General features: G+C 39.2%; 1 long non-coding RNA gene across 1 annotated transcript; it reads left to right on the top strand.

Annotated features, from left to right (window-relative positions):
* The first annotated feature begins 57084 nt into the window (after positions 1-57084).
* LOC136792474 (uncharacterized) lies at positions 57085-123172 on the top strand. The gene is made up of 3 exons (XR_010836304.1): positions 57085-57163; positions 114946-115024; positions 123107-123172. It is a non-coding gene; the product is annotated as an uncharacterized lncRNA (long non-coding RNA).
* Positions 123173-144179: the final 21007 nt, after the last annotated feature.

The raw sequence follows: 144179 nt of genomic DNA, 5'->3' as shown, positions 1-144179 counted from the left end.
ACTTTGTGTAACTGGTTGGTGCCTTTGTAAAAATGAGAATGCTCTTATCCCCTTTGGCAGATCCTTGCACCAGAGCTCACCCCTTGGTGCACTGAGAGCTGGCTGGATGACAGCCCTCATACCTGCTGCCTTGTCAGGTGACTTTGTGCAGTGTGCACATGGCACAGCTGTTCCAGCTCTACCCAGCATCCTCCCATTACCTCTATGCACAAATTTCCTACCACTCTCTCCTGAATTGAATCTGCCCAGCCACTGGCCTCCTTGTTCTTTGGACCTGACAGGCATACTCCCACCTCAGGAGCTCTTTTCACTGCCTCAAATTCTTTCTCCAGGTATTTTATATGTACATGTGTGTGTGTGTGTGTGTGTGTGTGTGTGTGTGTGTATGTATCAGGTTGACTCCTTCAACTGCTTCAGGACTTTGATCAATGTCACCTCTTTAGTGAGCTCTTCCATGGCTCCCTATTTTAAATTGTACTAATTTCTTTCCCTAATCTCTTGTCCTCTTCCTATTAACTTTTTTTCTCCATAGCACTTATAGTCTAAAATATTACATATTCCACTTAAGAATTTTATTTATTTGACTGTACTTTCTACTGAAGATATTCCCCATGAAGGCAGATATATATATATATATATATATATATATATATATATATATATATATATAATGCAGAGACTTTTTTAATATAAAGGATATACCAGTTCTCCCTCTAAGCCATTCTCCTCCACTAGGCAAAAGTTCTTTTCTTCCCTAGTGTTCCAGATGTGTCTGAATATATTTTCTTGTGCTCTGTCAAATGCATCTTTCTTATCTGCCGCATACACCCATTGACCTCATTTGCATATATTTCTCCTCTATTTCCTAAAGGGGATCCCTAGCATGATTAATTGGGGGAGAAACTTCTACTATATAAATATTATATCAGTAAAGAGTGAAATTAGAAACATTTCATTTTTTAAGCCGAGTACATGCATCTATTTCTGAGAGTGAAACTTTGTGAAAATCTCCAAAGATAATGGGAAATATAAGCAAAATGGTATTTGAAGATGATTTCAATATGAAGTAACCCCAGTCAATAATAATAAAATGATTGTTTCCTTTGAATTAGAATTAAGCATAAAGCAACCCTAATTGCCTTAATAGGCATCTAACTGGACTCCATCATCTTCTAAGACACCTAGACTCCATAACAGTATTGCATTTTCCTCTTTGGCTATAAAATGTCAAGGGTGGAAAATGTGAGCTCTCTCTTTATTATTTTTGGCAAATCTCATTTCCTTTTTTTGTCAGGTGACTGTAGTGGCTTTCTCTTGGTAGCACCTCTGGCTTTGCAAAGTTTGGCTTAACTTTCTTGATCTCTGTAGATATTTACAATAACACAAACATGCAATGTTTGTAGAAATATGTCATCCGTTGCTCTTTGTTTGAGCTCAGCTGGGGTATAGGAAGAGAAATCAGGTTCTGAAGAAAGAACTACAGCACGATTTGGACAGCTGCAGGCATGAATCTCTGAAGAGGACAGCTGGACGAGGTTATGCATCAGACTGAGCTTCTTTGGCCTCAAATTGAGGCTTAGAACTAAAAAAGAAGGGCCTGTGAGATGGGGTAGCATGGGGCTGGCACCGATTGTGCTGGTTGTTAAATTCATAGCCTGTCCATGTTGCACTGAAACCTATTACTTTCCAGAAGTTCAGATGGCAGGTTTTTAAAGCTATTTCTGGGTTTCAGAATGCCACCACTGTCAGAGTGTTTCAAGCAATACAGGGATGGAAAATAATCTCTCTACATCCACCCAACAGAACAGTGAATCCTTGCCTTGAACCACTTACAAGTATGTACAATAGCCATAAAGGTCTTTAACCATCTGATTTCTGTTCCCTAAACAAGATATCAGTCAGTTCAGTCTGGTTGATACTTTTGATTGATATCAATTTACTTAAGTGCTACCTTCTTGTTTAAAGGATTCACTGTACTCAAGTACTATTTCTTGAGTCCAGCTAAGAAGCAAAATGTGTTTATTAACTGTTTAAAGAGACATATGCCTTTTCAGACAAAAAATGTGTACACTTATTTAAACACATAAGGTGTCATTGTTTTATCTTGACTACCCAACCTGCTATATTAACCACTACTCTTAAAAACATGCTGAAACTCTTTTTTTTTTTTAATTCATAAACATCAGTTAATCCACTGACTCTGCTTTTTATTACCAAATGCAGAAACTAGAAAAAAGAACACAAACAGAACCCAACTCTTCAGCCCATATCTCTGACCTGGCTATGAAGTTGAGGAATTTGGCCACTTTCTTCATGGCTCTTTTCACTTCTGCCAAGGTGTTGGGTTTTGTCAGGTTTGTCCAATTTCCCTTCCCATAATCAGGCAAAGCTGGTTAACATCATTGTCAGTGGAAAATGGGGACAGTGTTATTCTTTTCCAAAAAAGGTTTTCTTGGCTGAGTTTGGAAGGTGCTGCCTACAATATCTCCTTGGAAGCTTCATAATGATATATAGCAAATTATAGTTTTTGAGAAGTCCTACAATGCCTATTTAATTTGTTTAATCCAGAAGTTCTCACACTTTCTTGACCAAGGAATTCCTTCTACAGAGAAATTTCCTCTACATGTAAGAGCTGGGGGAGAATCACATAGGGACGTGTAAGATCCAAGCTTTTACGACAGAATGAGAAACTATTGGAGGGCTTTGAACAGAGGAAGGACATGATTTGTTACTATTTATTGGCTCCCCTGACTCTATGTGAGATGTGGCTGAAGGGAGCATGGGAAGACAAAGGTAGGAAGATGAGCTAGGAGGCTATTGCAATAATACAAGTGAGTAAACAATGTTAATTTGATCCAGACGATAAAGATCTTGATGATGAGAGGATATCACTTTCCAGATGCGTTTGGAAGACAGAGTTTTCAATATTTGCTGGCAGATGGGATGTGCCATATGAGAGAGAAAGGGTGACTCCAAGCTTTCTGCTCTGAGCAAGTGGCAGAACGTAGGAATTGCAGATTTGGCCTTTGGGGGCAAATCATGAGTGTAGTTCTGGAGATGATAATTTTAATATGACAATTAGATGTTCAGCAATAGCCAAGATGTTCTCTAGGATCTGCTCTCTGAACTTGACTTCGTTCAATGCAGTGGTTCACAACTCTGGCTATACCGTAGAACTGCCTGGGGAGATTTAAAAGTTCCCTTGTTTAAGGTGCTCCCAAACCAATTACTGAAGCATCTTGGGGTGGACCAAGGCATTGGCACTCTCAATACCCTCCAGGTGATCCCAATGCATAGTGAGGGTTGAGAACCACGGGTTCAGTGGTGCCAGTGGTTTCTGGGTTTGGAATGGTCATGGCACATTCTGTTAGATGTAGGGACAGGATGGCTGTGCTTCCTGGATGTTAGGAAACTGGAGACAAGGCAGGCACTATTGCTAGGAAATAGCCACTTCCCAGATTATCTCTGATTCTTCAGGCATTCTCTCTTTACTTTCTCCAAGTTTCAAGAAATGTCTGGACTTGTGGCTTAGGCATCTCATTTCATATGTTCTTCACTTAAATTAAGCAGCATTGATGGTGCCTGGAGTCTTCTGGCCCAGGGCCTGAGCCTTTTCTGCGGGTTTCTGGAGATCCATGCTTTATCACTGAGTTACCTGAGAACAGATGAGCACTTCAGAGCCCCCCTCACCTCCCAGCCAGCAGCACTTAACAGTGGAAGCTAATCTGAAAACAGTAGGAATTCAACAGTCCTGGAGTGGGTGGGGGTTAGAGAGCTACAAAGAAAGACAGCTTAAGGGATTTTTGGTCATGGTGGCCCGGTCCTTACGGAGAAGGTAGAGATATTCTTGGAACCCAAATGTTTGCCTCCCTCAGTGAAACCTACACACACGGGTACCACTTTGATGGCTGGAGTCTTAAGGTAAACATCTTCACACATGCCACACGCACACTCAAACACACACACATTCAACACACAGGCCACCCACACACACACACAACAAACACCGCACAGGCTCCCATAGTACACCGACGTGCCTCTCATCCACAACCCCTCTCCTATCAGACCTCTCAGGAAAGAGTTTCAAGGGACTTATTCACATTGCAGATAAACAAAGGTTAGGTTCTTTACCTACTTTCTATGCCCCCAGATAATTTATGATTTAACTGACGAGCTGTGGAATTTCAGGTCTCATGGCCCTGGGAAGGAAGGACGCTGGAAGAAAGACAAGTGTCCTTCCAAATTACCCCAAAGCTACTTTATTTGGGCACCAATAGACCCCGTTCAGCTACAAAGCCATTCCTGAGAGAGGGAGAAGTCCAGGAAGAAGATGGCCCCCAAGCCCCTTTGCCCAACTGATGGTTTTATCTAAGGCACTGCTTGTGAATTCAGAGCTGAGGAAAGCCCTAAGCTGAAACACTGATTCCTCTTTCCGAAATAGCAGATGCAATCAGTGACTGCCCACATTCTGTTCCCTGACCTTGTTGGTGCACAGCAGGTCAGGTTTCAAAGCCCACTATCTGCACTTCTTTGCCTAAGAGTATTCTCTAGACAAGAAAGCCAACCTTGTCCACCCCTGCAGCAAACTAGAAGGTCTGACACCACCAAAAAGGACCTCTCCATCTATGACTGGTAGGAACTGGCTCCCTGTCCTTTGAGTGGAATAGTTCTGAGGCATGCTCTACTCTGGGTTTCTAGAATTCTCCATTGGGATCGAGCCGACAGTGGTGACTGGTTTGATAATACACCCTATTTGCGCTGCTTTCTTTTCCTGCTTCACTTTCAGAGCCCTACCAAGGTTTTCTGGGATCAACTTTGATATAAACTATTTACACTGACATTTCTTCTCAGGATCAGCTTCCAGGGGAACATGTCTTAAGACACGAGGAAAGGAGGAAGTCCCCTGCCACTGTAAATGACAAAAGATGAACAGAGGTCAGTTTACTCAAAAGGGATCAGAATCACCAATATGTCTGTAAAACTGTCCTGTTATCTAGGTTTGATTTATTTGTCCTGTTATCTAGAGGAAATTTGCCTCTCTGCTGGGGTACTGACCAGAGTGACCATGTAAAGGGGAAGCATATAAACTCAGCCTGCGGCCTCACACATCTGCTGGATGAGCAACGACTATAATTTACCAGGAGGGAGACAATAAAAAAGTTCACATAAAACTTTTTATTGTGTAAGTGACACTGGTTGTTATAGTCAGCAGTCAGAAAGCTTCCCCGAGGACAGAACTTTTCTGCCTATTAATGTAGAGAAAACGGTTAGCCTGCTTCCCTAGTCTCAGAGTGTAACATTGAAGATGCTAGGATTCATTCCAAAGGAGTTATAATGCCAGTGAAATACAAGAAAGATGTAGCAAATGTGTGTTGCAGGAAAGATAATAAAAGAAATTCTAAGCATTTCAGAGCTCTTGGGGCAAATTGAATCCATGGGAATTGAAAAATAAAGCCTTGAAAAAATAGACTCTTTTTACAGAGGACAGGAAAATCATGTATTTCTCCATTTTATGAAGGGGAAGCTTTTCTGGACCCAAAATTACTGCCAAAACCATTTCCAAACACACACATACACACACACACAAAATATTTAATGAGGATCTACAATTTTAGTCTTTATAATCAGGCCTTTGTCTAAAGAGTTCCTTTTTCAGTGTGGACACATGCCAATGCAGGAATGCAACTGGTAAACATCCCTATATAAAAATCACCCAGCATCCTCCTGTACCTGCTCCCATCTCCATCTTTTCTTTCAGTGGTGATGTCATCTCCTCCAGAGCCAGCCACTCTGGGCCCAGCCAGGGTACCAGTGTCTTCACTGACTCCACACCCTCAACTCCAATACAGCTCAGCAGGGCCCTGCATCATTCATAGGGTGTAAAAAGCTTCAGATGATTTAGAGGTCAACTTGACTGTGTTATCAGCACTAGAGCATAAATACTTTTTGTACGGTATCCTGGTGCTTTAGTTCAGATAGCCCAACCCAAGTGCTGTAACAAAGACCAGCCTCTGCAACTGGTCTTATCCCCTCATATCTTGATATTTAACAAAGTGAAAATTTGTTTCCTGTTTGTATTACAATCCAATGCACGTCAGTGGAGGGACAAAGAGGATTCATTCACTAGGTCATTCAGAGAACCAGGCTTCCTCCATCTATTGGTTCTACAATCCCTTAGACAGGAGTTAGAAAACTATTGACTGCTTGATTGATTGGCTTTACTTTATAGAGAAGTTTTAGGGTCACAGAACAATTGAGTAGAAGGTACAGAGATGTCCCACATTCCCCCTGTCCCTACCTGTGTACCATCTCCCTCACGATCAACATCCCACACCAGAGTGGTACATTTGCTACAATCTATGAACCTACATCCACAAATCATAATCACCCAGAATCCCTTAAACAATGGATTAAACATTAGAGTTGATGTACATTCTATGGGTTTGGACAAATGTATACTGACATGTATCCACCTTCATAGTATTACAGTTTCCACAGCACTAAAAATCCTCCGTGTTTTACCTATTCATCCTTCCCTTTTCCTTAACCCCTGGCAACCACTGATTTTTTACTGTTTCCATAGTTTCCTCTTTTCTAGAATGTCATACAGATGCAATCGTTTAGTAGGGAACATTCTCAGATGGACTTCTTTCACTTAGTAACCTGCATTTAAGATTTCTCCATGTCTTTTCATGGCTTGATATCTCATTTCTTTTTAGCAGTGAATAATATGCCATTGTCTGGATGGACCACAGGTGGGTTTTTTTTTTCTTAATTTTTATTTTATATTGGGGTATAGTTGATTTACAATGTGTTAATTTCACAGGTGTACAGCAAAGTGATTCAGATATACATATACATATATTATTCTTTTTCAGATTCTTTTCCCATATAGGTTGTTACAGAGTATTGAGTAGAGTTCCCTGTGCTATGCAGTAGGTCCTTGTTGATGATCTATTTCATACATAGTACTGTGTATATGTTAACCCCAACCTCCTAATTTATCCTTCCCCTAGACCTTTCCCCTCTGGTATCCATAAGTTTGTTTTCTAAGTCTGTGAGTCTGTTTTTGTTTTGTAAATAAGTTCTTTTGTATCATTTTTTAGATTCCACATATAAGTGATATTATATGATATTTGTCTTTCTCTGTCTGACTTACTTCACTTAGTATGATAATCTCTAGGTACCACAGTTTATTTATTCATTCATCTCCTGAACGGTGTCTTGGTTACTTCCACATTTTTGGCCCTTAGCGAACTTTATTTTTAAAGGGCCACATACTAATTATTTCCAGCTTTCTGAGTGATCCAATCTCTGTGTTAACTATTGTCATTGTAGTGCAAAACTTCCATAAACAATGCATAAATAAATGGACTAGCTGTGCTGCAATAAATCTTTATTTACAAAAGCAGGCTGTAGAATGCAGATTCCTGCCCTTTGGCCTTCGAGTCCTCCACTGGCTCTCATCAGCAGACAGGGGAAAAGAGACAATGGAGGATCTGGGTCATGTGGTAAATATTTTTAGAGGCTCCTATCACTTTAACCTCATTCCTTGGTGAGATCACACGACCTCACCCAACTGCAAGGGAGCCTGGGAAATGTAGTTTAGCTGTGCCCAGATGAGAGGAAACAGGATTTTGTGAGCTATCTATCCATTCTATCCAAACTGAGACCTAATCACTTTTCATGATAAAGTGTCTCTGGAAAGGATATGGTGAGATTTTAAATAACTGGTTTTAAAAGCCCTAGAAACATAATTCCTACAGGAATTGGAAAATTCCTGAATGTATGATGAAAGAATTTTGCTTGCAAGTTATATTATGTTTGAGAGAAACATTGTTTAAGCACTACCAGAAAATCAACTATTGTTTTGTACCTTAAGAATTCTCAGTGTTCCCATACGGATGAATTCTGCAAGTCTTAATTAGGGATTAAAAGGGATCCTGCTGGACTTCTGCTTGTAAGCAATTGGTTAATAGGAGTAATAAATCTCTATTTCTTTTTAAAATACATAATTTTTACTTCCTTGAATGGACATTGGTCTTCCCTCAAATCCCATGAAATTAAAGAGATATGACTGCAGTCATGAGCTTAGCTAATAAACCAAGTTTTGTTCCCTCATTTAGCATGAAAGCACAATATTATCAAATTCAGGGTTTATTTCTCTCCAATAATTCCTCAGAGTGGTTATTCTTATGGAAACTGGTAATAGAAAATAGTTACTTTTTACCATTTGAGGTCTGAAAGGTGACCATGTTTAGTAGCATTAGCAAACCCAAGGGACAAAAGATATAAATAAAATTTCATGAGGCACTCTTGCCATAAGGAAAAGAAAAAAAAATCCATTGTAATTGTTCTGGTGTTTGGTTTGGGTCAGAATAAGCAAAAATCAAAGAAGTAAATCTAAAGCTCCTGTCTTCATTTTTTCAGCCTTCAAGCCTTCTAATGAGGCAGAGCTGTGCAGATAAATCTAAAATTTTAATAAGAGAAAATGAAAAATATATGGCAGTTACTTCTGCAGTGCCCTTCTAAGTCACCCTGGAATACTTGAAGTTATTGCTCCTGATTCTGGGTATATTACATATACTTTGAAAGCAACTTGCTCCAAATATCAAGTCACATTTAAAATTGCCTTAGTTGTTTTGCTTTGTGTTTTTAGATGCTGATACTTTTTCATTTCTTTTACCAATGATGTTGGCCTCTGGAGGTTCACATAGCGTATCCATTAGGGCAGTGATTCGTTTTTATTTTTTTAACATCTTTATTGGAGTATAATTGCTTTACCATGGTGTGTTAGTTTCTGCTTTACAACAAAGTGAATCAGTTATACATAATACATATGTCCCCATATCTCTTCTCTCTTGCATCACCCTCCCTCCCACCCTCCCTATCCCACCCCTCTAGGTGGTCACAAAGCACTGAGCTGATCTCCCTGTGCTATGCAGCTGCTTCCCACTAGCTATCTATTTTACATTTGGTAGTGTATATATGTCCACGCCACTCTCTCACTTTGTCCCAGCTACCCTTCCCCCTCACCATATCCTCAAGTCCATCCTCTAGTAGGTCTGCATCTTTATTCCTGTCTTGCCCTTAGGCTCTTCTGATCATTTTTTTTTTCTTTTTATTTTCATTTCTTTTCTTTTTTATTTCTTTTCATCTGGATGGCTAGCAGTTTCCTGAGCCTCACTTTCAGAGACTTTGAATGAGCAAAGGCTAAGAGGGGCCTGGGATTCTGCGTTTCTCACAAGCTCTCAGCTGATTGATGCTGCTGGTCTGGTACCCCTCTGATTAACCCCAAGTCTGGAGTCTTTCTATTGGTAACCCAACTCAAACTGGCTTAGCAAACAGAAAATGCATTTGCTCACAGAAATTAAAAATCCAGGCAGTCTGACTTTAGACATTGCAAATTCCATCTGTTCATGTAATATCCTGAGGATCCAGTTTTTCTCTCCTTTTCTCCAGAATCCATTTCCCCTGAGTTAACATTCACTGACGGTTGCAAATGGACTGTGATGCTCTCGACCTTACATTTTCTTGTTTCCGAGTCTGATGGAGAAAAGAGATTCTTTTTTTCTTTCCCCAACTGTTGAAAAATTTTTCTATTATTGCCTCTAATTGAGTCACGCAGTCACCTTGTTTTCGCTGTAACTCTAGGGATGCAATATGCTATCAGTTTGGGTTAATTTGGACCTAACCCTAGATTTAAGGGTCTCGGGTACCTGCCATATCTGTTTTTCTGCACCAGGGTTTTCTCTGAAGCCATGGAGACTCTCTCAGCTTGAGCCTAATTGCAGCCTAGACATGCATAGGCACTGATGTCCTTGCATCCCCCAACCAATGGGGGATGGAGTTTGTGGATAGCAGCCCCACCTCCCAGCATTCAGACAATTATAACGTGTATTCTACAACATTTTTTAGAGGTTCCCAGTAGGATTTTGTCCCCGTTGCCCACTGTGGAAACCAGCTGTATGGTAGACACTTCATGGATGTTTCCTCTTTGTCTCTGTCTCCCTACTCCTCACCCTGTTCCTGGAATCACCTAACAAAAAAACCACCTGCACCCAAGTCTTTGCCGCAGGTGCTACTTTTGGGAAAATCCCAATTATAACCCTACCTAAATCATGTGGGTTGACATTGAGGGAGGTGGTTCTCCAGAATAGCTCTGGGGTTTTGTTTTATCAAAGAGGGGTGAGAAGATGCTGAGAAGGAAAAACAACATATTTCCTCTAAAAACCAGTTAATTTCTGGGTTTGGGTAAATTTACAAACAAATAATACTGAATTGTGACTCAACCAGAATATGAATTGGGGTTGAAGTATTACGTGCAGTGGGTTGGGTGGCAGCATACCAGCTCTAGACACCATCCGTCCAGCAGATAGACTGAGCAAGAAGAATGGGAACCTGGATCCCACAGAAATTTGAGATGTGGTTTTGGCTAATGGTAAGTTTAAGAAACTAAACTTTGCTACCCTCAATCTCCAGTAATCTTAAAACACGTCCTTCAAATTCCCAATGCTGCCATCTCCCCATCCTACATAGAATAGTTCATTCCAAGCTTCCCACTGTATGATGCATCTCAACCTTCCATTTCTTAACTAAACTCCAGGTCTCAAAGCTTTCCTGTCCTGTGTCCTATCTGCTGAGGACAAAGCTCAGCTAAAGTTGGCTGTTGGGCTGACTGCACTATAGTTATTTAAGAACAAGTGAGAATAGACATGACGTGCTAAGTCTTCCTTCAGCCAGGAAATAACTTCATTATCACACTTTTCTGGAAAACATTAGCCAGAGGTTTTACGGAAACACTTTCCAAGGAACTTTTCTCTCCTGAGAGGCACTTTTGCCTAATCTTTGGAAATGCTACATATTGCCTTTCTTTTCAGGGCATCACAGTTAACATTAGCTTATTAAAGGCTCTGAGATAATTGGGTTGAAAAAGTATTAACTCTGTTTAATCCAGATTTTTCCTAACTTAGTTGATTCTAGCTCTGTTTGGGGTTTTGTTGTTGTTGCTGTTTCTGTAGTTGTTTGAAGTTGAAACTGTTAACATATCAAAGACCTCCAAAACTTCTGGAAATTCTGCCCTAGACTAAAAGTGATACTAAAAGTGGGAAATTCTGTTACTTCTGTAGACTGCAGGAGGATACATTTTGGAGATTCATCCTGGTGGAAGCTGAGACCCCACCTACCTGCACATGGGTCTGGCTCTATTCTGGCTTCCAGGACTGCCCGAGACCCTGCCCTCCTCCTTGGTGTGGCCACTATTGTTATTTCCCTGAAGGCAGCAGGAGTGCCGAAAATAAAAGCGTCATTTTTTTTCCAATTTTATTGAAGTAGAGTTGATTTACAGTATTGTGTTAAATTCTGCTGTACAGCAAAGTGATTCAGTTATACATAATATATACTCTTTTTCATATTCTTTTCCATTATGGTTTATCACAGGATATTGAATATAGTTCCCTGTGCTATACAGTAGGACCTTGTTGTTTACCCATCCTATGTATACTAGTTTGCATCTGCTAACCCCAAACTCCCAATCCATTCCTCCCCTAGTCCCCTCCTCCCTGGCAACCACAAGTCTGTTTTCTATATCTGTGAGTCTGTTTCTGTTTCATAGATATGTTCCTTTGTGTCATCTTTTAGATTCCACATACAAGTGATATCATATGGTATTTGTCTTCCTCTGTCTGACTTACTTCGCTTACTATGATAACCTCTAGGTCCATCCATGTCACTGCAAATGGCATTATTTCATTCTTTTTTATGGCTGAGTAAAAGGGTCATTTCTGGAGTATTCAATAGAATCAGAATTTGAGCCACCATGTCTGACATTGCCATAGCATCAATTGTGGCAGCTGTATTATGTTTTGTAACATGTTACCTGAGCAACTCAGATTGATTGATCAGAGGCCCCACATTTGGACTACAGTGACTGTTGGTGATGTATATATGTGCTTCTAGCAGTAGTTGATTAAATCACCTAGCCCTTGAGTTACAGTACTTACTTTAAACATAGGAATCATAATCTACTAAACATGAAAGCTGCTTTTATATTTGTAATGGTGGAGAAGGAACATTATTTTATTTTATTATTATTATTTTTTTTGGTGATTCCTTCCTTCTCCTTCTCTTTACAAACGTCTTTATTTATACATATGTAAACACACATAAACATATTAGCAAATTTTAATAGTAGCCAAACAGGTATGTAAATAACAACATAAATACCCCCACGACAAATACTTTTTTTAAAAAATAAATTTATTTATTTTTGGCCTCACTGGGTCTTCGTTGCTGCATGTGGACTTTCTCTAGTTGAGGCAAGGGGGGGCTACTCTTCGTTGCAGTGTGCGGGCTTCTCATTGCGGTGGCGTCTCTTGCTGTGGAGCATGGGCTCTAGGCACACAGGCCTCAGTAGTTGTGGCACGTGGTCTCAGTAGTTGTGGCGCATGGGCTTAAGTTGCTCCGCGGCACATGGGATCTTCCCGGACCAGGGCATGAACCCCTGTCCCCTGCATTGGCAGGCAGAATCTTAACCACTGCACCACCAGGGAAGTCGCAGAAACGTTATTTTAGAACAGAGTATTCAGTTCATCAAGGGAAAGATTTGCATATGAGTAGACTAGAAAGTTCAGCAGTAACTCCACGGGTGCTTTTTTTTTAATGCATTATGATAATTTATTTTTTCTAATATATGGTATTATAATGTAACATACATTAAAAATCCAAAATCCCTGAACCAGATAGACTTTCTTTTATTAACCACCTCAAATGGTAGCATCCTCCCCCCATTACTCTAAATCCCTCTTTTTTGCTTCACTTTTCTTCATCACATTATCACAGTTGCCCAATCATATAAATATATATGTTTGTTGTCCATCTTCCCTTCTTTGCAATAGAACAAAAGCTGCGTGAGGGCCCAGGTTTGGTGTGTTCATGACACACAGTAATACTGGCATAATCATTTCTTAAATTTATGAGCACAAGTATTAGCCCATTACCCTACTGGTTTTATTTAAAAACTCACACACCCTAATCTAGTCTTTCACATGAGCAGGTAAGTGACTGTACTTGGCAAAGAAGTTGAGGTTAAACACATGATTTTATTTCCCTCTTTCTCCTTTAAGGTCTTAAACCTTTTAGCAAGTGGTGGTTTTTTGAAGATGGTTAGGAAATTTCAGGGCATTGTTCTGTCAGGGTATTTGGCAAATTTGAGATCAAAAGGATGAGGAGAGTTTTACTGTATAAGTGCCGTTTAATGGCAGCAGAAACTGTGACTTGCCCTGAAAAAGCAAATATTCTATAGGATTATACTTGTCATTATTATAGAGAAATGTTGAAGTTATATAGAGAATTCATTGTTATAACTATAGATACCTTTTCACTTGTATAGTTTTGCTTATTCTCCAGTCTTTGGTGTTATCAAGACCAGGCTCAAATCTCTAAGCATATTAACTGGGCCAGCTGGAAAATTATCTTACTTAGCCTGAGTTGCCATTCCCTCATTCATGAATAAAGGTGATATTATCTACTGCTTGGGATTATTGTAAACATTAGAAACAAAATATGAAAGAAACTAAATTCAGCAGACAATAAATTATTTTTATCATTGCATTAGCATATTTCATGAACTCTGTATTCATTTTCTAGGGCTGCTCTACCACAACTGGGTGGCTTAAAACAACACAAATTTGTTATTTTACAGTTCTGGTGGCTAGAAGTCCAAAATCAAAGTGTCAGTAGGGCCGTGTTCCCTCTGACACCTGTAGGGGAAAATTCTTCCTCTCTGTTTCCTGGCTCCATTGCTGGTTGTCGTCCTTGGAACACAGCTATATCATTTCAGTCTCTGCTCTGTCTTCTCATGGTGTTTTCCCTGGGAGTCTGTTTTCACACAACTCTCTTCTTCTAAGGACACCAGTCATATTGGATTAAGGGCCCACCCTAATGACCTTATCTTAACTTGATTACATCTGCAAAGACTCTATTTCCAAATAAGGTCACATGTACAGGGACCAGGTGTTAGGACTCAACATATCCTTTGGGGCAACACAATTCAACCCATAACAAACTTATGCTGATTAATGAATTCTCCTCCTAGCCCACTGCCTGTGCTTCTTTTTTTTTTTTTTTTTAACATCTTTATTGGAGTATAACTGTTTTACAATGGTGTGTTAGTTTCTGCTTTACAACAAAGTGAATCAGTTATACATATACATATGTCCCCATATCTCTTCCCTCTTGCATCTCCCTCCCTCCTACCCTCCCTATCCCACCCCTCTAGGTGGTCACAAAGCACAGAGGTGATCTCCCTGTGCTATGAGGCTGCTTCCCACTAGCTATCTAATTCACATTTGGTAGTGTATACATGTCCATGCCACTCTGTCACTTCTGAGTCTGCTCTAATCCTTTTCAACTCATCAACTTGTTGCCATTGCCATCTGAGCCTTCTCAGCAAGGAAAGAAAAGAACATTCTGATTCAGAGAAAACTGCAAGAACAGCAACTTCCTATAGCTTGCAGAAAGAACAAAGGAGCCTGACACTGCCAGGTCCTAAAAGGCAAGCAGCTTGGAGAAAGAGATTGAAAGCTCATAAATATCAAAGAACCTCTGGAATACTGGGGGCAAAAGGAACAATCCTAAACACAGTGAAACATAAATAAAGTTGTATTGGGTTCACTGGCTTTACTCCCAGGGCAAAATTATCCTTCCCTTTCCAAAACTAGCATTTAGCACACTGTTAGTTTGGAATGACTATTGTCTTTGTGGAATACATTATTTTTTATAGTTTATGGCAGGAGTTGTCACTCAATGTTACATTATCTGTATTTCCACTCAGATATACATAGGTACAACTGTAGCCCTGATAGACCTTTGGAGGCTGATCTAATCTGACCCCTACCTAAAACAAGGTCATTTACCTGCTTCCTACAAGAATTGTCTTATCATCTTGTCCTTCAACTCTAGCATTATTCTTTACCTTTTATGTATTTTTTCTGATTAGAGAAGTTGAACATTGCCATTTTACATATAGAAAATAAATTAATTAAAATACCCTACAAGCTCATTGCTTTTAAAAAAATCTATCACCTAAATCTTTTGAAACTATGATTTTTAATGACTTCCTACTGCTGCATTGTTTGATTACCATAATTTATTGATATTTTAGTCAATGCTTTATTATTGACTAAGTTGTTGCCATCATTTTCATTCTTATAAAAATTGCCATAATGACCGTCTTTGTACCCAAATTGTTGTGTGCACTGTAGCATTATTTTTAATTTTCTATCTTTAGCTCCAAATTTTTAGAGCCCAACAGTCAAAATATGTACATTTTTCGAAATGGAACTATGGTAATCTTTGATGACAAATGGAGTTATCACAGTTCAAGCAGACAAAAACAGAGCTGGGTAGCCATTGAGGATCTGGTCTCAAACACATCTCTGCACCACTTGAACTTGAACTTTCTTTGAACTGTACCAAACCCAAGGATACCACCAGCCATATTCAGAACAATACCTGCCAGCTGCAACCTGATGGTCTCAAGGTCTCCGCTTATAACTATGCAACCATTTTGGACGCCAACCAATGCTTGCTTAACAAACACTCTTACTTCTTGCCAGCTCCAATCTTCATAAACAACTCATGTAACTAACAGTAACACTGCATTTTTGCCTTTATAAACCTCTTCCATTTTGTAATCTAGCAGAACACAATTCTAGTGCTTCTTGAATCTGTGTCTCCTGGGCTACAGTCTTAACAAACCCCAAATAAACACCTTTTGATTTCAGTCAGCTCTCCATTTCTCAAATTTTGGTTAACACCTTGAAGAAGGAAATAAACACACCTGAAGCCATCCAGGTCCCAGCAGTTTTGATCTGTTCTTTTATGATGGTCCATACATGGGGTCACTGATAAGAGGATGAAAAACAGACACTTTCTGCTTCAATATCCTTAGTGTGTGTTCACTCATCCTATATGCACAGATGGGAAGAATCTACCTGGGGCTGTTTTCTGGCTCCTGACAGAATCGGATGTAATTTCCCCATCTCTTATTCTCAGAGATCTCCAAAACAGCTACTAGGAAAATCTTGGACTTCAGCCCACATTGATCTACTATAATTAACCAGCACCTGGGATTGTGTAGGCCTCCCAATGTTGGGAGCAGACAGTTTGCACTGTACAGATTATGCTTTCAATCACTGTGCCTCAATCAGGGCAATTAGAGGTCATGTTGTTATATCTCCTCCCCACAAACTCCCATCTTTCAGACCCAATCAAGAAGCAGGAGGTGGGCCTCTCCTTCCCCAAATCTGTCCTGGCTGTGTTCCAATCAAACTCTTCTTATTGTTTCTGGTTCTCCTCCTCTGCAGAGAGCCCTCAGTTCTTCAATCATGTCTTTGGCAATTTAACTGACTGATGGCTTTTTGCATGTCATTATCAGGGCTTAGAAAGAATGGTAATTGCACAATCCCTCTGATCAGTGCAGAAGATAAGAATTTACCTGGAAACCATTTTTCCAGATGACAGAGTAGAAGCCAAAGTCAAGGCAGAAAACTTCTAACCCAGTGATTCCTGTTTGCTGAAAGAAAGAGTTTCTCACTTGAGATTATGATCAAGTCTTAACAAGTGAAGAAAGAACAAAATAGTGCATGCTACAAAAAAAAAGGATTAGTTTATGCTTTCCTGAAGATGATGTTTCATTATTCATGGTGTACTGCATGGAAAAGTTACCTGGGTGCCAGTTAGAAATGCAGATTCTCAGGCCCAAAGCACGCATTCTGAACCAGAACATGCATTTTAACAAGAACCCCAAAGGTATGTGCATTTAGCTGCCTGGAAGAAGCTCTTTTGAAAACTGCTCTGCTTATAAAACAAATCAAAATGAAAACAAACCATTAAAAACTTCTTCTACCTGGAAAAACATTTGAGTCCTCCAGGATCCAATTGAACTCTTTGTGGGGATGGAATTAATTCCAAGGGATGATACTTATTTGCCTGGATCTCCTTTTATTTTTAATTATTTAATTTTAGGTAGTTTAATTTATTAAAAGTAATACAAGCATATGGTCAAATTTTCAAAAAGCATAAAAAAGTATACATTGAAAAGTAAGACCTAATCTTAGAACTTAGCTTCATTACTGGAAGCAATTACAGCTAATAGATATTTTTAATATTTTTTCTATAATCTTCCAGAAATATTCTAATATAGATATCTTATAAATCTCCTTAAATATAGTTTTATATATGCTATCTGAACTTTGCTTTTTAGCACTTTTTAAATATCCCATAACAGCACATAGAAAGATCAACCTCATCATTTTTAATATTTACATAATATTTTTCCTATGTTTGCATCAAAAATTGTTAATGTTGACTGTCACTTATTGTAGAATAAATGACAACAGAATGCCTCCAGATTCTGTATTGTTTGTTTTGACTATTCCAAATTATACCAAATTATACAGTGAATATTTATGTGCATATGTGCTTGCACACATGTATGTCTATCTATGAAATAAAAAATTTAAGTAAATTTCTGGCTGTAAGGATATGAGGCTTTAAAATTTTGATAGTTTTAGTCAACCTGCTCTTCATATACACTAGTATTTCTATGCCATGTCTCACCAACCATCCATGAGACTTGGATTGCACTATGTCCACGCCTTAGTGAGATATCAAATGTGTAATCTGAAAATTGGAAACCAGTACCCTATTTCTACTTTAATATGCATTTCTTTAATTATGAGTGAATTTGAGCATGTATTTATGTTTAAAAGTCATCTGTATTTCTATTCTGAGAAATGTGTGTTCATTTTCTTCAGATGTCTTTTTCATTTAAAAAAAATTCCAGCCTTATTGAGATCTATTTGACGTACAACATTAAGTAAGTTTAAGGTTTATAACATGATGGTTTGATACACATGCATATTGCCAAATGATTACCACAATAAAATTAGTTAATATATCTATTACCTCACATTGTTACCTTTTTTGTGGGTGTGGTGTAAACATTTAAGATCTACTCTCTTAACTTTCAAGTATACAGTACGATTATTGTGAACTTATAGTCAGCATGCTAAACATTAGATCCCCAGAACTTATTCATCTTATACAAGGAATTTATACCCTTTGGCCACCATCACCCATTTCCTCCACCACTAGCCCCTGACAACCACTAATTTACTCTATTTCTGAGTCATTTGTTTGTATTTTAGATTTCAGTATAGTGAGATCATGCAGCATTTGTCTTTCTCTATCTGACTTATTTCATTTAGCATCATGCCCTCAGGGTTCATCCACATTGTTGCAAATGTCACGATTTCCTTCCTCCCTATGGCTGAATAGTTTTCCACTGTATATATCACATTTTAATTTTTCATTCATCTGTTAATAGACAAATACGTTGTTTTCATGTCTTGGCTATTGTAAATAATGCTGCAATAAACATGGTGGTGTGTATATATTTCTGAATTAGTGTTTTTGTTTTCTTTGGATAAATACCAAGAAGAGGAATTGCTGGATCATATAGTAGTTCTATTTTTAATATTTTGAGGAAACTCCATACTGTTTTCCATAGTGGCTGCATCATTTTACATTCCCACCAACAGTGCAGAAGTGTTCTCTTTTCTCCATCTCCTCACCAACACTTGCTATTTGTGGCATCTCATCATGGTTTTAATTTACATCTTACTTTTCATGAGAAAGAGTGTACAAATGGTTTAAGGATCATTTTTAAAATTCTGTGTACTGTTATTTATCTGTTCTTATCTTTGCCTACTTTTCTGTTGAATTGCATCTTTTTGAATCATTTGTAATAATCTCTCTAATATTCAGGTACAAGTCCTTTGTCTTCTCCATGAGTTACTAATTTTTAAAAATAGGTTATGCTTCTTTTTACATTTCCTATTTTTTTATGTAAGACTTTAAAACTTTTAAAAATTTCCTAACATTATCGACTTTTTATGTCTTTTGGTTTTGAGTCATTTTAGTAAGGCCTTCTCTACTTACATTTATAAAGAAATTTGCTCTTATTTAATTTGAATTATTTTAAAAATATACTCTGTTTGAAGTTTATTTCAGTGTCCTACATAAAACATGGATCCAGTGCCATCTTTTTTCTCCCCAACAGCTACCTGACAATACTAATATCATTTGTTAAAAAAAAAAAAAATCATCCTTAACTAATCCACTAATTTGAGATACCACCTCAACTATACCACCAACCAATATAAATACTACATGCGTATGAAATCATTCTTGAATTCTATTATGTTCCATTTGTCTGGCTATTCATGTGCCAGTACTGCTTTAATTAGTGAGGCTTTATAGCATATCTTTATCTTGAGTAGGGCTTGGTCCCTTTCACTGCTTTTCAGATTTAGAGATTTGCTGACTATTCTTGATAGTTTATTCTTCTGGGAGAACTTGGAATCAGTTTAACTGATGCCAGAAAAAAATCTGTTGGCATTTTTATCATAGTCATGTTAAACTCATAAATTAATAGGGAGAATTGGCCTCTTAATGATATAGAATCTTTTCATCCAAAAACCTGCTCAGATTTTTCATTTGCTCATCTAGTCTTTTTTTTTCAGTCTTATTTATTGTTTTTCTCCTATATAGTTTGAATATTTCTTATTAAGTTTATCCCGTATGCTACTGTAAGTGGAGTCTTGTCTTTTATTATATATCCCAACTGATTGTTTTGCATATATGAAGGAACTATATTCCCTACATTTATTTTGTATCCTTATAGCTAACTACTTTATTGTTTGATAAAGTAGTTTTTCAGTTGTTTCTCTTAGGTTTCCTATAGAAAATCATATCAGATGGGCATAATGATAAGTTTACCTTCTTTCATATTTTTTGTTCATCTAAGACAGCAGACATGGGATGGGAGGTCTCCATTCCCACCCAACAAATAAGAGGTATATATATGAGAACATAGAAAAATACTCCTGAGGGATCCCAGAAATATTTATTGTGGGGTCACACACAAGGACAAGTCACATGTTCTTCAGGAGCCAATACGTCTTGGGTCATTCCCAGTTAAGGAACAAGTCCTAATACCCAGGCTGGTGTTGGGACTCATACAAGAAACGTGTAAATGGTCTATATTATTTTCTTTGGGATCTAGTACATAAATATCTTCTTATAAATAATCCATGGATACTTGGGGAAAATGTAACCTCATTTATTTTGTACTTAAGTCATCTAGTTTCTTATTTATTTTAGTGTCTCCTAGATCTGTCAAAAATTAGAGAAGTGTAATAAATCCTCCTAAATCTATTGTATTTATATGTATATCTCTTGTTTCCTCAGTTGGGACTGTGTCTATTTTGTTGTTCTGTTTTCCAGCACATTTAGCCACATGAGGATTATAACTTTTATAAACAATTCTCCTTGTACTGTTTTTATGCTTTCTGCCTTCAATTTTACTTTGTCTAATATTAATATTTCCTTTCTTGCCTTTACTTAAGTTGTATTTCCCAGGGTAACTTTACACATCGCCTTTTTTTAACCTTTCTGAGTCATTTTCTTTTATTTATCAGTTGTAGGCTACAAATAGTTGGACTTTTGCTTTATGACCCATCTGTGAATGTCTATATTTTAGTAAAGAAGCCAGACTCATTTGTGTTTATTGTCAGAATTGATATGCTTACTATGCTTGGATGTTTTCTTTCTGCTTATTATTTTTATGCTTCATTGTGGTTTCATTTGCTTTCTTTTCTTTGCTATATGGCTTAGTTTCCTCTGAGCTTATCATTTCCTCTTCTTTAAAATAATACATCTTCTATATGATATCCTTCATGGTTACATTTAAGAAATTCAAAAATATTCTTCAACTTAAAATCCTTTATACATCAAAGTTAAGCATAAAATAATAAAGTCTGATTTCCTTTTATGCAAGAAAAGCAATTTCACACTTTTACATTGTTCTGCTTGTTATTCCCCCAAATTCATGTATTTTTCATGATATTTATTTTCAGACCCAGATAATTATAATTAAAAATATTCAAATACTAAAGTATTACCTTCAAGAAGACAAATTTGAAATTGGCATTCAGTTGTGTCTCCAAATTTATCACAAGTTTATAAGCAATTTCATTTTAACTTGTCTCAGTGATCATCACCCATATTTGTGTATCATGACTTCCCTCTTCGTGAATTATTGATTCTTATTTCTCTCCCAGCTATTTGGAGCTCATGGTCAAGTCCTTTTTTTAATGAGTGCACTTAGGCATTATAGTATCTGAACACTTCAAAAAATGTTAACTTCCTTTTTGTGGCTTATATACATTAAATAAATAGTAACTATCAAATATGAATTAGATAAAAAAACATTTCCCCACAAAGCTGTGTAGATGTGATTGCATCACTTTCCATCATTTAATGTTGCATAAAAGAATCTCCATCTAACCTGATATATGTGGGATTTTTTTTGTAGAAACCTGCTATTTCTCTTTGGATGTCAGTGAAAATATTTTTTATAATTTTTCTATGTTTGTTGACATTTACCTAAACTATCGTAACATATTTCAGTATTTTAAAGCAAGTTGGTTTGGGGGTCAGGAAAGGCTTATGAGAAGGTCTTATGAAAGTTTTATTTTTAAAAATTTTGCTTCTGTTTTATTAATAATTGTTTTATCTTCAGTTACACTTTCAATTGTTAGGCTGATTCTCTGTCCTCAGTTCTATCACATTTTATCTTTTCATTTTAATCTATTTTCCTCTGCCTTTATATTCTTAGAGAGCATCTCAAGTTTATTTTTATTATTATTTCTTTTTAAATTCTAGTCTGGCTTGAAGTCACTTGGAAAATGGCTTAAAACTGTGATGTCTACTGGTGTCCTGAAAATAGGAAATATGAATCTTCATGAACAGATCAAAGGCATATTCAACATCTTAATTCAGCCACATGACCCCTTCCATCACCAACATATTCTATATCTCATAAGCAACAGGTAGAAATATAACCAGAAAAAGCAAATGTGAAAAACTTTAATGCTTATTTTGGGGGATTTCATGCTAAATATATACCCTTGGGCCAACTAACATCTAGTGATATACTTGTCTGCAAATAGCTCCTTTTCAACTACACAACACACCTGGGCATATCCAACAGTTAGTCTAGTATAACATTATCCATAACTCCTCCCCGAACCAGCATTCACACATCACTAAAAGATAGGCACCAATAATGCACGACTCTAGAGAATAGAGTACAGGTGGTAGATTCCATTGCTCTAAATTAACAAGTCTTAATCACAAAAGCAACACCAGGCAGAAGGTTTGGAGGATGTCTTCAGACAGTCCTATTTTTTAAGTAAGAAAATGCAATATATAACAGAAGATGCTGTCTATGATAAAGATGAGGGTTCTCCATATCATCTTGACCCTCACTCATGGACATCAAAGACAGTGAACACCCATGCCTCTGTCAGAATGATTGCAGGAATACACCTGACCCAAATTCTGAGTAAGCCTTTCATGACCTTAAGAGTTGCATGAGCCTTGTATGACCCCAGAAGTAGTCTTTGACAAATGATGGATGAGAATTTGGTGGATAAATACCCCAGCTCCCTCACTCTTGGGGAAAATCCCTTTGGTTTGCACTATACTATTTCCCAGGGCTCCTCAGCAAGATGATATGAAGGTTCCTGTAGTGGTAATATCTTCAGTAGCTGACTCTTTTTTAGCTGCCTTCCCCTCTGTTTCACTACTCTACTCCTGTATCTGTGTTTCCTGAGATCACCACTCTAATAAATATTGTGCATTTGGATTCTCTCCAGGCCTGATTTTTAGAGAATGCTAATCAAAACAGACTCCAACCAGGAAAAAAAATGGAAACACAGAAAAATTGGAAAAACTTTGGTGACATGTCTTAATCCGTATGGTCAATAAAAGTTCCCTCCGAGTATCCACTGATTAAACTATACCCAACAAACAACGTATTTAAATTTTTTCTCTTTCTCTAAGTGTTCAAGAAGATGTTCCCTTTTCTTGTGTCATACTTTATGTGTAGTTATTATTCCTCTTTATTCATTTTCAAAGGAAGAGACATAGAGCTAGGGTATGTGAATTTCCCTAAGTCCTTCTTCTCTTCTTGGGGATGATCACTTCCTGTTCTCAGATCAGGACAGGTTGCTGTGCTCAGATTCCAGCAGAATTCCTCAGAAATAATCAGGTAGTGTGTGATGGAGTTCTGTAGCCCTGAGGGGTGGTATTCTCTCTTCCTTCTTGCCCTGGCCATACTTGAACATATGTGGTTGTTCCAGAATTCTTTCTCCACCCCTGCTTAACAGTGCATGTGACAATATCACATGCACTGTGATATCACAATATCACATGCACAAATATTTTGTCTTGTTGTTTTCTCTCTCTTAAATGATCTCCAGATTATACTTAATGAAAATTCTTTATTTCTTCTGCAAAAACCTGATGCCCACAAGATGCCAAGAAGTCATGGTTATGCTTTTCTTTAATGCTTCTCAAGAATCAATTGCATTAGTTCCCAAATCTAGTACTGCTAACCATACTTGTTACTCTATGTATACAATTGTTATGTAAAACAGTGAAATACGAATGACAAAAGAGAAAATTATTTTTTCTATAAGATCAAAGTTTTTAGTCAGAAAGACTCAAAGGGAAATTGTTTTAAAGAATGTTACATTTGATTTAGAGATATGTGAGAAAACTGTAAAAGACTGGAAAATAAAATCAGATGTATAGGTATGTATATATATATATGTATACATACATATATACAAATATATATACACATATATACATATATGTCTTCCTCACTTATTTGCTTTGCAACTGCTGTGAGTTTCTTCCTTCACTTTAAAGAGACAAAAACTATAACTCTTAGGCTAGTAATTATTAACTTTGGATGCATATTAGAATCACCTGGATAACTTAAACATGTTTGGACTCACCCTCACAGATTCTGATCCTTTTGTGTCTAGTGTGAATTTGGCATCAGACATTAGTATTTATTGTTTAAAACTCCTCATGGGATCTAATGTGTAGTGACGATGCTAGAGTATGAAGCATCCTATCTTCACTTGGAAGAGTGGCCACTCTACCATGATGCAAAGCACTGAACTCTATTTTTTCCTCAGTATTGCTGCATCAATCTAAAATTAGAGTACATTCCTTCAGATTCTAGCAATAGGTTGTTTGCCATGTAAGATTCCAGTGAAGATGAAAGTTCCTATCTTTTTCTCAGCCTTTACAAGCATTTAAAAGTAACATTGCAGGAGAAAGGGTCAAATGCTCCTATCCTGGTGCCCTTTTAAATTGGAAATGGCTTGAAAAGTTTAGAAGTATGCTGGCCCTAGCACCCTGCAAGTAATGCTTCTTTGCTTTTTGCTACTTCATTTTTCACTGATATTATTTTGTTTAAGTTTCTACTTCTTTGTGATGTACATTACATTATAATTCATATTATGAATACATACTATAAGCATTTATAACTTGTACGAATAATAAAATGAACATGTGTATGACTATCATCCACATTAAGAAACAGAAAATCATCAAAGCCTTTTAAACACTTCACCATCCCCTTGTTCGTTTCCCTTCGTCCCACCCAGAGTTAACAAATTTCTCAAGTTTTGTTCTATGCTTCCTATTTGAAGATAGTTTTAACACATATTGATATAGCTTTAAGTATGCATTGCTTTGTTTTACATATTTGACCATTAAATACATAGACTCTAATGCACCTCTTCTGGTACATCTGGGACTTGCTTCCTTTATTCAATATCATGCTTTTAATATCCATTCATGTCAGTGTGTCTATCTGTAATTATTTCATTCTCACTGCTGTATAGAATTACATTACATGAATATACCTAAGCATATTTATCCATTCTGTAAAATCGATACTACATTAGAGTAGTTTGAAGTGTTTTGTTTTGGTAAACAATGTTTCAATAAATACTTTATTTAATGTCTGCCTGGTGTAATCAAGCAATAGTTTCTCTGCCCACTAGTGGGATCTCTGGATCATAGGGTATCAATACCTTCAACTTCAGTGGATAATTTCAGAGTGTTTCCTAAATTGTATCTAACAGTTTATACTCTCTACAGTGGCATTTTCCAGCCAAATCTTGGTACACTATGTTTCTTTATTTTTTCCCAAATTGTGGGCTGTACAATATTGTACTCTATATTTATTTTACATTTCCCAAATAACTATTGGAAATTATCATCTTTCCCAATGTTTACCCCTAATTTATGATTATTCTTTTGTGAAACATCTGTTCATGTCTCTTTAGCATTTTTTTGATTATGCTAGTTTTTGTTTTTAATAACTAGAAGTTATTAATGTCTTCTAGATATTAATCCATGGGGTTTTTTTCATATGTGTAAAAATGTTCCCATCAGCTTTTCATTTTTCTTTGTACTCTTATCAAGATATTTTTGATGAACAGATGGTCTAACTTCAGTGCAATTATAGGATATTTTTTTAAGTTTTGAAGGTTTATTTTTTGACTTACTTAAGAACGTTTCCCTTACTCCAGGATAAGAAATATATTTTCATATTTTATTCTAAAAGATTTTAAATGTACCTTTAATTTCTGTAATTCACCTAGTCTGTAATTCACCCAGAATCAAATTTTGCTTCTGAATTAAGGTAGAAATCCAATTGCACTCACTTTCCATATTGAGAAATTGTTGTGTCAGCACCATAGATTGAATGGCTATCCATTCCTGCAATCTGTAGGGACACCACTGTCATATACAATAGCAAGTTCTGTGCTTTGTGTCTTGTCCCGTTCATCTGTTTGACTATCTTGTCTCAATGGCCCACTATCTTAATAGCTCTAGTTTTATAAAGTCTTCATTTCTGGTAGGATAAGTGACTTCGTTCTTTCCTGGGAATATTTTGGTTATTCTTAGGCCAGTACTTGGTCACAGACACTTTAGAATTCATTTGTTAAATTACACACACACACAAACACACTACTCTGGATTTTGATATTGGAATTGCACTAAAGAGATCAGGAGTTGACAAACAACAAACCACAAGCTAAACCTGGTCTGCTGTCTTCTCTTTGCCTCTGTTTGTAAATAAAGTTTTATTAGGACACAGCCATGTCAATTCCTTTACCTATTGCCAATGGCTACTTTCAGGCTATAAGGGAGAGTGGAGTAGGTGTGATGACAATTCTATGGCCCGTGAAGCCTGAAATATTTACTATCTGATCCTTTATGAGGTTTGCTGGTCTCTGGTATAGATCATGTGGGGGAGTAATTTATTTTTATGAATTTGAAGTTTTATATCCAGGAACATGGTATAAATCTGGTTTATTAATTCTTCTTAAATACTTCTTAATAAAGACTTATAGGTTTCCTCATAAAGGGCTTGTACCTAATTTGTTAGATTTATTACTAGATACTTTGTATTTTTCTTCTAGCAATTATAAATTGTATCTTTTAAAAATTATAATCTCTAATAGTTTGTTTCCAGTTAATACAAATGCAATTATCTTTTGTTTAGCTTTGTATAATGATTTTATAGCTGGATAATTTGCTAACCTGACATTAATTTTTTTTTATAAATGTATTTATTGGGGAGACCTTCAAGATGGCAGAGGAGTAAGACATGGAGATCAACTTCCTGCCCACAAATACATCAGAAATGCATCTACATTCTGCAGGAATAACTCCTGCAGAACACCTACTGAACACTGGCAGAAAACCTCAGGCTTCGCAAAAGGCAAGAAACTCCCCACATACATGGGTAGGGCAAAAGAAAAAAGAAAAAACAGAGACAAAAGAATAAGGATGGGATCTGCACCTCTGGGAGGGAGCTGTGAAGGAGGAAAACTTTCCACACACTAGGAAGCCCCTTCACTGGCAGAGACAGGGGGTGGCAGGGAGGAAGCTTCGGAGCCATGGAGGAGAGCACAGCAACAGGGCAGTGGAGGGCAAAGTGGAGAGATTCCTGCACAGAGGATTGGTGCCAACTAGCACTGACCAGCCTGAGAGGCTTGTCTGCTCACCTGCCAGCAGGGGTGGGTGAGGACTGGGATCAGAGGCTTGGACTTTGAAGGTCAGATCTCAGGGAGAGGACTGGAGTTGGCTGCGTGAACACAACCTGAAGGGAGCTAGTGCACCACAGCTAGCCTGGAGGGAGTCTGGGAAAAAGTCTAGAACTGCCTAAGAGGCAAGAGATCATTGTTTAGGAGTGTGTGAGGAGAGGGGATTCAGAGAACTGCCTAAATGAGCTCCAGAGATGGCGCAAGCCGTGGCTATCAGTGTAGACACCAGAGATGGGCATGAAATGCTAAGACTGTTGCTGCAGCCACCAAGAAGCCCGTGGGCAAACACAGATCACTATCCATACCTCCCCTCCCAGGAATCTGTGCAGCCGACCATGACCAGGGTCCCGTGATCCTGGGACAAATTCCCTGGGAGAACACATGGTGCGCCTCATGCTGTTGCAACATCACACTGGCCTCTGCCACCGCAGGCTCACCCTGCATTCAGTACCCATCCCTCCCCCTGGCCTGAGCGAGCCAGAGCCCCTGAATCAGCTGCTACTTTAACCATATCCTGTCTGAGCAAAGAACAGATGCCCTTAGGTGACCTACACGCACAGATGGGGCCAAATCCAAAGCTGAACTCCAGGAGTTTTGTGAACAGAAAAGAGAAAGGTAAATTTCTCCCAGCAGCCTCAGGATCAACAGAATAAATCTCCACAATCAACTTGATGCACCTCTGGAATACCTGAATAGACAATGAATCATCCCAAAATTGAGGCAGTGGACTTTGGGAGCAACTGTAGACTTGGGGTTTGCTTTCTGCATCTAATTTGTTTCTGGTTTTATGTTTATCTTAGTTTAGTATTTAGAGTTTATTATCATTGGTAGGTTTATTTATTTGGTTGCTCTCCTCCTTTTTTTTTAATATATATATATATATTTTTTTCCTTTTTCTCTTTTTGTGAGCGTGTATGTGTATGCTTCTTTGTGTGATTTTGTCTGTAGAGCTTTGCTTTTACCATTTGTCCTAGGGTTTTGTCTGTCTGTTTTTTGTTTGTTTGTTTGTTTTTAGTGCTTCTTATCATTGGTGGATTTGTTTTGGGGGTTTGGTTGCTCTCTTCTTTCTTTTTTTCTACATTTTAATTTTTTAATTTTTAATTTTTTAACTTTTTATTTTAATAACTATATTTTTTTCTTTCTCTCTCTTTCTTTTTCTTCCTTCCTTCCTTCCTTCCTTCCTTCCTTCCTTCCTTCCTTCCTTCCTTTCTTTTTTCTTTCTTTCTTTCTCCCTTTTCTTTTGAACCATGTGGCTGACAGGGTCTTGGTTCTCTGGCCAAGGGTCAGGCCTGAGCCTCTGAGGTGGGAGAGCCAAGTTCAAAACATTCATCCACCAGAGACCTTCCAGCTCCACATAATATCAAATGGCAAAACCTCTCCCAGAGATCTCCACCTCAATGCTAAGGCCCAGTCCCACTCAACTACCAGCAAGCTACAGTGCTGGACACCCTATGCCAAACAACTAGCAAGACAGGAACACAGACCCACCCATTAGCAGAGAGGCTGACTAAAATCATAATAAGGTCACAGACACCCCAAAACACACCACCAAACACGGTCCTTCCAACCAGAAAGACAAGATCCAGCCTCATCCAGCACACCACAGACACCAGCCCCCTCCACCAGTAAACCTACACAACCCACTGAACCAACCTTAGCCACTGGGGGCAGACACCAAAAACAGTGGGAACTACAAACCTGCAGCCTGTGAAAAGAAGACACCAAACACAGTAAGTTAAGCAAAATAAGAAGACAGAGAAGCACACAGCAGATGAAGGAGCAAGGTAAAATCCCATCAGACCAACCAAATGAAGAGGAAATAGGCATTTTACCGGAAAAAGAATTGAGAGTAATGATAGCAAAGATGATCCAAAATCTTGGAAATAGAATGGAGAAAATACAAGAAACGTTTAACAAGGACATAGAAGAACTAAAGGGAAAACAAACAATGATGAACAACACAATAAATGGAAGTAAAAATTCTCTAGAAGGAATCAATAACAGAATAACTGAGGCAGAAGAACAAATAAGTGACCTGGAAGATAAAATAGTAGAAATAACTACCACAGAGCAGAATAAAGAAAAAAGAATGAAAATAATTGAGGACAGTCTTAGAGACCTCTGGGACAACATTAAACACTCCAACATTATAATTATAGCAGTCCCAGAAGAAGAAGAGAGAAAGAAAGGAACTGAGAAAATATTTGAAGAGATTTTAGTTGAAAAATTCCCTAATATGGGAAAGGAAATCATCAAGTCCAGGAAGCACAGAGAGTCCCATACAGGATAAATCCAAGGAGAAACATGCCAAGACACATATTAATCAAACTATCAAAAATTAAATACAAAGAAAAAATATTAAAAGCAGCAAGGAAAAACAACAAATAACATACAAGGGAATCCCCATAAGGTTAACAGCTGATCTTTCAGCAGAAAGCCAGAGGGAGTGGCAGGAAATATTTAAAGTGATGAAAGTGAAGAACCTATAACCAAGATTACTCTACCCAGCAAGGATCTCATTCAGATTCGATGGAGAAATTAAAACCTTTACAGACAAGCAAGAGCTAAGAGAATTCAGCACCTTCAAACCAGCTTTACAACAAATGCTAAAGGAACTTCTCTAGGCAGGAAACACCAGAGAAGGAAAAGATCTACAATAACAAACCCAAAACAATGAAGAAAATGGTAATAGGAAAATACATATCGATAACTACCTTAATATAAATGGATTAGATGCTCCAACCAAAAGACATAGACTCACTGAATGGATACAAAAACAAGACCCATATATATGCTGTCTACAAGAGACCCACTTCAGACTAGGGAAACATACAGACTGAAAGTGAGGGGATGGAAAAAGATATTCCATGCAAATGGAAATCAGAAGAAAGCTGGAGTAGCAGTTCTCATATCAGAAAAAATAGACTTTAAAATAAAGACTATTACAAGAGATAAAGAAGGACACTACATAATGATCAATCCAATAAGAAGATAAAACAATTGTAAATATTATTCACTCAACACAGGAGCACCTCAATACATAAGGCAAATTCTAACAGCCATAAAAGGGGAAATCAACAATAACACAATCATAGTAGGGGAATTTAACACCCCACTTTCACCAATGGACAAATGATCCAAAATGAAAATAAATATGGAAACACAAGCTTTAAATGATACATTAAACAAGCACATGCCATCCAAAAACAGCAGAATACACATTCTTCTCAAGTGCTTATGGAACATTCTCCAGGATAAATCATACCTTGGGTCACAAGTCAAGCCTTGGAAATTTTAAGAAAACTGAAATTGTATCAAGTATCTTTTCCAATGACAATGCTATGAGACTAGACATCAATTACAGGAAAACATCTGTAAAAAATACAAACATGCAGAGGCTAAACAACACACTACTAAATAACAAAGAGATCAGTGAAGAAATCAAAGAGGAAATCCAAAAATACCTAGGAAAAAAATAACAATGAAAACATGATGACCCAAAAACTATGGGATGAAACAAAGGAAGTTCTAAGAGGGAAGTTCATAGCAATACAATCCTACCTCAAGAAATAAGAAAAATCTCAAATAAAGAACCTATGCTTACACCTAAAGCAATTAGAGAAAGAAGAACGAAAAAGCCCAAAGTTAGCAGAAGGAAAAAAAATCATAAAAATCAGATCAGAAATACATGGAAAAGAAATGAAGGAAATGATAGCAAAGATCAATACAACTAAAAGCTGGTTCTTTGAGAAGATAAACAAAATTGATAAACCATTAGCCACACTCATCAAGAAAGAAAGGGAGAAGTCTCAAATAACAGAATAAGAAATGAAAATGGAGAAGTAACAACTGGCACTGCAGAAATACAAAGGATCATGAGAGATTACTACAAGCAACTATATGTCAGTAAAATGGACAACCTGGAAGAAATGGACAAATTCTTAGATTAGCACAACCTTCTGAGACTGAACCAGGAAGAAATACAAAATATAAATGGACCAATCACAAGCACTGAAATTGAGACTGTGATTAAAAATCTTCCAACAAACAAAAGCCCAGGACCAGATGGCTTCACATGGGAATTCATCAGACATTTAGAGAAGAGCTAACACCTAACCTTCTCAAACTCTTCCAAAATATAGCAGAAGGAGGAACACTTCCAAACTCATTCTATGAGGCCACCATCACCCTGATACCAAAACAAGACAAAGACGTCACAAACAAAGAAAACTACAGACCAATATCACTTATGAACAGAGATGCAAAAATCCTCACAAAATACTAGCAAACATAATCCAACAGCACATTAAAAGGATCATACACCATGATCAAGTGGGGTTTATCCCAGGAATGCAGGATTCTTCAATATACACAAATCAATTAATGTGATAAACATATTAACAAATTGAAGGAGAAAAACCATATGATCATCTCAATAGATGCAGAGAAATCTTTTGACAAAATTCAACATGAATTTATGATAAAAAAGTCTCCAGAAAGTAGATATAGAGGGAACTTACCTCACCATAATAAAGTCCATATATGACAATCCCACAACAAACATTGTTCTCAATGGTGAAAAACTGAAGCCATTTCCTCTAAGATCAGCAACAAAACAAGGTTGTCCACTCTCATTGCTATTATTCAACACAGTTTTGGAAGTTTTAGCCACAGCAATCAGAGAAGAAAAAGAAATAAAAGGAATCCAAATCAGAAAAGGCGAAGTAAAGCTGTCACTCTGCAGATGACATGATACTATACATAGAGTATCCTAAAGATGCTACCAGAAAACTACTAGAGCTAATCAATGAATTTGGTAAAGTACCAGGATACAAAATTAATGCACAGAAATCTCTGGCATTCCTATACACTAATGATGAAAAATATGAAAGTGATATTAAGAAAACACTCCCATTTACCACTGCAATATAAAGAATAAAATACCTAGGAATAAACCTACCTAAGGAGAGCAAAGCCCTGTATGAAGAAAACTGTAAGACACTGATGAGAGAAATTAAAGATGATACAAACAGATAGAGAGATATGCAATGTTCTTTGATTGGATGAATCAACATTGTGAAAATGACTATACTACCCAAAGCAATCTTCAAATTCAATTCAATCCGTATCAAACTACCAGTGACATTTTTCACAGAACTAGAACAAAAAATTTCACAATTTGTATGGAAACAGAAAAGTCCCCACATAGCCAAAGCAATCTTCAGAAAGAAAAACAGAGCTGGAGGAAAAAGGCTCCCAGACTTCAGACTATAGTACAAAGCTACAGTAATCAAGACAGTATGGTACTGGAAGAAAAAAAGAAATATAGATCAATGGAACAAGATAGAAAACTTGGAGATAAACCCATACACATATGGTCACCTTATTTTTGACAAAGGAGACAAGAATATATAATGGAGAAAAGAGAGCCTCTTCAATAAGTGGTGCTGGGAAAACTGGACAGCTACATGTAAAAGAATGAAATTAGAACACTTCATAACATAATACACAAAAATAAACTCAAAATGAGTTAAAGACCTAAATGTAAGGTCAGACACTATCAAACTCTTAGAGGAAAACATAGGCAGAACACTGTATGAGATAACTCACAGCAAGATCCTTTTTGACCCACCTCCTAGTGAAATGGAAATAAAAGCAAAAATAAACAAATGGGACCTAATGAAACTTAAAAGCTTTTGCACAGCAATAGAAACCATAAACAAGACCAAAAGACAACTCTCAGAATGGGAGAAAATATTTGCAAATGAAGCAACTGAGAAAGGATTAGTCTCCCAAATTTACAAGCAGCTCATGCAGCTCAATATAAAAAAAGCTAACAACCTAATCTAAAAATGGGCAGAAGACCTAAATAGACATTTCTCCAAAGAAGATATACATATTGCCAACAAACACATGAAAGGATGCTCAACATCACTAATCAGTAAAGAAATGCACATCAGAACTACAGTGAGGTATCACTCACACCAGTCAGAATGTCCATCATCAAAAAATCTAGAAGCAATAAATGCTGGAGAGGGTGTGGAGAAAAGGGAACCCTCTTGCATTGTTGGTGGGAATGTAAATTGATACAGCCACTATGGAGAACAGTATGGAGGTTTCTTTAAAAACTAAAAATAGAACTACCATACGACCCAGTAATCCCACTACTGGTCATATACCCTGATAAAACCATAATTCAAAAAGAGTCATGTACCACAATGTTCATTGCAGCTCTATTAACAATAGCCTAGACATGGAAGCAACCTAAGTATCTATTGACAGATGAATGGATAAAGAAGATGTGGCACATATATACAATGGAATATTGCTCAGCCATAAAAAAAATGAAATTGAGTTATTTTTAGTGAGGTGGATGGACATAGAGACTGTCATACAGAGTGAATTAAGTCAGAAAGAGAAAAACAAATGCTGTATGCTAACACATATATATGGAATCTAAAGAAAAAAATGGTTCTGAAGAACATAGGGGCTGGATAGGAATAAAGACGCAGATGTAGAGAATGGACTTGAGGACATGGGGAGGGGTGGGGGGAAGAAGGGTAAGCCGGGATGAAGTGAGAGAGTGACATGGACATAGCCCAGGGAGATCAACTCATTGCTTTGTGACCACCTAGAGGGGTGGGGTAGGGACAGTGAGAGGGAGATGCAAGAGGGAGGAGATATGGGGATATATGTATATGTATAACTGATTCACTTTGTTATAAAGCAGAAACTAACACACCGTGTAAAGCAATTACATTGGCTCCATTGGATCTTCATTGCTATGCACGGGCTTTCTCTAGTTGCCATGAGTGGGGGCTACTTTTCATTGGGGTGTGCAGGCTTTTCATAGTGGTGGCTTCTCTTGTTGCAGAGCAGGGGCTCTAGACACATGAGATTCAGTAGCTGTAACATGCAGACTCCGTAATTTTGGTGCACGAGCTTAGTTGCTCCGTGGCATGTGGGATCTTCCCAGACCAGGGCTTGAACCCATGTTTCCTGCCTTAGCAGGTGGATTCTTAATCACTGCGCCACCAGGGAAGTCCCTGACATAAATTTCAATAAGTTATTTACAAATGCACATCAGCATTTTGGGGGGTTGATCTGTTAATTTGTCAATGAATAGAATTTTGAGTGTGTGTGTGTGTGTCTGTGTGTGTGTCTGTGTGTCTGTGTCTGTGTCTGTGTGTCTGTGTGTATTTTCATTCATTTCATTTTTTTCTCTCTTTACTAGGTTTGTAGGTATTGCATTTATTTACACTATTTTAATAGGTACTTCAGGATTTTATCACTATATTAGCTTAAGAATGTCTAAAATTAATCAATATTTTTATCCACATTCTCAAAAATATAAAGACCTCAGTGTATTTTAACCTAAATCAAACTCCATTCCCATTTATATGCAGTTATTAGAACTAAGACACACAATGACTTATTTTATTATATTCTCATAGATGAAGGTTTTGTCATTAGTATGTTTTGAAACATAATATTTGGTGATATTTACCATTATCTTGAACAATTTATTTCTATTTACATTTCCTTCTTCCCAGAGGCTAAGATTCTTTAGTGAGGATCTTTTAATAATATGTTCGATTTTTGTCAGCTTTTGAAACACCTTTATTTTTCCATCATTCTCAGAAGGTAATTGCACTCTGTAGAGAGTTCTAATTGAGTTACTTTCCTCTCAATGGTATCTTGAAAATACCATTATTCAGTATCTCTGGCTTCCACTGTTAATGTTGAACAAGCAGCTGCCAGCCTAATTTTTGTAACTTCCCCTTTCTCTAAAGGTGCTCTTTTTCTTTTTCTTTTTTCTCCTGAAATTTTAAAGTTAGAGGTCCAGGTGATAATATGTTTGGTTTTGTTTTGTTTTTAATTACTCATTTTACTTTGGATTCACTGTGCTTCATGAATCTTATGACTATTGGGCCTTCATTAATTCTTGAAAATGATCAGATTTTATGTCCTAAGCATCACTTTTCCACTATACTCTCTCTTCTTTTCTCCCTTTTATAAAACATCTTCTTACCATATCCACCATGTTGGCTTGTTGCCTGACTGTTCTGATAACCTGTGCTGCATTCTGGATCATTTCTTCAGTTCTCTATGTAGCAGTGTCTGAATCTATAGCTCCCAAACTCAGGTAACCCCTGCCACTGACTTGCCTTGAGGTGACACATTGAACTCACAGAGGTCACCGAATATTTTAAATATCTGATAGGAATATGGCAAAACTCAACCCCACAGAGTAGGAAGACATTGTGCTGCTACCTCAAGGTAGTTCACAGTATCAACCTTCCTTTTGGTGAGGTCATGACTTTTGCAGCTGTTGTGACCAAAAGCAGGTACTACACAAATCAATGTGAAACAGGAAACAAGGCTGCTCATGACCAACATGAATCTACAGTTTAGAAAGTTCTGCAGTGCCCAACAGATGCACAAATTTTGTTAGATAAAAATGGTTATTTAGGAATAAAATAGAATCGTTATGTTTTTTATTCAATTTATTCTTATTAATTTTCAAATGGCTACTAAGTTCTTATGACAAATGCTTATTAAGTGTTTCAACCTCACCTAACTACTTCATACATGGAACTGTAGGGCATTTCTTTGGGCCTAAACGCCTCTTGAAAAAATTACTGAGATGCTTAGGGCACCATGAAATGCAAAAGTTTAAAACCCCTCACTTCAGCTGCTTACTTTAACTTTCAATCACGGTGTTTTCTTTTCATCTATGTGAATGTAATTTTGTTCTCTTTTCAAAACTGCTTGACCATTTTATATAGTCTCTTGCTTCTTACTCATATTGACCTATTATTTTATTTTTAATAAATATATTTTTCACACTGATATGTACATACTTCTAAGTATCCTGTAATGTTCAGTTATTTCTAATATTTACATTTTTAGATATCCAATTATGTGTGTATATTTGATGATGATGATGATGATGATGATGATTGTATTATTTTTCAACTGATTCTCAAGCACAGTGCCCCATTTCCTTAAGTGTGGCTGACATTGCTTCACTACAAAACAGAGTCTTTTGTGTTTCATCCGTGACAATTGTCTGAAACCTAGCGTGAAGTACCTTCATCTACAATACATTAATTTTATTTCTGCCTGGCTCAGAGGAGCATGGCCTCCCCTGGATGGCTTTAAAATAAAATTTAGTTCGATTGTTTTCAGAAAACATAGTGACTATGAGTTTCTAGTGAGGAATGGCATATACTTAATATTTCTCAAGGCATTTTTTTCTTCTATTTAGTGGCACACTTAAGACAAGAAAATATCCTAACCCTTACTTTATGTGGAAGAGTTTTTCTTTTCATAACTCTAACTTACTCTTCAAAGGATTGTGTTGGCCTTTGGAATTCTGGCTTTATTCTGGCTTGAGTGGTCTTTGGGTTTATCCTCCTTCCCATGTTGACATCGAAATAAAAACTTAAGGTAAGCAGGGGTCAGGTTAAATCTTCAGAGTACCCACCTGCTTCACTCTTCACTTATCCCTTTGGATTTCTGCTTTTACTGTCTTGGCCAATGGGGATAGCTTAGAAATACATTTTCAAATTTTCTAACTAACTTTGCATGAGAGGGTGTTCATTGTATTAAGGCATTTAGGTCTCTGTACTGCTGGAGGAAAAGTTGTCTCTTCCTTGAAGAGGGATCCATCATGATTGTGTACTACTGATGTTTGGATCCCTTTGGATATCTTCACTTTGTACACGGGCATGGATAGAATTCTGTTAGCAGTTCCTACATTTCCTTGTGCATAATCCCTAGCAAAATTCCAGAGTCTAGCAGGCATTCATTTGGCTCGGCACAGCTATATTATGTCCTCTGGCCACCTCAGGAAGCAATTCCTTATAATAGAGGTTACATCATGTATTGTATCTCTAAGCTAAAGATGAAAAATGGTGTAGACTGAGCTTCTTTTGGTCTAAGTCAACCTCTGATAATTTCCCTGTTAAATCCTATCTACCTCTTTCCTCAGTTTGCAGAATCCCCTAATACTGGAGAAATATCATAATCTTGTACTTCTAACACTATTGTAATGTCATTCCCTTCTTTTCTTCGGGAGGGCGCTATTTTAAAGAAGTTTCAAAAAGAATTCTGGAGAGAACGCATAAATGATGATTAGCCTGACTTGACATAATGTCAGGAGTCTTTGAATGTCAATTATTGGGGCTAATGGAGAGCTGATACCAGACTTTTAGTATATTTCTTTCTTGGCCGAAAATTTGGGTCTTGTGAATGGTCGGTGCTGACAGGCAACATTCTGGATCTGTCCAACAAAGTGTAAGATCTTGCCTTTGGTCCCAGTTCCCCCATACACCAAGCCAGAGCATGAAAGAGACCAGCTTTGGACATTTTATTCACTCCCATTCCAGTGCAATTGGATTGCCCACCAAATGGGACACTAACCTCTGCTGAAGTTATCGGCCACATGAGTGTTCTGAGTCCTGTGGATCTAGGGCATATCTAATGACAAATAGTTTTAGCTTTCCCAAAATAGCTGATCTCAACTGAATGTAAAACAATTGGAATACATTAAATATTTTTTTTTTATTGCAGACAAATGAATAGTAAATAACTCAGAGAGTTAACTGTCCAGTACAGATTTCTTCCAAAGCACTATTGAAGGATACAACACTCCCCCCATCCCATGGGATAATGTTAATCATAAGTGCTGCATTCTCTACATTATCAAGATTCATATGAAGCAAGAAAAAAATTATTCAAAGCTAGGTTGGAACAAAAACAGAGTCTTGGCAAAATAACACTTTAAGCTTTTACTTGTCTACAGGAAAATATTCAGGTTGCAAAAAAACTCTGTCTGTAAGAAAAGACCAAACTGGACAAGAATATTTTAGGTACCTTGAGATGGGGAGAAGTACAAGAGGCTATATTATAATAAGAGAGCCACCATATTTATGAAGGATAGGGTTTAACCCATGGTATCACCATATTTGTAGTATATCCTAAAATCACTGATTGTTATGATTTTGCACCCATTTTCAGAAGAGAAAACTGAGGCTCAGAGATGTTAAGAGTTTTGTCTAATTTCTCCATCACATGTCAAGGCACTTTAAAGAATGGTTGTCCTGAATCCTTCAGCCAGCGGCTAAGACGACCTATATTATAATACCTGTTTGGACCAGTTGCTTCTCTGCCTCATGGTAAATGATCAAGTAATTAGCTTGTTGGCTAATCATGAGCTTGTTTTCTTTAATGAATTCAATCTGGTACAATGAAATGCTTTCTTGGGAAGGAAGCCAATTTTGTAGAAGCTAAAGTTGGATATGAAATAATGAAATGATGTGACAGTTAGTTTTAAAGACAAGGCATAGTTTAAAGACACAGACAAGGCTCCAATGATATATTTCCTGGAGAAGACAAGAAGGAAGGGTGTCCATAGGAATGGTTTACACTGAATACCCATCCCAGTTCTGAACTAAGTTCTACCTTCAATGTAACCAAAAGATATATATTGAGCATATGGGAAACATGTGTTTGAACAAATAATGCCCTCAAAAACCTCACAGTCTAGTATAATTAATGTCTAATTCTTCATAGGCTTGAAGAGTTTCCCATTTTGTATGAGTGAGATAATACTTCTAAAATGTCATAAAGAAAGCTGAGACAATTATGCCTCAGGAAGTAAGAATTTCGATTTCCAAATAATTCCACAACACACCATTTTCTAGATTTCTTCGTACTTTTGCCATGCTAGACACATGGTAAATGGCTTCAGTTCTTCCTGTGTGGCTTGATGGAGAACAGCCAAATACAAATTCGATGAACCTAAACACAAATTTTACCTCATATTCTTACACCTACTTTGTTTTGCGCTCAAGTTATAATGGAATTTCTCTCTCCCTATAATGGAATTTATCTCTTCCTACCTAAGTGCTTTGACAAGCACTCTATCTAAATATTTAGATCAACACACACACACAGCTGGGCTGGAAGGCTTCTTATCACAGCACTCAACTCTATTTTATTCTCTACAATGACATGATGGGAAAAAAGTACATTGAAAATAAGAGTTATAGAGTAAAGAAGAAGAAAAGATTGTATTTTTTTTCTGTTGCTGGGGGTGAAGAGAGGGATGAGGGAGATGTTGGTCACTATTCTGCCAGGTGCATCTTCTCTTTGTAATTGGGTTTCCCTGACCAATGGCAGCAAATTTCCTGAATTCTCCAAGGCCCATTCATGTTCTGCCTGCTCAATAAAGCTTGACCTGCTCATTTTCACCCTCACTATTTTCTCATTCTTTGAACTCTTTTATTAACAACCAACACCAAAACAAAAAAAACCCCAAACAAACAAAAGAACAATGCCACTCATTTCAGCACCTAATTGTAGGTAAAATTCTATTCTTCTTTTTTAAAAATTTGAACTTTTTCTATTATTCTGCAACATGGGCCACATGACTCAATATGGTGTCAATCAGACCTTGGCTTGTATTACATGTGCCAACATTCCAATGGCCAGACTAAGTCACATGGCCAAGCCCAAAGTCAAGGGTCAGGAAAGTCAAGTCTGCCCCTGAAGAGAGGAACTGAAAAGTCACATGGAAAAGAGTGTGCGGACAGGGAGGAGTGAATTGGAGCCTTTTCATTCAAGCTATCTTCTCATTATGAAATCTTGGGCAAGCCATTTAATCACTCCACATTTCAAATTATTCATCCATAAAATGAAGTGAAGTGGAAAACACCTCCTTCTTAGTCATGAATTTTGATCACATAGGATAATGACATAAAGCACACAGCACTAGGTCTGGCTCTTCCTTTATTGATAGCACCAGTATGTAAAGTACCTGACTAGCACCATATTAAACTTTCTAACACTGAGAGCTCTCCATCCAAAGAATGGGTTGCTTCACAATGTGTGAAACAGGAACTTGGAATATTGCATTGGAGGCTGGGCCATACAAGAGGAAAACCTGGCCTCTGCCACCTCCATGATGATATGATTCTTTCCATGTGGATTTTGAAGCTCCCTTCCACCTTGAAAGTCAAACATGTCATACGCTTATTTTCTCCATCCCCCTTAAAACTAGGACTTTTACATATTGTGAGGCTCTGCCAGTCAATCTCACCCCTCCTGTGGGTCTTTGGCTTTAGAGCTAAAAGTATATTCCAGAAAGAGTGCTTTATCAGACAGCCATGGCAACTGCAGCCTTTCTGAAGCAGCATCGACAGCCATGTGAGCCATGGAGGAGGATGCAGGAAAGTCAAGTTTCTGGGAATAGCAATAGCAGCAGTAGCACTAACTGCAGCAGAAGATACTTCCATGTCAAGGGCAAAGCGTTAGCTATTTCCTCCACTGCTGTATGCTTTGGGCATCGCCCTCAGCTGCAGAGCTTAAAGAGTGTCTCCAAATGATGCTCTGCCAGAGAGCCCAGAAGCTTCACTGCCCAGAGCCCAAAGTTTCACTGAAGCTTTGAGACATTCATTAGTGAGGAAGAGATGATCTTGGAGTGTTCCATGAGCTATCCAACATCGTCTTTTAAACTGTATTTTCTACCTAACTCATCCAGTTGTTATCATAGCCTGTAACTAAAACACATTGATATGAAAATTGGTAACAAAAGTGGGCAGGCAGCAGAAACAGGTTATCAGGAGACTCTCCAAGAAATTTGGAAAATAAGAGATTCACTGGGTCTATTGGCAGTGAGGATTCAGTTAGTATTAAGGGCTGGGCTCTAGCAGAGCAAGGAAAAAATTTAATTTAAGGCTTATCTCTGGTAATTAGGGATGAAGTCACAGCTTTGGGAGATCATTTAGCTACTTCCACAAAATAGTATAAAGAGATTCAAGGACTGAAGCATAAGGTATTGTTTCTAATGCTATTGGACTTGAGAAAAGAGATCAACAAGGTTGCATTTCTTAATTTTCACTATAGGCTGCAAACCAAAGGGACTTTATTTCACTGAAAGAATCACTATCACTTTCTATGATTTTGTTTTATCTCTTGCAACTCCAGGTCTAGAAATTAAACAGTATTTTGATCCTGGTGGTTGTTATATGACAATATAATTATGTTATATGTCTGCTGCATTTGCAGTCTCATCAAGTCTTTTAGAGAATTGGCTATGGAAGATGAGAACTAGAACAGAGAAGAAACATTGGAGATTTCAGATAATTTGTAAGATCTCAAATCCTCACTCCTGTTAAGCCTCCCTGGCTGGCAGAGAGGACCTTTCACCTCTGTCTGATAAGGCTGTTTAGATACGGTGAAGACCGTCCGCTGAGAAAGTTCCCTTGAAAGGAGAAGTACACTCTCTCACTTCACCCAACATCTTTCATGGTCTCTAGATTTCAAGAAGAGTCAGATTCTTGCATATCTTAGGGACCACTTATGAAGCATATATAGGAAGAGATGGCTACTGAACAAATGAAGTGTAATATTATGCTAATTTCTATCTATAAAAGCTGGCAAATCAGAATAAGAAATTATTTCAATGATGTGCAGTCAAAGAGAAATAAAAAGTGTTTGGTCTTCCTGATTTTATCAACATGGATGAATGTTCAGGAGATGCTGACTCACTGTGCTCTTGTAGCTGCCAGGGGGCACTGATGGTTTACTGGACAGAAATCTGAACTTGAATGTCAAAGCAGATTTATCATATGTGACCTGTTGGACCCTCTCAAATGATGCCTCTCCAGAGAATCCAGAAGGTTCACCGCCCAGAGCCCAAAGCTTCATTGAAGCTTTGAAACATTCATTAGTGAGGAAGAGATGATCTTGGAGTCCAGGCAGGTGATGGAAGGTGCTGCTGAAGCCAGGCTCTTGGGTGGCAGAGGTCAAATTTAGGTGAGATGCCCCAAATCTAGCACAGTTTTTCAAGGGTTACATGATAGATTGGTAAGATATCTCTCCTTCATGAATGCAGAATGTTTTACGCTAGGTTCCTGGTAAGCAGAGACTGGTAGAGTAGGGCAGTGATTACTTGAGATGTTTCTTTTGGAAGAAGGGGAGGAAGGGAAGCAGTTTGACTAGGGGAAGGAGCTGAGCCAGAGTGTTATTTGGGGTGTTCTGATCATCAATTCCAGTGTGCGTGTGTGGGGGGAGTGGGGGTGGCGCTTTACCACACCAACAACTAATTCTCAAACACCAGCAGGGTGTCTGAGAATGAAACTGAATGCAGATATTATCTGCATGGAGGTAACATCTGATTCCGTAAGTTAAGGGCTCAGTCCTATAAGACTGTGCCCTCTGCCTCACCCATCTCACATGTCAGTGACAAGTCCAGGTTATTGTTGTCTGTGCTTTTCTTTTGACACACCAGCTACAAATTAGAGGTTCCAAAGACCCCCTCCAACTCTGGATGCCAATTGTAATCCCAGGTTGTGACCTGTACTTCTGACTGACTGGCTATAAACCAGGGGTTCTCATGGTCCCCTCCTTGGATTCTATTAATTTGCTAGAGCTGCTCATAAAACTCAGAGAAATATTTTCCTTACTAGATTATCAATTTATTATTAAAGGCTATAACTCAGGAACAGCCAGATGGAAGAGAGGCATAGAGAAAGGGATGGGGAAAGAACTCAGAGCTTCCATGCTCCCTCCAGGATCACCACTCTCCCATCACCTCCACTTGCTCACCAACCCTAAAATTCTCTGAGCCCTGTTTTTTGGGATTTTTATGGAGGCTTTATTATATAGGCATGATTGATTAAGTCCCTGGCCGTGGGTGATTAAACTCCATCTTCAGCCCTTTCCCTTCCCCAGAACTTTCAACCCTATAATCACCTGCCTCCAACCTCCGATACTTTCCAAAAGTCACCTCATCAACATAACAAAATACACCTTTATCACTCTCATCACTTATGACATTCCAAGAGTTTTAGAAATTCTGTGCCAGAAACTGGGACAAATACCAGAGATGCACATTTGACCCTTAAAACACAGGGGATTGAGATGCTTGGGTCCACTCGTATGCTAATTTTTTTTCAATAAATATACAGTTGGTTTCCCATGCATAGATTCAACCAACAATGGACCCAAATTTCCATCTGAGATTGATTGAATCCGAGGAAGCACAACTTGTGGATACAGAGGCCTGACAATACTACACTATTTTATATAAGGATTTGAGCATGCCCAGGTTTTGTTATATGTAGGGACTCCTAGAACCAATGCGCCTTGGATACTGAGGGAAGACTGCACTTTTTATAAATCACAATATCACACATGTGGGCTCAGCTGGAGTTCATCCTGATCACATAAGGAGCTCTAGAAGGTGAGTTGCAACAGCTGACAACATCGGTTCCACTCCCAAAGGCAAGGGATCTCATCAGCCTCTCAGTATCTGCAATTCCATCAGTCATTGGCTGCAGGCCACCCCAGAGGAAATGATACCCCCCGAGCAACATAGCTTCTATAAACCAAAGGTAATGCTTAGCCAATGTGGCCAGCTCTGAGCTCCCAGCAGCCAACAATCTCAGAGGCTGATGGATTGGAGCACCGGCCCCATAAAGCAGATCTGGGCAGGGAACCAACAGCACCTCTATACAGACTAACACGATAATGTTTTCTATCAGTTGCATCACATTTTTTATTTATATTGGCTTTCTCATCTACTAAAATCAATAAGTATTTTTCATACCTACTGCTGTTCAAAGCTATATACCCCTTTCTGCTTTTGAACAGATTGGTTTTCTAACCTCATTGGAAAAATTACTGTCCTCACTAGGGTGTGTCATTTAATTACATTTCCCCCTCCTACCCAGCCTGTAAATATAATTTTGGATGCTACTGTTCAATATTCCCTAAACCACCCGATTTTGTGTGAATGCATGTTTGAGTTCTGCTTCAAAATAGACTGATTCTGTCAGCAACATACGTTGTCTGAGTGTTCAGTCCCATCTACCAATGCCCCAATATCCAGAATGTCAAGATCAAACCCAGCTAATGTCTATCGCTTTGAAATCAACGTTGTGCTTTCTCAGAAATTTCAAGCCTTTGAGGATAAAAGGTTTCATTGGTTCAAAGAAAATGGTTCTGAATTCCTCAGATCAAAGGTTGTTAAAGAAATGTTTGTGTTGTCCTCCCCATCCCCTGATTTAAAATTTTATTTCAGAGCTTCCAGTATCTAAAGCCAGTACCTAAAGTGTTTTGTTTTTGTTATTTTGTCCAGCTTCTTGTTGATCAGGTGTCTGATCAGCGGGAAAATGAATCATTCCCTTCACAAAAACCCTGAGTCCTCAACACTGAGAGGTTAAAGTAGATAGTGTCTGGTGGCCCGAGGTCAAAACTGTACTTTCTGGCCACGTGGGTGGTTAATGCAATCAAGGTTGAGATTAATTAAATTAAAAGTCTGCTTTTATTGTTCAGAAAATGCAGCAAATCCAATACTCTTTGACAGCCTGGAGCTGGAGGCCTGGGTCTAATGTGATCTTGGCTAGATTGGTGTGGCCAGACAGCATGTCATTTCAGGAGGCAGAAGGCCTCCATTCAGGTCACGGGCTGCCTGCCTCCGCCTTGCATTTAGAAGCCTTTAGTAAGCAGTCGACATAATCCACATTCACTTCCACAGGTAACTATCCAGTACCGAGCCTGGCACCTTCTGTTTTGCTTCTAAATACTCTGCCCAGTTAACCAGGCCCTCCTCTGATTAGCCCACAGCCCCCGTTTCTCTGTTGTGCTTGGGAAATCTTAGGTGCCCTCTCTTTCCCTCTCCCAAGGTTTCCCCTGCTACGTCCACTTTGGGAATTGCCTTCTAAGAAGGCATGTGTATAAAAGTCCTTCGCCCTGGAGTGTTGAAGGAAGCCAGTTTATTCAGCCTGCCTCTGTTAGGAGGCAGACACAGTATATGCCCTTTGTCATTATCCTTTGAATTAAGCCCTTGGGTGGTGGGGGGCAGGAGTGGGGAAGGATGGATAAAACATAGAAAACAGAGATAGTTTTGATTCCTGCCTTCATAATTTACTCATTATAAGCTATTGGTCAATTTTTATTTTCTTTTCTTTTTGCGATACGTGGGCCTCTCACTGTTGTGGTCTCTCCCGTTGCGGAGCACAGGCTCCGGACGCGCAGGCTCAGCGGCTATGGCTCACGGGCCCAGCCACTCCGCGGCATGTGGGATCTTCCCGGAGTGGGGTACGAACCCTAGTTCCCTGCATCGCAGGCGGACTCTCAACCACTGCGCCACCAGGGAAGCCCCTATTGGTCAATTATTTGACCTCTCAACACCTCTAAAGTGGGGCTTAAGATACCCACCTTTAAGACTATCTGAAGCTTAAAAATAATGTAACCTGAACTGAAAGTCTTTTGTTGTTATCATCATCACTAATCCAAGTTACAGAGGCTCAAAGGGATTAGGTGACAATCCAGTGAAGGCTCCTTCTTTATCCTTTCCCCTATGAAAAACAGCCTCGTGTAAAAGTAAATCATATCAATTTACAATCCCACCAACAGTGCAGGAGGGTTGCTAACGCATATATATGGAATCTAAAATATATGGTACTGATGAACCTAGTTGCAGGGCAGGAATAAAGATGTAGACATAGAGAATGGACTTGAGGATACAGGGTGAGAGGAGAAAGCTGGGGCGAAGTGAGAGTAGCATCGACATATATACACTACCGAATGTAGAATAGTTAGCTAGTGGGAAGCAGCAGCATAGCACAGGGAGATCAGCTGGGTGCTTTGTGACCACCTAGAGGGGTAGGATAGGGAGGGTGGGAGGGAGACGCAAGAGGGAGGAGATATGGAGATATATGTATGCATATGGCTGATTCACTTTGTTGTACAACAGAAACTAACACAGTAGTGTGAAGCAATTATACTCCAATAAAGATCTATTAAAAAAAAAAGTAAATCATATCAGCTACTTCTACCTTAATATGAATTTTATCCTAAATGCTGCTCCTCTCAGATGTTAATATACATTAAGCTGGAGACTCTCAGTTTTGCACACTGGAATTACCCAGGATACTGTGTACCTGGGTCCCAGCTCAGGGTGACCCTGGTGGATTATAATTAGTCTGGAAACTGCTTGGGTACAAGAATATTTAAAAGCTCCCAGTGATTCTGCTGTGCAGCCAAGATTGGGAGCCACTGTTCCAAGCCATCCCCAACCTTGGAAGGGAAGATGTTGGTCAATGTTAAAGAATTTAATGAAGGGCTGGAGGTTCTGTGAGCTCTTCACATATCAGACAGGAAACAGGGAAACAGTTTTGCCTACTTTCAGAGTAGCTGCCTTTTCCGGAACATTGAGAGGGAGTTCCATGAGAACCATGTATGATCTCCTAGGAAGGGATCAAACCCTGCAGGGTAAGAATTCTAGCTCACTCCATGGCTGTGCCTACTGTGTGTCACCCCTGGCCCCAGCAGGCACTTGCCAGGGTGCCCAGCAGGAATGTATGGGTTGGCTCCAGGAGGATTCTCCCTAGAGTTTCAGGTTGTAATTTATCTTTTCTATGCTTGTCTCCCCAGCTAAACTCTGAGCTTCCTGGGGGCTGGAAATATAGTTAGCTTTTCTCAAATACTCAGTTAAACTTTTGAAATGGATTTGGGAAATTCCACTGAAATTTAATGCAAAGGTGTTTGATTCTAACCACCTTTAGAGTCTGATTGAGAGTAGAACAGATTAGCATGAACTTTAAAATTTTTAAACAGGAACTAGAAGAAGAATTTCAAGACATATTGCTAATTTCCATAAGACAATGAGGCTCTTTTGCCTTAAAACTATAAACAAATAAAAAAAATATATATATATACACATATATAACTGAATCACTTTGCTATACACCTGAAACTAATACAATATTGTAAATCAACTATACTTCAATAAAATATATATATATCATATAACATATAATTTATATATTATATGTTATATGATATATATAATTTATATATTATACATAAATAAATAAATTTCTAGGTCTTGGTAAACCAAGTGGTGGACCAGTTATTGGATAAATCATTTTATCATGAATTCTGTCACCTTAAATCTTTTCCAGAACAAGGTAAAAAATAGATCATTTAAATTGGCAAATAAAGAGAGAGGTAAGTGAATTAATAACACTGGTTTCTCTTTTTGCCTTATAATACTGTTGTCAGAATCATTTTAAAAGAGTTCCTCCTCCTAGCATTTGCAAGATTCCAATGTGTCCCATCTAGTCTTTGGCAGAATGTCCTTACACTAAGAAGTTAGAGCTTAACATATGGATATACTGAATAACTGTTCTTTAGAAAGAGTCATTAAAAGACATTTTTACTAGTATCTGTCAAAAGGTTCTTTATTTCAGTTAAAACTAATCTTTCCTACTAGGTAAGAATCATGGCATTTTAGAACAAAAAGCGACCTTAAGAGTTTTGTCAATCAAATTGCCTTACTTTGTAGATCAACAGGTTAAAAATCAGAAATGCTGAGGAACATTTCCAGAGCTACCCAGGGATCTACTAACAGAATAGGGCTCTCATCTAAGCCTTCTCAAAAGAAACCCTGTTCCTTGCTCACTCCAAGCCACACATTGCAGATTATTCTCAAGTCTTTTGTCTTCAAAAATGCAGGGGTCAGGGTAGAAGCAGGAGTCCATCTTACATATAGTATGATGCCAAGTTATGGAATCATCCTCTCTCAGATGAACACCTTTGAGAACTTCTCTAACTTTAAAAATCCTGAATTGTCTCCACCCTGCCCCAACTTGGGTGGCATCCATCTTTTCTTTCCTTTCCTTCCTTGTTATTGCATCTGCCTACAGAATGTGGTACAGTAACACATAGGGGATGCCTGGGGAGAGAAGGTAGTTGGGATATGAGAAAAGAGTAATGAGGTTGAGTGAGCTCAGTGCTGACCTAACTGGTGAGTCTGTGGCATTTCTGCCTCTTCTCACCCTGTCCTCATCATTCTCCCTGAGTTCCTCCTGGATCCATGGCCACATGTACTTCTGAGGCAGCTCCTCCAACTACTGAAATGAGGTAGACTGACCAAGTGATCTGCAGAAATTAATAGTCTCTCTTGAATAAGGGGTTAGGCAGCAATGCTGCTTCAGTGCCATCAATCAGCAGTCACTGGGAACAGAGAAACTATTTTCCCTAGTGACTTAATCAGTCAGGGGGAATGTTGTCTAGTGGATTGAGGGCAGCCAGAGAGTGAGCAGTTGTTTCTATTATAACTTGTCATCAGCCATTGGTCTAAGTAGAGGAAATTAGGTCACAGCAGCTTGACCAAAGAACAAGCCAGGTGTTTTGTTTAGCCCTGTGGAGAGGTGCTGATTCGGGAAAGAGAGAGATGAAGGCTTTCTTAAGGATGGTCTGTTATTACATTTAATATGAAATTTTTATCCTTGCTTTCACAGAGGATCCAGGGCATTGGTGTGGAGATCAGAAAAAGAAACACTGTGTTCCTGTATTGGGTGTGGGAGGAGGAAGAAGGGAAACTTTGTCCTTTCAACTAGCATTACCAGCTCATTCTGGCACTTTTGCCTGGCATGCTACTCCACCCCTCTCTGCAGAGCAGCCCCCTTCTCCTGGGCAGGGAGTCCTTCTCCCTCCATTCTGTGCATGGTACCGCTGACCTTAGCCACTCCCTATCACATCACCCTGTTTCCTTTTCTTTGTAGTGTTGATTACCATCTAGAATCATCTTATTTTTGTTCATTGCTTTGCCTATATCTGCTTCTAGAGGTTCAACTGCACAGTGAACAAAGACCCCATCTTGCTCATGTTATCATCTCACCCGTCATGGTGCCTAGAAAACAAGAGGGTCACAATGAATATTTGGTTAGTGAAGTAGTTATTTCACATGTGGTAACACAGCTCTCATTAAATAGCTATTATAAGATTGGGTTGTAAAAGCAAGGGGAGGTTTTCAGAACTAGGCAGATGTCAGAGTTCAGGTAACAAGAGGTCCAGAATGCAGGAGAACTACATGGATTCAGACATCAGGGTAAATAGTGGCCAGCAAAAAGTGAGGAGTGTGGGTAGCTTGATAGCAACTGGAACAAGAAAAACCTGGAAACTAGGCAGCCTCTTCCCAGAAGTTTTCTCTCTTTATTTGTCCTTGGAAGGCAAGAATGTGTCTCTTGGATTCATTAGTTTGAAGCTTGTCTTTGTTGTTCAGAGAAAATTTTGGCTTGGACAGGAAGGGGGCTAGAGAGGGAAGAAGAAATTCTGATGAAAGGCCCTTGTTAGTTTTAGGGCTTTGAATAGGCTTTGAACAGATTCACATATCCTGGGTTCATTGCCCTTTGTGAATGGACACTGAGGAGATTCAAATAAAAGTTAATTTAAAAGGGTAGAAAGTATTGTGATTTCAATGAACTTGCACTTTAGAATAGGTCATTCAAGGCATCCAGGCAAATGCTCAGCAATAATCCAAGAGCCTTCAAATAAAGAATGACATTCCCTTGCAACTTAAATGAACCTTCACTACTACCATTTAATAACCATTTATTGAACATTTAGAGTATGCTTCTTAAACCAGGGAAGGCATAAAGTGTGCTAAGAGATCTCTAAAGAATAAGCATGTGTCATCTTCCCAGTCTTTGTGGAACAGAGCTGAAGTTTTGTATTTTTAAACTCATGAAGAGTTTAATTTTAGAGATAAACCATGAGACTTTCAAGATATGTTGTGCTGGCGATGGGGCTGTTTTGGATTGAGCCTCTGGTCCGTATAACTCTTGCCCCAGTATTTCCATTGCCATTTAGAAAAAATTCACATCATCCATTATCTTTATCCATTTGGTACCTCTTTTCTCTTATGGATTTCAAGTGTCTACATCTACACAAATTATGAATGAGATGTTTACATGCCACAAATACTCCACGTGTTCACTTGGATTTCCCAGTCCTTGCCATTAGGAGGGGGCCATAAGGCAAGTTTTGGTCAATGGATCCTAAGTAGAAGTGATGGATGTCACCTCCCACCTGAGCCAGTTAAGTGCTGGTGTGTCTCCTCCTTCTCCTTCTCCTCTTCTTGCTAACCTTGAAAACCACACGTTCAGATGTCAGAAATACTACATGAGGGAAACTGGATCCATGGGTTACAAGATGGAGGCAAACTCCCATAATCTAGCCTCAGATTTTGCATAAGCCAGAAAGAAATTTTTATTGTGCTAAACTCCTGAGATGTCAGGATTTGTTTCTTACCACTACATGATCTAAGATATCCTTGTCTCACACTCCACTCACAGTCATTTCAAAGTAGGGATTCCTGCTGAGGGTGGTAAATATCTGTTTTCTGACCGATCATGAAGATTTTGGATGTCAGCTTGTCTGTGTCATCAAAACTGTAGAGGCTCTGGTTCTGGACGTAGGAGACTTGGCAGGTTTGTTCAAATGTCCTGGTAGGAGTTTCAATAGATCCTCAAATTAAACTTTAGCTATTCCTTGCTTAGGTTCTCAAACTAAGCCTGGTAATTTTTATGTGGTAGTTTGAAATTCTGTGTGTATTCAAGTCCTGGAGATTTGAAAAACAAAACACATAATAAGATACCAAAAAGACAAAAGGAGTTAACTGTGAGTGTCAGAACTGCAGTCACTGTTTGAAAGGCCTCACCTCAATAGAGCTGAAAGAACAAGCAGACCTTCCCCATAACAAGGGGCCTAAATCATTCTCACAATGGTGAGAGTTCCAAACCCTGCTCTGGAACCACTGCTATGCCCAACAAGAATATTATATTGCCTTTCATGTTAAATTGTATTGCAAGAGTCTGGCAAGAAACTCAGTGTACAAATCAAGGTTCAGATGAACACACTTGATAGAATGGAACTGAAATGGGGCAAAGGCTGGGAGCTGGAAGAGTGCAGCAGTGCTTTGAAAACACAAGACCCTCAAATATGTCACCATTTGTCAGAGGTGATAATGCTGAATTACACACTTTAGGAAATGAACACAGTGAGATAAGCCTCCTATTGAAAAGTAAATTACTTGCTCATCTTTGGATGCTGTGTTAGCTCTCTCCAGACATAAGAATCCCCTTATAAGCAAGGACTGTGTCTTAAACATTTATTTTTGCAGGCTTTAACCCAATATCAGAAGTATACTGATAATAACAACTAGTATTTATAACATGTAATTCAAGACAGTTTTATTATTTGCATCATATGCGTATTAATTTACTTAATCTTCAGAATAAGCCAGTGGAGTAGGGATTATTATTAGCTCCAGCTTATACATAAAAAAGCTAGACACCTCAAGATGGAATATTTAAGCAAATTGCCCAAGCATCTATGTATAGGGAATACTGGACCTGGGTTTGAACCAGGTAGCCTGACTGCACTGTGACATTTAATCATCAGGTCCCAGTGTCACTTTTAAGAATATTCATGAATGGAGGAAGGAAAGAAAGAAGGAAGCCTGGTTGAAAAAAGGAGGTGAAAAAAAGTGATGGAAGAAAGACAGAAGGGAGAAGGTAAGGATGAAGGGTTATTGGAAAGAGGGATGGAAGGGAGAATGGAAAGAGGCATGGAGGGAAGGACAAAATGGATGGAAAGAAGAAAGAGGGGAAGAGGGGAGAGAAGACGTGATGGATGGATGGATGGATGGATGGATGGATGGATGGATGGATGGATGGAAAGAAAAGCAATTTAACTGGATGGATAGACATACAAAATAGAAGTCTTTTTTTTTCCTGACCTAACGAAATTTCCAGTGTTGCTGTTGAGAGAGTTCCTGACACCCACGAAATAAAGATTCATGGCAAAGGTGACCTGAGCTTTCCTGAGAGTGATGTGGTTTCATTATCAACTTTACCTCTTCCTTCTCATGCACATTGAACATGTGTGCTGTCTTCTGCCCAGGATTTCTTCCTCTAAGGCTATCCTAGATTTTTTAACTGGATAGTACCTCCATTAAAGGTATTTGGAGACCCCAGGGTCTTGCTTTTCTTATGATAACCAAGGATGCAGAAAAAGCACCTTTAACACATTAGTTTGGGCCATTTCAGAGTGAGATTGTACACACTTCTGGATACAGATATCGCTACTGAACTTTTACTGTGAGAATGTAATCCTCATTTAACACCCAGAGCCTCTGATTCCCTGTTCAGTCCTCTCTCCATCACCTTATGCCAGATGCTCAATAAACGTTTTTGTAAGAATGATATGGGACTTCTCCAGCAGTCCAGTGGTTAAGACTCCACACTTCCACTGCAGGGGGCATGGGTTCAGGGGGCACTTTTTCCATCCCTGGTCAGGGAACTAAGATTCCCACATGCCGTGTAGCACGACCAAAAAAAAAAAAAAAAAAAAAAAGAATGATATGATGTGGACATTATGCTCAGAGAGTTTTAGAAAATAAAAAGGGAACAGAGTGTGCATTGTTGACCAAGTAAAGCCGCTTAGGTTGGTTAAATCAGGTATTTAAAGACAGTGCAGTGTCTTGAAAATGTAATAACCAAATGGACTTCCAAGCTTCAGAAGATAAACTGCACCTGCCACAGTGGAACCATTTACCTTCCTCACTTTGGCCCCTTGTCTAATCCTCGTATGGGCAATGTTTTAGGTTGTGTTCTCCAAGGGGCAGACCCTGAGACAAGAATTCAAGTACCAAGAGAACATTTAGAAGATCACCCCAGGAAATACTGGTGGGAGGTGGGTGAAATAAGACAGGGAAAATGAGGAAGCCCACAAAGTGTCAGTTATCAATCAATGTACACTGTGAGCAGCCGGGGCTTAATCCTCTGTGGAGCTCTGAAAACCTGGGGTGGACTATCCCACTTGAGGGGTGAGGGAGCTGATGCATTTACACACCTATTGCCGTTAGTCATTGTTTGAACGCTGCTCTGGTGGATGTTGGTGCATTGCTTCTGGCACTTCCTGTGCACTGCCACGGATGTCAAGGTAGACTCCAGGCTTCAGAGGAAAGCCTAGGGCAAAGAGGTGCAGGTGCTGGAGGTGGACTGGACTGTGTGCCCTGAAGCTGTAAGGGCAAGACTGATGGGTGGGGCACAGACAGGGCTTTCCCAGCTCCACTCAGGACTGAACCAAGAAGGGGGATCATTCTACTTTTTATTTCTCACAGTGGATTTGAAACAAAGCTAATCTCAGTAAAGTGTTAACACAGCAATATGAGTCCTGGATTATTAAATCTACTTTATTAAATTTTTTTAAAATTTTTTACATTACATTTTGGTTGTGCTGCGTGGCATGTGAGATCTTAATTCCCTGACCAGGGATCGAACCCATGCTTCCTGTGGTGGAAGCGTGAAGCCTTAACCACTAGACTGCCAGGGAAGTCCCTAAATCTACTTTAAATGTGTGGAGACTGAATCTTCAAAAAGTTAGTTGCCTCACCCAAACTATGTTGTACTGTTTCCACATCAAAGTTAAATGGAAATCAGACCAGAGCTTTCTGTCCTTCCCTAAATTCTAAATATGGAAAAGGAGAGAGAGAGTTGACGCAGACTCCGGTGCGTTTGCTGCGGTGACACCCAGGGCACAGAGGGTATGGAAATGCTGCCTTGGGTGGTTCCATCTCAGTGGTGATTGATTTACCACCTCTTAGTATAACATCCTCGTACAGCTCGGAGCTCTTTAGGGGAAAGATTTAATTTCAGTTTACATTCTAGATAGAAAGGAAAGTAAAAAGGCTGTGAAATTGAGACATGAGGCACATTACATCTGCAGTGATTTATCACTGTATTTCTGGAGAACATCAGGCAGAGTAGCTAACAGACAGTGAGCGAAATGGGGGGGGGGGTCAGGCATGAGGTTCATGGACTTGAAGCTGAAGAAGCTGAAGAGAGGAGCTGCTGGAAGGTGGCCTATATCAGTAGCCCCCTCTCTCTTGACTATCAGAGTGATCTCCCAGACAGTCCGTTCAGGCCTCCCTGTCTCCTTGCAAACCCTCCTCCAAACACGCCTGTACATTTCCTTCAGAGACCTTGCTCTCCACTTTATAACTGGACCACCAGCCCATGTGCATCACCCACAGCTGCATTTCCCTTCCCGAGATATACATTTGCCTTGCCTGACACCTTCTAGAGCTACAAGGGCCCCACACCAAATAAAGAGCCGGTCAAGACTTCAGGTGCAGGAGAGAGGGTTTCTTGAGGACAGGTAACCTTTGACATCTTTGCAATCAACCACCTCCCAGTCTGTAGGAACTAATTGTGCATAGCAACATAATCTTCTGCCTCCAAATTCTCACACATTCTAAATCTAGAGTGATTGTGCTATTTCAAGAAAGGTGATTTGTTCCATGCAGAAAGTGATGGCTTGATCTTCATACTTCTGTAAGTCTTTTGATGAAAAAAAAATTTACTCATTAGAACAGATTCTTTAACCAGGACATATCCTGATTTAGATTTGTGGAAAATCATTTTGGATATGGAGGTCAACATACTGGGACATTGTCCCCTCCTCATCTTTCAGATTTAATTGTATGACTCAGCTCACAGGTAACAGAAAACTTGAAAGTCTGGCAGGATGGAAAGAAGCCCCACCTGTTGTCCACCTGGGCCTGGGCTGCTTGAGGCTAGCCTCTCAGCTGACAGAGGCTGGACGGGCAAAATACAGTGTCCCTTATGTACCCTCAGCAGCTCCTAACTACTGGAGAGTAGGGCAGATGTGTGAGCCATAGGTTTCCCCAGTGCTGCATGGGAAGAAGGAGGGAAGGAAGGTTTTTTAAAACATCTCTTATGTTTTCTTTCTAGGCATTTGCCTTGAAGAGGACAGGACAATGGTTCCATGACGTGACAGCTTTCCAGGGGTCTCTGGCTGAGTCATGCAGCAGGTGAGCTATGAGTGTCTCCCCTGGGGGATGAGCCCAGTTTCTAATGTCTAGCTTCCATTCTGTCACCTTGAGACCGTGACTCTGTGACTGTTTTCTTCTAGGCCACGCCTTCCCTTCTTAAGAAGGAGATTGTCTGAGAAAGAATATGCTCATGTGAACCTCAGCGTAGTAACATGCTTGAAAAAAATCTGTTTCAAGAAATGTACTTTCCAATTACATTCTAAAGGTCCTGCTTAGTGATAGCTGTTGCTGGTTGTTACCAGGACAAGTCTGATAAGGATCAAATTCACCTAGGATGGTTCTCAGTCAACTTCAAACAAATACACCGTAGGTCTTCCCTTTGCCTTCCTGATAGCACAGTCTTGGTGATTCTTTGTGAACGGGCAGCTGCCTCCAGGCTGACCCTGCAGAGACCAGGGTGCTTGCGGACAGGTGCTGAAGCCAGGGGAGAAGACAGCTATCGTCCTTGTCCGCATTCTTCTTCCTCTTGCTAGAAAGCTTAAGACATTTGTGTTCCTTTCAGAAGCAGGTGGGAGAGAAAGGGAAGGAGTCAGAGAAGAAACACCACCAGCAACAAGGTCTTCCCACCTGGCTCTGGGCCACGATGGAAGAGGACCTGTAGAACCGACGGCGAGGAGGCATTGGCCTGGTTTTGATTCCATGTTCCTTTAATTCCAGGTATATTGATGAGTAGCAAGACAGTACTGGGTACCAGGGGGAAGTGGAGGAATGATGCCATCTAAGGAGTTCAACACAGCCTATTCAAAAAGAGAGAACAGTACCTCCTCTTTATCTTCTGCCTCATAAAAGCACCAGAAGATGAAGTAGTGAGAACGGCGGGGGTGGGAGGGGAAGAACCATGGGTGGTAATTATTCTAGGATCACAGGAGGGAAGCCAGGGATGTCCAGCTCACACTATCTGCAGAGGCCACTGCTCTTGATTCTTCCATTTGAAACGCAGAGGGGACGTGATAAAAATTGAGATGATCCTAGAGTCAATGAAGATACTGACCAAACCACCAAAAGAGATTCCACTTAAAACTTGCCTAACCCTCTAGCAATTGTGGTAGACTGAGGCCCATTGAGACTGGAGTATGATTTCTGTGCAGAAATGAAAAATAAATGTTTATTGCCTGTTTGGGGTTATTAAAAGCCTCCTGGCATTTGAGAAGAGTTAGGGTTAAATTCCATTTACTATTTTACTGGTGGCATTTAGAAGCTAATTTAAAGACTCTTTGGAATCCACTATTTAAGCAACTTGGACTGCATTAACAATTATACGAGTGCCAATATTTTAAACACATATGCTATATTTGCCTTTATTCTGGACTGATTTAGGTAATGAAGGTGAACTAAATCACCAGGTTGACATTCCAATTCATTGCATGCTGTGGAGGGATCCTGTGAGTTCCAGAACCTGCAGCTGCTATTATTATCTGATCTGCGGCCTGGACTACAGTGGATATTTGCCCAAACTCATAAAAATTTCTCTGCAAGGTCTAATGAATGTCTCTGGTATTTGTAACATAATCATCAAAATGAATTGTTGCTCTGGTGGTAGAATGAATACACAAGGGCTGATTAATCCACTTGCAGAAACCCTGAAATGAAGATAAAATACACAATAACAGCCACCTTTAATATTAACCCCATGGGGACTCTGTTATTAATTGGTCTGGATTTAATTCTAACCAACTGGCAGAGTTTTAAGCTTACACCCCCCAGACCTGCTCATTCAACTCTAAGAACTGTGAATTAAATGTTGAACAAATGTCAGGGAAGGTCCTTTTCAGGAGCTCATCTTAGGATATTTCATCTACATCCATATCTGGTAATAAAGAAGTGCAGTTGGGTACCTGACTGAGCCCAGGTCTGGAGAAAATTTGCCTTCAATTTTTCATAGAAGAGGGATGAAGGGAGAGCTCTGTGCTGCAGAGTAAATAGGGTTTTGAATCTATAACTGGGTCATTGAGGGCAAGTAAGCATTCTTAGGGGAGGAGGGGAAAAGGATCTTATAAATGAAAATAATGGATTCAAACATCCAGATGATAAACTGGCCCGCAATGTTGATCTTGGCAGGGCTTCTTAAATATTTGGACTTCAAGGACTTATTTGAAAACTCTTTCTCCATAACAATGAAAATATACATATATATGTTCCCCAAGTGTAAACAAAATCCAAGAGGTTCATGTACCCCCTAATACTCATCCTCTGATTCTTAGGTAAGAGCCCCCAGTTTAGATGCTTTCACAGTAACTAGTGACTCTTCTTTTGTAACTTCCTCTACACCTGCTATGATTGGTTTATTGCCTGTCTTTCTTGGTGGTCTAGAATCTCCCTGAAGTCAGGAGCCTCGTACATCTTCATTGCTGAAATCCCAGTGTATAAAACAAGGCCTGAGACACAGGTAGGACTCAATAAATATTTATGAAATTAAAAAGAAGAATTCTCAACTACTGAATGTTTAATGTTCTTATCCAACTCTAAATAACGCTAAGTAAAAAAATGGAGAAAAAAGTTTCCATAATTAGGAGAACACTGATTGTTCCTGGGCCTCCAGTCTGCATGGCCAACCTTTCATTGTACGTGATTGACTTAATGATAATGAATTTGTGGAAAGCAGTGTTTGTGATTATGTTTGATTCACTTCTCTAAATCAGTGCTGCTCCAACTTTAGCCCACATAGGAGTCACCTGGAGAGGCTGTGAAAATTCAGATTGCTAGGCTCCATCCTTAGATACTCTGATTCTGGAGGACTGACTTGGGAACTGAAATTTCACATTTTTAATAATCTCCATCTGATGCTGATGCTGCTGGTCCATGGACCACACTTTGAGAAGCAAGATTCTAAAAACCCTGTGAAGTGATTCTAATGATCCCATTTTCCATATAAGGAATTTTGAAAGTCAGATCAGCCCCAGCTAAACAGAGCTAGAATCCTGAAGGCAGATTTTTTTTAAACATCTTTATTGGAGTATAATTGCTTTACAATGGTATGTTAGTTTCTGCTTTATAACAAAGTGAATCAGTTATACATATACATATGTTCCCATATCTCTTCCCTCTGTGTGTCCCTCCATCCCACCCTCCCTATCCCACCCCTCTAGGTGGTCACAGAGCACTGAGCTGCTCTCCCTGTGCTATGCAGCTGCTTCCCACTAGCTATCTATTTTACATTTGGTAGTGTATATATGTCCATGTCACTCTCTCACTTTGTCCAAGCCTACCCTTCCCCCTCTCCATATCCTCAAGTCTATTTTCTAGTAGGTCTGTGTCTTTATTCCCGTTTTACTCCTAGGTTCTTCATGACCTTTTTTCCTTTTTCTTTCTTTCTTAGATTCCATATATATGTGTTAGCACACGGTATTTGTTTTTCTCTTTCTGACTTACTTCACTCTGTATGACAGACTCTAGGTCCATCCATCTCACTACAAATAACTCAATTTCGTTTCTTTTTATGGCTGAGTAATATTCCATTGTATATATGTGCCACATCTTCTTTATCCATTCATCTGATGATGGACACTTAGGTTGCTTCCATGTCCTGGCTATTGTAAATAGAGCTGCAATGAACATTTTGGTACATGACTCTTTTTGAATTACGGTTTTCTCAGGGTATTTTTAGACTCCAGTTTGTTTCTGTGCTATTATATTATGATGCTGCTCCACACATGGGTCAGAATAACTTCCTTATCACATCTCTGCTTCAGATTCCTCATGGGATTTTTCTTCAGGAGATATGATTACAAAGTAATTAAGTTCTTAATTTGTTTTACTATATAAGTACTGTCATAACAGCATTAATCAAATTTTTCAGGAAGAAAAGTCTCCTCTAATCCCTTCACTTTATCAGAGGATTCTTTCTGCAATTTTGTCATAAGCATGCTAATTTTTAAAATGCTGGAATCATGGTGAATATAAAATTTGTGTTCAGTTTTTACTTAACAGATTGTGCATTTTTTAAAGTTACATTGTTTTTATTTTATTGATGGTTAAGTGAATATCCTAAAATGTACATGTATTGCAAGTGAGTTGCTCAAATATGCTTGGCATGACTCTTGGAAACATTCTCTGAACTAGTTTTTTTTTTTTTTTTCTTTGATTTTTTATGTTTTTCTTTAAAGTAAAGTACAGTTGAATTACAATGTTGTGTTAATTTCTTCTGTACAGCAAATGATTCAGTTTTATATATATATATATATATATATATATATATATATATATATTCTTTTAAAAAATATTCTCTTCCATTTTGGTTTATCACAGGATACTGAATATAGTTCTTTGTGATAACCTATAAAAGTACCCAAAGGAAATATGGATGACTGATAAATTTGACTATGTAAGATGCAAAAATTCTATATTATAAACAAAAGTCAAAAGAAAAATGATAAACCTGGAAAAAATATTCTTAGCACATAAAAACAAAGGGTAGTTTCCTTAATTTATAAATTACTCCTTCCAATGAATAATGAAAGACCAGAATTATAATAGAAAAATATACAGCATATCTAACCAGAAAACAGAACTTGAAGTAGTCAACAGACATGTGAAAAGTTGTACAACACCATTCCCATTATGAAAAGGTACATTGAAACAAAATTGAGATATTTTTCACTAATCAGATTGGAAGTTACCAAAAGATTTAATAATTTATAATATTATTAACAGTAGTTAATAATAGGTAGCTTTGTATACTCTTGATAAGAATATAAATTGCTGCAACTTCACTGAATATCAACATAATGGGTAAAAATCTATCATAAAATAAAATGTACATACACCTTAAACCAGAATTTTTACTTCTAGGAACTTATGCCACAATTACATTCACAAATGGGCACTGATATATACATATCAATATATTCATTATAACATGATCTGTAATAGTTTAAAATAGGAGAAGCAACCTTAATCCCATAGGCAGGGAAATGGCTACATAAATTATGAAACATCCATTCAGTAGACTACTAGATAATTACAGAGAATGAGGTAGAGCTCTGTGTGCTGACAAGGAAAAATCCTCAAGACATATATTGTGAAATTTAAAAAAGAAGAAAAAAGAAAAGGCAAATTATAGAATAGCATATAGAGTGTACATAGCATGCTTCTGTCTTTTTAAAAAATTGAATGCTCAAAGTTAAAAAATAGTATCTAATATTTAATTGTCCCTAGAAGTACATATCTCACTAGGATATTTAAAGATAAAATGAGATAATGTATGTAACAACCTATGGGATATGTCCCAGTTTTCTATTGTCACATAACAAAACACCCTAACCCTTAGTGGTTTAAAACAATAAGGGTTCTCTTGCCACAAAACAAGTTCATTCCTTTTCGTTGTCTGGGTAGTATTCCATTGCACGGATGTCCTACAGTGTGTTTGCCCATTCACCCATTTATAGACATTTGTATTTTTTCTAGTTTTTGGCTGCTACAAATGAAGCTGCTGTAAACAGGTCATGTACAGGTTAGAAAAATATTTATGGCTTGAAAAGACAAGCCATAAATGAAGAGAAAATAATTGCAGAGCATCTGAAAAAGAGCTCGTATCCAGAATATACATAGGACACTCAAAACTCAGTAATACAAAAATAAACAACTTAATAAAGAGATGGTAAAATGATACGAATGGCCACTGCACAAAAAAAAAATATAAGGATAACAAATAAACACGTGAAAAAATGCTCAATTGGTCATTTGGGAAATTTTTAATCAATATGAGATATAACAGCATGCCCATTTAAAAACTGTTTGGAAGTTTCTTTAAAAGTTAAACATACACCTACCATATGATTCAGCTATTCCACTCCAAGGGATTTATTCAAACTGAATTTTGATTTCTGATTAGTTGAATGTTTCTTTCACTAGAGTGTAAGTGTAAGCACCTTGAGTTTAGAGACTGTTTATTAATTCTTATTTTATCTTATTTTTAAAATTTAATGTCGATATTCCTAGCATCAAATATATGTCTGGAACCTGATAGACCAGGAAATGTAATCTTGTGAATGAAAGGTGGGCCACAGAAAATATTGCTGAATTTGATTGTCACTGAAGGCATATAAAACCAAACAAAAATGATAAGGATTCATTTATTACCACAATTCTGCCGGTTGACTGGGCTGTTTTTCTGCTACTCCCCCCTGGCTCACTCATGTGGCTGCACTCAGCTGGGAAGACTGGACTGGCTGGGCTGCTCTCTCCACATGGCCTGATGGGCTTCTCCACATCATGGAAGTCTCAGGACATCATGGCAAGAAGAAAGCCCCAGTGCTCAAGAACTTAACTGGATTCTGCCTGTATCTCATTCACAAGTCACATGACTAAGTAGCAGCATCAGTGTGGGTCAAAATAAAGACATGGAAGACAGGAGGAGACATTCATTGGGAGCCACGACTGTAGAAACTACTATACGATATGAATAATCACCCACATTTTACCAATGAAGAAACTGAGTCTTAGAATCAAATGACTTGCCAAAGGTCACATGGCTAGAGTAACAGAACAAAGTTCTCTCCTGTTCCCCTGACTTCAGAGCCTCTGTTCTGACCACCACTCTATGTAGAATACCATTGTTCTCCCTGCCTCAAGCCATTTTCCGCTTTCTCTACCTATCTTTAATTTTAACTTCAGCTTTCGTTTTACACCATTTTAAACTAACTAGTTTTTTTTTAAAAAAAAACTAGCATGCTCCAATTTATGCTTCCTCTCACGTTCCGTCGGTCCAGTTAGTCTCTTGGCTGAGCCTCTTTTGGATGAGTGCTGCCTTCCCCCCAACTCTCTACATTGAACTGCCTCCCAGGATGTCTTCTCACTTCATCACTGCCTCTCAGAATCCCAAAAATACTTCAAAGTCTAGTCTGCATATCACACTTTGCACTCAGCTTTCCTCATTTACCTGAAGTAAAACTGGTTGTTGCTAATGACTTCACACTTTGTCTTAACACCCTTATCACATACTGCAATATTTAGGTATGCAGCTTCTATGCGACTTTGAGACTGGAAGTTTGCAGTTCCCTGGGTGTTGTTGGAGGCCTAGAATAACACAGCTCTGTAGGCAACACTCTGCAGACCATAGCAAATGTGAGGCATTGACTGAATAAGGAAGTTGCCTTGTTTTCTCATTTGTATTTCCTGTTTAAATATTTTATAACAGTGCTTCTCAGACTTTAGTGAACATGAGAATCACCAAGGGGTCGTACTAAAATGCTAGTAGTTTTTAATTCCATAAGTCTACCTTAGAGTCCAAGATTCTGAACATTTGGAAAGCTTCCAAGTGATACTGAAAGCTTCTCCTCCAGGGACTATACATTGAGTAGTAATATCTTATAAGATACAATTCTGAGGGCTCCACATTTAAAATAATAGAGCAAGGGTTTGGGACAGCAAAATAATACTTATGAAACAACAATAAAATAGTTAAAGTCAGAGTATCTAGGATAATTTGATACATTTCCTATCACCAATTTCAATGTCTTTGGCCTATGAACCCTCCACCAATCCTGGTTTATGTTTTAATCTGTTAAACTGAAGGAGTAAAAATTAATAATATAGGCTGGGATGTCTCCATAGCTTATATATTTTCTTAGTTTATTGAAGAAGACTTCAAAGGTGATTCTGTCCTCCAATATCTTCCTTACATTTGTCTCAGTATCCGTCTTGTTCTCTTCTCATCTATTATCCTAACTACAACCAATGTGATCACATTAAAATACAAATATGATTGGCTCTTCCAATTGAAAGTCATACATAGGTGAAGTCTGAACTTTGTAAGTGGCTCATACGGCCTCTGCCTACCTCTCTAGGTCTTTAAAGACTGTAGAATCCCCAAATACCATACGTGATAGTTTAGGTTTATGTTCAATAAATAGCCACATTCCCCCATTCAATGAAGGCAGAGCATATTCCTCCATGCTGTTCCTTTGGGCTTTTCCATGTAACTTGCTTTGGCCAATGGTATGTTTGTACTCATATCACAGGCAGGGACTTTAAATATGTGTGGATAGTTTGACTTGATTTTTGCTCCAGTGATCTGTCATGAGAAGAACATGCCTGGGTTGTTGCTTTCCCTTCTGCACAATGCTCAGAAGAATTCTAAACACCTTGGAGAATACCTGAATCAAATCAACATCTTATATCTAAGTCCAGTTTAACCAGAGCTTCAAGCTGACCTATCCTTCTGAGCTCATTGTAAGTCAGCCAAACTATAGTCAGTCTGTAGATTAATAAGTATGAGAATAAATGCTTATGGTAGAAAGTCATTAAATTTTGAGGTGACTTGTTACACACTATTTTATAGAAATAGCTGACTGATACATCACAAATCTTTCAATTCCTCTGGTTTTCCAATCTTCCTTTTTTCTCTGGACTTTTGCACAAATTGTACCTTTGGTTTGAGTCACTCTCTTCCTCATTATCTCTTCTGGTTTGGCTAGTCACAACATATCTCCATGGTCCCATTATAGAAGGAACTTCCTTCTATGAAAAGATGTCCTGGCTCCCAGATTTGGATAGCATAGCCTCCTATGTACTTCAGCATCGTGGTGCACTTGCCTAATACTGTTTCTTATCAACTCTAATTGCATAATTAATTTTCTTCCTCTCCCACTTAACTTGAAACCCCCAGCATTCAGGAAGAAGATCTATTTGTTAATTTTGGAGCCTCAGTGCCTAGCACTGTGCTCGAACATTTTGTAACTCTTGATGAAATTTTGTTGAAACAACTCAGTTTAGGGTACCGGCATTTCATTATGTGAGCTCTCTGCTCCATGATGCTTTTACTCTTACCTGAGTTTAAAGTCAGGTTGATAACTGTTAATAGAGAGCAGAGCTGTTTGGGCTTACATACACACCTACACACACACACACACACACACACACACACAAACAAGAAAAAAAAAGTAACAGATTTGAATAATTTCATATCGTGTGCCTTATACTTTCACGTGAACTGGGAAGGAGGAGAACTATTGGCTGCACTGTAAAAAAGCAAGCTGGATTCGTTGGAGATGTTCGCATTCATGACTGTTGAGAGGTGCGTTTTGAGCAATGAGGTTCATGGAGAAGAGTTAATTTAATTTCTGTCAAAAGATGGCAAGATGAGAATACAAGTATGTCGAGGAAAAGAGATGGTGACACCTTTGGAGGAGAAAGCAATGGATTGAAACATCCCATATTTGGTTGAGAGAATCTTCACTTTAAATGAATATTAACTTTTTACTGGAACTTGCATTGTTACATGATTACATGCTATGTCAAGCCTCTTGGACATTTTCTCTGCTCCAATTTTAGACCTATTCTTTGTATTGGATTTTTTTCTCTTAAGTCCCGTTGGAGCTATAATCATACCTATGAAACATGTCAGATACCCAATAACCAAAAAAAAAAAAAAATCATAGAGAGAATGATAAAGTAAATATAGGGAAATATTAAAAATTGATGAATTTGGGTAAAGAGTACATAACATTTCCTTGTACTATCCTTGTAAATTATCTCTAAACTTCAAATTATTACCAAAAAATTAACTAATTTAACAGATCAAATGGTAGGATTTGTTACCAGGTCTCAGAGGGCCCATTCTAGTGGGCTTTCTACGTTTAGAAATCTCTGGACCACAAGGGAGCACTAAACGCTATGTTTGAACACAACTCCAAACTCTGGGGCTCCCATGTCAATATCTTCCACTGACAATTCAATAATCACACATCTGCTCCATTACTGGGACGGCACTGCAAGACAGTTGCTGTGGCTCCCAGAGTATATGTTCGAACCACAGAGATTAGATCTAAAAAGTATTGGTTCTGGAGTTCCTGTACGATGGGAGTTTAAGGACCACACTGGCTGGGGAGACAGCAGTGGGCTGGTGTGGAACTGGGGCCACATGTACTGTTCTTACTTATAGTGGGTAGTTTTCTAGGAGGACCTTTGGAGGTGATAGGGTAATAAGGGAGAGAAAGCCCCTGCAGACCAGTTTTTAGTGTTGCCACTGGTTCAGACATCAGAATGGATGATACTTCATTTGCTCAGATATTACTTCAAGGCCCAGAAAAAAGAGCAGGTGCTGCATGACATTCAGAGCAAGGAAAAAGCTGCGACTGTCTGACATAGGGTTATCATTTCAGAAGTAATTTCATAAAATGAAACCACAGAACAAAACATTACTCCTAAATGAACAATAAAATATCAAATAACCTTAGCGCTCATCTTTTATATATGCAAACATACCCAGCGAAGAAGACTCTAAAAGCTACAGCAAATCTGTTCCTGAGTAATTTACCTTTTTGTGAAAGAAAAGGTAAATTACTGAAAAATTATTTAGCTCTCAGCCTTAACTGTTTACTTTCTCTTGGGCTTTTCTACAAATAAACATTTTCCTTTATAGCACTTGGCCTGTAATGTTAGGGATGCATTATGTATTAACATAAAAATTTCTAGTTCCCTTTCTATATCGTTCATTTTATTTTTCTTTCAGATGGATGATTTATTTATTCAAAACCTACTCTAGAGGATATGTCAGTGCCATATCCCTTTAGCCTTCCAGGAGGCAATCTGCAGATTCATTAAACATTTCCCACTTAAACATCTGGGACCCTCTGCCTAAAGGCTTTCTCCAGCAGCTGGCATGGAGTGAGGGATAAATCAGAAGTGCTGAGGAGTAAATATTCCCTGTAAGAAACATCAACCAATGAGAGTTAAGAACTGACAGATAAATATCCCAGCTTCTCTTTACCCTCAGTGGAATAAATCTGAGGTGGGCTCCACACCATCTCTCAGAAGGTTCCCAGTGGCTTTGAGCTCCAAGTGTTCCCAGTGGTAACCTCCTCAATGACACAGCATATACTGGCCACCTTCTCTTTGCTCTCTATATTTCCCCATCCCTCACCTGCATTTCCTGCGATACAGCCGAAGAAATGACTTGAGCTGGTTTTTGTCTCTGTGTATTCAAACGAAGACACCTTTCTCTGCCAGAGGCACTAGACTACACATGGGGAGACAGGGGTAACAAGGCAGAAAAATGTCCTTCTCTCATGGAACTTACCTTCTCCTGGAAGCAGCAGAGATAAACCAAGTAAAATTTAGAGATAAGATATATCAGGAATATTGTGGGGTAAATATGTAAAACAGGATAATGGGCTGGAATGTGGGTATGGAGAGTCTATTGGAAGGCATATGTGAACAAAACTAGAATGGAGAAAGGGTGAGCTTTGCTGAGATCTTTGGGAAAGCGGACCAGACAAGGACCTAGATAGAGCCAAATCCTGGGGCAGAAAGGAGGTGAGGCAACCATGCAACAGAAGCAAGGTCAGTTTGACTGGAGAGTAGAAAACAAGGAAGAAAATTATATGAGCTTTAAGACAGAAACACTGGAACAAAAGATACAGGGCAAAACGTTTACCTTTAATATTATATATTTATATTTTGGTTGATTTGTATGTTTCTACATACAGTTAGTACAATATTAACTCACTGGGGAATGTATATTCTTTCATTCAAAAAACGTTTACTGGGCTTCCCTGGTGGCGCAGTGGTTGAGAGTCCGCCTGCCGATGCAGGGGATACGGGTTCGTGCCCCGGTCCGGGAAGATCCCACATGCCGCGGAGCGGCTGGGCCCGTGAGCCATGGCCGCTGAGACTGCGCGTTCAGAGGCTGTGCTCCGCAACGGGAGAGGCCACAACAGTGAGAGGCCCGCGTATCGCAAACAAAGAAAGAAAACAACACCCTTACACAATGTTTTCCAACCCTGCTGTATGGCCCACTTGAGAGGAACCTCTGCCTTCAGAAAATAACTGGTCTGCAAGAAAACACCAGACCCTAGGTTCAGACACAACTTCCAACTCCAGGGAGCCCATGTCAAGAGCTTCCGTGAACTGTGACAACATTCTCTACTCCAATCAGAAAGTCTCTGCAGATTCTATACCTTGGGAAATATCCATTCCAAGATGAGATCTGCTTCCCTTTCTTATAGGAGCCTAAGATTTCACAAGTCTTCTTTTGGAGGGCCACAAAATTTGACCTTAGAGGTCAGGAGATAACCCCTTTCCTCTTGGCCATGGCAGAAGAATTGTAGCTAATGCAGTCAGTGCCTCAGACACAACCCCTCAGCTATCACCATTCTGAGACAAACCCATAGCATCCTACTGCATGCAGCTATGATTCTAACCTGAGAGATTCTGATACAAACCCATAGCATCCTACTGCATATGCAGTTATGATTCTAACCTGAGAGCTTTCATCCTCATGCTGAGTAATTGACATCACTGAGAAATGAGGGTTAGGAGTTGGTGTGTAAATACCCCAGCTTCAATATCCCTCAGATGGGACAATTCTGAGGTATGTTCTACACTGTCTCCTAGTATGCCCAGCAAGACTGAAATTCAATTGTTTTCAGTAACAACTGGCTCCATAACACACTCTTTACTGGGTTTCCTTCCTTTTCTCACTCCTGCACTCCACTATTGGGATTTCCTGGAATCATATCCCAAATAAATCACTTCCATTCAGAATCTGCTTAAAGGAGAGCTCAAACCAAGATGAGAAGAAATATCCTTCTATCATGAACCCAGTACTTTCAAAAACATCAGTGGAGTACTGCATTTTATTTGTCTTTCTCCACTTTGATAATCATCTATAATTTTTGCTTATCAGGAGAAGTTGCACTTAATATTAGGTATATTTATTTACATTCACATCTGCATTTGTATTTATACACTTATGTAAATATATAAATATATATCACATATCTGGACACTTAGGACAGAATAAAATATCTTGTAGGTCTTCAGTCTCAGTGCCTCACAAATATTTTCCAGTACTTTCTTTGCATCCTACTGTCCTCATCTGTAACAGGGCATTTGGACTTTGTCATGTTCAATGCCTCTTCCAGCAGAAGTTTCTTCAGCTCTATGAAAGTTCTGGAACTACCATTACAAGGGGTAGAACATCCAAGTATCCCTTTCCTTGAACACTCCTCCAAGGTTCAATGAGTGGAAGAACTGGGGGAAAGAAGAGAGCTAGATGTCTTCCCTCCAGCTTTAGTGACTCGGCAAAACCAACCATATAGACCAGTGGGTGGATGCTCTTTGAAACATTTCTGATGTTAGGAATGGTTAGGCAAGTGCATTCTGTGCCTTGATTTTCCTATCAGACACAGTCTTACTCATTGACTTTGTAATGTATTACTATTAGGTATGCGACCAATTTAAACACTTAGTTTAAGGAATTATATCAGAAAGCAAAGAGACATATACCATAATCTTATTTTGCAGTATCCTTTTGACACATCAGGATACCAGTAGCAAAGACTGAGCTGGGCTATGTGTGTTCTCAACCTTGAAAGGAAATTCAGAAGAGTATCAGTGCCAGTTTTGCCTTTACCTAAAAGACAAAGCCAAAAACACTCTTGATTTAATTGGAGAAGCCCCAGGATGGAGGGCATCTTTTCATCTCAAGATCAAGGATTCTTGCTTTATTCTGTATCTTCGACTTCATTCTCACAAATTGATTACTTTTTTCCTGCCCATGGAGAGCCTTGGCACATGATCAGTGTTTCTGACTCTTAAAGCTTTTCATATTCATGGTGATTTTTAGAGCCAATCTCGCAGACACTGGGAATTATCCACAAGAATCTCACCTGTACCTGGTACAATGTGGAGTATCAGAGCAGTGCCCCATGAGTCAAAATCCTTCCTTATTTCCAGAATCAGAGCCCACAATCTTACCATCTTGTACTGACTGGATTTCATACTTAATATATTATCTAGGGCTTCCCTGGTGGCGCAGTGGTTGAGAGTCCGCCTGCCGATGCAGGGGACACGGGTTCGTGCTCCGGTCCGGGAAGATCCCACGTGCTGCAGAGCGGCTGGGCCCGTGAGCCATGGCCGCTGAGCCTGCGCGTCCGGAGCCTGCGCTCCGCAATGGGAGAGACCACAACAGTGAGAGGCCCGCGTACCGGAAAAAACAAACAAACAAAATATATATATATATTATCTAGTGGAAATTTCCAACATTTATCTATTTATTTATTTAAAATAACTTAGCTTTGGGACTGTGTATTTAACTAAAACCAAGCAACCATGATTCTGCTGTCGGGGGGGGGGGATTTCCCCCCTCCCTACTTTTGAGTTCTTGTGGCTAAACTAACAAAAAAACTGTCATAAGACAGATTAACAGGAGAAAAAGAAACAAATTTTAATCGTGTGTCTGGGGGTCTCATAAAAGTGGGAACTAATAAGTGGCCAAAGCAGCCAGTTTTTATACTTTTACACAAAGAACAATAAATTTATAAGAAATTGACAGGACAAAGAAACTTAGGTTTGGGGTGTTTAATTAGTGAAAAATCTAAACAGAGTTTGTGCTTGAGTAGTAAATTAAAGGAGTAACAAGGTTTGTTTATATAGGCTTCTCCACCTTGAATTCCATATCTTTGGTGATAAGGAGTCCTTCTATCTCCAGATGCAGGGAGTGTATCTTTCACAGGAGAGATTTATTTCCTGCTTTCAGGGAGCTAAAAAGGAGGGTCAGAGTGTCTTCCTTGTGTTGGCCATTTTTTAAGTGACTTTAATTCAAAATAAAATACACTCTTATTTTAGCAGTCACAATGTTCTTCAGCAAGGCAGATGTGGGGTTCCCTAGGACTTAGTGCTTGATCTTTTCTTTGGGGAAGGGGTGGGAGTGAATGTCTCAGGGATGGCAGGGAAGCAGGAGAAGAAAATGGGAGCATAAGCGAGTGTGCATGTGTCTGAAAGTCACCAGTTACCCCCTCCTGTGTCTATCAAGGAACAGATATGTAATGTACTTTGCTCATGACTGAAAGGTGCATGTGTTTTTTCCCCTCCTCCATGTTTTCTAAACTTATACTAAAAGGATTCATACAATCATTTTGTTCAGATGGCTCAGGATTGTATTTCTTTTGCTCACCCTGTGCTCTTGGGTTCTATAGTGTTTCTATAATTATGTAACAATAGTGTAGCACTGTAATCTATCATATAGAACCATATGTATGGAAAAATTTGATCAGTTTTTTTGAAGAAATATATCCTGTTTCAAAGGCATGGTAAAGTTGTATCTTATAGACTATAGGCAATAAAGCTAACAATAAACCTTATTTCACACACACACACACACACACACACACACACACATCAATATGCCATTGAGGCACATTTAGGGCTGCCTGACCTGGGCCCCAACACTGCTGAGGAAATCGAAAAAAGAGAGGTGAGACCAACTGTTTCACCAAGAGGACACAGCAGTTATATTTTGCTTTGGTTTTTCTACGGCCCAGGTAGAGGCAAGCTAGGATCAAAATTTCTCATGGGTTCCTACATACTTAAGACAGAGAAAAATATCGCATAGATCTTCTACCTCAGGGGTTTCACAAGTACAGGTTCCAAAAATAGTAAAGCTTGAAGCTTTTGATGAGGAAGCAAATAGGCAAGCAAAACCCCCAGACTCAGTTATCATTCAGATGGGAAAATATTTAGGGAGGCAGTCGAAGAAAAGAAACTTGTGTTTTACTTCTCAGTCTTTCCTGTGAAGGCCCTGACATGAAGATTCTCCTGCTGGCTGTGACCTACGCCCTCCAGCTGACTTGTGACCTTGAGTTTGAGCTCCTCATTCCAGGTTTCCTCAGGTAACACCTTCCATAGCCATCGCTTCCCCTGCTATTTGTACCAGTGTCCTGTTCCTACTCCCCAAAGTCTTCAAGGTCCTGACTAAAGAATAAGAGGTACAAGTTTACTAGATGTTTTGCGCGGGCGGAACTTCACATTGTTCACATGGCGTCAGATCCATCAACACCAAAGCCCAGTCTTCCCTCTCTCCGTCGATAACACCTGGTTCATCCTGGCAGCAGCCCCCAGAGGAGGAAAGGTTAAAGTCCTGAGAACAAGCAGGCAGAGCCCAGTGGCTAACTCTGCCATCTCAGCTGTGTCTTTCTCAAGACCCGACCAAGGCAACAGAATCCTGGAAACCGGAAGTGGCACCAGGCTGTAAATACCAGGATTTGAAAGTGGAATACAGTTAGTTTTTACTAAATTTGATATTGTTCTTCCCCCAGAGAAAAATGTTTTCCTTTTTCTGAGCAGCCCAACCAGAAATTAGCCATATGTTGGATCATATCAGACAGGAAATGGAATCCTCCCTGTGACGTCTGGCAGGCACTTGGTTGGCCTTGGGTTGTGCACAGATGGCTCACCTGGAACGGTTAAGGGTACGCCCTCAGCCTGGAGAAGTCCACCTTAGAGACAGAGCGATGACACCTCTAAAAGCAGGGCAAGGCCCACGAAACTCGCAGTAGCTCTGAAAGTACTTCTCTGTACAGAGAAACAGAGGACACTCCTACAGGGCTGTTTAGGAGGAGGTGGTGGGCTAATTACCAAGAATGTGTCACATGCAGCAAATAACCTCAGTCATCAAACAAACAGTAGAGCTGAGTAGAGAGCAATTCGGTGTCCATCAACAGAGTGAAACGAAAGAGCCAGAAAGCCCAGAGAAATCAACTTTTGGATTGACACCCAACAGGGAAGGCAGCTGGGGGGCCCGCACCTCAGCATTTTGGGGACGCTGCCCTTTGCGCTCTTCCAGTTCTCTCTGTCTGTCCTTTGTCCAAGAAGGAATCGTGTCCAGATTGTGACCCTCCAGTAACTGGAAATTTCGCAACAGAATTGGAACAAACAAACTGCTTCTGTGTGAGCTGATTCTACCGGGAAGAAAGAACCACAGGGAAATCTGCCTGAAAGTCCCTCCGGCTTGCTAACAGATTGGCTTAGAGGACACCCTCACACACTCCCCAGACCTTTATCCCAGCGACAGCTTCTGATTCAGGTCTGAGAATAGCTCAGGCGGGGAAGAAAAGCAAAGCATGAAAGCTATTCTTTCTGTGGGATCATTCTTTCTGTTTGCTAAATAAATTAATGGAAAGCCTAGGGCTGACATTCACCGAAGTTCAAGGAAGAAATTATATTCAAGTACTTTACAAACCCCTATTGGGATATGTTAATTGTATTTATTCTTATATTTTCCACAAGGAGTCATCTATAAATTGATACCTCAGTGCCTTATGTTGATTTTATTTTATATACTGGAAACTACATGAAACTACCTTTCTAAAGCAACTTGTCCGTAAGTCAGATGTTACTTTGTTACCGTGTAACAGGATTTTATTATAACAACTGACAATTCAGAAGCACACTGGTTATTTTAGGATCAACTCCCAGCACACTAACCAGAATATTCCTGGATTGACAAGTACAAAAGTTACTGAAAAGTGGGCCACTGTTTCCCTTTCTTACCAGCAATTTAAGATGAGTCTCACTCCGCACTGCTTTGTGTTCTAGTGTGGGGAAAAATTACCTGCAAACATCTCTGGGTGAAATGCATCAGTGTTTCAGGATTAGAGAGTTATAGAAAATAAGAATTGAGTTCATTAAACATTTCCTCCAGTGTATAACGTTTGCTATCAATCCATCCTAAAGCAAAGAAGCAATATTTTAGGTTATATGGAATGTCAATACTAACAGCCTCACCACACACGCACATCTGAAGGGGCTGGAGCTGAGCTGGGGTTATTGCTTGGATTGCCTGGGCAAGATTGCAACTCATCACTATGATTACATTAAAAAATCTCTCATCAGAAAATGATAAGACTGCATGCCCCCGTGACTTGACATCATTACATTCTACATTCTGCTCCCTGGAGTTACTTCTTTTTTAAGGTCAGTTGGTAAGAAAATCTATACTTCTTTATAGAGGCCCACATTTTACTAAACGAATACATTTTCTTTGATGAAATACCTATGTTGTTTTCCAGATAGACACTGTACTTTTTTTTTTTTTTAACTGAGTAAACATTCTGCAGCCTTTCCGGTGGTCCCTATTCTTTTATTCTGGTCATCTTTTCAAAATAAACTTCAGAAGTTGCAAACCACACAGGCAGTATTTTCCTCACCACTAAGGGGCATGACTTTTTCCTTTATAGCTGGCAATGCTACATTTTGTGTAAGATCCTACAAAAATGTTCACAAAAATTCCAGATCCAGAGACTTCTGTTCTTCTACCTATAAAATGAAATGGGCTAAACAAGAATACACTTCAAGATCTTTTTCAAGATGATTTTTGGGAAGATAAAGAGTTACTCTCCCCTCCAACCCATTATGCATTTTCTTGTGAATCAAACCCAAGATGGATAAAGAATTCTTCAAAAGAATTTGATTCCACCTTATTGAAAAAACCTCACCAATGGTCTTATCAAGGAGACTGCCCTGGTTTTGAACTAAAGTTTTCTATGCCAAGTTTCAGGCTAAATGTCTTTGTTAGGTCATTTGAGAGGCAGATGGAAAACGAGTGAAATGGGGATGGAAAACCATTTAGAAATTTCTCTCAGAAATGAAAACACTAAAATTCAGAAAGATGAAGTGAATTTCTCAAGTCCACACAGCTGGAGAACAGCAAAGTTGGGACTTGTGATTCCACATCTACCTGCTTCTTAATGAATTATGTACTGAATCCTCTCTGGTGGTCAGCACTGTGCCTACTGGTAAGAATCATAGAGATTTAGAAGAAAAGATCCTGCCCTGAATCAGGGTTTAGGTGAAGAGAATTCACAACAACAAAATACTGGGCTGTTGTCATGGAGTATAAGTGGCTCACAAGCCTATTGGAATTGGTGAGCCCAAGGTTCAGTGTTGCACATGAGAGGGGCAGCTAAGATGACCCATAGGGTCAGGGAAGACCTCTCAGAGGGGTGACATCTGAGCTGAGTCCTGAAGGAAGAGTAGGGTGTAAGGAGCTGAAGACAAGGACTCCAAGCAGAGAAGGCACAAGTCCAGGGGACCCTGAGGTCATGGCAAGCCCAGCACAGAAAAGCAACGCCAGCAGGTGGCCATAGGTGGGCCATGGTGCACAGGATGAGGGGGCTGGCAAGTTCACAGCCTGAGAGATAGACACAGCTCAGATGGAGTAGCCCTGCTTATCAGATGTGCTGACACACTTCTCATCCCCTGGACATCACCTAACTCTGCCCACACCTGCCAGCTCTCTGTTCATATCTATGGCTCTAACCAGGGGGGTGTCAGCAGTGGGTAGATTCCAGAGAAACTAAGGACAGACTTTCTAGCCCTGTGTGAATGATTAGATGAAAGAAATGAGGAACAGAAGAGTGCAACTGAGGACATCATCAGAGCACATACAGGAAGGTAAGATACCTTTGCTTTCCCCACCAATTTTCATTTTTTTCATTGAAGTGGGTGAGGTGCTCTCCTGTGGGGAGGAAAATGGAGCAGGCTAGAGTAGCTAATTTGGGGAAAGCTCGGGAGAGTTGAGTGGACAAACAAAAACATGGAACAGCCTGATTAATATGGGAGCTAGGACTCCTGATGCAGTATTTCAGGGGAGGCTGCTTGGATTTACCTAAGTTAAGTGCAATGGGAGTTCAGACAAGCAGGCAAGGCCAGTGTTCCTGCCACTGTGTCACGGACTATCCAACCCCTATCCTAGACCATGAAGGTAACATTACCTGTGCTAGCTATTCCCAGGGCTGTGGAGAAATTAGGAGTCCATTGCTCATTGGGAAGTGTTTTTGTTTGCTTATTTATATGGCTGTTTGTTTGTTTAATAAGATGATAGACACCAGCTATAGAACTCAGGTCCTACACACTTACTCTTTTTTTTTTTTTTTTTTTTGTCTGTCATTGCTGCGTGGGCTTTCTCTAGTTGTGGTGAGCAGGGGCTACTCTTTGTTGTGGTGCATAGGTTTCTCACTGTGGTGACTTCTCTTGTTGTGGAGCACAGACTCTAGGTGTGCGGGCTTCAGTAGCTGTGGTGCATGGGCTCAGTAGTTGTGGCACGCAGGCTCTAGAGCATGCAGGCTTCAGTAGTTGTGGTGCGTGGGCTCAGTAGCTGTGTCTCACGGGCTCTAGAGCACAAGCTCAGTAGTTGTGGTGCACGGGCTTAGTTGCTCCGCAGCATGTGGGATCTTCCCGGACCAGGGATTGAACCTGTGTACCCTGCACTGGCAGGTGAATTCTTAACGACTGCACCACCAGGGACTTAGTCTTATTCACGTTCTGGAAACTACCCCCAAAGTACTTCACTGAACCATGTATAGGAATAATTCCCAGAAAATCTTTACAAGAGACATGTCTTCCTCTTCAGTGAGTTAGAGCTGTGAAAGACAGAATATTTACTCAGCAGAGTGACAGGGAAGTGGTGTACATTTCCCCAGAAAGTTCCAGCTACAGCCCAGACTTCTGGTAGCAAAGCAGTGGCTGACATCCTGCTGGGTGGTTTTTGCAGGGTCCATGCAAATGAAGCAGGAACAGTGACTGTTGCTGGGCTAATCAACAAAGTGAGATGCCAGTAATTAGGTTTCAACTGACTCACATCCCATTGTAAGCATTAATTGGGGGAAAATATGCAGATTGCTGGTTAATAATAGAACAGTATTCATTCCATAGTCATTTTCTTCCTGTTCATCAATTTATTTGATTGCTTGTGTGGCAAACACTGGATCTTCCCTGTATCTGTTTAGCTATTTGAGACTTTTTTGAAACAGCCATTTATTAATTAGAGGTGTCTTTAAAGCACAATGGCAGCTCCTGATCGCCTATGGAATATTATTTTGAAAATTGGGAGCTTCTAACGGTGACATGGTGTTTTCAGAGAACGTTCGTGTGGTGGAGGGGAGAAAAATGTGTTTTCCATCTGTGTGAGGGGGTGGGAGAGGCAAGACTCAGATTCTTGAAATAAACATGTGTTAAAGGTTCAGAGCATAATGTACCCTACAATTTACCCACTTTTAGATAAAATTATCTGCTTAGTCAGGTTCGAGAAAATTCTGTCCACCCTCAAATCCCGTACATTGCTCTTCTTTCCACACTTGTAGTTCCGATTAATTTAACATAATAGATTTTCTCTTCTAACTTATGGCACTTTCTCTTCCCAGGAAAGTTCACACAGGCCTTTTTTCTTCCTGGAATTATGACTTGGTCTATGACTCCTAGCTGGATTGGGGTCTATTTTCGTGCCTGGCTGTGTACTAAGGAATTATTTATATACTGTAGGTACATGGCAAGTTTGTGAATGGTACAGAGAAAATGTACAAATAAAAATCATTATAGGTTCATAGATTAAACCAGAGATCTTCCTAGTCAATTGCCTATACGTGACGTGAAGGAGAGAAATATAGTATGAAGAGTAGAAAGTGAAATATTGGAGGGAAAGAGAGCAGGCGTTCTCAAATTTAAGTGTGAATCAGAGCCCCTGATAGAGCCCAGGTACTGAGCCCTTAGAGATTCTACTTCAGTAGGTGAGGGGCGTGCCAGGAACCTGCCTCCCGGCAAGTTTTAGGTGATTCTGATGCTACTGGTCCATGGACCACCCTTTGAGCAGAACAAATCAGAAAGCCAATGCTTCACAAAAGCATTCAGTGTGCAAAGCTAAAAGTTTTAAACAAAACACAGTTCTGAAACACGCACACAATATCTGCAGGGGCGATTAGATCCTTTAGCTTCCTGTTTGCAAATACTGATATAACCAAAATTAGGCAGGGGAGTTATGAACCACCAGGCAGTGAGCTTAAAACAAATCAATGTTACTTTGGAGCTGCCTTCCTTTATTATTTCCTTGGTTTCTGGGGAAGCCCCAGTGAGAGATTTAAGAGTTGGTGCTATCAGGTCTGTATCACAAAGGAGGCAAGCACTATGGCAAGGAATATTAGGAAACTCTCTACACTCCCTAATATTTTTTTCAAAGATGACATCAGGTCAAGCCAACCATTCATCATAAACACCAAGAGGAAAGTGAAAAGTTGCCAAAGTCAAATTTCAGGGGCTTAAAAAAAGAGAATGAGAGGAGTCCACCTTTGCCTGGAAATGAGAGGATAAAAGACTAATTCTAGCAGAGACACCTCTTTGTTGGGAAATACATTTTGATTTTGTAAAGCCATGGCTGCCATATTGAATATGTGTTATAGGCCAGTCACTGTAGTAAGAACATTACTTCATTTAATCCTCAGAATAACCAAATTATGTAATCATTACTATTATTTTCACTTTACAGAGGGGAAAATGGAAACTTACAGAAGTAAAGAAATTTGCATAAAGAAGACAGTATGTGACACAGCTGGAATTAAATTTGTTTTCTTTCCTACCATCTCAACTATTTAACCACTGTGGTATAGTCTTCCCTTCCCTTATATGTTCATGATGATTTTGAGATTTCTTGGCAACATCTCTTTCCCCTGACTCATTTTCCATCTTCTAGCAACACAACAACACCCCACGAAATAGGCTAGGAGTGATGTGCTCTATTCACTGTATCCTAGGGAAAATCTACATACTACTTAAAGTTTCCCAGTACAAAGAAATTGCCCCAGGAGTGAAGGTGATGCTATAAGAAGGACTAGTGTACGTTCTGAGTTCCTGATATTTCATGAAAACCTATAGGGGCTGTATACTTTGAGATACAATTCTTATTCATGTTTCATGAATATTGGTTTCACAGAAAATCTTTATTTGTATACTTAGGGCAGCATTGTATCCTTCAGGATGTGGTTGATCACAAGCAATGTTAAACTTGACCTAGAGTGACTTAAAACAAGGTGTCAGGAAGTGGAAAACAAGATGTCTAGAGGTGGATGGTCCAGGGCAGAGTCAGTGGCTCATTGATGCCATCCAGGACCCAGGTTCTTTCTAACTTACAATGGTACTCCAACCCATCACCATCACTTATTATCCTCTCTCCAGATGGTTGCGAGGTGGCCGCTATAGCGTTTCTTGGCCGTAGCATGCCAGGAAGGAAAGAAGGAAGAACTGTGCTGGGAGAAAGGGGTTGTCTTTTTATCTGGGGGTAAATCTTTCCTGGTTGTCCTTTTTTATTGGTAGTTAGAGCAGAGAGGAGTAAAGAGGTAGAGGGTAATTAGAATTGGCTCCAGGCCATCAAGATCTGTTTCCTAGGTTTGGGCACATAGTTGATTTGGAAAGAGTATGCGTTATGTTACAAGGATGAAGGAGGGCATGGCTGTGGCTAAGAGTGCTACTGTGTCTACCACCATCACTATTTCCCCCAATATCAAGCCTTTTCCCATATAAAGTCCTTGGTTGAGGACTAAAGAGAATATATTCAGTGGGACAGCACTTGCCTTCTAGGAGATCACAATTTAATCCAAATCCAAATGGCACTGCATAGATGAAGCACAGGTGATGATGAAATCACCATTATGGTAAAGTTTTACGAAAAACTGCATATATTGTAGGGAGAACATCCCTTACTTCTTCTTCCCAGATTTCATCTTGCAGTGCATGCTTATTCGTGAGAAGGCTTTGATTTGTCCAACAAACGTCTGATAGCAGAAAGAGAATGTGGGCAAGCCACACATTTGCATTTGTTTTCATTTTTGAGAGTTCCTGTACTAAATGAGAGAAAGTACGTAATTTTATTCTAGCCCTGAGAATTATTATGAGAGACTCACAATGAATGTTGCATCACTGGATATTAATAATACATTTTATTGTTTGTTTGGTTTTTTGCGGTACGCGGGCCTCTCACTGCTGTGGCCTCTCCCGTTGTGGAGCACAGGCTCCGGACGCGCAGGCCCAGCGGCCATGGCTCCCGGGCCCAGCCGCTCCACGGCATGTGGGATCTTCCCGGACCGGGGCACGATCCCGTATCCCCTGCATCGGCAGGGCGGACTCTCAACCACTGAGCCACCAGGGAAGCTCAATAATACGTTTTTTAAAGTAAGCCTGAAGGCTGGGTCTTTATTGGATTCTCTTCCAGTGAGATTCAAAGTTATTGAGAATGTCCGCTTAACATAAAAGGACGTTCATGAGTGATGAATGCTCACGTGCCACATAGATTCTCTGTGATTTGGAGCACTTGGATTTATTTCACAGTCTACACTGCTAATCCTGTTACAGTCCCAGCTGCATCTCTGATTATGGAGCTTTTGATGACCTTACATTTCTCTTCTGCATCATTTTAAGTAGATTCCAAAGTTCATGACTAAGGAGAAATAATTTCTCTAGCCTGTCTCTTTTGTTCCCAATAAAGAGTCTATTTCAGGCCACGGGGCTCATTTCGACTCCTAGCCAGCTATCCAACCGGCATCACTTATTCAGACAATTCATTTAAATCTCTTAGTATGATACATGGCAGAGAGCTTGAGGAAGTGCTAAATAAATGCTAGTTATTATTAGTTTTTAAATTGTTATTTTATTTATTGGTAGTGTTAAGATTCCTGTTACCTCTAAACCTTTACCCAGGTACTCAAGTGGTAAGTGTGAAGATTCTGAAGCTAGATTATCTGGAACTGGTCTCCACCACCTACAGTTACCTTGGACAAGTTCTTTCATCTCTTTGCACTTCAGTTTTCCCCTCTGTAAAATGAAGTTAATGAAAGTATTATCCTCATTCTTATTTTTTAGGGAGTAGGTGAAAGAACATGTCTGTGACACTGAGATTAGATGCATTAGCTACTGACTAATTCTACAACTTCTACCATCACGAGCAATGCTACTACTATGAAAGCTACTACTATTTGTATAAAACTATTCTGCATCCCTCCAAATTGTGTTGGACATATATTTTCATCTTTTCTATCAACCTATGTTCTCCCTATAGCCCCAAAGTCCTTAAGGTTTGTGTAACAAATTGTCCCAAACACCTAGTGGTGTAAAACAAGATTTTAACATTTTCATGGATCCTCTGGGCCAGGAATTTGGGCAAAGCACTGTGAGAACAGCTCATCTTTGCTCAGGTCTGGTCCTGAGCTGGAAGGCTCAAAGGCTGGCCCCACGGAGCATCAGCTAGAGCAGCCCAAGACTGGGTCTGGAATCATCCAGGTTCACTCACTTACACACCTGGCGCCTGGCCTGAGAAGACTCAAACAGCTGAGGGCTGGAACAGTTGGAGCTCCCTGGGCATCTCTTTGCAAATTTGTGATCTCCCCAAATGGTCCCTTCAGTATGGTGGCTTCAGACAGGTGGATATTTTATATAACATCTTGGGGATTCCAAGGCGTGTGTCCCAAAAGAAAGAGCAAGTTAGAAACTATACTGCCTTTTGTGATCTTGCTTCTGAAGTCACACAGCAGCAATTCTGTCATAGTCACAGACCCAGTGGGGGAGCATGGACCCCACCTTGCCATGGAAGAGTGTCAGTGTCTCATTGTAAGGAGAGTATGTGACGTGGGAGACATAAGTGTGGACATAGATGTGGGTGTAGGTGTGAGCATCTTTGGAAACTAAAATCTGTCATGCTCAAATCAAATCCAATCTTTAACATGGAGAACAGCCACTCTTTCCCTTGGAAGTTCTCCTTGTTTCTCTAACACAGGCCATTTCTTTGGAGAAAGGAGGGTTTTTCTCTTAACTGGAGGTCTGTTAGCCCGGACCTCCGTCAAATAGAGAGAGGCTATGTTTTCGGAAGTGCGTCCCCCAGCACCTGGTCCTGAGTTGAGAGCATTGGAGGATATCAGTGTTATTTACTGATTGTTTGATGGCAAGTTTTTTCTGCTTAGTGACTCATGGATGCTTACTTTACTGTTTCAGTGTCACATCCTTAAATAGAGCCCCTATTTTCCTCATTAACTGGATTTTAGCACTAGCTCTTCAGCTTCTAGTTTTCTGGAACTTCCTTTCTATCATCAGCTGCTATATTCATTTGACATTTTCAGCAAGTTATCCCTAACCCCACAAATGTCTCCTTATTGTCTGCTATATACAACCCAGATTTCTTAGCCTCCTTGTAGGAGGTACCATTTACTCACGTGTTACTCCTTCTCTTCAGCCCAGATTCTTGTTTCTTCCCCAGTAAGATTCTCCTTCTCTTGCTTTTACTTCTACTATAATGTCCCACCTGGTTCCTTTTCCAGTTCTTTGTCACTTTCAAACCAGGTTTGAGGTTATTACCCACCACTCTGAGGAAATCCTTTCATTCATCCATACATTAATTGGCACTAACACAGACACACACACAGACACACACACAGTACTTACAAAGTCATTTTAGGAGATATTTTTAAACGCCTGAAATATTTAATCACAACTGGGGTTGTGTTGCATGCATATACTCATCCTGGTCAACCAGACTACAGGAGTCTTGCTTCCTAATGTGACTTTGGTATTTTCATGACACAAACACCTCAGGTTGCATCCTATATTATACGTATATGAAATGTGCATTCACTTCCCAATGGATTATACTACCTGACAGAGTTTGGGTTATTAATGGGCTGTGTTATAAAAGCCTTCAAATCAACTGATATAAATATTTTACCAGAAGAGGAAACTAGAACTTGGTCTAATTATAAACCTCTAGAAGAAAAATGGGTAATGTCTACAAATGTCGCTAAAGAAAAATGAACTGCTGTCATGTCTCAGAGAACTTGGATATGTTTTGTCTCCTTCCCTATTCTTTTTTTTTTTTTTTTCTGCTGTACGTGGGCCTCTCACTGTTGTGGCCTCTCCCATTGCAGAGCACAGGCTCTGGATGCGCAGGCTCAGCGGCCATGGCTCACGGGTTCAGCCGCTCCGCGGCATGTGGGATCTTCCCGGACTGGGGCACGAACCTGTGTCCCCTGCATCAGCAGGCAGACTCTCAACCACTGCGCCACCAGGGAAGCCCCCTATTCTTTATATTGGCTTATTCTGTGCATGTCTGACAATGGCTAAATGTGTGTATTTTTATCCCTTGGTTTTGGAGAGAAAATTGAGGAAGCATTTGTGGGAAGAGTCATGATGGATCTTAAGAACAGTTGTGTAGAGTCGGTTGCCTGATGAAACTGTAGGTCCCTCCTTGGATTTGGCCATGCCACTTGCCTTCGGTTACAGAATCACTCCCTCTCATTCTATAGCTCAGCTCCTAGTTTTATAGTCTATGTTGTGGCAAGGTTCAGTGCGCTTTCATGAAGATGGTGTGATGGCTTTGTAATGTAACCACTTGGCTGGGCTGAACTACATCTCCCAGAACTCCCTTCCTCTATGTTCCTAGTTAGATGAGCCATCAGAGATAGTTTCATATAAGATTTGGAGGTCAGAGGTGATGCATCAGCTGTATGCCATTGTTCTTGGAAGGCTGGAAAAGATGCTTCTGTGATTCACACCTTGTCATTAATGTACCAGTTCACCTTATTGCTGTGGGGTAGCAGTTGGACTTGCAACTGGTCCACCTTCTCCTGGATTTTCCTTCAACGTCTCCAACTCTTGGGCCAGATGTGTGTTTAGCTCATGACAAAGCTCCAGGTTTTGCAGGACACCCACACCACCAAGATGAGAGGCAAGAAGACTGCCATGGTCCTAGTCTTTCCTTGTGAGCTCTGCTTGCCCTTCATCTCTGCCATTTTACCTCCATCTTCTTTTCCCAACTGCCTTCCCTGGGAAGTTTAGCATCTGATACAAAAACAAAGTCTTAACAGAGACAGTTTAATGAGCTGCCACATGAGTTGTTACAGGTCAAATCCCTGTAACAAATCCCCATTTTTATGGATATATATAATCCTAGTGCACTGTTCTGCTTCTCTGATTAAACCATGACTGATACAGTGGGTTTTCAGTATTATTTTTCATAAAATGGAAAACATGTCAGATTTCAAGAATAATATGTTCTTTCTGGGTGGAAAAAAGAGAATGTAGAGTTTGGGAATTGCATCAAATGTTGAGGGCTCTAGACCTCAGGTCCTAGGGCAACCTTTCAAAATATTCCATCTGTCTCTATCTGTACCATGGCAAGGACAAAAAAATACAAAGTAAGCCCAGAAGTTTACTATTGGTGATTCTCTTTATATTTGATCTTTAGGAAATGGAACTATTTTTCACTGGAATTTTTTTCCCTAAAGAAACTCAATCTTCACAGCCACTCCTCTCTGACCAGAGAGATGTCTTCCCAAACTCTTATTCCTTCTCATAGCTGCATATCAAAGAGCTCCCATCTATTTATTCAGCCCTTGGCTTTTGAATTGAAATAAGTTTTCAGCCTAAAAATATTTTTTCTGCCTTGCACCCTGAGGAGAGAAATCAATCTCAGCTTCTGAGAGAAGCAAGGAAGATTTTGCTAAGCTGGTGGCCCTGGAAGCATAGCCATGTATGTTGTGGAGACATTAGATTCTATGTTTTTTCCCCTATGAAAAGATATTGCAGAAAAACTTAATAATAAGTCCACTAGCTTTCCAAATCTGTTTACAATTTGCTGTAACACTGAAGGCAGTCATGAAAAGGCAAATTTTCCTGGCGCCCTTCTCATTCCATGGCTGGTGGCTAGAGAGCCATTCATGACAGCCTCCTGCTGGAGTTTCCTTACACATGTTAAATTCTTATAGTCTTTGATTCCTACAGATTCCAAGTCATCATTTCTTCCTATCATGTTGACAAGCATTAACTGTTTCCAACCCATGTCATGGTGGTGTACTGAGACCTATCCTACGTCCGTTAAATTTGTTTTTTGAGCCAATTGTTTATATGAGATAAAACAGTGGATAGAATTGTGATTTGTTTGTTTGTTGCTAACTTTTGCGTTGCTTTTGCCTCAATCTATTATTTCATAAAACTGAGATAGTAATAGCCATTTTTTAGGGCTGTTGGAAAGGTCAAAATAATGTAACAAAATCACCTGGCTCAAGTTCCACACATCCTCGGTCAGGTTGTAGAATTTGGGTGAACTTATCTAAGAATTTGTTAGCTGTTAGTGTCACTTGGTGAGGGTCCTTCAGACTGAGTGGGAAAGGGTGACATGGATGACCTGGAAGAAGTTTCTGAGAGATATAAACAAGAATCAGTATCATGAAGTGACAATAGATAGACCAGTACTCATCTCATTCCATATGGTGTGTATTTGGTGTTCCCTGCACCTTGTCATGTTAATCTGCCTCTCTGAACTGTTGGGAATAGTCAAATACAGTTGGCTCTTGAACAATCGTGGGGGTCAATCCTTGTGTAATTTATAGTCGGCCCTCCGTATCCACTGTTCTTCTTCATCTACAGATCCAACCACCCATGGACTGTTGCAGTACTGTAGTATTGACTATTGAAAAATATCTATGTATAAATGGACCTGTGCAGTTCAAACCTGTGTTGTTCAAGGGTCAACTGTAATATGCAAAGCATCTGGTATTTCCTGAGGGAATGACTTCCCTTAAATTATAGTGATGAATAAACCAGACATCTATCGCAGATGGGAGAAATCTTCTTGCCTTATTTTGAAAAATGGCTTAAGTCATTTATTTTCAACAAGAATTCAGTGAGCCTCCCTTTTGCATAGAGCAGTACTGATCATCTGGCAGTGACTGGAGAGACATGGATGCTACCAAAGCCCTAGAGCTTGAGGTGGTTTTCTCATGCCTCTCAGCAAACCCACATCCATCATTTTCAGGCAATGGAGGAAGGAATTCAAACCTTTTGACAGTGTTCATAAACTCAGACAATACAGGAAGAAGGAAGGTATGTCCTTGAATATCCATAGGCTGGTTTTGCTTTGTGGAAAATTGCTGCTTATTTCTTGCCTAATGTTTGGTAAATCAGAAAAGTATTTCATACTGACTACAGGGTCTTAGATATGCATGTCTGATATAGCTTTAAAATTAGTATTCTTGGAATCCAGTGAGACAGATTTGATTGGTTGATTGACTCATTCATTCATTCGTGAGGACCTTACCCCCTGCTCCAACTCTTGCCAGCATCACAGGTGACACTGATGTCTGAACTTTTCATTTCTATAACCTCTTTAACTCCAATGATCTTCACCTCCACTGAGCTTCGAACATATACACTCCCATGACAATACTAAGAACCTGAAGTTAAGCCGCCTCTAAAATACTCTTCCCTAACCACAAAATTAAGGCTTATACTCCCTGAACCTCCCTGTATCAGTCCTTTGACCTCATTATTCTGCTAGCCCTAAACATTTCCCTACTTTCTGCCTGTCCTTCTGTGACACCATTATATATTACTTCAGCTATCTTCCTTATCTTGTCTTTAGTTCCATCAACCTATCTTGTAAAATTCTAAAGCTATATCCCTCCAACCTTCTCTTCCTGCCTGCCAACATGCTATGGAACACCATGGAAAGTCCTGCAGTGATCCTTCATGCCACTCAGCTCATTGACATCCAATGACCCTACTACACATCCTTCATCTACTCCAAACTTTCACAAGTTTCCCAATAAAGTCTGCCTCTTCTTCTGAAAGGTCTGCTCCTCCGGAGCAAGAAATATCATTATATGTGCAAGATATTGTGCAATGCCCCCAACCCCAGCACCTAGCATATTACCTGGCATTTTTTTTGAAAATCAATAAACATTTGATGAATGATAGAAGACCTACAACTCTTCTGAATCTCTCAGAGCATAATTCTCCATGCCCCACAAATAAAACCAAGAGATTAGTTACTACCATTTCACCTGTTCTTCTCCCATGGCAATCATCTCAATCTATCATCAACATCATTCTATCCACCTTCCCAAAGTTAATTATTTAATTTGCACTTTTCAAAAGCCTTCATCACTCCATTAATCACTCATTTTATCCTCTAAATTTTCATCTATTTATTCTCCAAAATCTCCTTCCTCTAAGTGTATGCACATACTCAACTCTCTCTTTGTAGAGAAACCCCCATTCGTTGCTTTATTCTGCTCTCTTTTCACAGTCATTTGTTTTCAGAGCAGTTGTTTCCTTTCCTCACTTCCCCTTAGACTTTCTACCCTCTGCTGTATGACAAACATACTCAATATTCCAATTATGCCAAGAGACCTAGTTTCCTAGTTTCCAAGTCAAAAAGACATTTTTGAGCTCTTGGGTTATTGGACCTCTTCTTCCTTGGTTCTCTAATATTTCTACTTCTTCTTTATCCATTTACTCTGTGGGCTGCTTTTATTTCTTTCAATTAAATATTGATATTTTCCATATATCCATCCTCAGCACTTTTCTCTCCCTATACTCTACACCCTCATCCTGAATAATCTCATCTACAAATGTGACTGAATTTATAACTCCTAAAGCTAAATCCCCAGCACAGGTTTCTATTCTTCCTATAAAGATTTTAACCTCAACAAATCCAAAATTGAACTAATCATCTTACTGACCACATCCCAACCTGATGTACCATCCCACTGCACAAATCAGAAACACAAGAGTCACCCCAAATGCCTTCCTCACCCTCACCACTTATAATCACCCCCTTAATTCAGTCAGTGCAAACTCCTAATGCCTCCTCAATCAAGCATGTCCCAAAGTGAGCTTGAAAATGCTTCATATTTTATTTTTCTCTAGGGATATCAAAGAATCTGAGAATTCCTACAGTAAACAAGGTCTTTAATTTTGTGTAATCCAGCACGTTCAAGTTTACAACCACCACTCCCATTGCTAACACTTAAAGAAATTTCACAGAATTAAATGTTCCTGGAAACACAGTTTGAAAATGATTGGTTTTTTGTCCCCCTTTCTCCACTGTCACTGTGTAATAGACACTGTTCGTACTCTGCCCAGATTCCAAAGGATGTGTTTACCAACATTGTGCCACCATTGCCCAGCTTCTGTGCTCTCGCCTCTAAAAACTCACACTTTTGCCCTTCAGGGGATGGTCCTTGGGTGCGGACTCTTATTGTGCTCCTGGTCAGCACGAAGCAGACCCTAACCCAAGGATTTGTGTGCTTCCCCTATAGAGAGATCCAGAGGTGTATCAGAGTCCACGTCTCCTTCAGTATAGCTTCTAGCCGATGGCAAACAGGGATGTGATACAGAGTGAGGTGTAATTTATGCTACAGATCTCATTGGGGGATTAAGCTGAGACTGAGCCCATTCCTGAGCACACATCCTTGTTTGGGTTTTTGCCTTCTCTGTTCTGCTTCGCATATTTCCTCATGCATTCTTTTGTGAGTAATGCCTTTGTAAATCACTTGCCCTCAAATCCTGGCTCAGAGTTTGCTTCCTGCCAAGCAGGGGCCAATAATTTATTGCAGGCTCTCTCCTTCTATGATGTAGACTACCTCCATATTCCATTCAATGGCCTCTCTGCCTTCAGCCTTCCCCTCTTCCATTTCTTCCAGGATAAAATCCTTATCCTGGCACCTGGGGCATCCACCATCTGACCCAGACCAGATCCTCCAGCTCCAGCTCCTCCTTCCTTTCCCAGTGAGCCTAACCTCTAGCTGTACCAAGCAACTACTGTTTCCCAAATATACAAAGGTCCATCGTGGCATCATAATATCGCACAAGCTGTGTCTCTTGTCAGAAGTGGCCTTTCTCAACTTTTCAAGTCAGCAAATTCATACTCTTCCTTCAAAAGTATTTCCAACACCCCAGTGCCTATTTCTTTAATGCTGCCCTTTTGCAGTCTAGCTCTCTGCCCTTCACCTCTAATAATGTTTGTCCATTATAGTTTAACTGTTTAAATGTTGTCTGACTTCCTTTCTAATGTTGACTTTTCTGAAGGTCAATTTTTCTGAAGGAATGGCTCTTGGTTGCTTTGACCACCAGAGAATCCCATTACATAACAGAAGGTGCTCAGTAAATTATCCATTACAACCAAGAAATACCTGTATATTAATCAATGACTCCTGGGGTTGAGGCATTCTTGTCATAGGCATTGTGACCTAACTAATCTAAGAGAGCAATGTTATTTGTTTGTTGTCCCTGTCTTCCACGTTGCTGATCACAAATTATCTACGTCAAATCGCACACACAGACCACATCCTGATATGGAATATTTGATGTGTCAAATTGCTATCTGTAAGCTTGCTTGCCAAATTTATTCGGGCACTTTAAAGAAATTGAACACCAAGTTAGCTTTGTGTGAAATGATTAGATAATACATTTGCAGGCACTGAAGTCTTATGGGGTTGAACAGTTAAAGCATATTTACAAAAGAACAGCTGTGTTACAGGAGGAGGTTGGCGGTTCTTATTTTCTGTATTGAGGAGTGGATCTGAGATTTCAGTGCTGATAAGGACATGGTGGCCCTAGCTCCTGACCTAAAAGTACCTTTCTTTGTGGGCTTGCCAATGGCTCTACGAAGATAAACGTTATGTATCCATGTTCCTGGTGGAAGTTTCTTTAAAAAGCAAAATTAATAGTTTGCCCACTGCCCTCTGTCCTTAATTCCCATGACTTGGGATGACTTTGTATATAGATATGTAACTTGTACCATCTGCTAACTCTTATAAGCCCCAAATGGGAAACTGGCACCATCTATTATTGCTTTAGCCTCATCTGTGACCGACACACTAGAAATGTTATCTGGCTTTTGTCTGGGACAGAATCCGCCAGGAAGTCTCTCCTCCTGGAGGCTTCCTGAGTTTGTCTGCAGATTACTGATTACAAACAAGCAAACAAATAAAGACCATTCTTCCATTAAATGACCAGGACATTCTAATTCCAATGTTTCCATAAAATATAGTTTATATTTGTGGAAATAAGTAAATGTTTGTTCATTAATCTTGTATGTAATATGTCCAGAGGACCAACACTAAACACTTTTTTTGGAAGTAGTGAAATGTGTCTTCCATTATTTTTCATCCCCATCATTTCTTTCTTCTTTCTAGTCAATCTTCTCGCCATGTAATAAACCACCCCCAAATTTAGTGGCTTAAATGATTATTTCTCATAATTTGATGGGTTTAATGGGTGGTTCTGCTAACCCAAACTGAATGGGTTGTCCAGGAGACTTTGTTGATCTTGGCTGGGTTCTTTCATGTATCTGCAGCCTCAGTCAGGACATTTGGGCAGATTTGACCTTGCTGTCTATGTCTCATACCCTTTCAGGCAAGACTGGCATGTTTCCATGATGAAGATGGAAGAGCAAAAGAGAGAACAGAAGTGTGCAAGGGCTCTTGAGGTCCAGGTTTAGAACTTGTTCGCAATCATTTCCACCATATTCTATTGGCTAAAACAAGTTACAAGGCAGCCCAGAGTCCAGGGGTGGCCTAGAGACCCCTCCTCCCGATGGGAAGAACTGTATCACAGACAGAAGAACTGTCCACACTCACATCACAAAGAGTGTGGACACAGGAAAGGCATAGGGTTGGGGACATTTTTAAAAGCAGTCTCTCTCCTTAGCTTTTCGGGTGTGATATAACTTCAATGTTTTCAGTTTACACCCTCCCAAACATACCTTTTTGTCCTAAAAAGCTGTGCTTGGGAAATCATCTGAGAAACATATTCACAGAGAGATGAATGCCTCTTAAAGATAAATGTGCTGTCTATTGGAAAATAATGCTAAAGGTCTACTTCACCCCCCAACATACACAAACAACATAGACTCTCTAAAATAAAGAGAATCATACGTAAGCAAGTAGTTCCAAGAAGCATTCTATGTGGCAAGGAGAAGTTGTCAGTAAAAGTCTTTATACTATAGCAATAGTAATAATAACCAATTGTACAATAATAATGTCCATGTGCATTTATTGAGCAGTTGCTGTGTGTCAAGCTTCGAGCCAAAATCTTTAACTCATGATCTCATTGCTTTGAGGAAGTTACTATTGGTGTTATACCCATTTCATAGGTGAGGATTTTGAGGCTTAGAAGGATTAAGTAATGTGTACCCTGTCCCCCAGTTATTTGATGGCTGTGCTGGGATTTGTGTCTGTGTTTGCCTATCACTAAGTGGATGCTCTTCACCACTGCATGCACCTACATCTGGCTTTATTTACAAATTGAGGGTAAAATTGATGCACCATTACTCTCTACCAGTAGTTTCCCCACCTTAGCTGAAAACTGAAATCACCTGCTTTTAAAAAATACTGATGCTTTGGTCCTACCCCCAGATATGCTGGTAATTGTGCTGAACATAAGTATCTTGTTTTTTTGTTTGTTTGTTTTTTTTTTGTGGTACGCGGGCCTCTCACTGCTGTGGCCTCTCCCGTGGCGGAGCACAGGCTCCTGACGCACAGACTCAGTGGCCAAGGCTCACGGGCCCAGCCGCTCCGCGGCATGTGGGATCTTCCCGGACTGGGGCACGAACCCGTGTCCCCTGCATCGGCAGGCGGACTCTCAACCACTGCGCCACCGGGGAAGCCAATAAATATCTTAAAATCTCCCCCAGATGATTCTAATATGCATCTATAACAGTGCTAAGTGTGATCCATGGACCAGCAGGATCAGCATCACTAAGCTCATTAGAATGCAAATTCTCAGGCCCCTTCCCAGATCTGCTGATTCCGGATGTCTGGGGTGAGGCTCAGGAATCTGTGTTTATAAAATCCCTCCACATGATTCTGATGCACATGACTGTTTGATAATTACCACTTAACACCAATGATTCAACCTCTTGCATTGGAATCTCCTGGAGAGCTTGATACTGGAGATGCCTGGATCCTGCCCCAGAACTACTGAAACTGTATTTTCACAGAAGTCTCCAGACAATTCTGATGTACCCAAGATTGAAAACCACATCTTTATTCTAAGTAGACTGTCCTGCTTCATATATTTCCAGTGTAGGGACATCAGGATCTGTTAAACTTACAGAGTTTTCTCCCTCTCACGAGAGACATAAACATAATGAACACAAATTTTTGTTCTAAAAGAAGAGTCTGGGACTGAAAGTAAAGAATCACACTCTCTGGTAAGAGTACAGCCTGATACTGCAGGATTCCAGAAATGACAGACTGATTGGTATCTCAGCTACAATTCGTAGGATATAATGTCAGAGGGATGGCTGAGCTGTGAGCGGTGGTATGAAGCCACACAAAGCCCCAGGACCCATAATGTGCACCCCAGCAGAAGCCTGACTGTAACCATTATCCTATCCTTAGAAATAAATCAAATGCCCAAGCATAACCGAATTTAAGATTAAACTCAGAAGCTGATGCCCTGCATGGACATTGGATCTCCCACTGTAAATAAGAAATCACATTCAATTTCTTCCCAAAATTGACGTTTTTGATCTCTGTTGGCATATCTGAGAAATACTGGCCCATTACTAATTGGCCCCTTAGCTCTGGGTACTAGAACAGAAGAAATCAGGTTTAGGACGTATTTCTATTGTGGGTTATCTGGAAACTTTAAAAATGCCTCTTTAGTAACTTCTCCTGAGAGTCCTCCCAGTAAGTCAGAGAATCTGTATACATTTAGGGATCATACTTTTTTTTTAAGATTTTTTTTTTTTTTTGATGTGGACCATTTTTAAAGGCTTTACTGAATTTGCTACAATATTGTTTCTGTTTTAGGTTTTGGGTTTGTGTGTGTGTGTGTGTGTGTGTGTGTGTCTACGAGGCATGTGGGCTCTTAACTCCCCAACCAGGGATCGAACCTGCACCCCCTGCACTGGAAGGCAAAGTCTTAACCACGGGACCACCAGGGAAGTCCCAGGGATCATACATTTTTTTGTTTGTTTTTTGCGTTACGCAGGCCTCTCACTGTTGTGGTCTCTCCAGTTGCGGAGCACAGGCTCTGGACATAATTTGGAGCGGGTCCAGCCGCTCCATAGCATGTGGGATCTTCCCAGACCGGGGCACGAACCTGTGTCCCCTGCATCGGCAGGCGGACTCTCAACCACTGCGCCACCAGGGAAGGCCGGATCATACTTTTTAAATAAGCTTTCTTTTCACTTGAAATGCCTTCCACTCTTTGGTTCTTCAATTAGTTTATAATCCAATAATAAACATTTACTGAGGGCTTACTGGCTAGAAAGTACAATACTAAATACCGTGGGTGATTTAAAATAACTTGTGCATAGTAGAACTTGGTACTCGAAGCATGAGTCCCAGACCAGCATCAGCATCTTCTGGAAACTTACTAGAAATGCAGATCCCAGGTCCCAACCCAGGCTGACTGAGTCCTCTTGGTAACATCTCCAAGCGACCTGTATAAACATTAGTGTTTGAGAAACACTGCAAATAGAAGACATGGTCTTCTCTTCTCAAGGCAGTTGGAAAAGCACTACATATGCATATGAAAAGTTAAATAATATTAAAAATTAGGGATGGACCAAAGCATGGTCTTTGCCTTTGAGGATGTTAAAACTTAGAGGTAAATGAATGTGATAAGTTGAATTCTTAGTCCAAGCTCCATAGAAGTAGAGCCTGAGAAAGAAAGTTGGTACACATGACTTATTGGGTGAGGGTTCTCAGGGGAAGGAGCTAAGGAAGGATGTGGGCCTAACTGGAATCAGCCTTTTGTACTCTGTGAGAGAGTATCTGGCTGTGGGCTGCCCCTGGGTTGAGAGTAGAGGACATAAACTCTTGGCCAAATTGCTGAGAGCAATTCTGTAGAAAGGAGGGTAACTGTGAGATATTAGCCGTGAACACTCACAGCAGCTGGGGCATCAGGTGCCCTGGCCATTAATGGGATTCCGGACAGGGCATCAACAGCATCCATTGGAATGATATAAGATTAACAAAACAAAACAAAACAGTACAAGGAATTAAAGGAATGGTCCCCTGGTGAAGTACATCACTTCCAGTATCTTTTAGGTGTTGAGAGGAAGAAATAGTCAGTGTGTCATCAGTGATCTGGAAAGATGTCACAGAGAAAATAGAGTTTAAACTGGACTTTGGAGGACCCAGTCATCTTTCCCTTTCCAATAACTGCATTTGATTTTTCCTGAGGAACTCTCACCTCTTCCACCATCACCACACATGGTTTATGACGGTGACTACACCTCTGACTTCAGGAAGGGCCATAAGACTCAGGTCTACCCAGACAGGGCATCATATCCCCCTGGCCACAGGGCCTGGTTCCGGCATGAGAACTTGGTCAAAATCACAGATATGAGAGGCCCAATATTCAGCTGTTAGGGAGGAGGGCTCTCCTTCTTCTCCTGGTTTGTAGAGCCCAAGAAAAAGTCAACTGAGAAGACAGAAAGACTGAGAGAAATTGAGGTTTGATAAAATGAAGCATGAAGCCTGACTCACTCCTAAGAATTCTCAGAATATGTGAGCTAATAAATTAATAAATTCCTTTTTTGTTTGTTTAATCCAATTTGAGCATAGTTTTCTATCTATTGCAATTAAAAGTATATTAGGATTTAGATATGAATGCAGCTTTTCTTGCTTTTAATATTTCTTGTGGTCTTAAGATGAATTTCCCAGTTCCCTTTCTTTTCCTTACAAATCTTTCCCTTTTATTTATGCCACTGTAGAAATACTATTTTTGATGTAATTATGATCTATGTTCATATCATTGCTAAAACCAAATTGAGAATGCTTTCTTACCAGTTACTTCAAAACTGCATGCTCTTTTTGAACCCACAAACTTCATAATAGATGAAAATAAGATGAAAACTAATATATATTAGGGAAAGGTGCTATTTCTTAATAGAATCTTGAGCAAAATGTGTCAATTTATTTCTTGACTTTGTAAATTAAAACAGCATTTTAGACAAAATATTTTTACCAATAACCTTTCTCAAGCTCTATTTTCAAATACTGATAGAAGTATTCTTACAAACAAACTAAAAATACATTAACTTTAAAAAGACAACTACTGAACAAAGCAGTTTAGTATTTTAAGACAACATAAAAGCTAGTTTATTACCAGTGTCAAAAAATGTGAAACAATCATAAATAACTTAAGGAAGAAAAACACTGAAAATAAAGAAATCTGAATTTTCAAAGAATCCCTAAGAAATAACTTAGGGTATGTATTTCTAAAGCTTGAGTGGATTTCTGAGATTACTTATGGCAAAGTTCCAGAATTGGTGAAAAAGCGATGTCATTGGTCAACTGAATTTGTTTCGTTTTTTTCTATTTTATTTCTTTACTTTATTTCAGATTATACTACTCATAATAACTAACATCAGTTGAGTGCTCACCAAATACACACTTGACATGTCATGTCTTTCGTAACCCTTATAACCATACCTGAGCCTTCATTGAGGAGATGAGGAATCTGGTGCAAAGTGTTTTTTGTTTGCTTTTGTTTTTGTTTTGTTTTGTTTTGTTTTAACTTTCCCAAGAACACAGGATAAGTCTTAACCAACTCAAGCTTGAACTTGACACTGCTCCAAGTTTCTGAGAAACAACTCAGGCAAACATCTTATTGTTTAGGCTGCATGCAGCTTGGAGAACATGCAAGGTTGGGTTTTTTTTTTCGGTTTTTTTTTGTTTTTTTTTTTTTTTTGCGGTACGCGGGCCTCTCACTGTTGTGGCCTCTCCCGTTGCGGAGCACAGGCTCCGGACACGCAGGCTCAGTGGCCATGGCTCACGGGCGCAGCCGCTCCGCGGCATGTGGGATCTTCCCGGACCGGGACACGAACCCGTGTCCCCTGCATCGGCAGGCGGATTCTCAACCACTGCGCCACCAGGGAAGCCCTTAATTTGCAATTTTTAAATGACATATGGTATTGGAGATATTTTCATATGTTTATTTTCCATTTGTTTATCTTTGATGAGGTGTCCAGATATTTTGCCTATTTTAAATTGGGTTGTTTGCTTTCTTATTGATGAGTTTTAAGAGTTCTTTGTATATTTTAGATAAAAGTCCTTTAGCAGGTATGTGTTTTGCAAATATTTTCTCTCCATCTGTGACTTGTCATTCATTCTCTCAACAGTGTCTTTCACAGAGCAAAAGTTTTTAATTTTAATAAAGGCCATCTTGTCAGCTTTTTCTCTAATAGATTGTGTTTTTGTTATTGTGTCTAAAAGCCATCACCAAACCTAAGGTCACCTAGATTTTCTCCTATGCTAGTTTCTAGGAATTTTATAATTGTTCATTTTTCATTTAGGTCTACAATCCCTTTTGAGTTAATTTTTGTGTAAAGTGTAAGGCTTGTGTCTAGATACTTTTTCTTTTCTTTTCTTTCTTTCTTTTTTTATTTGGCTTGTGGATGTCCAGTTGTTCCAGCACCATTTGTTGAAAAGCCTATCATTTCCCCTTTGAATTGCTCTTGTTCCTTTTTCAAAGATCAGTTCACTATATTTGTGTGGGTCTATTTATGGTCTCTCTTTTCTGTCTCATTGGTATGTTTGTCTATGTTTCACCAATAGCTCACCATCTTCTTTACTATAGCTTTATGGTAAGTCTTAAAGTTGGGAAATATCAGTCATCTATTTATGTTATTAAACTCTAAATTTTGCATTTTAAAAAACATGTGTCTCTGAATCTTTACAAATGCACATTGTTGCCTTCAGAGTCTGCATAAGGCAACTGAGGTTACCACTCCCTTCTGTCTGTCAGTACACCTCAATCTATCACCAGAGTGTCAGGACCTGGGATCTCCAACCACTAGCTAGCCATTGACATCAACATCAATGCAGCAAGCACCTTCACCTCATTAAACGTTAACAAATCTTATAGAGCTTTCCACAGCCTTGGGGCATCTCTGCGGCATAGAATGTGGTACCTGGAGGACACTCAGATGATGTGGCCATAGTAGAGATAGATTGAGGGAGGCAGTAGCAGGCTGACCACCTGTCTTACTGCCTGTTGAGCCATGTTCAGAGCTGAGTTCTGGGATGGGGCCTCTCAGCTAGGGGGTGCTATCAGGCTCTGACAGGCTGCCCATCATCCAGTATCCTTCATTTTGCTCACTGACCCCAGCCTTCTCAATACTTATCAATTCCTCTATTCCCTTCTTAGGATGCCACAGTCCTCCTTTTAGATCTCTGAAGTTGCATTGATGAAAACTTTCCTCCTTTGACCCACAAAGACAGATTACACACACACAAACACATACACACACACACACACACACACACACACACACACACACGTACATTTCCCCCTCCTGCCACATGTGATGTAAAGAAATAGATTTTGTGTCCCAAAGTGGGTCATTATCTCCATCTAGAACACACTCAATAAAAAGAGAAATTTAACCTCTGACAGAGCATTGTCCCTGTTGTGCACATTTTCATTTGCTAATAATCTGGATATAATCCACACTACATATGGTCTCTTTCATTTTCTCTGTTTCTTGAGTATACATTCCTGGCTGTAAGCAGCACTGGTCTTATATTGGTCTTTTCATTCAAATCCCTCCTCATCAAAACTTACACAAAAGGAATAGCCAGGTGGTGAAATATGTACGATGAATTATGTGAATTGTATGAATTTATGTTATATGAATTATATGGTGACCATGCACAGTCTGATGATATGTTCTATCAAACAAGAAACTCAAGACTTTTGCCCCATCAGGCAATTACACACAAAGAAGAAGAGGTATTCTGTTCTCTTTGGAGGAGAGAATAGTAGTCAGTAGTTCTATCCCTCACCCAGGGTAACACTCACAATTCAAATGTCATTCTGGATAAAACGCTCTATGTAAGATTCAACAGAGTCAACAGATTCAGTCATAAGACAGAAAACGGGAAGAATTCTTTTCCATGATTACTAAATACCATAGAAATCCATGGTCTCTGTAAAGAAAGCTTTACAGCATAAGGATATGTTTCCTCAAAAGAAGATGGACATGGTTTACAGAGCAGTATTCGGTTCATAACTCTAAATTGCATACTCTAAATAAAGAAATATTTTCTCTCTTGTCATCACAATGAATAGAAACATTTTTGTGCTTATTTTTTCTTAGAAAAATAGCCATGCAGGTGATGCACTATGTTTATTCATAACTGCTTGGTGTCAGTAGACATTCAAAAAGTATCCATCCCCGACTTGAAGCACGGACAATTTTCTACTTTTTTAGCTGCTGCTAGAATGTAAGATAGATAACAAGATAACGGGCATATCTTCAGCTCACACTTTTTCAGGTAGCAATTAACTAGCTGGTGGATCCTGCCCTTTTCTTACTTCTCTTTTCACTTATCCGCAATTTGGCCATTTCCTTTCTCATCATGTCAGGAGAGAGATACCGAGAGGTAATAAAATTCAGAGTCATCAGTTTGGCCACTTTTTAATATACCTGGTAAAAGGCTAGATAGGAATGGATTTTGAAGTCACTGACAAAAATTGGAGACTCAGGAATATTCGTATTTTATTTGGGTCCATGTTCTCCTTCTGCTTGGCTGATTCTTAACATAATTGTTAGGATGTACCTTACGTACATAAACATTCAATAACTATGAATTGAATGAATTAATATATAATGCTTGGGTTTGCCAAGCTAATGAAATATGGCAATTGAAACATTTGAAATGTGGGGCTGAGGAGCTGAAGTTTTACTTAAATAAAGGTTTAATTCTTTACATATGTGTTTAAATGGCCCATGTGGCTAGGGGCTGCTGTGTTGGACAGTGCAGCCAGCATGGAGCTTTTACAAATGAGACCACACAGCTTTTCTAGCACCTTCTCCCCAGAAGCCTGCCACTCTCACAGCATTCCAGTGGCAGATTCTAACTCAATATCTCCAAATATGAGTAATGCATAGATATCGTTTAAAAGAAAAAATTCTTGGACCCTAGTACTGCCTCTGAATTTGATTTGCCTTTGGTACTATGTGATCCATGATGGCTCAATTTTCCCACCAATTTTCCATTACTAAAGTCCCACAAAACCTTTATTTGTCCCAGGTAATTACACTGTAGAGTCTTTGTGTGACTCCATGAACAAAAAAGCAGGTCCTAAACTTGCAGGACAAGGCTTATAAGGGATCATCTAAGGGACCCAAAACAGGCTTTAAAATATTGCTCTTTTATTCCATTCATCCAATGAAAATCCTAAAAACAAATTTTCTCCTAGAGAATTCATAAACTCCAGTTTGATAGATACTGTTCTAACATCACTTTAAAAAATGCCCTACTTCCTGGCACTACACTCTACAAAAATCTTCAATTTCAAGAAATGAGTAGCCCCAACCAGGGTTCCAACTGTGCTGACAGCCAGCCCTGGGATCAACATAGTCTAGTGTCTAGTGTGCAGGGAAGCTGATCTCAACAAATCAGAGCCCACTCTGGAGCTGGAGCTCCTTTCCCTTCTAGAGTGGTCTGCAGGGAAAAGAAAAACAAAAGAAAAAACTTAAACATCATACTCACCAACTTGCAGTCTGAAATTTCATGAGAAAGTCACTTTGGTCATTTCACATCATTCGCTTGGCTGGCTCATGAGCCTGGATCTCTCTGAAACATGTAGTCTTAAAAGGGCTTCCCCAGAGGTTCTGATGTCAGTATCAGAGTCATTTCCACATTTCTGCCCCAGTAAGGACCATCATGCCCTCTGTGATCAATGTTCACTTCCTGTACAATGAGTTGCACTTTGGTGGTACGGATTTGGCACACATAATTCAGTGCAAGAAGAGTGGTTGGACGATGCAGCTGTATGTTGCTCCTTATGACCCATAGCCGGGAAACCCGCTACAATATAATGCCTTGTAAATAACTTGACACCCTCCTGCCTGTCTGAAATTTACAATTCTTAATTGGAACATTTAATTTTATATTGTGGGTAGTTCTAGTCTCTCCCAACAATTCCACAAACTCCTCAATGTTACCATCCCATTATTTTCTTTTATCTGTCCACACCCATGACCACATCAGTCATTTAGATTCACTGGCATAAAACAACACCCTCTTTAGCCTCCTCAAGAAATACAATCAAACCTGCTTATGTTTCAGGAGGTTCTTGTGGGGTTTCGTGGTGTCACGGAAGGATTGGGATTCTGTAGCAGTGGGCTCAGCTCTCCACCCCCTCCTTTCTGCCCATTCTCTGCAAACTTCCAAAGACCCTTACTCTTCCCCTGTGGTCTTCCCCCCAAGCACCATTCCGTGGGGACTCTTGTCCAAAACTCCTACTTCACATTTGTTTTTGTTTTAGGAGAAAAAATATAGTCCAGCCAAGAGCCAGTTTGCGTGACTGTAACTCCTTTCATTGAATCAGATATTTTTTAAAGGAAATATTTCTGTAAGAACCTTCTTTCTTTTGTCCGTATTTGAAGTAGGATGCTTATTTTGAGTCACTAGCATAGCCAAGTGTCACAAAACACATCACCTTCACATTTAAGCTTAGCTACATTAAAGCCAGCACAATTTCCCTGAAGAGAAATGTGCCTCCAAAGAGTACCCTGATTATGGTATTATCCCACTCAAAAGGAAATAATGTTGGCAATTTGTTCGCTAGGGGATGGAGTCTAATGACTGAACTCAAATCTTCAGAGGGCATAATAAAACAGTGGAAAACATTCTGAAATGATCAGAATCACTGAAGATGTGATTTCAAAAAATACAACAGGTCTTTTCCTTGAGAACTTGTCTGGTGATACAATTGTTTTAGAATCTTGAAAATCATTTGAAATTATTAAAAACATGTAGAACCAGACTACTTATAGCCTCCTACCGTCTTAACTGTCTTCTAAATTTGCAGTATCATCTAAAATTAAGACATTTTCTGGATCAGAGGTATGATTTCAATATTCAAATAGGCTTGTTACTTAGACATTACAGAGGAGCTAATTGGCAGTGACCCAACCTCAGAAACTTATATTCTATCGTGTGGGAAGGAAATAAAGCTCAGGATAGCCCAGACTTGTTCTCATGGTGGTTGCAGGGTTCCACAAGAAAGGCAGAAGCATGAAATGTCCTTTGAGATCCAGACTCAGAAATGGCACAGTGTCACTTCTGCTGCATTTGTCCAAGCAAGTCTCAGTTCAGACCACATTCAAAGGATGGAGAAATAGGTTCCACCTCTCTGAGGAAAAACTTCAAAGCCACAAGGCAAAAGGGCACAGACACAGGGACAGGAACAACTGTGGCCATTTTTGCAAGCAATCTACCACGAAGACATTTTCCTACTTCGAAGTATTTAAAACCCACAAGAGTAAGTGAAAAATTCACCCAGGAAATTCCTGAGGGAAAACAACAGGGTCGTCATTCATAATTATTATCAATTAATAAAAAGTTACTCAGTGTTGTTTCTCTTGGAAGAGATTTTCCACTTACTTACTCAGTCCTGTCCCTATTCCAGTCACACCTGATCGCGTCCACCTTTGGTTTTCTTGAAAAAAAAAGACAAGAAAAACTTAATGGGCGATTGTTGGTGATTGCTGTCTAAAACTTTACTCTGATAGTTGATATTTGATGTACGTGGCAAATGTTTGTGATATTTGACCTGGATGGGGAAGTTTTACAACTCTAAGGATTTAATAAAAGACCTATATGCTCCCCTATGGGACACCATCCATAAAGTTCGGCACACACTTATCTAAGCAAAAAAATTTATAAAATGTTTTTATAAACAGCACCGCACTTAAGATGCAAGCTTGGATAAGGACTTGACGGTCTTACGTGTCCAGACAGGGAGGCTAAATGCTACTTATGAGACATCCTGGCCATGGACTTGGGCTGCATCCGTAGTGAAACTCCCTTGTGGACTTTCACCAGTGAGAGGCTGAAATTCAGGTTGTGGGCATGTGTGGGCAGATCCTCCTAGACGGGTGTTGTCCAATAGCAGAATAATGTGAGCCACCTGCAGAATTTTACGTTTTCTAGTAAGGGCATACCTTGTTTTATTGTGCTTTGCTTTATTGCACTTCACATAGATTACATTTTTTACAAATTGAAGGTTTGTGGCAACCCTGTGTGGAGCAAGTCTCTCGGCATCCTTTTCCCAACAGCATTTCCTCACTTCATGTCTCTGTGTCACATTTTGGTAATTCTCGAAATATTTCAGATCTTTCATTATTATTATAGTTGGTATGAGAATCTGTGACCAGGGTTCTTTGAGGTTACTACTGCAACTTGCTGAAGGCTCAGATGATGGTTAGCATTTTTTAGCAATAATTATTTTTAATTAAGTTATATACATAGTTTTTTAGACATAGTGCTGTTGCATACTTAATAGACTACAATACAGTGTACACGTAACTTTTATATGCACTAGGAAGCCAAAAAATTCATGTGACTCACTTTATTGTGATATTTGCTTACACTGAGGTAGTTTGGAAATGAGCCCACAATATCTCCAAGGTATGCTTGTAGTCACATTTTAAGGGTAAAAAGGAATAGGTGAAATTAACTTTAAGGATATATTTCTTAACTCCGTGTATCCCAAATATTAGATTGTCAATAAAGTGTGACGCTCGTTTGGGCTTTGAGGGCAAAAAGTATGTCGTGGTCCTGTCTGCATGCTCTGTGTCTAGCACAACCATTGACATATAATATGTCGCGAATATCTGTAGGCTGAATGAGAGCACAATGCGCAAACCAACGATAAACATCAGGTAACTGTTATATGCTATGAGTTGGTTCATTGTCTAGAGGGATAACCATTTTTTCCCATGAAGTTTGGCTTTGAAATTCTTGAAATGAAAGGCCATCCCAACGATTTTAATCATATACTCTTAATCCTTCAATTACATGAACAACTTACATTGTCCCAGAGTTCCACTTAATAGATTATCAGACGACATAAATTCCTTAGACATGGAGTAAGTCTGATGTTTAGACTAGTGTCAGAGAGACAACCTAGAAAGCATTGTAACAACAGTCCTTGGCTGCCTCAGGGTCCTTCCTAGGGACATGTATTTATTTTCCAGTAAATGGATTTCATGTAGTTTACACTTACAACTCCCATTTGACTCTGAGCTTTATGACATCTATTTTTTTCTGCTATAAAAACACTTAGACTCTTGACTCCCCTTGATGGAGATCCCTTCAAATATTCATAAAGTTTTCTGTAAGTGCTTGAGTTTACTTTCTATATCTGTAAATATATCAGTAAAAGAAGAATCATATATCAAGCCAAGACAGGTTCAAACTTTAGCCTGAGATTCTCTTTGAAGTCAACAATCTCTAAAATACAAGTCACAGTTTTGTTTTTGTTTTTGCGGTACGTGGGCCTCTCACTGCTGTGGCCTCTCCTGTTGCAGAGCGCAGGCTCAGCAGCCATGGCTCACGGGCCTAGTCGCTCCGCGGCATGTGGGATCTTCCCGGACCGGGACACGAACCCATGTCCCCTGCATCGGCAGGCGGACTCCCAACCACTGAGCCACCAGGGAAGCCCCAAAGTCACAGTTTTAAAAATGATTTTCTGGACAAAGAAATACAGGGTCTAAAAGGAGGGGAAATGTGAGCCAAAGGAAGAATTCTCAGTGGCTGGTAGACCCCAAAACTGGACCCACCAACCTGACCAACATTAATGGCATATTTAATGGGCGTGAATCCACATGGTTGAGCATATCAACAAGGGACCCCTTGGCTTTTATCTCTCCAATCATTTAGTCAATAAACCAAAAATTATTTAACATTTTCTACTGTGCAGTGCTGGGTGAGGAACAATAGATAGTGCTGCAGGAACATAAGTCATGATCCCTTCCATCAGATTGCTTAAATTTTATTTGGTAAATAAGCCCAAGGTCACCTTGAGCCACTGTTCCTCCTTATTTCCTTTGCGTAAAATCCCTTCAGTGGAGCAGGGTTGCCTCCTTAAAAGCCTTTCCTATCACACCAATAATATACTATGTCATACCTTCCTTTATTATTTTAAATTATTGCTATTATTACTATATTATGACCTTGAAAATACATTAAATGATAGATAGATAGACATTTAATTGGGGCTCTTTCTGTCTCTAATTTGGTTAAGGTCATAAAAAGCTGGGAAGAAAACAGTAGGTGGTAGGTACTTGCACCTTTAGAAATGAGAGGTTAGGCTACAACATGCAGAAGACCCTGGGAATAAGAAGTTTTGTGGCTTGAGTCCAACACTCACCTCAAGTGTATGAAAAGGTTAAAACATCTCAGAAAGAGAATTTGGGAGAGTTGTTGGTTTGCTGTGAATTTCCCCTCCTTCATCCAGGGTTTGTCCCCAGTCTGATGGAGGCTTTTGGAGACTGCATCCCCTATGCGGTGCAAAACACTCAGTGGGAAAATCTCATGGAGATAAACAGACTGTGGCCACCCCTACTAGGTGGTACAGTGAGAAGCTTTACCTACAAATGTAAGTAAGAGTTTTGAGTAGTCCCTGGGACTGTATACTTTTACTACTTAAATGAAACTGTTCTGTGCCTAAAAGTGGTTGGAGAAATTTTTTATTTTTGGAACGATGATATGAGTTGAAGAAGTGCTGGAATTGGACCAACATTTCATCCAGAAGAAAGAACTAATTTCACGGAGAATTGTACTAAGTTGCAGAGAGAAAAAATAGTGTTATTTTATGATTGTTCCTTCTAGAGCTTGTTCTTTCAACACATCAGTTACACATATTTCTGTGCTTGTTGATTTTCTATGTTCCCCATTGGAACATAAGCTCCCCAAGGGCAAGGACCTTATCTCTTTTTTTATCATTGATTCCTCTGAGCCTAGAAAAATGCCAAGCACGTTGTGAGTTCTTAATAAATATTTGTTGATTGAATGCATAAGCGGGTAGCTGGACATAGGGGATTAGGAGCTTTTCTATATGATTTTACTTTATTTCTTTTTTTCTTTTTTGCCAAGAAAATTTAAGTTTATTTGAGACAGAAATTGCTTTGGATTTTAAGTTCACATTTCCTGACTTGGACAGATGTTGCTTTTTAAAAATTAAAAAAAAAAATTTTTTTTTCCTGTTTTAAAAATTGAAGTATAGTTGATTTACAATGTTGTGTTAGTTTCACGTGTACAGCAAAGTGATTCAGTTATACATACATATATACCTATTTTTCTCAGTCTTTTCTCTTATAAGTTATTACAAAATATTGAGTATAGTTCCCTGTGCTATACAATAAGTCTTGTTGGTTATCTATTTTATATATAGTACTATGTATATATTAATCCCAAACTCCTAATTTAATGTCCCCCTTCTTTCCCTTTTGGCAACCATAAGTTGTTTTGTATGTCCGTGGGTCTATTTCTGTTCTGTATATAAGTTCATCTTGTGGAGAATGACATTGTTGAAATTTTTTTTAAGAAAGGAAATATGAAAACACTTATATATCTTTCCAGAAAGAATAGAATAGGAATAATGCCTTTCCACTCTAGCCATAATTTACGCTGGCTTCAATGGAGGAGGCTCAAAAGTCACATTGAAGCTTCCCTTGTATAAAATCACAGCTGCTTAACGATATTCACCTTGTGTAACTAACAGCTTTTCTTCCTCCTTTGCATTTTCTCGTGTGATATTCTACTGCTAATAAAACTGTCAATTTTCTTTTACTTCAATAAAAGGTCACATATGACAACAACCTTCTTTGCCTACTAACAGCAAGAGCCTTTATTAATATTTTAAATGTACACAGTGATATTTCCAAAAGGTCAGATTTTTTAAGAGACATAAAATGTCAGTCCTAATTCTTTTCCCTCCTTTTCTCTGCCCCACATCACTACTATTTTGCTCTTCAGCCTCAGATATTGTGCTTATTATAAATTATGTTCAACCAGGTAAACATCAGGTAGGGTATCAGGTAAGGGGCATAGCACAGGAGGCACACGTGTTTACCATCCATATTTCTCTCATGGCTAAATGTACAAATGTGGCCATAAATGGGCAGCTTTCTGAATATAAAGATTCTCATGAGTCATCACCAATAGGTCTTATGATCTTAGTCCTTTTTTCAATACTCTATTAGTTATTTATTGCCATGTAACAAATTACCCCAAAATATAGAGTTTTCAAACAACACACTTTTATTTTATGAGTCAGAAGTATGAGAGTGGCTTAGTGGGTCCTCAGGCTTTGGGTCTCTCAAAGGTTGCTGTCAAGAGGTTGGCTAGAATTGTAGTCATCTCAAGACCCAACTAAGGTAGGATTCACTTCCAAACTCACTCTTGTTGCTATTGGCAGGATTCAGTTTCTCACAGGCTGTTGGTCTGCAGATTAGATTTTGGGCAGAATCCTCCCCGCTTGGCATCTCCAAGCGGGGTAGCTTACAACACAGCAGCTGACCTCCCTATGAACAAGCCTTTGAGAGGGCAAGAGACGGCAAGCAAGATGGAAGATGGGGTTTTTGTAACTTAAATCATGGATGTGACATCTCATTATTTTTGCCATATTCTGTTTGTTAGAAGTCAGTCACCAGGTCCAGTCCACATAACAGGAGGGGACCATATAAAGGCATGGATACAGGAGGCAAGAACCATTAGATTCCATCTTATAGGCTGCCTACCACAAATATGCAGCATGGATTTGCACCAAACAGTGAAAAAAAACCCAGAAAGACAGAAAGAAACTACTGATTGTTTACTATATGACAGGCACAGTGTTAAGAATTTTACATGAAATAATTCAGTATCTTAAAAAAAATTCTGTAAGATGGGTGCTATTAATAGCCACATTTTATAGGTGGAAAAACTGAGGCTCAGAGACATAAGGCAACTTCTCCAAGATTTCATGACTGGTCTGAGGCAGACCCTGCCTCTTAATCTCTATACCACACAAACTTATCCTGCTCCCTTTCAAGTCCTCCTTTGTGATCAGTGACAGACATTTACAAAGATCGCTGGCTGGTATTTGGATCACACCACTGGCTGTGAGAGGGTGTACAATGCACCAGGTTACTCAAGAAGAGAACCCTGACACATAACAGAGGCCAAGTGGAGAACTGGGAATTCAATCTCCATCTAACAGTAATGAGGTGGTCCTCCTAACCCCTTGCATTGCTGGAACTGTGTAAGAGAAAGCCAAATGAAACAGGAGGTTTAAATAAGCTCTATAGTCTTATTTAAACATGATACAAACATATGCAGGTTTCAATCAAAAAATCATTTGTCATACTAAAGACCAGGAAAATCTAAAACCGAACTAAGAAAGACAATAAAATAAAGACGAACAAAGCCCCTGGGGCCTGTGGCACTAAAATAAACACCTAATATTTGTGTCATTAGACTCCTGGAAGGAGAAGAGAAAGAGGGCAAAATTGAAAAATAAATAATGGATGAAAACTTCCCATATTTGACAACAGACATAAACCTACTAAGTCAAGAAGCAGAGTGACTCTTAAACAGGATAAACTCAGTAAATCCACACTGAGACATATCACAACTAAACATCTGAAAACTGAAGACAAAAGAAAACAAAAAACAACCCCCCAAACTCTATACCTTACCTATAGGGGAAAAAAATCTTGAATGACAGTGGATTTCTCATCAGAAATGATGGAGGTCATATGGAACAGTTGCAACAATTTTCAAGTGTTGAAAAAAAAGAACTAATAACCCACAATTCTGTACCAAGTGAAAATATCCTTCAGTAATGAAGGGAACATCAAGGCCTTCTTAGATGAGGGTAAACTAAGAGATCTGTTGCCAGGAGACATTTCCTAAAATAAAAAAATTCTATATACAGAAAGGAAATGATTTAAAAAAAGAAATCTTGGGAAAACACAGTAAGCACAAATGTGGGTAAGCACAGTGGACTTTCCTGCTCCATCAACCAACAGGGACTAACCGACGTTTATAGAACAAATCACACAACAACAGCAGAATACATATTGTCTCAGACATTCACAGAACACATACAAATATAGACCATATCTTGGGCCATAAAAACAAACCTCAACACGTTTCAAATAATGGAAAAGATACAGAGTGTATTCTCTGACCAAAATGGAATCAAACTAGAAATCAGTAACAGAAAGATAACAGGAAACTGTCCAAAACTTGGAAAGTAAACAACACAGTTTCTCTTTAGAAGTAATGAATTTAGGGAATTTAGACATCATTAAAACTATAGGATAGCCACACAAAATGATGATGTGAATCTAATAACCAACATAGAGACAACTTACAAAGATTGTAACTGAAATTCAGTACTTAACAGGGATTCAGTAACTGTATACATTATAGGTATCTTCCACATTTCCTTCTTTCATGGAATATTAGAAAAGCCCACTTTACAGAAAAGTAGATACCATGCTTGGCAGCCACAGGACAACTATTAGCCATTCCAAGCTATTGGGAACTGCTAGCTGTCTTTAGTCATATGCTCTTTCTACAGTACCATTCTGTCTCTCTCCAGAGGCAAGAGTAGGTCATATACCATTGTTGTGTCAACCTTATTTCAATTTCTACTGCCTCACATTTGAGAATAATTTATTTAAAAATAAACAGATGAAGTATATGTATAATCATCCATACCCTGATGTACAGGACACAAACAAAAGAAATGAACAGCAGAACACCTGGAACGAAGTCTCATTACTATTATTAACATTTGTAAGACTTTAGTAAATGTCCATTATCTTTCAGACACCTGGGCTCTTTGAATGGGGTTCACGTCTTCATTTCCTATTGTTAGAGTTCTTGTTTTAAGAGCATATGAAATAAAACAAATAGATGCAACTTGAAGATTTAAAGGCACCAGAAGTAAGATACATCTATCATTAATAATTGTTGCAATAGAGAGAAATTAAAGCACCAGACATCCAATAAAAAAATGGGTCTCCTGCCTAAGCATATCTATTCCAGATCATGCCTGAATTTCCACCTTTCTCTACTTGCCTTCTAAAACCTCTCAGTTGTAAATCTCAATAAAACCTTCAGGAGGCAATTTGGTAGAAAAATGTTTTAGCTAAATGCCTTCTGCAATGATATGTCTAGAGGTTTTAATTCCTCCTGCATATGCTTCTCTCATCTTACAAGGATGTTGAATATCCAAATGTCCCTTCTGGAAAGCTCCTCAAGCAGAACAGAGTTAACTTCCAGCTGATGATCAATTTAACTCCCATGCACACTAAAATGTATTTTTAAAAACTGTACTAAAATGAAAAAAGAAAAACAAGTAAGGGGGGAAAAAGGAATGGAGAAAATCTTGTAAGAATTAGAGTTCTTGTTTTCACCCATTTCTCAAGAATTCAAATTTGCTTTTATGAGCAAGGTTATATGGATGTGGCATTCCTTGCCTTGCTACTTTTGCCACGTGTGTTACTCACAGCTAATATGAGCCAAATCATCTGTGATTAATTCAACAGAACGTTAGGAGTCTGAAATATAACTTTACAGAAACAGAATATGAAAAGGGGGTGAAACAAACCAATTAGGAGAAATGTACAAGGCAAAGTTAGTACAATTTAAGGTAGCTGGGAGTAGAAATTAAAGAAATGGAATTTGGAGAGTTAATGAAAAGATTCTCTTTTCCGACAGCTCTCCTTTGCCTTGGGCACAGATGTGGGGATCTAAAGGTTTTTACAATCTTCATCCTCCTTGGAAGAATCATTCATTAATAAGAGTGTCAACCCAGAAATGTGGAAATGGCCAAAGGGCTGCTATGAGTTTGCTAATGGAATGATTACAATGAAGACTTTACAAAGATGGAAAGTGCCAAGTAGAGTATCAGAAAATGACCTTAAATAGTAAAACGTTAGAACTCTATTTTCCCCAAAATGGAGTGACATCACCTTGTGCTAACACCTCTCTGGTTCTTCCCTGCTGCATGCCATTGAGTACCACTAATCCTCCAGGGACACAGAAAAGGAAACCTTTTCCCTGTAATAAGCCAAAATGGATATCATTCCTTCCTCTCACTGATAATCTGAATTTGCACAGAACAAGTCTGTCATCTCTTCTATATGGCAATATTTTAAGTATTTGAAAAGAGCTATACTGCCTTCCTTTCTGGTGTTTTTATTTCTCCACTGATGCTGTACAAATATATATATATATATATATATATATATATATATATATATATATATATACACATTATAATTTTGACTGCATAAAAATAGTTCTCACAAGAAAGAATTAAAGAGACACTAAAATAGAATGATAAGCATGATCTTTATTTCTTTTCTATATTTTCCAAATGTTTTCTAAGTTTGTGAAATTGTTTAGGTAATAGGAGGAAAAGGGTATAAAAATGAAAAAGAAAATGTTATCTTTCCTTCTGAAAAAAATGTAAGTAGAAAGAGAAACAAATAAATTTGCTGAATATCTGGCAAAAGGAGAGATCAGATAATTCAGGCTTCTCCTCATTTACATGCTAAAACTGAGACCAGAATAGGTGAAGAGTAAACCATGGTTATTTCTCTAGATGAAATAAATAAGTTTTCTAATCCCCCCAAAATAGGTTATAGACTTATTTTTAGACTTAAAAATAGTTTTTTGACTCAAAAATTTTCAAAACCCCAATCTAAGGTTCATTTTATCACACCAAGTCCCTGAGATTTCCTTAAAGTAACAGTATTGCAGTTGATGTAATGTCCTTACTCCTACTGTTTGGTATTCCTTAGATTGCCTCCTTGGATTCATTCTTTGATAATGGAAGTTAAAGAAATGGAATTTGGAGAGATTATGCAAAGGTCTTGTTTTCCCATATCTCTCTTTGCTTTGGGCACAGCTGTGAAGATGTCTAAAGCTTTGCAAAGTTGAGTCCTCCCTAGAAGAGTCATTAATAAGAATATTAACCCAGAAATGTCAAAATGGCTGCTATGAGTTTGTTAACAAAAAGATAACATTGAAGTCTTTGTAAAGATAGAATGTGGCAGTTAGCAAAACCTCTCATGTTTCTATGGTTTGAGTTACAAAGATATCCCTCTTTTTTTTTTTTTTTTTTTTTTTTTTTTGCGTTATGCGGGCCTCTCACTGTTGTAGCTTCTCCCGTTGTGGAGCACAGGCTCCAGACGCGCAGGCCTAGCGGCCATGGCTCACGGGCTTAGTTGCTCCGCGGCATGTGGGATCCTCCCGGACCAGGGCACGAACCCGTGTCTCCTGCATCGGCAGGTGGATTCTCAACCACTGCACCACCAGGGAAGCCCAAGATATCCCTCTTAATGCCCAGTGTCAAGAAAGTCGAGGCACCAAGTAATTACACCCATCCTCCATTTGATCTGACTCATCAACTAACCACAGGTTTCCAAACTCACGTGTGGCCTGAGAAGATAGGTAAATACAGGCATGAAATGGCCTGGATATAGAGTAATGTTACTAGTGCCTTGGTGAGGATTACCCTGAGCTGCATGCTCTACACTACCTAACTTTCCCAGCAACCTTGAGTTCCAGGAGCCCACAGTGATAACCTGCTCACTGACACCCCTTTTCCTTCCCTTACTCACTTCCTTACTGCCCTTCCAGTGCTTCCTGGGATCACTTCCCAAATAAGCTGCTGGCACTCATGACTTTGATTTAGGGTCTGCTTCTGCGGAAAGCCAATGTATGACAACCCCTTCATACATACACACACACACACACACACACACACACACACCCCTAAGACCAGAAGTTGTGTTATCATATATTAATACCTCAGCTAGAAGTAATCCAGAAGCCAACTGGAGAACAAATGTCTTATCTATTCTTGAGTATGACTGAACAGGACCCTGTCTGGAATCAAGCTCCATTGGAATTTGACTAGGAGGCAAATGCCTCATGGTAAGAGTTAAGCCCATCCATCCATCTTTGTTTATTCCATCACCCCTTACAGGTTTATCCTCTTCCCAGTGTACAATGAAACAGTTCTATTTACAATTGGATGGAAGACAGATTTAGCTTCTCAAAATAGTCATTATAGGAGCCTCAACGGAACTCACAGTAGTAAACGTAGCAACAAACCTTGTGCTAAATAGAGACATACTACCTCTCTCTCCTTTGTCAGGATGTGGAACTTTACAGTGATTCATAGACTATTTCTCTAAAGTTTCCCTGGGTTTAGAAGAGAAGTAAGCCTACTTGCCATTAAAAGTCACTTTACTAACTCAGGCCAAGGACATTATTAAAAATGTCTGAGCCTTCTTAGATAAAGAAAAGAAATTAACCAAGAAAGTCCCGCAATGTGCTGTCTTTGCTGCTTCCCACAGTGCTTTGGAATTTATTCCCTGGAAGGGAGAGTTTAAGAAATTATATACAATTTCATTAGAAGATTAACTAATAACTTACAAAACTATATACTGATGATCTGGGAGACTCCTACCCATTGAGGGGAATCTCAATCTTCTCCTTCAATGGTAGCACACCGAACAATCATATTCGTAGCCAGAGACGGTGGGGAAATCTGAAGGTTCCTAGGAGTGGTCATGGGGCACTCAGGGACATCAGAGAAATGGCTCTTTATCACACTGTTACTATACAGAAGGATTTCAATATTTAATGACTAGTTCTACGATCGCTGTGGGTACCAACTGAATATTATGCCACGAGTAAGACCATATCCTGCTCTGACCAGAGTGACTGGCCTCCAGCCAATGCTCTGTATGATGAAAGCTGGAAAGTGCCAAGACTGATAGGGGTTGAGTACCAAAAGCTAGCCTCTTTATCTCAAGGGAAGCAGCTTCAGAACTTCCATGGGATCGGCTGAGGCTGGGATTTCTAATACTGTGCTATTGTTTGGCTTTGCCTGTCCCTTCCTCTTTCTTGTTTCCCCCTCATTCTCACCAATTTCTTCTGGGAGGACATGAATCCTGACCTGAGGGTCTGACTCTCAAAGACCTGAGCTAAGGAACTCTCCAGACTGCAGTTCTTTTTTAGCTCTAAATATCATGGATTCCATCTTTTTCCTTCCCTACCCTACTATGAAGCTCCAATGGGCCCTGCCCCATGCTCGTCCTTACTATTTGATGTCTTAGTGTTTAATTATCATCCAGAGCCTGTGTTCTAATTCCAGAGGACATTGCATCTCCAAGCCTCAGAGTTCAGTTCTGAAAAATCACCAAGTCTGCATCTATTTCTTTAGCTGATTCTGCTCTGAATTGTTACTGCCAAGTTCCATGCAAATGTGGAACTGCCAGAAGCACGATGTTCCTTCAAAGCAAATGGTTCCGCTATAGCTTCCTTAGCCGATGTCTGAATGTCCTTGATAGTTGTGGAACCACAGCCACTAAAGAAAACAATAGCAACAGTTTATCAAGCACTTACTAGATGTGGGTCTCTGACAGGAATGTTCTATGCAATATCATCTACATCTCAGAGAAACACTTTTAGGTGAGTATCATTCACTCCAATGCACTTTGGGGGAAACAGGCAATGAGAGTTAAGGAATTTGCCCAATGACACACTGCTACCATGTTGAAGAGCCAGGCTATGGGCTCCCATCTGGTACCAAAAACTAGTTCTAATCCCATTGCTGACTGTGTCTCCCCATAGGGAAGAGTGGGACTGAGCTTCCTGCCATTGATGGGACAAAAATAAGGCCTCGGTATCTTTCCCCAGTAGTTGAAAACTCCTTAGACTCAGTTCAGTCCTGCCTCTTGTCTCCTGTTATTAAACCCTTGGCCTTGCTGAAACAGCTTGGAGCTCAGGCCATCCATTTTCTGTCCTGTTGGGACCCTGCTCAGTAACTCATTCTCACTACGTGCATTATTCTTGCACGTAGTCCAAACAACCAGTTGCTTTGTTCTTTTTTTCTGAGATTCTCAAAAAGAACATTTGTGTAAAAGCGTTTTGGGACAACATAGAATTTAATGAAGCAAGTATCTTAACAGCAATTTTACAGGAAACAATGTAATAGGTGTGGGGGGCTTCTCTGTCCTTGAACTCTCCCACACTCACTGCTCAACTGGCTGTTCCCCCTTCTTCCCCCAAAATTATTAAAATCCTCCTCGGTCTGTTGTTTAAATGTGGAAGCCAGTCTGAAGCTGAGTTCCAGACTATAGTCATATATCAACGGTTTTTTTCAGAAGAGCTAGCCTTTTGCCACAAATGAATTTCTTGCATCTGTTGCTAAGAAGATAAACATTTTTCCTACGTTCCTTATGTAAAGTTAAGGAGAGCTTAATTGGGGAAAAAGAGCAGCATTTATACTATCCTCGTCACCCCCAGAAAATGCAGATGAGGGAGACATATGGCTTCTTGAAGCCAACAGAAGGTCCTGCTACCTCCTGAGATGCTCCATACATGAAGCAAAGTAAAGAAAGATCAAAACAGAGTCCAAAAATTGTGGTCAATGGGATGTGATTGTAATGAAGAAAACCTCAGCACCTTTAACATATGCACACGTGTACAAACAAATGCATCACAATATAATGATGCTATTCACATGACAATCATAGGATTTATTTAAGTTATAAAAATTGTCATGTACTACAAGTTTTTGGATCATGAATTCAGTTTTAAAGGTGTATGATGACTATCTTTTCATTGGTGTCAGAGTATCTTTCTGAGTATAAGTATGACCTAGAGCTTCCCTGGTGGCGCAGTGGTTGGAAGTCCGCCTGCCCATGCAGGGGACATGGGTTCGTGCCCCGGTCCGGGAAGATCCCACATGCCGCAGAGCGGCTGGGCCCGTGAGCCATGGCCGCTGAGCCTGCATGGAGAAAATATCAGTTCTAACTTTAAGGCTCTCCATGAATGTGTAGTGCTAAGTGGGCCTTCTTCTCCCCTACCTAACTCACTATAATATGCCTTGGGTATGTATCAGCCCAAGCATCAAGACCTATTCTTATTTGAGTAAAAGCATCTCTTACATATATATCAATTAAGAGATGGGAAGACATACATGAAAGACAGCATTAAGGGGAAAATATACAACCTGACTAAATAAATGGAAAGACATATTAAACAGATCAGTGGCTTTCAAGATTGCCCCTAACCAATGAATCACTTTGTCCAATTATTGCTTTTATTCAATTGTGTAAACAAATAACCCCTGAAACCTCCCCAGTAAGTACACTGTCTTGCTGTGTATACTGCATGCATTTGCAGAATCACATCAATTTCAAACTAAGGAAACACTCGACATCATATCACCCAGACTGTATGATATCCCACAGTTGATGAGGTTACATAAGACATTGAGTTACTTGACAAGAAAATGCCACAGAAAAATAAAACAATTACAACCTTAGCCCACCTTAAATGTAGCTACTCTTAAAAGGCTACCAGAATACATCCAAGTTTGTACTTTTCACTTTTCCCCAGAAACAGTGAGTAGCATCAATGCCTTGGCAATGAGATATTAAAACGAGAAAGTACCATCCTTTTATTCACCATAGGTTTGGAATAGAAGAACTTCTTAAACGACTAGGTATCATCTAGCTGTAGAGTATGGTAGATAGACTCCAAAAATAATGGGTACCAATTCCTTCTCGCTCATGCTGTACCTCACATCAAAAAATAACACCTAATTCCCCTCCCTTTGAAACTGAGCTGGCCTTAGTGACTTGTTTGACCAATAGAATGCTGTAGAAGGGAGGCTCTGAGCTTCTGAGGCTAGGTCTTTCAAAGATTTCAGCTGGGTCTCTGGGATGTCCCCTCCTCTGAACTCAGTTTTCATGCTGTCAGAAACCCAAACCACATGGAGAGACCACTTGTAGGTATTCTAGCTGACGGTCCCAGATGAGCTCCAGTTAACAGCACGCATCGACTGCCAGCCATGTGATGAGCCATCTTGGATGTCCAGCCCAACCAAGCCTTCAGATGTCTGTATCCTGAAGAGCCATCTGACCACAACTTGGTAAAAGATTTAAAGTGAGAACCCCCTAACTGAGCTCTGTCAACCCGTATAACCATAATGCATACTAACATGTGGTCGTCTTACATTATTTTAAGCCATTACATTATGGGGTGGTTTGTTACACAACAGTAAGGAAGAAAGCAAAAAAGAAGTTTCTGGCAGATCTATCAAATTACATATAAAGGACCCACCTCACACCTACAAAATTTGCATCTCAAGAAGGAGGATCTAATGGAGTAATGTGTGTTTTGAAAAGCTTTCCAAGATTCGGTGAGGTTTTGACATGACCCACTTAATATGAGACAGTTTTGCAGCTTGCAAACCTTAAGTATATAAATTACCATATAATTCTGAAACTCTCTCCTTAAGCTAAGAATAGTGAACCCAATCTGCTTTATTTAATATATATAAATAAGAGACTCCAAGAGAGGGTATGTGATTCTATGAGGATAGAAAGTATTCATTTGGTATGACACAGAAGTTATTTTTTGAGTTATTTTATTTAATTAAAATGAACCTTTATTTTATCCCATAAAATGTTGCCTCTTGATATTGACTGAAAATTTGAGGGTTTAAATCTGTAGGAGCTGCCTGAATCTTCTAATCTTTTCATTGCCATGCTTTTCATTTGAATAATTCAATTTTGAATTATTTAGAAGAGTAATTTTAAATGAAAAATGATTACCTCATTTCTTTATATAATTTTTAATAAGCGGTGTATCTTTATTTACTTAAAATGTGTTAATATTTTTGGTTTAGAATGACATGGATAGGAAAACTTTTCTGGAAAGCACCAGAGAATAAATAATTTTAGGATTTGAGGGTCATGTAAGACCCTTATTATACAACCTTTTATTTGTTTGTTTGTTTTGTTTAAACATACTTAGCTCTAGGGTGTACAAAAGGAAACTTGTGGATGTACAGTAAGTCCCCTACATACTAACCTTCAAGTTGAGAATTTTCAAAGATGTGAACGTGCTTTCCATCCACAGCAGGCATGCGTGAAATTGCAGCTTGCCCTCCATCTCCTGTTGCTGACGATCCTTCAACTCTACCATCTCCCACCTCCTCTCTCTTCTCCAGTCAGTAACTCTTCTTGCCTGTTCACTCGATGCCAGCCCCTGTATGCCAGCTGTTGTGCTGTACGACTGTCCTTTTCAAGGTACTGTACTGTAAGATTAAAAATGTTTTCTTTATTTTTTATGTTTGTTTTTTATGTATTATTTGTGTGAAAAGTATTATAAACCTATGACAGTACAGTACTGTATAGCCGATTGTGTTAGTGGGGTACCTAGGCTAACTTTGTTGGACTTAACGAACAAATGGGACTTATGAACGCACTCTCGGAACAGCTTGGAATGAAACTCATTTGTATGTAGGGGATTTACCATACTTGGTTCATGTGCTATAATTTGCCAACCACTGATTTAGAAAAAATGTTTATACACAGGAATGTGATATGAATTTAAAAATACAGTGTCGGTCAAATATTATTTTGAAAATGCTGGATTAAGCAAAGTTAAGCAAGTTTCTTGTTGCAGAACTTCTCAGATCCTTTACTATGTGAACGTGTATTGCAAATCACCAAGAGATGGATGCAGCGTCCTACATTTCCTAAACACATTCTTAACTTTAGAAATAACATTTGCAAGTTTATCTTAAGGAATAGTGTTTACAGTGTTTTCCATAAAACTCTCTTGGAAACACACATTTAGCTTATGGAATAAAATCTGAGTTCTAAGAAAATTACAGGGTTATACACGGACTAATGAGAAGGCTGAAACATCACCCTTCTTTTAGTGCAGCCAGCAGTGGGCTCTGGTTAGTGTGGCACAAGTGGGAGTTGTTTCCATGTTGAAGTTTAGTTCTTGAAACCATCCTGGATTAAGTGCCTGTTGAACATTGACATTGCTGTAAAGCTTACCTTTTCACAGGAAATCCTTCTGAGAGGTGTCAGCCAATTTCTTATGGATGGTGGGTGGAAGTTTAGGTCAGACCAAAATAGCAGCATCTGCACTCAGGCACTTACTGCCTACTTAGAAAATTACCTCTCTGACAGGAAGTTGCTAAGAACAAGGTCATAATTTTCCTTCCTTTTTTCTTTTTCAATGTTTCTGACAACTTCAAAATAGAAACTACTAAGAATGTTATTTCCCCCCTGATGTGATAAAGGGCTTGATAAAAGAGTAATTAAAGTGATTAGCTAAGAGGTGAAGTTTTGGTGACCTCAGTTTTTGTTGCTTATGGGATTTCTTAACCCTTTACCTTGGGGTCACTAATATTATACTCTACCAACTACACATTTATTTCTTTGCAGCTCTTCATTTTATCATTGGAGTTTCAGGATAGTGTAGAGGAAAGAACATCGGTTCATGTTGCAACTCGGTTATGCATTGATTATGTGACTTTAGGAAAGTCATTTAACTTTCCTGAACCTCACTTAGTTCTTTGGTGAAACTGAAAAAAAATAAAGTGACACATAAAAATTAAATATCATAGCATATGTAGAGCTGTTATCAGGTCATATACATAGCAGGCGATTAAAATCGATTTTTTTTTTTTTTTTTGCTTACTTCTTTTCCTTTCCTGTTGCCTAATTAACTCTCAGTTCAAGGCCTGTGCAACACAACACGCTTTAAATAACACACACAAATGACACATGGGTATATCTGAGGTGATAAGCAGAGGCAGCTGTGGCTATAGAGGGTCAGTTTTCTACATTGACAAGGATGTACAAAAGCTTTGTGAAGGAGATCAGAAATTAGTGATCCCCAAGGATGAGTTGTAGAGCAGTAGATTGTGGGGAGATTGGTTTCTACCAAGCAACATCCTCACAGATGACACTCTATTTGGGGGAACTATGAGGCATCTTAAAGGATTTCTACAATCTGAAAACCTTCCCTGCCTTTTCTTGTCACTCAGATATTCCTGCCAGTTTCCATGATTGGAAGGCTGCAGAACATATATAGTCAAATGCTCTGCTTATTTTAGTAATTTGTTTTGAATTTAAATGTTTATATCTCTAATGCTATAAAATCTCACCAAAGAAATGGATAGTGCCCAAATAGCTCTCAACATGCTTCCAGAAATATGATTTTTTCTGTAGTTAACTGATTCTCAGTAGCCATTGCTGAGCAAGACTTGACCAGAACCAATTCTAGGAGTGATAGAGAATCTAAGCAATCCAACTGCTATATGGGAAAAAAAAAAATACTTCAAAGAACTATCTTCCCCAAAAAGCATCAAGCACAGATGGTTTCCCAGGGGATTTCAACTAAACCTTTAAAGAACAGATCATTCTAATATTCATTGTTTTAAATTTGTCTGAAGCACAGAAAGAAAAAAAAAAAAAAACTTCAAACTACATTTTTCTTTGGAAATACTACAACGTTGCTACCAAAACCCAACAAAATTAGTACAGTTCAAAAAAAACAAAAAAAATGCAAAACTTCCAGGCTAATCCCATAATAAGAAGTGATACAAAAAGCCCAAGAAAATAGTGTGAGGGAAAATGGAGCAATATGTAAAAAAAAAAAAAAAAAAAGACAGAATAACCAGGTGGAATTTAATACAAAAAATGAAAGAAGGTATCAATATCAGGAAATTTATTAATATGATTCACCATTTAAACAGACCAGAATTGGACATTCATCATCATATTTGCTATAAAGGTCTTTAATAACAATCAAAATCCACTCTTGATTTCAAAATAAAAACCCATAAAGTAGGAATAATATAATGTTCTGAAATATAAATGATCACAATCCAAAGTCAACATTACGTTTATTAGGGAAGCAGTAAAAAGCATTTTCATTAGTGTTAGAAATAAAATAAGGTTGCTACTATCACCATTATCATGTAATGTTGCTCTAGAAATACCAACCACTATAATTAAACAAAATAAAGAAAAAAGATTTTAGTGAGGAACCAAGAAATGAAATGATCATGTGCAGATGTAAATATGGAAAATTAGAAAGAATCTAATTAAAAGCTACCACAGGGCTTCCCTGGTGGCGCAGTGGTTGAGAATCCTCCTGCCAATGCAGGGGACACGGGTTCGTGCCCTGGTCCGGGAAGATCCCACATGCCGCGGAGCGGCTGGGCCCGTAAGCCATGGCCTCTGAGCCTGCACGTCCAGAGCCAAAAAACCTACCACAGACAATTCTAGAATTCAAAAAGTATCTGGGCACAAAACGAATGCACAGAAATCAGTAGCTTTCATGCATTCAAATAGTCAGAAGATATCATGGAATAAGAGACACCATTTAGAGTAGCAACCAAAAAAATGATATATACATGAATTTAACAAAAATATGCACAATCTGTAAAAAAAAAATATTTTGCAACACTAGTGAGATGCAAAAAAGGAGAAAAAAAATGGGGAAAAATCCTGTATTCTTAGCATTTTTATACTATTAAGCACTATTATGTTGGTTTTAAATTGAAGGCCATGATCCAATAAAAAGTGAATAGTATTTTATTTGGAACTAGACAAACTCACTCTAAATTTCATATGGAAAAATAAGCAAGCAAAAATAAACTTGGATATTCAGGGGGAGCAATAAGGGGAGAGGACTAGAGCTATAAATACTGAAGCATGTTATAAGGCCACAGAAATTTAAATAGTGTGGAGCTTATTCATGAATAAGAGATGAATAGTAGAAGTCCAGAAATATCTATATACACATGGCAATTAAATATGTCATGAAGATAACATTTCAATTTCTGGAGTGGAGAGAAGAAGGCTTATTCAACAAATATATTGGAACAGCTTAATAGCCTTCTGGAAAAAAAATGAATATATACCTTAAACTCCATAATTCAACTGTAAAATTTAATGTGTAAAACACATTTCAGATTGATTTTAAAAAAAAATTTATGGCAAATAAAACAGAAAATGGCCCCCCAAAAAAAATGAAAAAATTTGTGTATAATTTTGAGCAGACAAGACTCTTTGGTGTGATAAAATAGGTAGAGGGCATATAAAGAAAGGTTTGTAAATTACACAACATTATTTTTTTCCTTTAATTATGCTCAAAAGCACTATATACAAAGTCAAACAATAAATTTGTAAAAAATATTTGTGACTCATATCACAGAAAATTAATTCCCTTATCAAACAGAAAGCTTCTACAAGTCAATTTTTGAAAACCCCAATAGAAAAAGTGCAAAGCATGTGACATAGAGTTCATTAAAAAGTTTCAAAAATAGTAAAAATGTTAACTTCACTTACAATAGAATAGGTGCATATTAAACTTTATTAATCTGCATTAACAGATTAGGAGAGATCATAAAGTTTGAAAACACACTTTACTGGTATCATTGTGAAGAAAGTAAATATCTTTCATTGCCAGTAAAGGTATAAATTGGAACAAGCTCTGTGCAGAGCTACTTAAAAAGATGTACCAAAATTAAAAATGCATATACCCTTTGAAATAACAGTTCACCTTCTAGGAGTTTATTCTATAGATAAGCACGTGTCAAATGATGGACATGCAGCTTCATTCCTTTGAGCATTGCTAGTAACTGCAAAATATTATAAACAACCTACATGTCTATTAACAAGGACCAATTCAACAAATTATGAGTAATTTATTAAAATAAAATACTACACAGTCACTAAAAAATAGATCTATTTGAACTGATATGGAAAGATACCTTTAAAAATATCAAAGTGCAGAACTGCATGTAAAATATGTACTATTTGTGTGATTACAGAAAAATAATAGGGATAATCTCCAAGAGGATACACAATTGACTGGTATTTGTTATCGCCTCCGGGGAGGGCAAACTGCAGCTTCAGAACAAAGAAGGAAGGTGACTTATACCAGATCCTCTCCACTGCCTTTGAAGCCCTTTCCATCCACTTCTATTTGCCATTTCAATCACCCTTAAGTGTGTCTAATATGGACTTTGCTTTTCTGTTTTTCCCTCTTGTTTGGGGGTGATTTATGAAAAGAGGGAGGGTAAATGGCAGCTTTATGCTATCATCTTCAAACCAGAAATGTCTATTCCCTTTTGTGCCTTTTGAATTTTTAACCATATACATCTTATCAATTATCAAAAATAAGTAAAAATAATTTTAACAAAAACAAAATGAGCAAAAGTCAAATGTTTAATTTTGCTTAATAAGGCTGCCTAATTTTTGGTCACAATTATGATCTAGGGAAGTCCTTAAATGGTACCCACCATGCAAGACAGAGAAGAGGAAGGATGGGATGGTCTGTGAAATTCATTCTTGTTTGCACATTAACAAGAGTGTTTTCTTCAGGTTTACCTATTGGTGTTCTGAGTGGAAGATTTCAATAAAAATGGCTTCTGCCTCGACCAAGTGTTGAAGACCCATTGAAACACTGTCCCTGCTGTTTATAGCTCCATGGAGTCACTTTTAGATAATTAGTTACCCTACATTTATGGCTACTGAGCCTTAAGTATAGTTTGACTATTATAAATTATTTCAATGGCTTGTAGTTATTACATATTTGCTATTAACACCAATTTTGATGGTTTTTAGAGTTAATGCTGAGCCTTTCATGGGAAATGCAATCCCCAGTTTTACCACTATTACTTTAGAAACTTTACTCTTTTTATTGTCAGTTCATTTACTATTGGGTCTTCCTTGAATATCTTGTGGTGAAATTAGTAAGTTGCCTTCATAATGCCTACATTTTGGAAGAAAATCCATGGTCCAATGAGATAACCAATATAGCCATTAAGTTTCAGTTCCCTGGCTCTATACTCTATATTTGGATTAGTTTCCTCAGCAAATAATTATACATATACTTTATATATAATATAAATATAAATATAAATATAAATATAAATATATATATATACAAAACAAATAGCATTTTATGGATTGTTATGTTCTGGGGAAACACTCCAAGCAGACTTCTTAAGTCAATTTGAAAATTTGTATAACTCAACAGTTTCAACCAAAGAGTGAGTATTGTGATGTAGATTGCCAGTCAGAAAATTAGAGGGGAAAAAATTCACTCTGAGTTTAAAGGTTTTCCAATTGCTACCACATAATCCTCCCATTGGCTTGAATTCTGGAGTCACACAAGGAAGCTGAGAGCAAAATGCGGTTTGTAAATACAGCTCTTCTGAGTCTTCATCAAAGGCTAACGGCCTCAGGTTTGGTGTTGCAGGTGAGGACTGAGAAAATGGGCAGATGAGGTGGCGTCTCTTCTCCTGTCCATTCTATGCTGCTATTAGTTCCAGTGTTCATAACGTCTTCATTGTAGATGGGAAGCATGTCAGAAGTGGCTATACTCTCCACCAACTGGAAAAACAAGAAGACAAAACATCAGTGGAGCTGATAAATCTTGGATTTACTTCAAGATCCATGGTGCCACTGTTTCAAATAACTGTCTTCCTTTATCCTACTTCCTCCAATGATAAACATCTTTTGAGCATCCGCCATGTGGAATTGTGCCTACTATGGTCTACCTGGGCATGGTGATGGCACAGAGGGGAGTGTATTGGAGTCTGCTGCCTGGGAGTGGTGAGGGAAATCTTCCCAGAAGATAAAATAGATAAGCTGGACTTAGAAGAGTAGCCACAGCTAAACAACTACAGAGGGAACTCTTTGATTGTTCATTTGGGCAGAGGAATAGGGAGATTATACAGAAGTAGGAGGAAGTGAGGTCAGAGAGGAGGCGGAACCAGACAGGAATCTCTGGTCAGGTCTGCACCACCTATAACAGAAGTTAAGGCAGCTTGTGGGATCTGCTTTTCTTCCCGTCCTACTACAAGGCAGTGAGAAAAATGGCAGGGGTTCACTGTTCCCCAAATTAGCCTGTGCTCAGGGGTCACTGCCTTTCTGAAACTATCTGACATGTGCATACCCCTCCAGCCTGAAGTTACATCAGCTTTAAATTCTGGAACTAGTATCAGCATGACATAGAAGAGAGAGAGAGAGAGAGATTATATGACCAATTTTTAGTCACCACAGCAAAACCAACCTGGGAACATTAGATGTGATGAATTTGAAAAACCTACAAGAGGAAATTTTATTTACCTCTAATTTTCTATCTTTCAGTCTACCTCATAATATTCACTTTTTGGTTGAAACTGCTGAGTTCTACAAATTATGTTTTTGCCGATCATCTTTTTAAAATGTGCATTTAGCACTGTCATCTTAGGATCTACTCAAAATTAAGTTCAGCCACTTTTGCAGGTCCCGATTTTAATCACCATTTTTCAAAATTTGTAAATCCACTCTTCAGGGTGGATTTACTTAATCAAATATCCCTGCTATGTGAGCATGTTTTCATATGTGTGTGTGGATTGTGCCCTGTACTTCATTGGCATTCTTCTCAGCCCCCATAAAAGGGATCTTTTGCACATAGTAGGAATTTAATAAGTTTTAAAAATGAAGCACATGGTGTTCCTAGTAAAATTAGATACTGTAGTCGTATTGAGTTAAATACATAAAACCATCTGGATCCAGAATTAACCATCTTGGGTAGACACTTCGATGCTATCAATTATCTGTAATGAGGTGAGGATTACTCAGGGACTAGCCAAGTCAGTTTCCAAATTCCTAAACAGGAATAAATGTTGCCAAAGCTGTTGCCTCAGAATCATACCCCTGCTCCTCCCTCTTATCTAAGTTTCAGGAAGAAACTGCAAAGAAAAAAAAATAAGAATGGGTTAAAACCAACTAGGCCCAAGATGGTGGAAAAGTGGACTTCCAGTAGACCTTGAGCCTCATTATACGCTCATTGTAATACATTAGCCTGCTAAATGACACACCCACCAATGCCATGGTAGTTGATAATTGCCATGACAACAACCAGAAAGGCCCCTACAAGGACTGACAAGGAGAGATGCATCAGTTCCAGGTTCAAATCACAGGCCTATTGTCAGATAAGTCATGAATATTCCTCCCACTCTTTCCAATTCCCTCCCTTTTATTTCGACCCTCCTATATATTTGGTGTCTCTACACAAATTGGGTTGAGAAGTTGATTTACAAACTAGGATCCTGCTTCCCCATTCTTTGGCCATGCAACAAAGCTTGTGCTGTTCCAGTCTTAGATTTCATTACTGGCTTTGCAAATCTGATCGGAAAAAGAATCTCCTTGGCCAGGAGAGGGGATCTCGGCCAGAGTTAGGACCCCAGCATGGATCTGGGTGACCAATTAGGTTATATAAAGACAGAAGTGTATTTTGTTAGACTGGAGAATGACACTTTGCAAAGCATAACTGTGAGTTGCATTTTTCCCAACAAATTGCAGTAGACATCCACAAGCAGCTGCATGTGGCTTCACTAAACGTAAGGACATCACAGAAGAAAGAGAAGCTAACCATGGTGTAGTTGTGTCCAGGTACTGTAACCATCACCTCTGGTGAGTCTGGAAACCAGCTGACCGCTAAAAGCCCAGACAAGTGACCACTTGAGAAGCGATTAAGGAATGGTCAATAACTGTCTCTCGGTAGTTCTGCTGAGCTCAGCTAATGCGATTTTACTTGGAAATAAAATCAAATTTTAGTCTGTCCATTAGGAGATAAGAAGCTAATGTATCTTAAACCATTTGTCTTTCTCTTCCCATCACTCTCCCTGCTGTCCTGGCCAAGATTCCCTTATGGTAATGGGAAAAGAGTCAGCATTTATTGCTTCAGGTGCTGAGTTCAGACAAAATGTCTCTTCTTTTGTCTACCAGGCTGCTTTCATATTGGGAAAGAACTCTGCCTAAAAAAGGCAGAGTTAGCTTGTCTGTTCAGTTCTCATTTTCCTCTCTGTAAAGATGCTATCTTCTTATTCTATGTTTCTCATAGAGTGCCACCCAAAATTTATACTCATGGTATAATAGAACCAGTGCCATCTCCTAAATCCTTTCTCATGTACTACCTTGTCTGGTAAAATGCTATTAAAACTTTAGGAAAAAAACTAAAAACAGAAAATGACCTCTTTCACTTTATTATTTTATAATGCAGTTGCTATGATATATTACAGTATTTATTATATAGTTACTATAGCCAATTACACATTTCCAAAGGGTGTCTTACTTAGGAAGAAAATGCCATTGTTTTCCACACCAATTATAAGAAACACTTGCAAAGAATATGAGTAAAACAAGTGGGCAAGAACTACTAGTGCTAAAGCTTAAAAGCTTTACAAATGCTTTCATACAAATGTAAATTCTTTGTAGTAGAGTCCATCTGAATATTCATTAAAATAAGGTGAAAATGGAAACAGTTATTATCTACAGTGAGTAACGTATCTGTCCTTGATTTCTAAAATTATGTTTAGCTCTTTGACTGCTTTATTTAGAAAATGCTTTTCCACCTTGTAATGCATATAGAGCTAGTAATTTAATTCGAAAGCATTGCTTCAGAAAGAAATTCGATTTGGAACTTTCCAGCTGTATTAGCGTGTTTCATTTAACTCACAATAGGACCTATAGTTCACTGTAACTGGTAGCATTTACTGTTTGCTTAGTATCCTATGCATTGTACATTTATTATTTTGTTAATTTTGCATCAACCTGTTGAGGTAGGTGCTATTACTACTTTGCCCATTCTACAGATGAGTATACTGAGGCACAAAGGTTTGAACAACCCATAAAAGTTCTCATGGAGAGTAAGTGACCGTGCTGATAGACCCAGTCTCTAGCCCCAGCCTGTGCTCTGATCCACTTGAATATACTCTTTCAAATGCAGCCTTGCTAAGCAGTGACCTATAGTCATTATTACTGGTTGACTGTACATTGAATGATGTAAGGAATACCTCAGTGGATGAGGCTAATGGTTCCAGGACTCTGAGTTTCTCATACCAGCAAAATATATGCACCTTTTTAAAATTGAGAACATGAGGTTTCTGATGATCTTGCTTTGAGACAGTATTTTTTAAAATACTCATCTATTATTACTATTGTTGCATAAAAGAGAAAATTTTAATAACAAAATTTTGGAAAGATATAATCTCAGAGTAGATTAAACTTTATGAACACTTGACTTCACTGTCCTTTTATTTCTCTTTCCTTTGTAGAATAGAAAAAAAAGTTATCACAGTTTAGCATTGATCCATACATCCATTTTCCAAAATTTCTGATCTAGGTTATATAATCTACATTGCCTTTTGCTCTCCTCTGCCTTCCTAATATGCTTCCTCTTCTTTCTCTTCCATGTCTCCTCCTCCTCCTCCTTCTTTGCTTGTCCACCAGTGATGGTCATTAAGGATATGGTCAAATAAAGGCCAACAGGAAGAAACGAAGAATCAGTGCCCGGAAAACCTATGTGCCGAGTAATCATTCTGTGGATACATAAAAATTAATCAAAGTGGAAAGTCAGTATTAACAAAAGTACCCTTCCTCACTAGAGAGTTAATGTATCCAATGTTTTCCCATCCCTGTGATATCTTTTTGGCTCACTCTGCTTTTACTTCCTAAGTGCAGGATTTCCTCCCACCCTTCTCGAACTCATCCCACTTTCCGAATAACTTTCCTGAAATCAGTACAGTAAGTACATACGAACTTTCAAGTTGCGAACTTTCAAAGGTGCGAATGTGCCCCTGTATGCCAGCTGTTGTACTCTACTACTGTACTTTTCAAGGTACTGTACTATAAGATTGAAATGTTTTCTTTATTTTTGGTTTGTTTTTTATGATTATTTGTATAAAAAGTATTATAAAGCTATTACAGTATAGTACTACATAGCCAATTGTGTCAGCTGTGTACCTAGGCTAACTTTGTTGGACTTACGAACGATTGGACTTACAAATGCACCCTCGTAATGGAATTCGTTCATATGTAGGGGACTCACTGTACCTTCGTCACAATGTCACCATCTGTACCTAACCTTGTCCCTGCCTCCTATTTGCCTCTTCTCTGACCCTCCTTGCCCCTCATGTGGGGTAATACTGAGTTATATTCCACACCATTTCCCCAAACTTCCCAGTGAGTGTGAGTTCCAGTTGCCTCCAGAGGTAACTTATTTTACAATCCATGTTTGATCAGTTTCCTTCTCCCCATGCCTCAGTTTTTCCTGGACTACCTTCCCAATAAACCTCTAGTTCTTGAATCCTTTTCTCAGAATGTGCTTCTGGAGGAAGCCAAACTAAAATACTAAATACTATCTTCATTTATTTCATAGTGATTTTAGTCATTGCTAAAATAACATCTGGAGAAAATGAACGCCATAGCAAAACAACTTTGTAAAATAAAGAAACTACCTTCCCGGGGGGACTGAACAGGAGTCTACAAAACAGGCTGGCACTCACCTTGGGCTTCGGGCAGCTACCTACAAATCACTGCTCTTTGCTAAGTAACTTACAATTGCCCCTCACTGTTGTTTCATTTCAGGCATTACAAAAAGAAGCAGTTTGAGAATATTGAGTTAAGACAATGTGTTGGCTGATATGAAACACTGCAGCTCTGCTAAGATGGTCCCATAAGCACCTCGGAAGCTGTGAATATGAATGAGTCCTTAAAATTTTTCTAGTAATTCTTTGTGGAGTGCTTCATAAAAGCCCTTACCTAAGCCTTGATTCACTGTACTTCAGGATGAATTTTCATGATAGATAGAAGCCATTTTGATATAAAACATTAATTTTTCTGCTCTAAACGAGCTCAATGGGTATCTCATCTCTGGAAATACTTGGTTATGTAAGAACGTAAATTGTTATGCCCCTGTTAACATTCACTGTTGTTTTGTGAATGGCACATTTAAGATATTTTGTCTATGTGAAACTGGATCCATTCATCAAAATTTCACCTTAGGCTGGTAAGTTTGAAAAGATCATGTAATACCTCATCTTCTTTGGTTTTGAACTATATAAAATAAATGTGAGATTGTTCAACTAGAGTAACAGAATTCCCAAAAGAGAGGGGGGAAAAGAGCAAATCTTCCCTTTTATCTTGGCAGTATCATTCAATTTGGATTTTCTCCTATAATTTCCAATATATAACCATTTTCTTCTAGCTGTAAAGACTAACACTCCAGTCTAAACAAATGCATGTCTTATCACTTTTTCCACTTTATTGACCACTGATCAAATCATTAACTACTGACCTGAATCTCCATTCGAATGAAAGATTTCTGTATCAATATGGAGTCACTTTGTTGAATGAGTAAATAGAGTAAAACAAGTGATATGATATGCCAAACTTGTAATAAGACCAGAGGGATGCGGACAAAGGAATAGGGCCCTAACATGGCTCCTACTAAAAGCCCAGCTTTTAAAGTTAGACACCAAGGGACTAACTGGAGTCTAACCAGATGTGCATTTTTTTTTTTTTTACTTCTGAAAAGTTGGTTTGACACCTAATCCTGATTTAGTCATTGTGCTTTCTCTTTTGCATACTATTTTAGATGGGAAGTCACAGGTTATGATGTTAAGCTACTAAAGAAACATCTAAGAATATATAACAAAATGAGGTGGCCATAAAAACTGAAACATTATTGCTTCAAGTCTTAGTAAATCATTTCCCACAATTGTTCTAACTTCAAACTGGTCACTTATGACAAACAAGCAATACTTTTGAACCAGTTTTGTTCTCTTTTTTAAAAATCTGTCTAACCTTTTAGATTGTGCGTAGCTAAATAGTCTCTTACTCAAGGGGAAATTACTTTCTGTTAGCCTTGACATTAGAGCAGCTGGAGGAAGGCAGCTTCATGTTCTGCAGTTGTCAGAGGAGGAAAAGAAACCACTTAGTTACCAGCTAGAATCTGTTAGAATAATCATAATCTTTTGTAAAAATCAATTAAATGCAAGGCATTCTAATTCACTATCTCTAATCCTCATGGCAATGATCAAGTAGGTATTATTATCACTCTCTTGGATAGAAATCAGAGCTCTAAGAGGTTACATGTGCTCCACATCTAATAGCTAATAAATATTGGCATCAATATATGAAGTCAAGTCTTATTGGTTCTCAAGCCCATACTCAATCTACTATTAACTTTTAGTGTTCCAGCTTTAATTTATAGCACACTTTAATGAAATGAAATTTATCTGGGACCCTAATATGCAAAGCAGATAAAAAATGGGGTTGTTCCAGTTGAATTGGGAAGAGAAAGCCTGGAACCTTACTAATGAGATCCCTTCCCCATTTCCCACCCTCTCTGAAGAAGCCCCCAGTGCTTTCATGGGAAGTCAGGGCTCTGTGGAACCATTGTGTTAGGTCTCCTATCAGCAGCATCCCCACCATAAACGTGAGCTTCCTTATGCATATCAGGGATCAGATCAAAAACTCAGATGCCTAGAGGTGCTCCCAACACAATCCCTCTACAACTTTAAAGTAAATGGAAGTTTCTTTTTCTCCTCCTGCCATGAGTTTTAAAGTCATAAGTCTCTGTGGACCAATGTGTTGTTTTTTTGTTTTTTTATGTTTTTTTTGAGTTTTAATTTTTGATTCCAAATTCCAAATTCAGAATGGTAAAGAAGAATATTAATGAAAGGCCATGTAAACACAATAGTCCCTCCTTCACTGTTGGTGGGAGTGTAAATTGGTGCAGCCACTATGGAGAACAGTATGAGGTTCCTTAAAAAACTAAAAAGAGTTGCCATATGATCCTGCAATCCCACTCCTGGGCATATATCCAGAGAAAACCATAATTCAAAAAGATACTTGCATCCCAATGTTCACTGCAGCACTATTTACAATAGCCAGGACATGGAAGCAACCTAAATGTCCATGAATGGGTGAAGAAGATGTGGTACATATATACAATGGAATATTACTCAGCCATAAAAAAGAATGAAATAATGCCATTTGCAGCAACATGGATGGACCTAGAGATTATCATACTAAGTGAAGTAAGCCAGACAGGGAAAGGCAAAGATCATATGATATCACTTACATGTGGAATCCAAAAAAATGATACAAATGAACTTATTTACAAAAGGGAAACAGACTCACAGACTTAGAAAACAAACTTATGGTTACCAAAGGGGAAAGACAGGGGGAGGGTTAAATTAGGAGGTTGGGATTAACATATACACACGACTATATATAAAATAGATAATCAACAAGGACCTAATGTATAGCACAGGGAACTCTACTCAATATTCTGTAATAATCTAAATGGGAAAAGAATCTGAAAAAGAATAGGTATATGTATATGTATAATTGAATCATATTTTGCTGTACATCTGAGACTAACACAACATCGTTAATCAACTATATGCCAATATAAAATAAAAATTTTATGAAAAGAAAAAAGATCTCATTTAACAAACATGATACAGCACCAAGAAAGATGACACTATTTACGTTTTTGTATATTTTACATCCATACATGGTATGTATACTATATGTATTTCAAAGTATCGTACATGTATACTCAAATATAAAAAGTAAAATTAAACTCCCTTATGTTTCTCTATGTGTTAAATATGAAATTAGAAAAACTATCTATCCACTAAGGAATTCTTCCCTGGCAATGCTGCTCAAGGCAGAATGATGTTATTTAAAATTTTTGTCTCATTAGAAGAAAAAGGAGTTTGCTTCTTCAGAGTCTGTGTGTATTTATACCAGAGCTTAACTGGCATTTTCATCATGGTGTTTATGAATCATAATATAGTTTCACTGCAGTTTCTGACACACTCATTAATTTGTTCCCAGCGGCTGTTCATTATCAACATCACAAGCAAACGCCGCGTTCTCCGTGGGCACTGAGGGTCCACCGGAAATTAAGCAGACAGGGGCTGCCGAGCATCTCAGAGCAGCGCCAGCCAGCTTCATCTCCCACGGTAGGCTAGAGGCAGCACGAGGAGGCAGCAGCAATGAAAGGCATCAGCGCCTTCCCGGGGCCTCTGTGCCTTCTGAGTTTCCGGCTGACATGGAGCAGTGATGCCTTGAAAGGGATAGGATTTTGCTGTCTGGATGATGTGCCTCCTCTGATCAGCCTGCCTCAGATGGGTTACAGCAACAGCTTCAGAGTTTTAGTGCAGAGAAGACTTGGGAACTTTTCTTTCTTTAGACTGTGATTCTGCTTCCTGGGCTGACCCTTCCTGACAGTGGGAAGTTTTCAGCTCTGAATTGGACTCCGCCAAAACCTACTCTGAGAGGTGTCAGCCAACCGATTCCACAAGAACAAACAGAGCCTCATTGAAATTTGTTTCTCAGAAAGTCCTGTTTTTAAAGGAACTTAGTGGTTGAACAAGCTAGATTGAAAATAACAAAAAATGAAGCATTGTCTGTTCATTCTTTGTGGTTGTTAGCAGTCCCCCAGGTCCTTGGACAAGGACATGCAGCACTGTACTGAGTGTCGGAAGACCAGAATCTCACCATGATCAGAGGAGTGTGGTCTCTGGACATCTCAGGAGATGCTTCTGAGCTTCAGTTTCCTGTTCATGCTATAGAGCTTTTTTACATCTGCCTCACATACCGTCAAGGTCATTGGGAAGCATGGATGAGGCAGAACACAGGGAATGATTTGCCAAGTTCTCATAAGACACTGCATGGTAAGGGACAGAAATCAGAGGGGTTCAAATCGAGCACTGTTACACTGGAGAAACCTGGAGAAACTGGACACTGGAGAAACTCCCTTGACCTGGAGATGTTTCATCTACAGAATCAGGATAACAAGAAGTTTCAGGATAAAAAAGTCCACATGGGGGTCCTTCTGAATAGTAAATGAATTATTTGAATGTGGTCCACTCTTGTTCAATTCTAAAGTGAAATACAAATGTGTTTGGTGATTACCTTAGAGCAAAGCTGGAAGAAAGAGGTCTAGTGCCAGGTGCAGACACCAGGAGGCCAGCCTTCTTCAGAGCTCACCCAGGAGTCTAGAGTGCAAACTTTCTACCTCCTTCTCATTAATGAGACCTCAGGATGTAGATCAGGAGGTTAGAAATAACTGTGAAAGGAGCTTTTTCAGGGGTCCATCCCAAACCAGGGGAGTCACCTTGGACTCCTCTCTCTTGCCTCACATCTGGGCTGTCTGTAAATGTGGTCAGCTCCATCTTCAGAAGGTCCCAAATCAGATCACTGTTCACTGCCTCCACAGCTTCCATCCCAGTGTAAGGTATCATAATCTCCCCCTGCACCTCTGAAGAGCCTTTGAATAAGCTTCCTGCTTATACTGTTGTTTCTTCCTGTCTATCCTCTTCACAGCAGCCAGAGCCCTCATTGTTAAAATGTTAAGAGGGACCTCATCAGCTTCCTGCTCAAAAACCCCAGTGGCTTCAGGCAGAGTAAATCCAAAATCCTCATCACAGCCAGAGGGACCTTGGTGACCTGGTCCCACACTGCCCCAGTGAGTGCATCTTCTTCACTCTCTACCACCCCACTCCCTCTGTTCCAGGAGCACTGGCTGCCTCGCTCTTCCTGGGAACAGGTGCACACATATGCTCCTGCCTTTGTAATAGGGAAGAACAAATCTGACTCCATATTTGATCTATTTCTTTTGCTTTCACCTTTGTATTCTATTGTTTTTGCTACAAGAATGTTGCTTATAGCCTGAAATACACAGGATAGTCCATTCTCAAGGCTCTGACCTTTAAAGGTATAGCAGTTTTCCATTCATATAGAGATTAAAAAGTTGCAGAACAGAGAATAACATTTCTCTTGTTGGAGGTTTACAGGAACATTGTGACCTGACTTACGTGGACAGCTGCAAGAACAAAGGAATCTGACACCAAGAAGTTTGCACCAACCAACAACACCCCCTCCCTTTTTAGTATAAAAGAAGGCTAAATTCTAATGCTGGTAAGATGCTTCTGGGACACTAGTCCACCATCTCCTTGGTCTGCTGGCTTACTGAATAAAGTAACTATTCCTTGTTCCAACAACTCATCTCGATTTATTGGCCTGTAGTGTGGCAAGCAGTATGAACTTGGACTCGGTAACACCTTGGAACAATTTTTCTCACTGTTTCCTCTACCAGAAACACTCTTTCCTGGGAAGCCTCAAGAGGCCACGTCCTCCTTTAGCTAGAGTCTTGCTGAAATTTCACCTTTACAGAGAGGTGCAACCCTAATTAAAAGAGTGTGGGTACATGCATGCACACTTATGCCTGCCTACATACATGCACTCAATGTGTATTTACTCTCCATCTCCTTACCTGTTTTATTTTTCTTCATATACTTATTATCACCTTCTATATATCATTCATTTATTTTTCTATTGTCTGTTCCCCAACTCCTCCCCCAGTTAGAATACAAACTTCGTAAGAGCATAGACTTGGTCTACTTGATTCATTACTCTATCCCCAATGTCCAGAATAGTGCATGATACATATCAGGTGTTTAACAAATACCTGTTGTAGAAATGACAACATGAAGGAATTAGTTCAGATATTAGAAGTCATCAAAGGGCACCTGGATGTAGCTGTTAGAAAAGTGACTAATTGACTTTAATGATGCAGAAGGTAGTCATGACCTCAGCTGGCAGGTCCCAGGGGACAGAGATTAACCTTGATGTCATGAACAGAGAATAACAGGTTGGTGCCTAAATCTTCCATTGTCTTGTAAAGAGCCAACCCCCCGACCAGTAGAAAGAGCCACGTCTTAAAAATCATTATGAAGCAACCAGGCTAAATGAATTATTTATATGCTACCTGTTTTCTTCTCCATGATAGTGCTGATATGCTTTCCCTGAGATTCCACCCCTCTTGCTTCCTCAGCTATGTCCCAGGTAGCAATTTCATGCCACACAGAATATGAACCTAACAGGTGAATTTCCATCCAGGGTACAGTTCTCTTATTACTGATATGGAGGAAAATGTAAACAATGGTACAGTAAAGCCTTTCTTTTGAGTCTGAGAACTGCCAGCGATAAAAGCAAGAGAGAGTTGGAAAAACTTATTTGGGAGATGGGAAAATAAACATCCCTAACTCATTTTCTTTAAAAAGTTGCATAATGTGCAATAGAATATACATACAATATTTACATTGTTGATGCATTTTTCAGCTTACCTTCCATTTTCTTCCTCTGCAAAGCTGCAGTAAACACTTTGCTACATAATATCATTATCTTCTTGTGCTTTTGTTTCTGTAGGCAAGAGTCCCTGAAGTGGGATTTCTTGGGCAAAGGTGTCAATATTTCTTTTCAGCAGTGTTTCTAGATGATTTCCCTAAATGTGGTAGCAATTTACTCTCCCACCAGAGATTATGTGTCTCCTCTCTTGCCTCCTACCTCCCCACAAAAATATCTCACCACATTAGGTTGATAATGTGATGACTGAAAAAATGGCACTTTGATTTTTTTTTTTTTTTTTTTTTTTTGGTGCTAGGCGGGCCTCTCATTGTTGTGGCCTCTCCCATTGCGGAGCACAGGCTCGGGACGAGCAGGCTCAGCAGCCATGGCTCACGGGCCCAGCCGCTCCACGGCATGTGGGATCTTCCCAGACCGGGGCACGAACCCGTGTCCCTTGCATCGGCAGGCGGACTCTCAACCACTGCGCCACCAGGGAAGCCCGGCACTTTGATTTTTAATTGCACTTCTCCTGCATGTGTTTTGAGTATCTTTTTCTAAATTTGCTGACTTTTTCCAGATCTTCTCTTAATTGTCTATTCCTATTTACTAGTATGATTTGTCTTTGGTTTTAATTTTATCAACGAAAGAGTTCTTTGAACTGTAGAGACCATATTCTTTTCTTGGAATTTCTGTTGTAATTATGTTAACAATCTATATAGTTTGATTTTCATTTTACTAGTGTTATATTTACTATACACTTTTTAAAATATTTATATAATCAAATATCTCTATTTTATGATGGTTTCTGAAATTCCTGCCTTGTTTAAGAATGCTCCATCATCCCAAAGTTATGAAAATATTCTTCTATAATTTGTTCCAAGATGATCATGTTTTTATTTATGTCTTTAATGCATCTGGAATTTACATCTGTGTGTGGAGTCAGAGGGATGTCACATGTTCTTCCATATATGTAGCAATTATTACAGTAAGATATAGTCAATAAACTATCTTGAATTAAAATGCAATCATGGTCACATGATTCCCAAATTTCCTGGATGCAATTTCTGTTTTTTTCCCAGGTGTTCTGATGAAAACAGCTTCCTTGAAAGCCATTAAGATCATTTGAAATAAAATGTGTTTTGCTGACAGAACCTGACCAGGTAGTGGTCCATGTACTTTGTCAAACTTCCAAGCAGAAAGTTCTCTTACTTGAAGTTTTGCACTAATTTGAGCTTCTTGATGAGACACCCATTGGACCCTTATATGCACCAAACACACTTCTAAATATTTTTTATAGATGTTTTCTTTTACTCCTTATATTAACCCTGTAGGAAAGTATTACATTTATGACCATTTTGCATATTAAAAAGGTGAAAACTGGAGACTTTAGTTTCCCAGGGTAACAAAGATGGCAAATATTGGGGCTGAGATGTGGAGCTTCCAGTGGGATCCCAGAGTCTGTGCTCGTAACAGCTAGACTCTACCAACAGTGCTCTTTTGTTGTTGTATCTTAAACACTCCACTGACCACAATACAGAAGGTACACAGTGAATATTTGTTTAACTGGAATGAACTGAATTATTCTCCCATACCCCATTAGTATAAATTTGTCTTCATCTGCTATCTTTGATGGAGACCCAAATGGCCTCTGCCTTCCTTCATGTGCCTGCAAAAAATTCCATCAGAAAATAAACTAAAATAAAGTGTGAGTGGAATTTAGACAACAGAATAAGTGTTCAAACCCGCCTGATTGGACTAGATCTTTGGCTTAAAAAAAAGAATAAAACAATTTTTCACACTACAATCTTATAACATTTGGAAACAATGACTTGAAATGAGTTTGCTTCTTGAAAACCCTGAGTAATTTCAAAACAGGGTAATTTCAGTAGCTGCAAAGGAACGGCCCTAATGAGTTCTGCTCGAGAATCTTCTTCTCTCCAGGAAATGATTGAAGACAAGGAGATAACCTCTCATTAATTCCTTATTAACTATTTTAATCAGGATTACATCACTGTCTCACTCCAAGCACGGAGAGTTGTCAGCAGGCTTTGGTGCTCAGATTCATTAAGCTGACAAGGTGGAAAGGTCTGGACAGCCAGAGAGGTCGTGTCTGTCCTCCACCTTCACCACAGGAGCCATATTTGATGGAAACGTGACACCCTCATTTCTCAGAGTGGCAATTTCCACTTCTAGTTTATCGCTATGCATCCCTCCAAAGCCCAGCACAAGTGGCTTCGTTCAAGGAGTTCTTGAACGCCTGAACCGTGGCTAGGAACAAGAAAGCCCTGTAGAGAAGCCTGGAAGGCAGACCCAATCATGACCTACACTGGTATCAAGGTTCCATTCACTATGGGACAGGGAGTGCCCCCCACCCCAGGGTCACGGAGGATTCAACCTCTTCTGTGCCAGACTGGTCCATCCCCACCACCCAGAGCTTCAGGAAACCCGCTGTGTGCTGTGTGTGTGGGTGGGAGTTATTCTGCCCCAGTGAAAACCACCAAGGGAGACTAGAGCCCTGTGTGGCTGGAGATTCCTCTGTAGTCAACACTGCAGCTTTCACTGTACTCAAGTCATAGCCCTGTGGAGACCCACCTATCCCCGATTTTTAGTCCATGTCAGGTGGACAGGGCACCACCCTGCAACTTCAGGATACCACACACGACTGCGGACTGAGCAACCGATAGCCATGAGGATTGGCTCAGGGATTGGTGCATGTGGCTCAGTCAGAGCCAGTGAGATCCATGTAAAGGGCCTCTGGGAGGTCACGTGGTATAGTAAGGCCTGCGCCCCACACACACACGCTCAAGACAGACACCTCAGGGAGCACTTACCGGGGTTCAAATACCCAACCAGTTAATTACTCTTTGGCCTTGATGCATTATTTAACAGGTCTTGACCTCAGCTTCTTTATTTCTAAAATAGGAATAATCTAAATACACATCTCACACTGAAGATGTAAAGATGAAAGGAGTTACCATATGTAAAGTACTATCATGTTAAGTAGTAAATTAAAAGCCCATTCAATTATTGTTTATTATTATCATTTTTCCCTCCCTGAAACTTTTAGGAAAGAAATTCTCCTCCTTTTCCATGGAATTTGAAGCCCAGAAAATATAAGGTCTGGAAGTTCCATAGTCAACTTAGGGAAGCAACTGTCTGCAAATAAAGCCAACATGGAGCTTTGTTATTTAAGAGAAGTTAAGAGGCATCAAGAGAGTGAAAACTGGTCCTGCTGGTATCATTTAAGGCACAGATCAAGCTGTGCCTAAAGCCAGCCCTTTTCTATGGCATTCTCTTTCTCTTAAGTTAGCTTGATTTGGGTTTTCTGGAAATTTCACCCTGAGTCTTAGCAGCTGGTTTTTTCTCTGTGGTGGGGCTTTGACTAATTCTGGATGGGCTCTGTGCTCTGTGTGACTCAATGGACCAAAGCCTAGAAAAGAAAGGCTGGAGTTGTCCTTCCACACTGTGTCGAACTACAGTGCCTGAAAGATGGTGTGGGAGGGATGTGGGCTTTTGAGGACAACACAGAGTTGCCTGGGCTTCCATTCCTTCAAGTCTGGAAGAATAATATTTCACAGCATCTAAAATTTCTGCACAAATCGGTAGGTGGGCAGAGTACTTACTGATGAGCTAAAAAGAAGCAACCTACAAGGAATGGCAAAGCCCTGGGCCCGAGTGCTCACCTATGGGGGCATAATTGTGGGCTGTAATGACCTGCAGAAGGCATGTAGATACTCAGATGGTCTCAGAGGATGGGGAGAAGAAGAGGCTGCTAAGCCGCCTCTGGCCAATTCAAGGATCATGGCGCCAGTAAGACATATGTGGGTCCTTATGCACTAATCTGCTCAGAAACCCAGAGCTGTGCTGAAATGCCAACATCAGCCTGCAGAAATCAATTTCATCCCTCTCTAACTTTCTGAACTACAAATGGTTCCATTTGCAGAGCTGAATTCATTTTTAAAATTTATTTATTTATTTATTTTATTTAGTTTTGGCTGCGTTGGGTCTTCGTTGATGCATGCGGGCTTTCTGTAGTTGCAGTGAGCAGCGGCTACTCTTCATTGCTGTGTGTGGGCTTCTTATTGTGGTGGCTTCTCTTGTTGTGGAGCACGGGCTCTAAGTACGTGGGGTTCAGTAGTTGTGTCATGCGGGCTCAGTAGTTGTGGCTCATGGGCTTAGTTGCTCTGCGGCATGTGGGATCTTCCTGGACCAGGGCTCAAACCCATGTCCCCTGCATTGGCAGGTGGATTCTTAACTTCTGAGCCACCAGGGAAGCCCCTGAATTCATTTTAAGTATCTCATTTTTCATTCCTTTATTCATGTGGTTGCTTTGACCAAAAATGTGCACACATACATGCACACACACACATCCCACTCCTCTCTGATTTCTAAATCGTCCAAATCTTTTAAGAAATATTTCACCTTCTTCAAATCTTCTTAAAAAACTTCAGCCTACAGCATTCTGCCCTTTTCATGAAGTCCTGTCCATTAAATTAACATTTCTTCAGAAATACATATGTGTTAGATCCTGCTTCTGCAGACGCTGGGAGAACAGCAGCAAAACTACAAGGTTCTTCCCAATGGAGTTCTGGTGGTGTTTAAGGACTTCCTCCAACTCCTGCCAAAGAAAGCCCTGATTTGCAACATTTGTCAATTTTCATGGTGTAAAGACATAGACTATGGCCAATTTCAAACTACCAACATAAGTTGGCAAAAGATGGGTAGTAGTATTTTCACCCTAAAGATACAATAAACATAAATAGCACCTAGAGCATGGATAAGAATAAAATGTTAAAAAGTAAATAGAAAATGGTAAGTACTAAGCATTTGTTACCTTTGTTTTCAATGTAATTCATTTAATTATAAGTTCATATACTTTAATTTTAATAATGGCTACATTTCAAAACCAGCTCTGAAAATTCCTGAAAATTTAACAGTTGGCTCTGATGACCCAGTACAGGCTGGATACAGCATACCACTGTCTCTTCTCTAATGGTATGTACCTTCTAGAAGAAGATATTTTAAATAAACAGATAAACAAAATATTAAGTAATTAAAACAACAACTAATATAAAATAAATATGTATTAAAATGTCTGATGGTATCCATGAAACTAATATAATGTTATATGTCAATTATATCTCATTTAAAGAATAATTAATAAATACATGATTCTTACTAAAAAGTATATTTGCTGGTAATAGATATTATGAAGAAAAAGAATCAGGATAAGGAGATATTGAGCATCAGGAAGATGAGAGTTTATTTTAGGTAGAGTGAACAAGAAAGTCTTCTCAGAAGAGTGACAATCCTTCACTTAAATGAGGAAGGGAGTAGCAAATGAGAAAATCCAGAGAAGTGCATTCCAGGTGGAGAGAACAGCATGTGCAAAGGCCCTGAGGGAGAGGTAAGCTTTGAGTATTCAGAAATAGCAAAGCTAGTGTGGCTAGAGAGGAGTGCACATGTAAAGGATGCTAGGAGAGGTGGCTGAAGAGACAGTCAAGGTGTCGGTCACATAGAGCCTTGTAAGCCATGGGGAGGGAGTGCCCTTTCAATCTGAATAGGCTAAGAAGCCATTGGAAGGATGTCCAATGTGGGCCACGTGTGTAATTGTAACTTTCCTAGTAATCACGTTAAAAAAGCGAAGAGAAACAGGTAAAATTAATTTTAATTATATTCAACCCAATATTTCCAAAACATTTTTATTTCAACATTATTATGAAGTTGGGCCTTGAAAATTTTAACTGGTTTTTGAAAGAGAAATAGGTCTTTAGCTACTTTATAAATGATACCCTTTTCCCTTCATGCAGGGAATTTCAATGTTATACAGGGGATTTCAATTCTACCAGTTAATCCTCATTGGAAAACCCCTATTGATTTTTTTCAATGTATTCCTACATCCAGATTCTGTGAAAAACTTCAGAGGCAAGATCTTCTGCCCATATAGTACCAAAGTATCGCAGTTTACAGCAATAAAACTCTGTTGGGGGGAACACAAAGTCATTAGGCACTTTTAGTTCCCACAGCGAAGCGGGCGATAATGGGAAGTTAGACGTCCCTCGGTCTCTGATCTTGGCTTAATGTCCCTCTCTTTGGGATCCCACTCTCTCCGGGTCTCATTGGAATATGGCTCATACACGGGAGCCCGAATCTCGCTTTTATGGTGTATGAAGGCAGATGCTTAACTTAAACAGCCTCTTTATTCTCTTCTTTATACAAATAGAGTGCCTTGGCACCCATCTGTCTATTGAATTGCTGTCAGGTAAGGGTTTGCCCAAGGTCAGCTTAACAAGTCTCTCTGCCAGCTACCACAGCTGACTTTAATACATTCGGAGGATTTATGTCAGATTCCACCTGCTAAAGAATGAGCTGATAATCGTAGGTATTTGGCAGAGACATTAGCATTTCTGTCTGTGCAGAATTTCAATGCCCTATTAACTATTCTGAGGAATCGTTTACCCAGTGGGGAAAAGTACCTAGTTGAGCTAGGGATTGCTCACTGCCCACCACAGGCAATGTCATAGAAATCTCTGTTGCTTTCTGCATGGAGAAATTAATCAGGGTGGCACATCACTGTAGCTCCTAATGAATATGAATGCCCAAACATGAAGAATTCCTAAAACAACATTACAGCCCAGAGAGAAAAAGCGTGCTTCCCTGTGAGATCGCTCTGTGGAGGCCCTTGTGAATGATTTTCTAGGAACACAGTGGATGATTTTCTGTACTTCCAAAGAACATAATATACAGGCCAACCTCCAGAATGTATACTAACAGTAGCTACAGTGTGGGCTTTCTTTGGGAAAGTCACTCTCCGTGTAAGTGCAAACAGCTACAGAAAGAAAACCACACTGTTGATAAATAATAACTTAGAAGAAGGCCTGAAGCAAAGTGAAAAGGACCTGAGAAAGGTCGATTCTCTTGGGGGAAAAAAAATTAGGCAGTTTATTCAAACAGAAATACAGAGCTCTTTTAAGTACCAAAGATGAAAATTGATCACGCTTGGTTTGCTGACTCTCAATGTGCTTTGTGATTATCAAATGATGAGGCTAATGTTTAATTCTAGCCCCTGAATTCTACAAGGGAAATAGAGGCAGCTGCTGCAGTAGTAATTTTATGCTCAATAAATATATGACTCTTTTTGGGAAAAAAAGTAATTAACGTTTTCCTTAATAATGTCAAATAATCATCCGTTACACTAGAAAGAGCTAACATACTTGAATTGGCACATTTTGGGAGGTAGATCAGTTCTTGTAGGTCACCAGACTGAGCCCACGGTGGGGTTGTGCATTTCCCGATGACATTTCCACCCCACAAAACCCTAAGCTTCTGGGAGATGAAGGTGAGAACCATTTACCATGTTTTTATATCCTTCAAACCTCCCAGCACATTGCAATGCACAAAGTTAATCCTCCCAAATAAGTCTAACAGAATTACTGTTATCATGATATTTCCACAGGAATTGTAAGAAACATAGATCAGATTTTTAATGGTTGAGCATTTATTAAGTCCTCTTTTTTTCCACCTGTACTCACAGTCTTTTTCTTTTATTTTTATTTTATATTGGAGTATAGTTGATTAACAATAGTGTGTTAGTTTCAAGTGTACAGCAAAGGGATTCAGTTATGCATATACATGTATCTATTCTCTTTCAAATTCTTTTCCCATTTAGGTTATTGCAGAATACTGAGCAGTAGGTCCTTGTTGGTTATATATCTTAAATATAGTAGTGTGGACATGTCAGTCCCAAACTCCCGCACTCATAGTCTTTATTCAAGATTTCTATTTAAGATCTTGAGCCTGACCGTGAACATTCTCTACTCACCTTGTTATTGGGGATTTTGAAGGATGTCAGGAGTTGGCTGTTCTTTGCCACAAAAGGGTAGCCACTCTGAGGATGTGTGTAGGAGCTTACCCAGCTCCCTGCTCTGCAAAAACAGAAAAAGCAACTGTGGAAAGCAGGTACTTGTTACATACCTCTCACCAAATGTAGAAATTTAGAAATGTTTACTCTGCCTTTAATTTCAACCCAACATAGCACAACACATAAAGTATGTTTTCTTCGAATATTTCAGATTCTCTTGGGAACTCTGTCTTCCACGTCATCAAATGCAAATTGAATCCCTATTATGCATAAGGCAGGGCGCTCCATGCTGCAGTGCATTCAGAGATGTGCATGGCAGAGCCTCAGCCTTCTAGAGTCAACCATTCAGTAGAAGGAACAAGACAAGAACTCATGTTACTCCTATTCAAGGCCATTAGACAAAACATTTCTCTGAGCAAAAGAAGACTGACTTAAAAGTGTTTTCTATTATATAATTCCATTAATATGGTGTTCTGGAACAGGCAAAACTAATCTGTAGTGAAAGAAAATGAGAGCAGTGGTGTCCTCTGTGGTACAGAAGTGACTGTTTAAAAGGCATGAAGGCACTTTCTGTTTTCTATCTTGGAAGGGGTTTGGGTTACACAGGTATATGCATTTGTTAAACTCATCACAAGGTACACTTTATATGTGTGCATTCCATTGTATGCAAATTTTACCTAAAAAAACTATGAATAAATATAAAACTCTGGTTAATGACATGCCTCTGCAGTACTGAGGGAGAAATGTGCTAATGTTTGCAATTCTGTTTAAAATGCTTAAAAAATAAGATGCATTGATGGATGGAGAGAGGATGGATGGGTGGATGCTAGATATATGATAAATCAAATACAGTAAAGCGTTAATGGTAGACACTAGGTGTGATATAAGAGGATTCACTATACAATTCTTTCAACTTTTCTATATGTTAGAAAGTTTTAATCATAAATGTTGATGGGGGGAAAAAACAGCTTCCTATATGAGGAAAATTTGTTAAATGTTTCCTGAAGAACATAAGAAGGATTTTGAATGGTAGAAACATCAATAAAGAACATTCACCACTGAGGCAATAACAGCAGCTGAGGCTAAGAAAGTGAGAGTCGTGGTCAGGGAACACACGCATGCCCATGTGGTAGAACATTACAGGGAGAGAGTGAGGGTGGGGAGGAGTGTAGCTGAGGTCACACCACGGAGGACTTCATGCCAATCTGGGAAATCTTGAATCTCTGGATACAGTGAACAACCACTGCTGAGGTCTTCTGAGCAAGAAGATCAAGAGGATCAGAATTTACACTTAGGAAGGGGCTTGAGTAGTGGAAGAGGAATAGGGGCAGGGAGAGTCATTGGTGAGTAATGGGAGTCTGAACCAGGAAGGAAACAGGAGTTAGAAAAGAGGTGACCTGCAGGTCACAAAGCACTCAGTATGTGGAAGAAGCATGGCTGCAGCTCAGGACACTTAGCTGGTCTTACCTTTGCCTCTAACGGCCCACATGATGTTTGACCAGTCCCTCCATTTCACGCTCTGATAGATGGATTGAAAAATTGTCCCTAAATTCCCACTTCTCCCTGTATTCACATCCTGAGCCTTTCTGCTCTTTCCATCAGGAACCTGATCTGGCCTTGAGGCTTGCTCTTGCCAACAGAGTGCAATAGAAGCTATAGCCTCAAGGGGTCTCACACATCCACTCATTCTCCTGGCCCCCTATCACTTGTATGTGATCCAGGCCAGGCTAGTCTGCTAGAGGATCACCCCAGCTCACAGCCAGCCTTGTGAATAAAGCCATCCTAGGGTAGCTAGTCCCTGTTAACTCACAAGCGTGAATGAACCTAGACCCAGTCTGATTGAGAGTAGAAAAATCTCCCTGGGCTTCCCTGGTGGCGCAGTGGTTGGGAGTCCGCCTGCCGATGCAGGGGTCACGGGTTCGTGCCCTGGTCCGGGGGGATCCCACGTGCCGCGGAGCGACTGGGCCCGTGGGCCATGGCCGCTGGGCCTGCGCGTCCGGAGCCTGTGCTCCGCAGCGGGAGAGGCCGCAGCAGTGAGAGGCCCGCATACAGCAAAAAAAAAAAAAAAAAATCTCCCAGCTTGACTTGTAGACTCAGGAGGATTAAAAAAAAAAAAAAAAAACACTTCCTATTTAAAGCTACTCAGTTTTTGAATAGTTTGTAACACAGCAAAAGCTAACTGAAGCAACATTTTTAAGATTCAAACTTGTCATCTTGTAGATAAGGAAACTAAATGAAATAAATTCTAGGGTTTTTATAATTTTGTGTACTTTCCCCCTAGCTTCATCATTCTATGGTTTTTAGCTGAAATGAGAGATTTCACTGTAGATATATTGATCTCCTAGACGCTAGAGAGCTGGTGGGCATTAGCTGCATCATATGTTCACATGAACATGCAGGCACTTGGAAACACACATGCAGCACATAGGTGGGGGAGAGGGAGTAGAGCAGAGATTGCGCTTAATAGGGCAGGATACAGAGGAGACGGTTACCTTCCAGATCAGGGTCTGTTTTTATTCTGGCCTCATACTCCAACCCTCTCCTCACTGCAGGTCCTCCTAGACTTTATTTGAGAAATGCATTTTGATTGCTTATATTGATTTTATACCCAAATCTCTCTTTTGCAGAAATGAACAAGACTATTTTAAGCCTTAACAATTGGCTGGGATTTATATGGTCAAATGGATTAAGCCTGTAGAGAAATCATTCAGCCTTCTTTAAAAACAAAACCAAAAAAATCCTACTGTTTGTTTAATGGAACAAAATAGTCTCTGTCCAAAAGATCTCTCAGGGCCTAAATAATGCATACAATAGTATGGGGGGGGTTCTATTGACCCAGCTGAACTCATCTATATGTGCTAAACCTGCTTTCTTTTTTTCCTACAATGAGCCAGTTAGACAATGAACAATTTAAAGTTTCAAATTTCACTAAGTTGGAGCAAGTTCTTAACATTTCTTTAATACTCGACAGGGCTAAATAACCAAGGATCAGATGACTAATGTCATAGGGTTATTGTGATAATTAAACGAGACGCACATGGAAAGTTTGAGACATTCTCTGTTGCTTAGTTAATATCCATTTTCCCTACTCTGCATATTAATTTAATTCCTATACATCATTCAAAATCTAGCTTAGATGAGGCCCCTTGGTAAATTCTTTATTCACAAGGTCAGCTCACGTTAAAATCTTTTTTTCCCCCTCTTACTTATTCAAGCAAATTTTCTGAGTCTGAGGTAGGCCTAGGGACATCGGTGTGAACAGAACTGTCCCTACTACATGGAGAAGTGTAAAATAAACAATAGAGTACATAGTTAATTTAATTCGTGATGATGTGAGCTACCCAGCATCCTTTTGGGACATTATGGGAGTATAGGACAGAGACAAGTCAGAGAAGGCATCTCAAAAAGTGCCATTGAAACTGGGATGGAAGTGGAAGCAGGGGTTAACCATGAGCCAGGGCCTTAAGTTTGTTTTCTATGGTCTGCGAATCTATTTCTGTTTTGTAAACTATACTCAATATCTTGTAATAACCTATAATGGAAAAGATTCTGAAAAATAATATATGTGTATATATACACATATAT

This window comes from Kogia breviceps, chromosome 14, assembly GCF_026419965.1.
Source record: "Kogia breviceps isolate mKogBre1 chromosome 14, mKogBre1 haplotype 1, whole genome shotgun sequence".
Classification (NCBI taxonomy): domain Eukaryota; kingdom Metazoa; phylum Chordata; class Mammalia; order Artiodactyla; family Physeteridae; genus Kogia; species Kogia breviceps.
Note: the sequence above shows the minus strand (reverse complement) of the source record. Positions and strands in the feature narration are given on the sequence as shown.